At 46.4% G+C, this 144,179-nt stretch overlaps 1 protein-coding gene across 1 annotated transcript; it reads left to right on the top strand.

Moving 5' to 3' along the window:
• Nucleotides 1-55,264: 55,264 nt before the first annotated feature.
• LOC311132257 (ras/Rap GTPase-activating protein SynGAP-like) lies at nt 55,265-128,003 on the top strand (the record flags this gene model as incomplete). Its single annotated transcript, XM_084165491.1, has 20 exons — nt 55,265-55,393; nt 58,751-58,868; nt 99,561-99,655; nt 100,336-100,457; nt 100,738-100,891; nt 101,081-101,179; nt 101,319-101,558; nt 101,687-102,022; nt 102,190-102,334; nt 102,643-102,787; nt 102,949-103,185; nt 104,510-104,711; nt 106,802-106,992; nt 107,308-107,512; nt 109,328-109,945; nt 110,455-110,976; nt 111,675-111,842; nt 124,865-125,076; nt 125,306-125,333; nt 127,701-128,003. The coding sequence occupies exons 1-20, from the start codon at nt 55,352-55,354 to the stop codon at nt 128,001-128,003; spliced, it is 4,182 nt and encodes a 1,393-aa protein (XP_084021617.1). The 5' UTR covers nt 55,265-55,351.
• Between the last annotated feature and the right edge of the window lie 16,176 nt (nt 128,004-144,179).

Raw genomic sequence — 144,179 nt, 5'->3', positions numbered from 1 at the left:
CCACTACGACAGCAAACGCTGCCACTACAACTCCTGCGACAACTACAGCAGCCGCCACAACTACATCCCCTGTCACCACAACTGCAGCCCACACTACGACAGCTGCTACCACCACAACTGCAGCCCCCACTACAACATCCCCAGCCACCACAACTGCAGCTGCCACCACAACTGCATCTGTCACTACGACAGAAGCCAGTGCCTCCACAATTCCTGCCACCAAACCTGCTGCCACCACATCTGTAGCCGCTACAACAACAGCATCTGCCACCACCGCGACAGCATTTGCCACTTCGACAACTCCCGCTGCCACCACTTCTGCAGCCGCAACCAAAACAGTCCCAGCCACAACAACTGCAATTACCACTACGACAGCCGCTGCCAGCACAACTGCAGCCCCCACTACAACATCCCCAGCCACCACAACTGCATCTGCCACTACGACAGCAGCCACTGCCACCACAACTCCTGCCACCACTACAGCAGCTGCCACAACTACATCCCCTGTCACCACAACTACAGCCCACACTACGACAGCCGCTGCCACCACAACTGCATTTGAGACTTCGACAACTCCCACTGCCACCACAACTGCATCTACAGCTACCACAGTCGCCGATACCACAACAAGTGCTGCTACAACTACTGCATCAGCTACCACAACTGTAGCCGCCACTACTACAGCCCCTGTCACCACAACTGCAGCCCACACTACAACAGCCGCTGCAACCACAACTGAAGCTGCCACTCTGACAGTAGCCGCTACCACAACAAGTGCTGCCGCAACTACTGCATTAGCTACCACAACTGTAGCCGCCACTACGACAGCCCCTATCACCACAACTGCAGCCGCCACTACGACAGCCACTGTCACCACAACTGCAGCCTCTACTACGACAGCATCTGCCACCACCGCGACTGCATTTGCCACTTCGACAACTCCCGCTGCAACCACAACTGCAACCGCCACCACAACCGTCCCAGCCACAACAACTGCAATCACCACTATGACAGCCACTGCAAGCACAACTGCAGCCACCACCACGACAGTCCCAGCCACAACCACTGCAATCACCACTACGACAGCTGCTGCTACCACAACAGCCACTACTACAGCGCCTCTCACCACAACTGTAGCAGCCACTACGTCAATCCCTGCCACCACAACTGCATCTGCAACTACGACAACAGCAGCTGTCACCACAACTGCAGCCACCATTACGACAGCCGCTGCCACCACAACTGCAGCTGCCACTACGACAGCAGCCGCTGCCACTACAACTCCTGCCACAACTACAGCAGCTGCCACAACTACATCCCCTGTCACAACAACTGCAGCCCACACTACAACAGCTGCTACCACCACATCTGCAGCCCCCACTACAACATCCCCAGCCACCACAACTCCCGCTGCCACCACATCTGCAGCCGCAACCACAACAGTCCCAGCCACAACAACTGCAATTACCACTACGACAGCCGCTGCCAGCACAACTGCAGCCCCCACTACAACATCCCCAGCCACCACAACTGCATCTGCCACTACGACAGCAGCCACTGCCACCACAACTCCTGCCACCACTACAGCAGCCTCCACAACTACATCCCCTGTCACCACAACTACAGCCCACACTACGACAGCCGCTGCCACCACAACTGCATTTGAGACTTCGACAACTCCCACTGCCACCACAACTGCATCTACAGCTACCACAGTCGCCGCTACCACAACAAGTGCTGCTACAACTACTGCATCAGCTACCACAACTGTAGCCGCCACTACTACAGCCCCTGTCACCACAACTGCAGCCCACACTACAACAGCCGCTGCAACCACAACTGCAGCTGCCACTCTGACAGTAGCCGCTACCACAACAAGTGCTGCCACAACTACTGCATCAGCTACCACAACTGTAGCCGCCACTACGACAGCCCCTGTCACCACAACTGCAGCCGCCACTACGACAGCCACTGTCACCACAACTGCAGCCTCTACTACGACAGCATCTGCCACCCCTGCGACTGCATTTGCCACTTCGACAACTCCCGCTGCCACCACAACTGCAACCGCCACCACAACAGTCCCAGCCACAACAACTGCAATCACCACTACGACAGCCACTGCAAGCACAAGTGCAGCCACCACCACAACAGTCCCAGCCACAACCACTGCAATCACCACTACGACTGCTGCTGCTACCACAACAGCCACTACTACAGCGCCTCTCACCACAACTGTAGCAGCCACTACGTCAATCCCTGCCACCACAACTGCATCTGCAACTACGACAACAGCAGCTGTCACCACAACTGCAGCCACCATTACGACAGCCGCTGCCACCACAACTGCAGCTGCCACTACGACAGCAGCCGCTGCCACTACAACTCCTGCCACAACTACAGCAGCCGCCACAACTACATCCCCTGTCACAACAACTGCAGCCCACACTACGACAGCTGCTACCACCACAACTGCAGCCCCCACTAAAACATCCCCAGCCACCACAACTGCATCTGCCACCACAACTGCATCTGCCACTACGACAGAATCCGCTGCCACCACAATTCCTGCCACAACTACAGCAGCCGCCACAACTACATCCCCTGTCACGACAACAGCAGCTGTCACCACAACTGCAGCCGCCACTACAAAAGCCTCTGTCACCACAACTGCAGCCCCCACTACAACATCCCCAGCCACCACAACTGCATCTGCCACTATGACAGCAGCCACTGCCACCACAACTCCTGCCACCACTACAGCAGCCGCCACAACTACATCCCCTGTCACCACAACTACAGCCCACACTACGACAGCCGCTGCCACCACAACTGCATTTGAGACTTCGACAACTCCCACTGCCACCACAACTGCATCTACATCTACGACAGTCGCCACTACCACAACAAGTGCTGCTACAACTACTGCATCAGCTACCACAACTGTAGCCGCCACTACTACAGCCCCTGTCACCACAACTGCAGCCCACACTACAACAACAGCTGCAACCACAACTGCAGCTGCCACTCTGACAGTAGCCGCTACCACAACAAGTGCTGCCGCAACTACTGCATTAGCTACCACAACTGTAGCCGCCACTACGACAGCCCCTGTCACCACAACTGCAGCTGCCACTACGACAGCCACTGTCACCACAACTGCAGCCTCTACTACGACAGCATCTGCCACCACCGCGACTGCATTTGCCACTTCGACAACTCCCGCTGCCACCACAACTGCAACCGCCACCACAACCGTCCCAGCCACAACAACTGCAATCACCACTATGACAGCCACTGCAAGCACAACTGCAGCCACCACCACGACAGTCCCAGCCACAACCACTGCAATCACCACTACGACAGCTGCTGCTACCACAACAGCCACTACTACAGCGCCTCTCACCACAACTGTAGCAGCCACTACATCAATCCCTGCCACCACAACTGCATCTGCAACTACGACAACAGCAGCTGTCACCACAACTGCAGCCACCATTACGACAGCCAATGCCACCACAACTGCAGCTGCCACTACGACAGCAGCCGCTGCCACTACAACTCCTGCCACAACTACAGCAGCTGCCACAACTACATCACCTGTCACCACAACTGCAGCCCACACTACGACAGCTGCTACCACCACATCTGCAGCCCCCACTACAACATCCCCAGCCACCACAACTCCCGCTGCCACCACATCTGCAGCCGCAACCACAACAGTCCCAGCCACAACAACTGCAATTACCACTACGACAGCCGCTGCCAGCACAACTGCAGCCCCCACTACAACATCCCCAGCCACCACAACTGCATCTGCCACTACGACAGCAGCCACTGCCACCACAACTCCTGCCACCACTACAGCAGCCTCCACAACTACATCCCCTGTCACCACAACTACAGCCCACACTACGACAGCCGCTGCCACCACAACTGCATTTGAGACTTCGACAACTCCCACTGCCACCACAACTGCATCTACAGCTACCACAGTCGCCGCTACCACAACAAGTGCTGCTACAACTACTGCATCAGCTACCACAACTGTAGCCGCCACTACTACAGCCCCTGTCACCACAACTGCAGCCCACACTACAACAGCCGCTGCAACCACAACTGCAGCTGCCACTCTGACAGTAGCCGCTACCACAACAAGTGCTGCCACAACTACTGCATCAGCTACCACAACTGTAGCCGCCACTACGACAGCCCCTGTCACCACAACTGCAGCCGCCACTACGACAGCCACTGTCACCACAACTGCAGCCTCTACTACGACAGCATCTGCCACCCCTGCGACTGCATTTGCCACTTCGACAACTCCCGCTGCCACCACAACTGCAACCGCCACCACAACAGTCCCAGCCACAACAACTGCAATCACCACTACGACAGCCACTGCAAGCACAAGTGCAGCCACCACCACAACAGTCCCAGCCACAACCACTGCAATCACCACTACGACTGCTGCTGCTACCACAACAGCCACTACTACAGCGCCTCTCACCACAACTGTAGCAGCCACTACGTCAATCCCTGCCACCACAACTGCATCTGCAACTACGACAACAGCAGCTGTCACCACAACTGCAGCCACCATTACGACAGCCGCTGCCACCACAACTGCAGCTGCCACTACGACAGCAGCCGCTGCCACTACAACTCCTGCCACAACTACAGCAGCCGCCACAACTACATCCCCTGTCACAACAACTGCAGCCCACACTACGACAGCTGCTACCACCACAACTGCAGCCCCCACTAAAACATCCCCAGCCACCACAACTGCAGCTGCCACCACAACTGCATCTGCCACTACGACAGAATCCGCTGCCACCACAATTCCTGCCACAACTACAGCAGCCGCCACAACTACATCCCCTGTCACGACAACAGCAGCTGTCACCACAACTGCAGCCGCCACTACAAAAGCCTCTGTCACCACAACTGCAGCCCCCACTACAACATCCCCAGCCACCACAACTGCATCTGCCACTATGACAGCAGCCACTGCCACCACAACTCCTGCCACCACTACAGCAGCCGCCACAACTACATCCCCTGTCACCACAACTACAGCCCACACTACGACAGCCGCTGCCACCACAACTGCATTTGAGACTTCGACAACTCCCACTGCCACCACAACTGCATCTACATCTACGACAGTCGCCACTACCACAACAAGTGCTGCTACAACTACTGCATCAGCTACCACAACTGTAGCCGCCACTACTACAGCCCCTGTCACCACAACTGCAGCCCACACTACAACAACAGCTGCAACCACAACTGCAGCTGCCACTCTGACAGTAGCCGCTACCACAACAAGTGCTGCCGCAACTACTGCATTAGCTACCACAACTGTAGCCGCCACTACGACAGCCCCTGTCACCACAACTGCAGCTGCCACTACGACAGCCACTGTCACCACAACTGCAGCCTCTACTACGACAGCATCTGCCACCACCGCGACTGCATTTGCCACTTCGACAACTCCCGCTGCCACCACAACTGCAACCGCCACCACAACCGTCCCAGCCACAACAACTGCAATCACCACTATGACAGCCACTGCAAGCACAACTGCAGCCACCACCACGACAGTCCCAGCCACAACCACTGCAATCACCACTACGACAGCAGCTGCTACCACAACAGCCACTACTACAGCGCCTCTCACCACAACTGTAGCAGCCACTACATCAATCCCTGCCACCACAACTGCATCTGCAACTACGACAACAGCAGCTGTCACCACAACTGCAGCCACCATTACGACAGCCAATGCCACCACAACTGCAGCTGCCACTACGACAGCAGCCGCTGCCACTACAACTCCTGCCACAACTACAGCAGCTGCCACAACTACATCACCTGTCACCACAACTGCAGCCCACACTACGACAGCTGCTACCACCACATCTGCAGCCCCCACTACAACATCCCCAGCCACCACAACTCCCGCTGCCACCACATCTGCAGCCGCAACCACAACAGTCCCAGCCACAACAACTGCAATTACCACTACGACAGCCGCTGCCAGCACAACTGCAGCCCCCACTACAACATCCCCAGCCACCACAACTGCATCTGCCACTACAACAGCAGCCACTGCCACCACAACTCCTGCCACCACTACAGCAGCCTCCACAACTACATCCCCTGTCACCACAACTACAGCCCACACTACGACAGCCGCTGCCACCACAACTGCATTTGAGACTTCGAAAACTCCCACTGCCACCACAACTGCAACCGCCACCACAACAGTCCCAGCCACAACAACTGCAATCACCACTACGACAGCCACTGCAAGCACAACTGCAGCCACCACCACAACAGTCCCAGCCACAACCACTGCAATCACCACTACGACAGCTGCTGCTACCACAACAGCCACTACTACAGCGCCTCTCACCACAACTGTAGCAGCCACTACGTCAATCCCTGCCACCACAACTGCATCTGCAACTACGACAACAGCAGCTGTCACCACAACTGCAGCCTACATTACGACAGCCGCTGCCACCACAACTGCAGCTGCCACTACGACAGCAGCCGCTGCCACTACAACTCCTGCCACAACTACAGCAGCCGCCACAACTACATCCCCTGTCACGACAACTGCAGCCCACACTACGACAGCTGCTACCACCACAACTGCAGCCCCCACTACAACATCCCCAGCCACCACAACTGCAGCTGCCACCACAACTGCATCTGCCACTACGACAGAATCCGCTGCCACCACAATTCCTGCCACAACTACAGCAGCCGCCACAACTACATCCCCTGTCACGACAACAGCAGCTGTCACCACAACTGCAGCCGCCACTACAAAAGCCTCTGTCACCACAACTGCAGCCCCCACTACAACATCCCCAGCCACCACAACTGCATCTGCCACTACGACAGCAGCCACTGCCACCACAACTCCTGCCACCACTACAGCAGCCGCCACAACTACATCCCCTGTCACCACTACTACAGCCCACACTACGACAGCCGCTGCCACCACAACTGCATTTGAGACTTCGACAACTCCCACTGCCACCACAACTGCATCTACAGCTACGACAGTCGCAGCTACCACAACAAGTGCTGCTACAACTACTGCATCAGCTACCACAACTGTAGCCGCCACTACTACAGCCCCTGTCACCACAACTGCAGCCCACACTACAACAGCCGCTGCAACCACAACTGCAGCTGCCACTCTGACAGTAGCCGCTACCACAACAAGTGCTGCCGCAACTACTGCATTAGCTACCACAACTGTAGCCGCCACTACGACAGCCCCTGTCACCACAACTGCAGCCGCCACTACGACAGCCACTGTCACCACAACTGCAGCCTCTACTACGACAGCATCTGCCACCACCGCGACTGCATTTGCCACTTCGACAACTCCCACTGCCACCACAACTGCAACCGCCACCACAACCGTCCCAGCCACAACAACTGCAATCACCACTACGACAGCCACTGCAAGCACAACTGCAGCCACCACCACGACAGTCCCAGCCACAACCACTGCAATCACCACTACGACAGCTGCTGCTACCACAACAGCCACTACTACAGCGCCTCTCACCACAACTGTAGCAGCCACTACGTCAATCCCTGCCACCACAACTGCATCTGCAACTATGACAACAGCAGCTGTCACCACAACTGCAGCCACCATTACGACAGCCGCTGCCACCACAACTGCAGCTGCCACTACGACAGCAGCCGCTGCCACTACAACTCCTGCCACAACTACAGCAGCTGCCACAACTACATCCCCTGTCACCACAACTGCAGCCCACACTACGACAGCTGCTACCACCACATCTGCAGCCCTCACTACAACATCCCCAGCCACCACAACTCCCGCTGCCACCACATCTGCAGCCGCAACCACAACAGTCCCAGCCACAACAACTGCAATTACCACTACGACAGCCGCTGCCAGCACAACTGCAGCCCCCACTACAACATCCCCAGCCACCACAACTGCATCTGCCACTACGACAGCAGCCACTGCCACCACAACTCCTGCCACCACTACAGCAGCCTCCACAACTACATCCCCTGTCACCACAACTACAGCCCACACTACGACAGCCGCTGCCACCACAACTGCATTTGAGACTTCAACAACTCCCACTGCCACCACAACTGCATCTACAGCTACGACAGTCGCCGCTACCACAACAAGTGCTGCTACAACTACTGCATCAGCTACCACAACTGTAGCCGCCACTACTACAGCCCATGTCACCACAACTGCAGCCCACACTACAACAGCCGCTGCAACCACAACTGCAGCTGCCACTCTGACAGTAGCCGCTACCACAACAAGTGCTGCCACAACTACTGCATCAGCTACCACAACTGTAGCCGCCACTACGACAGCCCCTGTCACCACAACTGCAGCCGCCACTACGACAGCCACTGTCACCACAACTGCAGCCTCTACTACGACAGCATCTGCCACCCCTGCGACTGCATTTGCCACTTCGACAACTCCCGCTGCCACCACAACTGCAACCGCCACCACAACAGTCCCAGCCACAACAACTGCAATCACCACTACGACAGCCACTGCAAGCACAGCTGCAGCCACCACCACAACAGTCCCAGCCACAACCACTGCAATCACCACTACGACAGCTGCTGCTACCACAACAGCCACTACTACAGCGCCTCTCACCACAACTGTAGCAGCCACTACGTCAATCCCTGCAACCACAACTGCATCTGCAACTACGACAACAGCAGCTGTCACCACAACTGCAGCCACCATTACGACAGCCGCTGCCACCACAACTGCAGCTGCCACTACGACAGCAAACGCTGCCACTACAACTCCTGCGACAACTACAGCAGCCGCCACAACTACATCCCCTGTCACCACAACTGCAGCCCACACTACGACAGCTGCTACCACCACAACTGCAGCCCCCACTACAACATCCCCAGCCACCACAACTGCAGCTGCCACCACAACTGAATCTGTCACTACGACAGAAGCCAGTGCCTCCACAATTCCTGCCACCAAACCTGCTGCCACCACATCTGTAGCCGCTACAACAACAGCATCTGCCACCACCGCGACAGCATTTGCCACTTCGACAACTCCCGCTGCCACCACTTCTGCAGCCGCAACCAAAACAGTCCCAGCCACAACAACTGCAATTACCACTACGACAGCCGCTGCCAGCACAACTGCAGCCCCCACTACAACATCCCCAGCCACCACAACTGCATCTGCCACTACGACAGCAGCCACTGCCACCACAACTCCTGCCACCACTACAGCAGCTGCCACAACTACATCCCCTGTCACCACAACTACAGCCCACACTACGACAGCCGCTGCCACCACAACTGCATTTGAGACTTCGACAACTCCCACTGCCACCACAACTGCATCTACAGCTACCACAGTCGCCGATACCACAACAAGTGCTGCTACAACTACTGCATCAGCTACCACAACTGTAGCCGCCACTACTACAGCCCCTGTCACCACAACTGCAGCCCACACTACAACAGCCGCTGCAACCACAACTGAAGCTGCCACTCTGACAGTAGCCGCTACCACAACAAGTGCTGCCGCAACTACTGCATTAGCTACCACAACTGTAGCCGCCACTACGACAGCCCCTATCACCACAACTGCAGCCGCCACTACGACAGCCACTGTCACCACAACTGCAGCCTCTACTACGACAGCATCTGCCACCACCGCGACTGCATTTGCCACTTCGACAACTCCCGCTGCAACCACAACTGCAACCGCCACCACAACCGTCCCAGCCACAACAACTGCAATCACCACTATGACAGCCACTGCAAGCACAACTGCAGCCACCACCACGACAGTCCCAGCCACAACCACTGCAATCACCACTACGACAGCTGCTGCTACCACAACAGCCACTACTACAGCGCCTCTCACCACAACTGTAGCAGCCACTACGTCAATCCCTGCCACCACAACTGCATCTGCAACTACGACAACAGCAGCTGTCACCACAACTGCAGCCACCATTACGACAGCCGCTGCCACCACAACTGCAGCTGCCACTACGACAGCAGCCGCTGCCACTACAACTCCTGCCACAACTACAGCAGCTGCCACAACTACATCCCCTGTCACCACAACTGCAGCCCACACTACGACAGCTGCTACCACCACATCTGCAGCCCCCACTACAACATCCCCAGCCACCACAACTCCCGCTGCCACCACATCTGCAGCCGCAACCACAACAGTCCCAGCCACAACAACTGCAATTACCACTACGACAGCCGCTGCCAGCACAACTGCAGCCCCCACTACAACATCCCCAGCCACCACAACTGCATCTGCCACTACGACAGCAGCCACTGCCACCACAACTCCTGCCACCACTACAGCAGCCTCCACAACTACATCCCCTGTCACCACAACTACAGCCCACACTACGACAGCCGCTGCCACCACAACTGCATTTGAGACTTCGACAACTCCCACTGCCACCACAACTGCATCTACAGCTACGACAGTCGCCGCTACCACAACAAGTGCTGCTACAACTACTGCATCAGCTACCACAACTGTAGCCGCCACTACTACAGCCCCTGTCACCACAACTGCAGCCCACACTACAACAGCCGCTGCAACCACAACTGCAGCTGCCACTCTGACAGTAGCCGCTACCACAACAAGTGCTGCCACAACTACTGCATCAGCTACCACAACTGTAGCCGCCACTACGACAGCCCCTGTCACCACAACTGCAGCCGCCACTACGACAGCCACTGTCACCACAACTGCAGCCTCTACTACGACAGCATCTGCCACCCCTGCGACTGCATTTGCCACTTCGACAACTCCCGCTGCCACCACAACTGCAACCGCCACCACAACAGTCCCAGCCACAACAACTGCAATCACCACTACGACAGCCACTGCAAGCACAAGTGCAGCCACCACCACAACAGTCCCAGCCACAACCACTGCAATCACCACTACGACTGCTGCTGCTACCACAACAGCCACTACTACAGCGCCTCTCACCACAACTGTAGCAGCCACTACGTCAATCCCTGCCACCACAACTGCATCTGCAACTACGACAACAGCAGCTGTCACCACAACTGCAGCCACCATTACGACAGCCGCTGCCACCACAACTGCAGCTGCCACTACGACAGCAGCCGCTGCCACTACAACTCCTGCCACAACTACAGCAGCCGCCACAACTACATCCCCTGTCACAACAACTGCAGCCCACACTACGACAGCTGCTACCACCACAACTGCAGCCCCCACTAAAACATCCCCAGCCACCACAACTGCAGCTGCCACCACAACTGCATCTGCCACTACGACAGAATCCGCTGCCACCACAATTCCTGCCACAACTACAGCAGCCGCCACAACTACATCCCCTGTCACGACAACAGCAGCTGTCACCACAACTGCAGCCGCCACTACAAAAGCCTCTGTCACCACAACTGCAGCCCCCACTACAACATCCCCAGCCACCACAACTGCATCTGCCACTATGACAGCAGCCACTGCCACCACAACTCCTGCCACCACTACAGCAGCCGCCACAACTACATCCCCTGTCACCACAACTACAGCCCACACTACGACAGCCGCTGCCACCACAACTGCATTTGAGACTTCGACAACTCCCACTGCCACCACAACTGCATCTACATCTACGACAGTCGCCACTACCACAACAAGTGCTGCTACAACTACTGCATCAGCTACCACAACTGTAGCCGCCACTACTACAGCCCCTGTCACCACAACTGCAGCCCACACTACAACAACAGCTGCAACCACAACTGCAGCTGCCACTCTGACAGTAGCCGCTACCACAACAAGTGCTGCCGCAACTACTGCATTAGCTACCACAACTGTAGCCGCCACTACGACAGCCCCTGTCACCACAACTGCAGCTGCCACTACGACAGCCACTGTCACCACAACTGCAGCCTCTACTACGACAGCATCTGCCACCACCGCGACTGCATTTGCCACTTCGACAACTCCCGCTGCCACCACAACTGCAACCGCCACCACAACCGTCCCAGCCACAACAACTGCAATCACCACTATGACAGCCACTGCAAGCACAACTGCAGCCACCACGACGACAGTCCCAGCCACAACCACTGCAATCACCACTACGACAGCTGCTGCTACCACAACAGCCACTACTACAGCGCCTCTCACCACAACTGTAGCAGCCACTACGTCAATCCCTGCCACCACAACTGCATCTGCAACTACGACAACAGCAGCTGTCACCACAACTGCAGCCACCATTACGACAGCCAATGCCACCACAACTGCAGCTGCCACTACGACAGCAGCCGCTGCCACTACAACTCCTGCCACAACTACAGCAGCTGCCACAACTACATCACCTGTCACCACAACTGCAGCCCACACTACGACAGCTGCTACCACCACATCTGCAGCCCCCACTACAACATCCCCAGCCACCACAACTCCCGCTGCCACCACATCTGCAGCCGCAACCACAACAGTCCCAGCCACAACAACTGCAATTACCACTACGACAGCCGCTGCCAGCACAACTGCAGCCCCCACTACAACATCCCCAGCCACCACAACTGCATCTGCCACTACAACAGCAGCCACTGCCACCACAACTCCTGCCACCACTACAGCAGCCGCCACAACTACATCCCCTGTCACGACAACAGCAGCTGTCACCACAACTGCAGCCGCCACTACAAAAGCCTCTGTCACCACAACTGCAGCCCCCACTACAACATCCCCAGCCACCACAACTGCATCTGCCACTACGACAGCAGCCACTGCCACCACAACTCCTGCCACCACTACAGCAGCCGCCACAACTACATCCCCTGTCACCACTACTACAGCCCACACTACGACAGCCGCTGCCACCACAACTGCATTTGAGACTTCGACAACTCCCACTGCCACCACAACTGCATCTACAGCTACGACAGTCGCAGCTACCACAACAAGTGCTGCTACAACTACTGCATCAGCTACCACAACTGTAGCCGCCACTACTACAGCCCCTGTCACCACAACTGCAGCCCACACTACAACAGCCGCTGCAACCACAACTGCAGCTGCCACTCTGACAGTAGCCGCTACCACAACAAGTGCTGCCGCAACTACTGCATTAGCTGCCACAACTGTAGCCGCCACTACGACAGCCCCTGTCACCACAACTGCAGCCGCCACTACGACAGCCACTGTCACCACAACTGCAGCCTCTACTACGACAGCATCTGCCACCACCGCGACTGCATTTGCCACTTCGACAACTCCCGCTGCCACCACAACTGCAACCGCCACCACAACCGTCCCAGCCACAACAACTGCAATCACCACTACGACAGCCACTGCAAGCACAACTGCAGCCACCACCACGACAGTCCCAGCCACAACCACTGCAATCACCACTACGACAGCTGCTGCTACCACAACAGCCACTACTACAGCGCCTCTCACCACAACTGTAGCAGCCACTACGTCAATCCCTGCCACCACAACTGCATCTGCAACTATGACAACAGCAGCTGTCACCACAACTGCAGCCACCATTACGACAGCCGCTGCCACCACAACTGCAGCTGCCACTACGACAGCAGCCGCTGCCACTACAACTCCTGCCACAACTACAGCAGCTGCCACAACTACATCCCCTGTCACCACAACTGCAGCCCACACTACGACAGCTGCTACCACCACATCTGCAGCCCTCACTACAACATCCCCAGCCACCACAACTCCCGCTGCCACCACATCTGCAGCCGCAACCACAACAGTCCCAGCCACAACAACTGCAATTACCACTACGACAGCCGCTGCCAGCACAACTGCAGCCCCCACTACAACATCCCCAGCCACCACAACTGCATCTGCCACTACGACAGCAGCCACTGCCACCACAACTCCAGCCACCACTACAGCAGCCTCCACAACTACATCCCCTGTCACCACAACTACAGCCCACACTACGACAGCCGCTGCCACCACAACTGCATTTGAGACTTCAACAACTCCCACTGCCACCACAACTGCATCTACAGCTACGACAGTCGCCGCTACCACAACAAGTGCTGCTACAACTACTGCATCAGCTACCACAACTGTAGCCGCCACTACTACAGCCCATGTCACCACAACTGCAGCCCACACTACAACAGCCGCTGCAACCACAACTGCAGCTGCCACTCTGACAGTAGCCGCTACCACAACAAGTGCTGCCACAACTACTGCATCAGCTACCACAACTGTAGCCGCCACTACGACAGCCCCTGTCACCACAACTGCAGCCGCCACTACGACAGCCACTGTCACCACAACTGCAGCCTCTACTACGACAGCATCTGCCACCACCGCGACTGCATTTGCCACTTCGTCAACTCCCGCTGCCACCACAACTGCAACCGCCACCACAACAGTCCCAGCCACAACAACTGCAATCACCACTACGACAGCCACTGCAAGCACAACTGCAGCCACCACCACAACAGTCCCAGCCACAACCACTGCAATCACCACTATGACAGCTGCTGCTACCACAACAGCCACTACTACAGCGCCTCTCACCACAACTGTAGCAGCCACTACGTCAATCCCTGCCACCACAACTGCATCTGCAACTACGACAACAGCAGCTGTCACCACAACTGCAGCCACCACTACAAAAGCCTCTGTCACCACAACTGCAGCCACCATTACGACAGCCGCTGCCACCACAACTGCAGCTGCCACTACGACAGCAGCCGCTGCCACTACAACTCCTGCCACAACTACAGCAGCCGCCACAACTACATCTCCTGTCACCACAACTGCAGCCCACACTACGACAGCTGCTACCACCACAACTGCAGCCCCCACTACAACATCCCCAGCCACCACAACTGCAGCTGCCACCACAACTGCTTCTGCCACTACGACAGAAGCTGCTGCCACCACAATTACTGCCACCAAACCTGCTGCCACCACATCTGTAGCCGCTACAACAACAGCATCTGCCACCACCGCGACAACATTTGCCACTTCGACAACTCCCGCTGCCACCACATCTGCAGCCGCAACCACAACAGTCCCAGCCACAACAACTGCAATTACCACTACGACAGCCGCTGCCAGCACAACTGCAGCCCCCACTACAACATCCCCAGCCACCACAACTGCATCTGCCACTACGACAGCAGCCACTGCCACCTCAACTCCTGCCACCACTACAGCATTCGCCACAACTACATCCCCTGTCACCACAACTACAGCCCATACTACGACAGCCGCTGCCACCACAACTGCATTTGAGACTTCGACAACTCCCACTGCCACCACAACTGCATCTACAGCTACGACAGTCGCCGCTACCACAACAAGTGCTGCTACAACTACTGCATCAGCTACCACAACTGTAGCCGCCACTACTACAGCCCCTGTCACCACAACTGCAGTCATCACTACAACATCCCCTGCCACCACAACTGCAGCTGCTACTACTGCATCAGCTACCACAGCTGTAGCCGTAACTACGCCGGCCCCTGTCACCACAACTGCAGCCGCTACCACAACTGCAGCCACCACTACAAAAGCCGCTGCCACCACAACTGCTGCCACCACAACTGCTTCCACTACCACAACTGTAGACACCACTACGACAGGACCCCACCACCACAACTGCTGCTGCTACCATATCCGCATCTGCCACTACCACAAATGCAGCCGCCACCACAACTGCAGCCGCCACTACAAAAGCAGCTGCCATCACAACCGCAGCCGCTGCCACCAAAACTGCTGCCACCAGAACTGCAGCCAGTCCCACAACAGTTCCTGCCACCACAACAGCAACTGCCACTATGACAGCCCCCGCCACCACAATTGTATCCGCTACCACAACTCTATCCGCTACCACAACTGTAGACAACAATACGACAGACCCCACCACAACTGCAGCCGCCACCACAACTGCATCCGCTACCACAACTGTAGCCGCCACTACGACAGCCCCCGCCACCAGAACTGCAGCCGCTACCACAACTCTATACGCTACCACAACTGTCGACAAGACTTTGACAGTCCCCGCCACAACTGCAGCCGCCACCACAACTGCATCCGCTACCACAACTGTAGCCGCCACTACGACAGCCCCCGCCACCAGAACTGCAGCCGCTACCACAACTCTATACGCTACCACAACTGTCGACAAGACTTTGACAGTCCCCGCCACAACTGCAGCTGCTTCCACAACAGCAGGTTCCGCAACCACAACAGCAGATGCCACTACGATAACAGCTACTGCAGCTGCTACCAAAACAGAAGCTGCCGCAGCTGCCACCACGATAGCCACCACCACAACTGCATCCGCTGCCACAACTGTAGCCGCCACTACAACAGCCCCCGCCACCACAACTGCATCCGCTACCACAACTCTATACGCTACCACAACTGTTGACAAGACTTTGACAGTCCCCGCCACAACTGCAGCCGCCACCACAACTGCATCCGCTAGCACAACTGCTTCCACAACAGCAGCCATCACTACAACATCCCCTGCCATCACAACCGCAACTGCCACTACGACATCTGCTACCACAACTGTAGCCGCCACTAAGACAGCCCCCGCCACCACAATTGCATCCGCTACCACAACTCTATCCGCTACCACAACTGTAGACAACACTACGACAGCCCCTACCACAACTGCAGCCGCCACCACAACTGCATCCGCTACCACAACTGTAGCCGCCACTACGACAGCCCCCGCCACCAGAACTGCAGCCGCTCCTGTGAAAGTTGCAACCAGCACAACTACAGCAGGTTCCGCAACCACAACAGCAGATGCCACTACGATAACAGCTACTGCAGCTGCTACCAAAACAGAAGCTGCCGCAGCTGCCACTACGATAGCCACCACCACAACTGCATCCGCTGCCACAACTGTAGCCGCCACTACAACAGCCCCCGCCACCACAACTGCATCCGCTACCACAACTCTATACGCTACCACAACTGTCGACAAGATTTTGACAGTCCCCGCCACAACTGCAGCCGCCACCACAACTGCATCCGCTACCACAACTGTAGTCCCCACCACAACTGCAGCCGCCACCACAACTGCAGCCGCCACCACAACTGCATCTGCTACCACAACTGTAGCCGCCACTACGACAGCCCCCGCCACCACAACTGCAGTCGCCACCACAACTGCATCCACTACCACAACTGTAGCCGCCACCACGACAGCCCCGGCCACCACAACTACAGCTGCCACCACAACTGCATCCGCAACCACACCTGCATTTGCCACTTCGACAGTAGCCGCTACCACCACAACTGCTGCCACTACAACAGCATCCGCTACCACAACTTTAGTCTTCGCCACCACAACTTTAGCCACCACTACGACAGCCCCTGCCACCACAACTTCATTTGCCATTGCGACAACAGTCGCAGCCACCACAACTGCAGCCACCACTACGACAGCCTAGGCCACCACAACTGAAGCTGCCACTAAGACAGCAGCCACTGCCACCACAACTGCTGCCACCACAACATCATCTGCCACCAGCACTACTGCAGCTGCCATTTCGACAACTGCCGCTGCCACCAGAACTGCAGCCGCCCCCACAACAGTCCCTGCCACCAGTACAACTGCAGCTGCCATTTTGACAATAGCCACTGCCACCACAACTGCAACCTCCACTAAGATGATGTTTCCCTACCCTGGTCCTTGACTGTACACAGTTTCTTTCACAAAAACACCTAATTCAACTCAATGAGGGCTTGATGATTAGTTGACTAGTTGAAACAGGTGTGCTTGTCCAGGGTTACAATAAAAATGTGCTGCAGACCCCACTAGAACAGCCCCTGCCACCACAACTGCAGCTTCTACCACAAAAGCAGCTGCCGCAACAACAACTGCAACTACCACCACAACTGCATTCTCCACTATGACAGCCCCTGCCAACACAACTGCAGCTGCCACTTCGACAACAGTCGCTGCCACCACAACTGAATCTGCCACTACAACAGCCAATGCCACCACAACTGCTGCGTGATCAAGTACACTATGAGTATACAGTGCATTGCAAAGTATTAATTCCCCTTGGATTTCTTCAAAAAAAATGTGTTAAAAAGTGGAATTAAAATTGATTTAATTGTCATTTGTTGTCAACAATGATCTCAAAATACTCTGTAATGTCAAAGTGAATTTTTTTTATAAAATAAGATTAATAAAAATGTGATAACTAAATTATAGTAATTGCATAAATATTCAGCCTCTTTGTTTAGGCAAGACTAAATTAGTTCAGGAGTACAATTTGGCTTAACAAATCACAGAATATGTTACATGGACTCTGTATGAAATAATAGGGGTTGACATTATTTAGCTTATTCAAATGTTTTGATGTTCATTTTCAAACTGAATAATGTTGTACTTTTAATTACACATGACATATTACAGATTTTATTGAAATATTAATGTATTACCGCAATGTGAACAACTAAAGTGTGAAATCTAATGGTGCACAGTTCTCATAACCATTTCATGTAAAGTGCTGCACCAAATCAAATCAAAAATCAAATCAAATTGTATTGGTCACATGCGCCGAATACAACAGGTGCAGACATTACAGTGAAATGCTTACTTACAGCCCTTAACCAACAGTGCATTTATTTTAAACAAAAAAGTAAGAATAAAACAACAACAAAAAAGTGTTGAGAGAAAAAGAGCAGAAGTAAAAAATAAAGTGACAGTAGGGAGGCTATATATACAATAGAATAAAGTGACAGTAGGGAGGCTATATATACAGGGGGGTACCGTTGCATAGTCAATGTGCGGGGGCACCGGCTAGTTGAGGTAGTTGAGGTAATATGTACATGTGGGTAGAGTTAAAGTGACTATGCATAAATACTTAACAGAGTAGCAGCAGCGTAAAAAGGATGGGGTGGGGGGGCAGTGCAAATAGTCCGGGTAGCCATGATTAGCTGTTCAGGAGTCTTATGGCTTGGGGGTAGAAGCTGTTGAGAAGTCTTTTGGACCTAGACTTGGCACTCTGCTACCGCTTGGTAAATAGCATGTTAACATTGGCTGAGAAGATGCCTTGGTCAATGAAGAAAACCTTCACATGGCAAATTACAATAGCTAATGTGGTTACTAAGTAGAAATGTGTTTGTATAACTATGCTTGAAACACATTTTAAAAACACTTTTTGTAAAGAAAATACAGGAATTCTAATTCAAATAATATTTTAGTATATTTCTAATTTATGAAAAATATACATAAAATGTACTCTGTAATGTCAAAGTGAATTTTTTTTATAAAATAAGATTAATAAAAATGTGATAACTAAATTATAGTAATTGCATAAATATTCAGCCTCTTTGTTTAGGCAAGACTAAATTAGTTCAGGAGTACAATTTGGCTTAACAAATCACAGAATATGTTACATGGACTCTGTATGAAATAATAGGGGTTGACATTATTTTTTTATGACTAACCCTTCCTCTGTCCCCCATAAATACAACATCTGTAAGGTCCCTCAGTCAAGTATTGAATTTCAAGCACATATTCAACTACAAAGACCAGGGAGCCTTTTGAAAGCCTCATAAAAGGGCAGTGATTGGTAGATCGGTAGCAGTATCAAATCAGACATTGAATATCTTTTTAAGCATGGTCAAGTGAATAGTTATGATGTGGATTATGTATTAAACCACCCAGATACATCAAAGATACAGTTTTCCTTCTGAACTGAGCTGCAGGACAGGAATTTAACTTCTCAGGGATGTTACCCTGAGGCCATTAGTGATTCTAAAGCAGTTAAAGAGTTCAATGGCTGTGAATGGGGAAAACTGAGGATGGATCAACAACATTGTAGTGACTCCACAATAATGATTTAAATGGCAGTGAAAATAATAATACAAATATACAGAATAAATATATTCCAGAACATACATTATGTATGTAACAAGGCAATAAAGTAATACTGCAAAAAAATATGATTTTGCCTAAATGCAAAGCCTTATGTTTGGGGCAAATCCAACACAACACATCACTGAGTAACTGCCGCCTTATATTCAAGCATGGTGGTTGCTGCATGATGGTATGGGTATGCTTGACATCGGCAAACACTGGGATTTTTTTCAGGATAAAAAGAAACGGGATGGAGCTAAGCACAGGCAAAATCCTAGAGGAAAACCTGCTTCAGTCTGTTTTACAACAGACACTAGGATAGGAATTTACCTTTCAGCAGGACAATAACCTACAACACAAGGCCAAATCTACATTGTAGTTGCTTACCACGAAGACAGTGAATGTTCCTGAGTGGCCAAGTTACAGTTTTCACTTAAATCTGCTTGAAAATCTATGGCAAGATTTGAAAATTGCTGTGTAGCCATGAGCACCAACATCTTTACAAAGCTTGAAGAATTAAGAAAATAATAAAGGGCTAATATTGCACAATCCAAGTGTGTAATGCTCGTAGAGACTTACCCAAGAAGACTCACCGCTGTAATCGCTGCCAAAGGTGTTTCTAGCATGTATTGACTCAGGGAGCTTAATACTTATGCAATAACTATATTTTAGTTATTTAATTTCTATCAATCTTTAAAAAATCTTACACTTTGACATTAGAGTATTTGGTTTAGATTGTTGACAATTTACAATTAAATACATTTTAATCCCACTTTGTAACAACAAAATGTGAATGAATCCAAGGCACTGGAGTTTCAGTGCCAATCATGAGTTGAAGTTCTTTCTGAATTCCTGTTCAGAAGAGCGATGAGAAAGTTGACAATGATAATGATTGTTTATTGCATAGCTGTGGAACATGCTTCCTGAGAGTATACTTTTTCATATCTCACTAAAATATACTTAAGTATACTTTCAAAAGTAGTATAACTTAAAATATATTTCAAGTATACTTTCAAAAACACTTGTGCACAAACTTTTGCATATTCCCCGGCATCCTTTTCTTCAGCTAAAGTTTTGATTTATAATATGATACTGTTCCTCATATTTAGCTTATTCAAATGTTTTGATGTTCATTTTCAAACTGAATAATGTTGTACTTTTAATTACACATGACATATTACAGATTTTATTGAAATATTAATGTATTACCGCAATGTGAACAACTAAAGTGTGAAATCTAATGGTGCACAGTTCTCATAACCATTTCATGTAAAGTGCTGCACCAGCCACAACTGCTTGGTAAATAGCATGTTAACATTGGCTGAGAAGATGCCTTGGTCAATGAAGAAAACCTTCACATGGCAAATTACAATAGCTAATGTGGTTACTAAGTAGAAATGTGTTTGTATAACTATGCTTGAAACACATTTTAAAAACACTTTTTGTAAAGAAAATACAGGAATTCTAATTCAAATAATATTTTAGTATATTTCTAATTTATGAAAAATATACATAAAATGTACTTATGGTGTATTCAAAGTATATTTGTTTTGCGCTTTATATAATATACTAAGAATATACTTAATGTGGAGTACCACGGACAAGCCACCAGCGGGATACTCGTCAAGGCCTGGTGACAGACAGTCTACATCACGCGGCGGTGGCTCCCCTTGCTGAAAGTGCCAGGTCTCGACGGATCCTCCGGCCAGGACTAATTGGGGCTGATTGAGGCTGGTGAGTAATCAAGGGGCTGATTGCTCACCAGCCGTACAGGGCCAATCAAGCTGCCAGGAGGGCAGCACACGGGAGGGTTGGAGGTAGTGAGAGGTTGCTACCGGACAGACGTCTTCACGGTCTGCTAGAATCGAGGGGCTCGGTGTTCTACCCCAGAGGAGATGGCATTCCCCGGAGCCCAGAAGGCAGTAACCCGGAAGAGGTCTCCTGGAGGAGACCGGTTTCTTTATTTTTCTTTATTGTTTTAAATACCCTTGAAACTGAGGTATCACACGTGTCTGTGTCTGATCTGTGTAAACGTCTTGATCAAACCCCCTGGTCTGCCACATTAAGTACAAAAAAAGTAGCCCAATATAGATAATTTAAAATGTATTTAATATACTTAAATGCTAGTAAAATACAAATAAAATGTACATTAAATGTATGCACTCACTAACTGTAAGTCGCTCTGGATAAGAGCGTCTGCTAAATATGTAAAATGTATTTAACATTTAAAATTTAAATTTAAATGCATTAAATGTATAGTATAAAATTATATTTACATAATTTTAAATATACTTAAAATATGTTAATTAAGCATGATTTAAGAATATAAAAAAATAACAATTCATAATCTGATTGGCAGCAGCTGCTGCAACCACAACTGCAGCTGCAACTATGATGACAGCCACTGCAACCACAATTGCAGCCTCCACTACGACAGCCCCTGCCACCACAACTGCAGCCGCCACTACGACAGCCCCTGCCACCACAACTGCAACCACTACTAAGACAGCCGCTGCCACCAAAACTGCAGCTGCAACAACAGCAGCTGCCTCCACCTCAACTGCAGCTGCCATCACAACTGCATTTTCCACTACTACAGCCCCTGCCACCACAACTTCAGCTGCTACCACAACTACAGCTGCCACTACGAGAATAGCCGCTGCCACCAAAACTGAAGCCGCCACTACGACAGCCCCTGCCACCAAAACTGAAGTCGCTCCTACGGCAACCACAACCACAACTGCAACTGCCTCCACAAATGCAGCTGCCGCAACCACAGCTGCAGCTGCCACTACGTTAACAGCCACTGCCACCACAACTGCAACCGTCACTGCTATTACAGCACCTGCCACCACAACTGTCTCTGTGTGACCCAGAGGCCGCAATATGTCAAAATCATGTTGAAATCACTACTAGTCAGGCTTAATTCAGGGCCTACTTATTTGCACAGTCGCTGCGGTCAGACCGAGCGAGCTACGGTCAAGTGGGGCACAATGTTGAACTCGGAACGGCCTAGAGACTATAGTGATGCCATTCATTTGCATTTCAGTGTTGATTTCAGCCTGTCCGTTTGTTGACTTCAGCCTGTTCATTTGTTGTTTGTTGATTTCAGCCTGTTCATTTTGTTGATGGTAAAGTTCATACCTCCCGTTTTGACCAGGATGCGTGTATCCGGTCCAGTACGGTTCGTACCTGCTCCCCGCTCCAAACCAGTGGTGCGTGTATCCAGTCCGGCACGACCCATGCCTGCTCCTCGCACCAAACCAGTGGTGGGTGTTCCCAGTCCGGCCCGGCCCGTTACTGCTCCTCGCACCAAACCAGTGGTGTGTGTTCCCAGTCCGGCCCGGCCCGTTCCTGCTCCTCGCACCAGACCTGTGGTGCGTGTATCCAGTCCAGTACGGCCCGTGCCTGCTCCCCGCACCAAACCAGTGGTGCGTGTATCCAGTCCGACCCGGCCCGTTCCTGCTCCTCGCACTAGACCAGTGGTGCGTGTCGCCAGTCCGGCCTGTTCCACCGGTGCCTGGTCCAGCAACGGTCAGCTGCTCCACTCCGGAGCCAGAGCAGTCCGCTCCACCGGTGCCGAGTCCAGCTCCGGTCAGCGGCTCCATTCCGGAGTCAGAGTATTCCGCTCCACCAGGGTCCAGTCCAGCTCCGGTCTGCGGCTCCACTCCGGAGCCAGAGCAATCCGCTCCACCGGTGCCTGATCCAGCTCCGGTCAGCGGCTCCACTCCGGAGTCAGAGCATTCCGCTCCACCGGGGTCCAGTCCAGCTCCGGTCAGCGGTTCCACTCTGGAGCCAGAGCATTCCGCTCCACCGGGGTCCAGTCCAGCTCCGGTCATCAGCTCCACTCCGGAGCCAGAGCAGTCCGCTCCACCGGTGCCCAGTCCAGCTCCGGTTAGCGGCTCCACTCCGGAGTCAGAGCAGTCCGCTCCACCGGTGCCTAGTCCAGCTCCGGTCAGCGGCTCCACTCCGGAGCCAGAGCAGTCAGCTTCACCGGGTTCCAGTTCAGCTCCGGTCAGCGGCTCCACTCCGGAGCCAGAGCAGTCCGCTCCACCGGGGTCCAGTTCAGCTCCAGTCAGCGGCTCCACTCCAGACCCAGAAGTCAGCCCCTCTCCAGGGTCGGGGCCTCCCACACCAGGGTCCAGACAGGGCTTGGTGCATCGTGGGGGGATTGCCGATCCAGGCCCAGACGTCAACCCTTCTCCAGGTTCGGGGTCTCCCACACCAGGGTCCAGACAGGGCTTGGTGCATCGTGGGGGGATTGCCGATCCAGGCCCATACGTCAGCCCCTCTCCAGGTTCGGGGTCTCCCACACCAGGGTCCAGACAGGGCTTGGTGCATCGCGGGAGGATTGCCGATCCAGGCCCAGACGTCATCCCCTCTCCAGGTTCGGGGTCTCCCACACCAGGGTCCAGACAGGGCTTGGTGCATCGTGGGAGGAAGGAGAGCGGAAGCATCGCGCCGAGGTCCAGACCAGACCAGGGGCGCAACGGGGAGGCAGAGAGGAAGAGGTCGTCACGCCCGGAGCCGGATCCGCCTCCGAGGCTGAAAGCCCACCCGGACCCTCCCCTAATGAGTCAGGTTGGTGCGGCCAGAGTACGCACCTTTGGGGGGGGGGGGGGTGGTACTGTCACGCCCTGGCCTTGAGAGGCCTGTTGTCTTTAGTTGGTTTGGTCAGGGCGTGAGTTTCTATGTTATATATTCTATGTTTATGATCTAGTTAGTCTATTTCTATGTTGCAGTGCTAGGTTGTATTTCTATGTTTGGCCGGGTGTGATTCCCAATCAGAGACAGCTGTCGCTCGTGGTCTCTGATTGGGGATCATACTTAAGTAGCCCATTGCCTACTGTGTATTGTGGGATCTTGTTCCTGTTAGGCTGGTATGTGTATAGCCCTTTGGACTTCACGTTATGTTGTTTCTTGTTTTGTTGAATGTTTATTTAGTTAATAAACATGTACGCTTTTCACGCTGCACCTTGGTCCGACCCGTCTCTCAACGTTCGTGACAGTGCATTAACTCAAAGAGCGTTGTGGCCTCGACGCCATCTTGTTTCCAGGCTAAAAGTACATCTGGCCACCCCTCTGCTCACCGAGTTTCGTCTTTGAAGTCTGTTCCGTTTACGAGAAACGGCCATGTCCATTTGGTGATGAAATGTAAATTTGCCATATACAGTGGGTCGACACCCTGTGGAATTGTCCGGTACATTAGAAATAAAAAAAAAAAAGAAACAAATTATATCTCGGAAACCGAGTGTCCTAGAAACTTTATTTTGTGACTTCCCGGAAGAACGGGCCTTGGCGCTCGACCTGAGGCCATCGGCCTGTTTTTAGCGCGCCCGCGGATGTCTAGTTAGGGGCCGTCCATTTGCCATATGACATTTCTCATCGATCATACAGCAAATGCCGTCTGCGTCCCTTAGGTAGGTAAGGCCGATTCGATTTGAGGATGGTAAGGCAGGGTTCACATAGCCACGGTTGTTGTAGTGTAGGATATGCTACAAATGTGTAGCCTACCACAAAATTAGGAGATGGGAAAACATAAAAACAGGGGAGTTTGAGTAGCCTCTAACCCCTCCCCCTAAATAATGCGTTCTACTTTCCCTGAAATCATGCCATCTACTTTCACTGGTGGTTGGTAGGTTATAAAATATGTAAATCCTGTAAAAGTTGAGATGAATGAAGTAGGTAGTATTTAATTACAGAAATTACCTCCATGCTTAAAGGGGCAATCTGCATTTGCTACATACAGTGGGGAAAAATGTATTTAGTCAGCCACCAATTGTGCAAGTACTCCCACTTAAAAAGATGAGAGAGGCCTGTAATTTTCATTAAAGGTACATGTCAACTATGACAGAAAATTGAGGAAAAAAAATCCAGAAAATCACATTGTAGGATTTTTTATGAATTTATTTGCAAATTATGGTGGAAAATAAGTATTTGGTCACCTACAAACAAGCAAGATTCTGGCTCTCACAGACCTGTAACTTATTCTTTAAGAGGCTCCTCTGTCCTCCACTCGTTACCTGTATTAATGGCACCTGTTTGCACTTGTTATCAGTATAAAAGACACCTGTCCACAACCTCAAACAGTCACACTCCAAACTCCACTATGGCCAAGACCAAAGAGCTGTCAAAGGACACCAGAAACAAAATTGTAGACCTGCACCAGGCTGGGAAGACTGAATCTGCAATAGGTAAGCAGCTTGGTTTGAAGAAATCAACTGTGGGAGCAATTATTAGGAAATGGAAGACATACAAGACCACTGATAATCTCCCTCGATCTGGGGCTCCACGCAAGATCTCACCCCGTGGGGTCAAAATGACCACAAGAACGGTGAGCAAAAATCCCAGAACCACACGGGGGGACCTAGTGAATGACCTGCAGAGAGCTGGGACCAAAGTAACAAAGCCTACCATCAGTAACACACTACGCCGCCAGGGACTCAAATCCTGCAGTGCCAGACGTGTCCCCCTGCTTAAGCCAGTACATGTCCAGGCCCGTCTGAAGTTTGCTAGAGTGCATTTGGATGATCCAGAAGAGGATTGGGAGAATGTCATATGGTCAGATGAAACCAAAATAGAACTTTTTGGTAAAAACTCAACTCGTCGTGTTTGGAGGACAAAGAATGCTGAGTTGCATCCAAAGAACACCATACCTACTGTGAAGCATGGGGGTGGAAACATCATGCTTTGGGGCTGTTTTTCTGCAAAGGGACCAGGACGACTGATCCGTGTAAAGGAAAGAATGAATGGGGCCATGTATCATGAGATTTTGAGTGAAAACCTCCTTCCATCAGCAAGGGCATTGAAGATGAAACGTGGCTGGGTCTTTCAGCAAGACAATGATCCCAAACACACCGCCCGGGCAACGAAGGAGTGGCTTCGTAAGAAGCATTTCAAGGTCCTGGAGTGGCCTAGCCAGTCTCCAGATCTTAACCCCATAGAAAATCTTTGGAGGGAGTTGAAAGTCCGTGTTGCCCAGTGACAGCCCCAAAACATCACTGCTCTAGAGGAGATCTGCATGGAGGAATGGGCCAAAATACCAGCAACAGTGTGTGAAAACCTTGTGAAGACTTACAGAAAACGTTTGACCTGTGTCATTGCCAACAAAGGGTATATAACAAAGTATTGAGAAACTTTTGTTATTGACCAAATACTTATTTTCCACCATAATTTGCAAATAAATTCATTAAAAATCCTACAATGTGATTTTCTTGAATTTTTTTTCTCATTTTGTCTGTCATAGTTGACATATACCTATGATGAAAATTACAGGCCTCTCTCATCTTTTTAAGTGGGAGAACTTGCACAATTGGTGGCTGACTAAATACTTTTTTCCCCCACTGTACATGTACTTATAAATGAATGATATGTACCCATTGATTAGTGAAGAATATAACTTATGTAAATGCATCATTAGCTTAGTTCAACTGTCGTACCCCATCAAAACCCCAAATATAAGCTTGTTTTACTCCAATGTTTGTAAACAAAGTAAATGTAAACAGACACTATATAGCCTCAAAACATGTTTAAAACTATATTTGTGATAGCATATATGTTACATCCATTTCTCCAGCCCCGTCCCTCAGCTTTTTACCGAAACGGGCGGGGAGTACGCTTTGTTATTGTTTCAACTGCTGATTGCCGCTTTAATAACAACAGAGAAAATAAACCCGAAAATATAATAGTCTGTGATATTACACATTGACACTACCCGCCAAGCTCCCGTGCACTATTTTGAAAGTGCGTGTGGGTGCCAAGCGTATGAGCGTGCGCCTACAAGAACGCGGAAAAGAGTTTCATTCAATGGGACTAAATTCAATGGCCATAGACTTTGATCTTATGATAATTAGGTAGAGAACGATTAAGATAGCCTATACCGTGCACTTGGTAGCCTAATGCATTGCACACGCAAGCGCTCAAACGCTCCACCTCTTCTTGCCTCTCTCTCCCACTCACTTCGGCTCGTGTGATATACCCTTTTTCTATGTAGACTACAATTTACATGCATTTCTGTTTATGTCCTTTACTTTATCGTCGGAAATGGCTTCCAACGGAGATGGACTGAGTAATTTTTATACATCGCTGTTGTATTTTGTCAGTTAACGGTTCCTAGGCTTTGCGCGATCATTGTGTAACTGTCTAATTAATGGAATTTCTATACTGACGAGATTGAAAGTGCTGAGAGCTTGCTCTCGGTGACTCCGATGTGTTTGGACCATGTCCTATGTCTCCTCACAAGGTAAGATACCCAGATATTTAACAGCTCTTACAATCTCCCTCCCTCTCGTTGCCTCATCACCCACAGAGAATGAGGAAGTGGTACAGTGCAGGTTGTGAGATTGTGTCGGGCTGTATCATTTCGTAAGGTATGAAATAATCGTGTTGCTTTGTCAACTGGACTATTTGATTTGCTGTTGACAGTGGTGGACAAATGTTGTGCGTTTATGCACTGTAGCTGTATATATGTTTTTCAAGGACATGTCTTCTTTACTATTTCAGTTGATGGAAACACTGAATGCTTGACTAGTTGGTCCTGAAATACTCTGAGATTATTATACAGCATTAAAAGTACTTGATGTTCTAATAGTGTGTAAAAGTCGGTCATTTTTAAATTATTGATACGAAATGTGTTTTATTATCAATGCACAACCTGACCCTTTCTACAGTGCACTTCTCATTTGTAGGGGGGAGCTGTTAGCCTCAGAGTATTTTACTAACGCCTACGCCAGCCACTGCACTGCACACAGTGTATTTTTAGATTTCTAAATAGCCCAACCGTGAAGAGTCGTGGAATTGAGGTGAGAATAATTGGAGCAGGGGGTCATGGGAGCTGGGGGTCAATTAAGTCCGTGTTTTGCATAGCCCAAAAAAATGAAATAATTTAATATTTCTTAAATATGGATATACATATGATCAAGATGATACAGGTTTGTGTTATAGCTTAGGACTTTAGAAGTCTCAATGTTGGACTGTTAACGGAACTGTGTATCTGCTTTGTATGAATTTCCTGATGTAAATATACTGAGATCTTATTGTGACTGGACTAATTGGTTAATCAGCCTATATAGGCATAATTAACAGACCGTGTATAAATAATTTTAAGGCTCTTCTTAATACTGTGATGTAGTCAGGGGTTAACCATACTCACAAGCACCATGAATATATGTTTGAGGAAACTTAAATTCTGATTTTTTTCCCACTAATTGGTCTCTTGACCAATCAGATCGGATCTTTCGCCAAAATTGGGCAAAATATCAGAATTTGGCTGCCTGTGTAAATGCAGTCTTAAGACTTATGTTTAAAAAAACGTTCATTCATAGCACAATAAGGAAATCAAAAGGCCTTGCTCAGTAAGAACTACTTTTTTTAGTTCATAACAAATATAACATTAATCATCTCAAAGTCCATCTCAATCTTAGTCTGAGTACTCCCCTCCACAAAATAAAACAGAATAAACATTTACCAATTTAACTTGATTGAGAATGGAGAACATTTCTTATTTGTAAAATGAAAAATAATAGCTTGGTTCCTTAACACTTGAAAGAGCAAACATGCAACTTCACTCATCTTTTCTTTCATGTTTTGTCATTCTGTAGACATACATTTGAATATATAATGATCTCAGCTTATCAACAGAATTGTCAAATGTTTTGCCACAAAATATTTTGACATTATCGGAGACATCAACATTACTGTACATGCTGTAACCCAATCATTGAGTTTGTTGCTGTAATGCACAGGTACTTCCTTGCGAGTTTGCTTAGCTTTGATAAGTTCACTTGGACCCTTAAAGTGTCTCATAAAGTGTATCAGAAAAGATCTTCAGAATCATGGTACAATTGTTTTTATGACTAAAACCACTGCTAACTCAGAGAAGGGTGTTGAATTATGTTATGAAACTGTTAGGACAGTTAGGTGTGACATTTTGATTTTGGGTAACACTTTATTTGAAGGGTACATAATATAAGGACGTCTTAAAGCAGTGCTAATCAAACTTTTTCAGCTGGGACACCATTTTTTTTTGCCAGAATTTCTCAGGACCCCATTTTTCCCCCAAGAATATCTCATGACCCCACCCCAAATCTAATGACACAGCCTTAAAATCGTTCAATTTCGATTTTTACATCAACAAATAGCCTTCAATTCATAGCATTTTCATCTCTTATTAAAATAAATACATTACTCAATAAAATTGTATTTTTCTTAGTATTTTTCTTTGGGGGGGGGGGGTGGCGGCCCTACTGCAGTTCCCTCGCAACCCCGACTTTGAATGCCACTGTCCTAAAGGGATACTTCACTCAAATGACAAAACTACTTACCGTTTTTGTTTCCTTATACTTAAAAAAATGTTTCAGAGATTTTTAATTTATAAAACACATTTGCAATAAAAACACATTTGCAATAAAACATGAATTCCTAAATTCATTGTACAACATAATGATTAAGGTTATAGCATTGTTTTTTAACTTGATTGGGCCTTTACGAATGTATTTGTAATCTTCTATTTACCAAAATCCATTAGGCCTACTTGTAAAACCCTATCGTAAAACCCTATCAGAAAACCCTATCAGAGCACAACATGTGTATTAAGCACAGCAGTGTTCTAGAATATTGGACTGTTAGCTTTCATACTTTTCGCATTCTCAGCGCTGCTCAAGCAATTTCTCCAACTGTCAACACATTCAAATGGATAGAGGCATACATGGAGCCGAGTTGGTTGGGAATTTTGGGGAGGTGCGCAGTCGGGCTGTGTGGTCTCAGAGCCTCGTAGCTATGTCACAATGGGACCCCGGACTATCACGTCTCTGTGTCTCTGAATTACTCTTAGTGAGTTACTCACCCTGTGAAACAAACCCAGTGTGCTCCGTTTCAGCTAGAGAGAAATGGGAATGTAGTTTTGGTCCTGTGAGATGCAGAAAATAGTCATCTGTCCTCGATTCATAGATAGACTGAAAAGGATGTAATAGCCCTTAGGAAATGCATCATCACTTACATTTTAGTCATTTAGCAGCCGCTCTTATCAAGAGCGACTTGCAGTTAGTGAGTGCATACATTTTCATACTGGCCCCCCGTGGGAAACGAACCCACAACCCTGGCGTTGCAAACGCCATGCTCTACCAACTGAGCTACACGTGACCTTGCACACACCCCAACACATCCACCCCTTTACGGATACAGCAGCAAGCACACACAAATAAACCGTTTCATGCATACACTAGAGCAGGGGTGTCAAACTCATTTTAGCTCAGGGGCCACATGGAGGAAAATCTATTCCCAAGTGGGCCGGACCGGAAAAATCATGGTATATATAACTTAAAAACAACAACTTCAGATTGTTTTCTTTGTTTTAATATGATCAACATACAACATAAAGCTGGAGCCTGAGGACAGTGTGTCCAAAATAGTACAAGCACAACATCACTATTAATCATAAAACACCTCAAGTTTATTTGAAAATTCTAAAGAAAAAGAACACACAAACACACAATGCCTCAGTGATTAACAGAACTGTTTCACAGATCACAGAACTATATCAGGGTGTCATTTCTCAGGCAGAAATGTAGATAAAAATAATGAAATCCTGTTCCCCAAACAAGTGCAAGAACCACAGAGTCAAGAATAGGTTAAATATACAAATAAAATAAAATCAATTAAAAACAATAGCACATCAACATAAAAACATATAAACATAAATCTGAAAGCGTTGCTCAAACTCCCGTAACAGTCCAGTTATTTTATCTTTGAACCGCTTCATGTCTGCCACATGTTGGGTCGCGCACACATTTTTCAGACAGGGGAAGTGAGCTGCATCACCACCGGCAAGTTGCGTCTCCCACAATGACAGCTTCAACTTGAAAGAACGTATGCTGTCATAATCCTGCGTGACAACTTTGTTGCGCCCTTGCAGCTGTTTGTTCAAGTTATTCAGGTGCTCTGTAACATCCACCATAAATGCAAGGTCCGGCATCCATTCTGCGGAATGAAATTCTAACACTGGTTTGCCCTTTTCTTCCATGAACTGTTCAATTTCTTCTCGTAAATCAAAGAAACGCCTCAGCACAGCACCTCGGCTTAACCATCTTACCTCAGTGTGGTATGGCAGGCCATAGATGTGGTCTTTCTCTCTGAGAAGGCTGTCAAACTGACGGTGATTCAGGCTTCTGGATCGGATGAAATTAACAGTTTGGATGACCACCTTCATGACGTTATCCATCTTTAATGACTTGCAACACAAAGCCTCCTGGTGCAAAATACAGTGAAAAGTCAAAAAATCACGTCCTCCATTTGCAGATTGCACTTTCTCTCTGAACTTTGTCACAACGCCTGCTTTTTTCCCGATCATTGAGGGCGCACCATCTGTAGCCAGGCTGACAGCGCAGGACCAGTTCACTCCGACCCTGTCCAGCGCGCCGACGAGTGCGGTAAAAATATCAGCTGCTGTCGTTGTATCTGTCATCGGCACCAACTCCACGAACTCCTCGGTGACGGTCAATGTGTCATCAACTCCGCGGATGAAAAAATGGCCAGTTGTGCAACATCTGTAATGTCCGTGCTTTCATCAATTGCAACCGAAAACGCAATAAATGACTTTACTTTTTGCTTCAACTGGCTGTCCAAATCCACTGAAAGATCGGAAATCCTGTCTGCAACTGTGTTTCTTGTCAGGCTGATATTTGCAAAAGCCTGCCACTTTTCAGGGCACACAATCTCCGCTGCCTTCATCATGCATGTTTTTACAAATTCACCCTCACTAAATGGTTTTGAAGCCACTGCGATTTCATTAGCAATGAGGTAGCTAGCTTTCACTGCAGCGTCACTGATGTCTCGGGTGTGAGTAAACACAGACTGCTGTTTCTTCAGACCCGCCAACAGTTCATTCACCTTCTCTCATCTCCGCTGTCCTTGAAAGTTGTCATATTTGTCGGCATGAAGACTCACATAGAGGCGACGAAGGTTATATTCTTTCAGCACTGCAACATGCTCTGAACACACCAAACATACAGCTTTCCCATTCAATTCCGTGATTAAATAGGATGACCATTTTTTTTGGAACACTCTGCACTCTGCGTCCACTTTTCTCTTTTTTGACAGAGACATATTGGGGCAATGAGGGTGCCAAAGCACATAATGTTAAAAGTAGAAGCCGTAATAAATATCGCGGGCAAAACAAAGTAGCTCATTGGCTGCACGTGCTTGACCTACTTGCTCTGCCCCGGTATAAACAGTTTGCTTGCTTAACACAATTGCTATTGCGCCATCCAGTGGACGCAATTGGAACAGCAGTTTATTTTATTGAAAAATAGCAGCGCATTTTTATACCCCAAAAAAAAAAAAAAAAAATTTTTTTTTTTTTTTTAAATCATCTCGCGGGCCGGATTAAACCCGTTTGCGGGCCGGATCCGGCCCGCGGGCCGTATGTTTGACACCCCTGCACTAGAGTAAATAGAAGGTTGCCAGTTGAAACCCAGGGCTCACTGAGGGAATCTGTCAGGTGTGAGGCGGACGGTTACTGGTGTTACTGAGTAAATTCAGACACGGGTCCCCATGTAGGGTGACCACATTTAAAATACCCAAATGCGGACAACAGAATAATTTTGCGGGACATTTGTAGGCCAGTGTCGCCTACATGTAAAAGAAAATTGGGAGAGGTGGGCAGCGTCGACAAAATGTAGCCTATTGCATCTCATTATAGAAGATGTATAAAATGCATCTTCCAATTGCAACCTCTGCCTATGCCCACACATATTGTTTCAAGAACATTTTATATTTTTAATACCCTCAAACGTCAAGCTAGGCATACCTCATTTCAAAATAGGCCATCATCACTGTCAATCGTGAACGATCATTCTTATCACGTTTTACCAGTGAAACGTCCAAACCACCTTCATCTGCATGCCAGTCATTTGATCTCAATCCGTTTCATGGGAATATGCATTTAGATCTTCTTGAATTAATGTTTCATGAACAAACTAGAGCAGATGGTGTTACCAAACTATAGCCTAACCTACAGCCTTTCTGTATTCTGTTTCAATCCAAGCACATTCTGCCTAGTGGCGCGCGCGGTTGAGTTTTGGCCGCATGAGAAAAAAAGTGTGACTATTCAGTTAACCATCCTAAAATCTCGTGAGAAATTAGGTGGTGTTTTTGATGTAACAGTAACGTTATACTATGCTATTATATTTGTTTCTGTTATGTAGAATACTAATTAGACCTAATCATTAGGCTATGTGATCTTCCAAGACATTGATTCAGCTTTGATCTGACTTTACTAAACGAGCACCATTGTGAGAAGTGGCGGAGCGACACTCCGGTGCTCTCTAGCAGCACTACAGTGGAAGTCGGTGCCTTTTAAGATGAGGGAGCACGATGTTTTTTCTCATCAGCATGACCTTATTTCTATTACAGCATATTGGATGAATGTCATTCATATTCCTTTCACCCAGTTCAATGTCAAATCGACAGGTTTAGGCTACCACATGATACTCGAATTTTCCCTATACCCATCATGAGGTTGCTACAATCTAGCCTATGAATGAAAGTTTACAACGTAGGTTCACACAGGTCGAGAGAAAACTTTGAGGTGACAGATAGGGCATACTCCTTAGTCCAATAGGTGCAAACGAGAGTTTCTATTGGACAAATCCAGGTATGTTTATCCCCATTTCGTTTCGTTTGCTTCTGTTTAATAAACGTTTTACAGCAGAAATGGCTGAATAAATACACCCCTGATCACACGGTTCACTTTCAAAGCCATCACGTTGTATTCCTTCTCGCATCGATGTACTCTCATCCTCTCACATGTTCCCTTCAATTGTGGACTTCAATGCACAACACATCAGCTGTATGTGACCAGGCGAAAAAACCTTTCCAAGCCAAACCATATCAAAACCGCTACACACAGCCTAGATCAGTGTCACCATATTAGCTAAAGTAACGTCATAGTCAACATAGCTAATAGAACTAAGGCGTTAGTAAACCTGCTACAATCATGCAGTAATGTTACAGTCAGTAAGTAGTTCAATAAGCAGTTTAGCAGTTACACCAGCGGCCCAGTGGCAATACATTTGTAAAACCAAAAGTTTACCTTGAATTGGAAGAGTTCCAGTTTTGTGTTGGATAGTCATAGTCAGCTATCCCTCTGTTTAAGCCAGGTGTTTGAGTAGGTTAAACTAGCTAGGTAGCTGCATTTGCTAGCTAGCTAAGTAAGTGAAAGTGAAAGTGAAAAAAAGTATGAAATATAGCTATCTCTCTCTGGCTTCTCCTTCATTTTTGAAGAAATTAATTTGTTCAAAACTGTTCAACTATTGTCGTTCTCTCTCTTTGAGTCAACTACTCACCACATTTTATGCACTGCAGTGCTAGCTAGCTGTAGTGTATGCTTTCAGTACTAGATTAATTCTCTGATCCTTTGATTGGGTGGACAACATGTCAGTTGATGCTGCAAGAGCTCTGATATGTTGGAAGATGTCCTCCGGAAGTTGTCATAATTACTGTGTAAGTCTATGGAAGGGGGTGGGAACCATGAGCCTCCTAGGTTTTGTATTGAAGTCAATGTACCCAGAGGAGGAAGGAAGCTAGCTGTCCTCGGGCTACACCATGGTGCTACCCTACAGAGTGCTGTTGAGGATACTATAGACCTTCATTGCAAAACAGTCTGTTTTAATCAATTATTTGGTGATGTGAATATATTTCGTATAGTTTTATCTAAAAGGATAACTTTAAATGTTTTATTATTTTTATTTTTAAGAAATTCACTGAAAAAGATGGTCCTCCCCTTCCTCCTCTGAGGAGCCTCCACTGCACTACACCCCTGCTCCCACTGCACCAAACAAGCTAATTGAAGCACACCTAGCCTACTCTTTTGCCTCGCACAAAATTAGGCGATGCAGCAATGAGAAACCACATGTGTGGGAATACACTACATTACCAAAAGTATGTGGACACTTGCTTGTCGAGCATCTCATTCCAAAATCATGGCCATTAATATGGAGTTGGTCCCGCCTTTGTTGGTATAACAGCCTCCACTCTTCTGGGAAGGCTTTCCACTAGATGTTGGAACATTGCTGCGGGGCCGACTGGCTCGCAGTCTGCGTTCCAATTCATCCCAAAGGTGTTCGATGGAGTTGAGGTCAGGGCTATGTGCAGGCCAGTCAAGGTCTTCCACACCGATCTCGACAAACCATTTATGTATGGAACTCGCTTTGTGCACAGGGGCATTGTCATGCTGAAACAAGAAAGGGCCTTCCCCAAACTGTTGCCACAAAGTTGGAAGCACAGCATCATCTAGAATGTCATTGTATGCTGTAGTGTTAAGATTTCCCTTCACTGGAACACAAAAAACAGCCCCAGACCATTATTCCTTCTCCACCAAACTTTACAGTTGGCACTATGCATTGGGGCAGGTAGCGTTTTCCTGGCATCCGCCAAACCTAGATTTGTCCGTCGGACTGCCATATGGTGAAGCGTGATTCATCACTCCAGAGAACGCATTTCCACTGCTCCAGAGTCCGATGTTTCCACTTCACAATAACAGCCCTTACAGTTGACCGGGGCAGCTCTAGCAGGACAGAAATTTGACAAACTGACTTGTTGGAAAGGTGGCATCCTATGACGGTGCCACGTTGAAAGTCACTGAGCTCTTCATTAAGGCCATTCTACCGCCAATGTTTGTCTATGGAGATTGAATGGCTGTGTGCTCGATTTTATACACCTGTCAGCAACAGGTGTGGCTGAAATAGCCGAATCCACTAATTTGAAGGGGTGTCCACATACTTTTGTATATGTAGTGTTTTTGGCCAAGGAAACATGTCTGGTTGGTCTCAGGGAATGTAAAACAGTTAAGACGGGAGACTTTTAAAATGGGATTGAGTGAAGTAGCAGCAAATATGTTGAATTTCCAACTAATGAGCATGGAGAGCCTCACAAGTTTGACGAAATTACCTTATTTATGTCAGTCTAATTCAGCTATTTACTTAGGCCTACTTCTGTAGCTCTTCATCAGAAGAACGATTTTTGTAAAGTAGTTAGTCCTAACTGACCTCTCCAAGTTTATCTGGATTTTAATCCTGAAAGGATTTGACGATAGGCCTATGACATTTGTCATAACTCTCCTCTTGCGCTGCACAGAATATCAGATCTCAACAACTATCTGAGAAGTGTTTAACATCACCAGTACCACATCCTTATGATATATATCCTGTCATAAGCGCAACGTGACTGTCCCGCACAATCCACAACATATGGTCACCCAATCCCCATGTGGTGTGTTTTGTTGTTGGTTGAGAGTGATATGTGGTATGTGTTGTAAATAAATAATTGTTTAATAAAACAAATACATTAATTATCATTACTGATACTAAACAAACAAACAAAAAACAATGAAAAAGACACGGGTCCCCTGTGTACCACAAGACTGTGTTAGTCAGCCGAATCAATGCTTAGGCATACGCTTGTTGGGCTAATGCATGTCTTTAGGTGCTAATGCAAGTCTTCTAAGAGCACAGACACACTGGAGGCATTGTCAAACGTTTGTCTGCCGACAATACTTATTATGTCTGAACAGAGGGTTGGCAGTCAATCTCCTTTGTGTTCACATAGCAAAAATCTTGAAGTCGTCAGCCACTTAGACTTGTTAAAATACTCCAAACCAGAAGGTGGCAGTAGTGTTGGCAATGCATGAGTTGCTTTATGGTCTAGTGAATGTTATCTAGCTAACTAGCTGCGCTAATGTTGCTATTGTTGTAGAAATCCCTTGTTGATACTAGCCAGATGGCCACAGCTATATAACTAGCTAGCAAGATGACAAATAAACAATTTAATTAACTCTCCACAATTGCATACAGCCCATAGATACATTTTTAGCTAGCTGGCTAACATTAGTGTACCCTCAGGCCCTTTACTGCTACCAGTTAATGCCAAGGCAGATGGCACAAATGGGGCAGTTCGATTGGGCAGAGCAAGAGTTCAGTCCGTTTCAACCAATAGCAAGGGGACTGGTCTGGTTTTAAGGTTAGATTGGATAACTGAGGTGATTTTGATCCCCTGTGAATGTCGGACAGTTTTGACCATTTGCTGGACTAAGTAGTGTGTGTAGCGTATAAACTGTGTGAGTGGCTAAGAAGAATTGATCATCGAGAGACAAGAGCAGACAGCGACTCTAGATACCGGCAATTCTAGAGTTACTGTTTGTTCAGAGTAGCTAGTGAGACAGTTGTATCGTGAGTACTGTGTGTCAGAGTAGTTTAGGTCTTGTGACAAAATGTAATTTGTCTAACTAGCAAAGCTAGCCCTCCGTTTCCCACCACTGCACTGAATACGGACCGCTCTCGCATGCATTTGTTACTCACACTCCCAGAACTCACAAACACCCACACACAGACACAGAGAAGCGCAAGGACCACACTTGCTTTTGTTCATCTAGTCCCATTGAGGGACAAAGCCCTGCAACGTAGTAAGATACATTTTACATTTCAGAGCTCTGAATAGTAATAAAGGGTACCCCATGGTTTTAAAGGTTGCAACCGGTTTTTTCTTCATTGAATGTTTGTTTTTTGAATTACTGAGTTTGCTATGAGTTTATGAATTCTAGTTCTCGTGCATGATACCATACTGATTTGTTCTGTTTCTGATTGAAGCCTTTTCTCTTGCATGATACCATACTGATTGCTTTTGTTTCTGAATTGTAGTGTTGAGTTTTACACCATACAATTTGGGTTTATTACGAGTTATATGCATTGCATTTGATTCCATTCTGAAGAGTCTTATTTCTGTATATACTGAATTAAGCCCAAAGGTAATTTGTACTGTCCAAATATAATAAATTTTCCTAATACAAGATCATTTATGCCAATTGCCTTCATTTGGTTCTTTTTGAGTATATGTGGTCACCTCTGTTAGCACCGGAGGCCAGGTGGGACACACCGTGAACTATGTCACCTCCTTTTGGGCGCACTGTGAATCAACTGCACCCATGGTCCCGGTGAAGGTTGACGGACACGACATGGAAGCGCTATTAGACTCCAGAAGCATGGTTACGCTCGTAACCACGAGCCTGCTGAACCAGGAGACCGAACGGGGTAGGGAGATGTCCATTTCCTTTGTTCACAGTGACACAAATCGGTATCCTGCCGTATGTACCAACATCGTGACACCACAAGGGAGCTGCCAGATGATGGTGGGTGCAGTACCAGAGCTGCCGGTACCTATCCTAGTGGGACGGGATTGTCCGCTGTTCAATGGGGGCATGAGTTGAAAAAAAAGATACGAGCCGGCCAAAGAAGAGAGCGGGGACGACCCCTCGCCTGTGCGGCCAGGACGCCACCGGTTAACCAACCTGACTCTACGGGTCCGGAGTCGGAGGGGGAGCCGGAACCCGAACCTCCTGGGGAACCACTGGAGGAGGAGCCCAGCCTCCCCCTTCTCGATTTTGAGGGGCCAGTCAAGAACCTCGTTGGGGGCCAACTGAGGGGCCAATTCGGGACGGCCCAGTGGGAGGATCCGAATTTAAAAGCTGCCGCAGCCCAAGTGATAGCGGTGGATGGACAGCTACTTCCGGGGGTGAATGACTGGCGATACCCCAATTTCCAAATTAAGAATAACCTTTTGTATCAGGTGTCGTGCCAACAGGGGGAACTTCGAGAGGTTTTGTTGCTGCCCCGACGGTACGTAGGAACCGTTCTTCAGCTGGCCCACACCCACCTGTTAGGGGCGCACCTGGGAATATGGAAGACCCGGGAACGGGTCACCGCCGGTTCCACTGGCCCGGGATGAGGAGGGCCATGGAAGAAATTGAGCTCTTCTATTCTCATTGTTTCTACAGATTGTAAATTGAATTTTATTTTCAGTATTATTATATTATTGATCGATTGACTATGACTTTTCAGATCACCCAGTAGCGCTATCTGCTGGGTTAGCGGCAGGTAAATATCACAATCCTTCAGCCATTCCTGGACCTGTGACCAAAAACAAACTACAAATGGACAGTACCAAAACAAACGATCTAATGATTCTGTCTCTTCGCAGCAAAATCTGCAGCGCTGGGAAGATTGTATCCCCAAATAAATAACATTCTATTGGTAGCCAGAATTTTGTATAATAATTTAAATTGAAAAATTCAAAGTTTTGAATCCGGTGTCGTTTTGCGTATCAGTTCATAAACACTATGCCATGGAATCGGTACGTCAAAAATCTCTTCCCAACTATTTTGCAATCTATATGGGACGGTTGTCAATCCTTTGTTCCTTAAATGTCAAACCTTTGGTCCTCTAGGAAGAGTCTTGGTGGTTCCAAACTTCTTCCATTTAAGAATGATGGAGGCCACTGTGTTCTTGGGGACTTTCAATGCTTCATACATTTATTGGTACCCTTCCCCAGATCTGCACCTCGATTGAATCCTTTCTCGGAGCTATATGGAGAATTCCTTCGACCTCATGGCTTGGTTTTTTCTCTGACATGCACTGTCAACTGTGGGACCTTATATAGACAGGTGTGTGCCTTTCCAAATCATGTCCAATCAATTGAATTTACCACAGGTGGGACTCCAATCAAGTTGTAGAAACATCTCAAGGATGATCAATGGAAACAGGATGCACCTGAGCTCAATTTCGAGTCTCATAGCAAAGGGTCTGAATACTTATGTAAATAAGGTATTTCTGTTTTGTATTTTTATCACATTTTCTAAATTTTCTAAAAACCTGTTTTCGCTTTGTCAGTATGGGGTATTGTGTGTAGATTGCTGAGGATTTTATTTTATTTAATCAATTTTAGAATAAGGCTATAACGTAACAAGTCAAGGGGTCTGAATACTTTACGAAGGCACTGTATATCCTATTTTTTTAAGGCAACGTTTTGGACTTACAGTAGGCCTAGCCAACAACAACAGAAAAGACTTGTGTCTGCCACATTGATTTTGGTGATATAATCTCTATGCATGCATCAGTTGACACAGCACCTTTTGGACATCTTGTATCATGGAGTGTTGAGATTTGTCACTGGATGCTCCTCACACATAATTGTATTTATTTTACAAGGCTATGACTGGTAAACGTACCACTGTACCTATTTTCCTTGACCCAGGCCAGCCATGGTTCTTATAACCTCAGAACATCCCAACTACACAGTAAATCAAGGATAGTTGAAATCACTGTGTTAAAGAAATGTGGGTTAAATTGAAACTACAGGGAGTTATCTTAACCCTCAAGAGTGTCACGATCGTCTGAAGGAGGAGACCAATGCGCAGCGTTGTGAGTGAACATGATGACTTTATTTATCAAAGCAACCACGAAAAACAACAAAAGACGATACGTGAAGTTCTCTATGACACCGACTGAACATAGCACAAGGAAACAAAAACCCACAAACACAAGGAGAAAACACACAGAATATATATGGCTCCCAATCAGAGATAACGAGCAGACAGCTGACACTCGTTACCTCCGATTGGGAGTCATTAACCAATCACCAAAAACACAAACAAATGAAACTCACCCAACCCAACACCACCAAATGAAATACACCCTGGCTCTAACACACAGTCCCGGAGCCAGAGTGTGACAGTACCCCCCCCCAAAGGCGCGGACTCCGACCGCGCCTAACCCAAAAATGGGGAGGGCTGGGTGGGTGTTACTCCACGGAGGCGGCTCTGGCGCTGGTCGTGATCCCCACCCCACCATAGTCACTACCCACCTAAGTAGCCTCCTCCACAATACCACCCCCCAACTACACCCCACTGGGTTAAGGGGCGGCACCGGACTAAGGGGCAGCACCGGACTACGGGGCAGTACCGGACTAAGGGGCAGTACCGGACTAAGGGGCAGTACCGGACTAAGGGGCAGTACCAGGCTAAGGGACAGCACCAGGATAAGGGACAGCACCAGGATAAGGAGCAACACCGAGCTAAGGGGCAGCACCTGACTAAATGGCGGATCCTGGCTGGCTGGCTCTGGCGGATCCTGGCTGGCTGGCGGATCCTGGCTGGACGGCTCTGGCGGATCCCGGCTGGACGGCTCTGGCGGATCCCGGCTGGACGGCTCTGGCGGATCCTGGCTGGACGGCTCTGGCGGATCCTGGCTGGACGGCTCATGGCTGGCTGACGGATCTGGCTGCTCATGGCTGGCTGACGGATCTGGCTGCTCATGGCTGGCTGACGGATCTGGCTGCTCATGGCTGGCTGACGGATCTGGCTGCTCATGGCTGGCTGACGGATCTGGCTGCTCATGGCTGGCTGACGGATCTGGCTGCTCATGGCTGGCTGACGGATCTGGCTGCTCATGGCTGGCTGACGGATCTGGCTGCTCATGGCCGACTGACGGATCTGGCTGATCCTGTCTGGCGGAAGGCTCTGGCTGATCCTGTCTGGCAGAAGGCTCTGGCTGATCCTGTCTGGCAGAAGGCTCTGGCTGATCCTGTCTGGCAGAAGGCTCTGGCTGATCCTGTCTGGCGGAAGGCTCTGGCTGATCCTGTCTGGCGGAAGGCTCTAGCGGCTCCGGTCTGGCGGACGGCTCTGATGGCTCATGGCAGACGGGCGGCTTTGCAGGCTTTGGGCAGACGGGCAGTTCAGGCCCCGTTGGGCAGACGGCAGACTCTGGCCGTCTGAGGCGCATCGTAGGCCTGGTGCGTGGTGCCGGAACAGGAGGTACCGGGCTGAGGACACGCATCTCAGGGCTAGTGCGGGGAGAAGCAACAGGGCATGCTGGACCCTGGGGACGCACCGTAGGCCTGATGCGTGGTGCCGGAACTGGAGGTACCGGGCTGAGGACACGCATCTCAGGGCTAGTGCGGGAAGCAGCAACAGGGCATGCTTGGCCCTGGGGACGCACATAAGGCCTAGTGCGGAGAGCAGGAACAGGCCGGGCTGGGCTGGCGACGCGCACCGTATCTCTGGTGCGAGAGGCCGGAACAGGCCGGGCCGGGCTGGCGAAGCGCACCGTATCCCTGGTGCGTGGAGTAGGAACAGGCCGGGTTGGGCTGGCGACGCGCACCGTATCCCTGGTGCGTGGAGTAGGAACAGGCCGGGCTGGGCTGGCGACGCGCACCGTAGGCTTCGTATGAGGCTCAGGAACAGGCCGGGCTGGGCTGGCGACGCGCACCGTACACTTGGTGCGGGTGGCAGGAACAGGCCGAACCGGGCTGGCGACGCGCACCGTACACTTAGTGCGAGGGGCCGGAACAGGCCGTACCGTACGGGGAACACACACTACTGGCTGTACCTCGGGATTAGGAACGGGCCGGACCGGACTGGTTACACACCCCAGTACCTCTCGCCGAGCCTCTACACACTCCTTCCCTGCTTTACCCAGTAGCCCCCTTAACCTGGTAGCCTCCTGAATCCGTCCCTTCTCTGCCTCCGTCAGCCCCCTTAACCTGGTAGCCTTCTGAATCCGTCCCTTCTCTGCCTCCGTCAGCCCCCTTAACCTGGCAGCCTTCTGACTCTGCCTTGTGGCAGCCTCCTGCTGCTCAGTCGCCCAAGCCATGTGCCCCCCCCAAAAAATTTCTTGGGGTTGCCTCTCTTCCACGGGCTTCCAGCCTCGCCTTCGTGCTGCCTCCTCGTACCACCTCCTCTCGGCTTTGGCTGCCTCCAGCTCTTCACGAGGGAGGCGATATTCTCCCGGTTGTGCCCAAGGACCCTTTCCGTCCAATAACTCTTCCCATGTCCAGACCCTCGGCTCCTGGACACGCTGCTTGGTTCTTTGATGGTGGGTTTTTCTGTCACGATCGTCTGAAGGAGGAGACCAATGCGCAGCGTTGTGAGTGAACATGATGACTTTATTTATCAAAGCAACCACGAAAAACAACAAAAGACGATACGTGAAGTTCTCTATGACACCGACTGAACATAGCACAAGGAAACAAAAACCCACAAACACAAGGAGAAAACACACAGAATATATATGGCTCCCAATCAGAGATAACGAGCAGACAGCTGACACTCGTTACCTCCGATTGGGAGTCATTAACCAATCACCAAAAACACAAACAAATGAAACTCACCCAACCCAACACCACCAAATGAAATACACCCTGGCTCTAACACACAGTCCCGGAGCCAGAGTGTGACAAAGAGACCTTGGAGTTAGTGTTGATAACTGGAGTTGATTGGGACAGAGTATTTTTAACTCCATTAAGAGTAACCAGAGACAGGGAGTTAAATCTATGGCTTATCCACAGATATTGGAGGGGCCTCATTGACATAGTTCCTACAATGCTCTGTTGAAGGTTGATTTGATGCTACACAAAAATAAGAAACATCATTTTTCTAAACTAATCCCATCTGTAAGTGGTTGGATTTATATAAACCGTTAGTGACATAGTTGTTCCAGTTTACATTGTGTAGGTAGTCTCCCCTACTATGACAGGTATTCTAAATGCTAATTGTGGGTAATGTAAAAGTGCTGGATATCTTCCTGCAATTTGGATGCCAATAGAGTGTCACGCCCTGACTCAGGGGACTCTTATATGTTGAGTCAGGGTGTGTATATTCTATGTTGTGTTTTCTATGTTGTCATTCTAGTATGTGTAGATCTATGTTGGCCGGTGTGGTTCCCAATCAGAGGCAGCTGATTGGGGATCATACTTAGGCAGCCATTTGGCACTCGTTAGTTGTGGGATCTTGTTCCGTGTTGGAGGCTTGTATTGTGTTAGCCTTAGGACTTCACGTTTCGTTTTGTTGTTTTGTCGTTGTTTATCAGTGTAAAAACATGTACGCATTTCACGTTGCTCCTTGGTCTGACCCGTCCTTAAACGAACGTGACAGAAGATCCCACCAAACACGGACCAAGCAGCGTGCCCAGGAGCAAACACCCTGGACACAGGTTGGGAAGATTTGGTCTTGGGAGGAGATATTTGCGGGAAAAGGACCCTGGGCGAAGAAGGAGGCCCAGGCAGGAGAGGAACAACGTCAACACAGAAGCCGGCCGGGGAGGAAGGCCGAGAAGCAGCCCCAATCATTTTTTTGGTGGGGGCTAAAGGGGTGGTCGGGGAACGTGAGAGAAGAGCCCCGACCACTGCACCCGGTGGGTTTCCAGATTGATTCCCTACAACCATGGGAAGAAGAGTGGGAACAGTTCTATATTGAGGAGTCGGAGGATGACGACGACGATGAGTGTCTGTTCCCTAACTTGTGGGGACTCCCGGAGGAGTCCTCACTGGAGGAGAAGTGCCGAGAGAGAGAGAAGGATCGGTTCTGTAGGGTAAGAGAGGAGGCCACCACATTACGAGGGCTGATAGCTAGAATAGAGCGGGAGAGAGCCATTCAAGAGGAGGCACTGCAGGAGGCTCGTAGGGAGAAGGAGGAAGTAGAGGCACGGAGAGAGGAGCTGGTTAGGCAGCATAAGGAGTGGGGGTTAATAGAGGAACCCAGGTATGCAGAGAAACGCACTGTATCGCCAGTGCGCATGCACAGCCGAGTGCGTTCTGTGCCAGCGCCCCGCACGTGTCGTGCGAAAGTGGGCAGCCAGCCAGGACGGGTTGTGCCAGCTCTCCACTCCAGACCTCCAGTCCGCCTCCACAGTCCGGTCCGGCCCGTTCCTGTTCCTCGCACCAAGCCCGTGGTGCGTGTTCCCAGTCCGGCCCGGCCTGTTCCTGCTCCTCGCACCAAGCCCGTGGTGCGTGTTCCCAGTCCGGCCTGTTCCTGCTCCTCGCACCAAGCAAGTGGTGCGTGTCGCCAGTCCGGCCCGGCCTGTTCCTGCTCCCCGCACCAAGCCAGTGGTGCGTGTCGCCAGCCCGGTACGGCCCGTTCCTGCTCCCCGCACCAAGCCAGTGGTGCGTGTCGCCAGCCCGGTACGGCCCATTCCTGCTCCTCGCACCAAGCCAGTGGTGCGTGTTCCCAGTCCGGCCCTGCCCGTTCCTGCTCCTCGCACCAGGCCAGTGGTGCGTGTTCCCAGTCCGGCCGGCCCGGCCCGTTCCTGCTCCTCGCACCAAGCCAGTGGTGCGTGTTCCCAGTCCGGCCCGGCCCGTTCCTGCTCCTCGCACCAGGCCAGTGGTGCGTGTTCCCAGTCCGGATCCCCGCACCAAGCCAGTGGTGCGTGTTCCCAGTCCGGCTCCCCGCACCAAGCCAGTGGTGCGTGTCCCCAGTCCGGCCCGGCCCGTTCCTTCTCCTCGCACCAAGCCAGTGGTGCATGTCGCCAGTCCGGCCCGGCCCGTTCCTGCTCCTCGCACCAAGCCAGTGTTGCATGTCCCCAGTCCGGCCCGGCCCGGCCCGGCCCGTTCCTGCTCCTCGCACCAAGCCAGTGGTGCGTGTTCCCAGTCCGGCCCGGCCCGTTCCTGCTCCTCGCACCAAGGCAGTGGTGCGTGTTCCCAGTCCGGTACGGCCCGTGCCTGCTCACCGCACCAGACCAGTGGTGCGTTTTCCCAGTCCGGCCCAGCCCGTTCCTGCACCAAGCCAGTGGTGCTTGTTCCCAGTCCGGCCCGGCCCGTTCCTGCTCCTCGCACCAAGCCAGTGGTGCGTGTTCCCAGTCCGGCCCGGCCCGTTCCTGCTCCCCGCACCAAGCCAGTGGTGCGTGTTCCCAGTCCGGCCCGGCCCGTTCCTGCTCCCCGCACCAAGCCAGTGGTGCGTGTCCCCAGTCCGGCCCGGCCCATTCCTGCTCCTCCCACCAAGCCAGTGGTGCGTGTCGCCAGCCCGGCCCGGCCCGTTCCTGCTCCTCGCACCAAGCCAGTGGTGCGTGTCCCCAGTCCGGCCCGGCCCGGCCCGTTCCTGCTCCTCGCACCAAGCCAGTGGTGCGTGTTCCCAGTCCGGCCCGGCCCATTCCTACTCCCTGCACCAGACCAGTGGTGCGTGTTCCCAGTCCGGCCCGGCCCGTTCCTGCTCCTCGCACCAAGCCAGTGGTACGTGTTCCTAGTCCGGCCCGGAGCCAGAGCAGTCCGATCCACCGGTGCCTAGTCCAGCTACGGTCAGCGGCTCCAGTCCGGAGCCTGAGCGGTCCGCTCCACCGGCGCCCGGTCCCGCTCCGGTCAGCGGCTCCAGTCCAGACCCAGACGTCAGTTCCTCTCCAGGTTCGGGGTCTCCCACACCAGGGTCCAGACAGGGCTTGTAGTATCGTGGGAGGAAGGAGAGGGGAAGCAGCGCGCTGAGGTCCAGACCAGACCAGGGGCACAACAGGGAGGCGGAGAGTATGTGGTCGTCACGCCTGGAGCCGGAACCGCCTCCGAGGTGGAATGCCCACCCGGCCCCTACCATTTTTACATTTACATTTTAGTCATTTAGCAGACGCTCTTATCCAGAGTGACTTACAGTGCATACATGATTTAATTTTTCATACTGGCCCCCCGTGGGAATTGAACCCACAACCCTGGCGTTGCAAACGCCATGCTCTACCAACTGAGCTACATCCCTGCCAGCCATTGCCTCCCCTACCCTGGACGACGCAGGGCCAATTATGCGCCGCCCCATGGGTCTCCCGGTCGCGGCCGGCTACGACAGAGCCTGGATTCGAACCAGGATCTCTAGTGGCACAGCTAGCACTGCGATGCAGTGCCTTAGACCACTGCGCCACTCGGTCGGAGTCCGCACCTTTGGGGGCGGGGGGGGGGGGGGGGATACTGTCACGCCCTGACTCAGGGGACTCTTATATGTTGAGTCAGGGTGTGTATATTCTATGTTGTTATTCTAGTATGTGTAGATCTATGTTGGCCGGTGTGGTTCCCAATCAGAGGCAGCTGTCGCTCGTTGTCTCTGATTAGGGATCATACTTAGGCAGCCATTTGGCACTCGTTAGTTGTGGGATCTTGTTCCGTGTTGGAGGCTTGTATTGTGTTAGCCTTAGGCTTCACGTTTCGTTTTGTTGTTTTGTCGTTGTTTATCAGTGTAATAAACATGTACGCATTTCACACTGCGCCTTGGTCTGACCCGTCCTTAAACGAACGTGACATAGAGATTGGATATCACATTGCAAACCACTATAATGTGACATATTAAGAAATATTAAAATAAGGTGTTACAGCTGTATAACTCAAAGGAAGTAAACTGAAAGAGAAATGTACTCTGCTGGAGTTGATTGTAATTCAAAACAACACAGAAAAGTGTAAAATGGCAAGGGAGTTTATCAAAAACAACACTGAAAATCGTAAATTGGCAATTGGAGTTAAATTTAAGTAACTCTCTGAGAGTTGGATATTTACTCCATTTAGTGTAGTTTTAACTCCAAAAATATCAACACCATGACCAGAGTAGTTTTAACACAAAATGGAGGTGGGAACATATAAACCCCCAAATTGTGTTACATTTTACTGTGTAAGTTAAGTTGTTATTCCAGGTGCCAAGGGTCAGACCACATAACTTGGTAAAACAGCATTTAGTTATCTGGTTTCCTTGGTCTTGGAATAATCTCCAGAATTCGTTGAATTTAGAGTACATTATCCTGATAGAGGAGTTCAAGGCTAAAGATACAGTTGTTCAGGCCTACATGTATTTATGATGGTGGTGGGTATTTATTGATATTTATGTTTTTATGCACTGTAGTTGTTTTGAATGGGACAAATATGCCTCCTTTCGGAAAAGAGGTATTCTAATGTCAATGGAACATTCTGGTTTAATAAAGGTGAAATAAAATTAAACAAATTCCATAGTAGTCCATAGTGTGCAGTGGCTTTCGTCATGGCCATGTGTTGTTTTACACAAGCTCTTTCCTGTTCCAAATCTGGCCACTTTCTTACAACCTTTTGTGAGTATGTCAGATCACTCCTTTTAAACAGTACCCTGTCTCAGTCTGTTCCACCCTGCTTAATAATAATAGCCAATCACCGTTGCGCTAAACTGAGTGAGCTCAACTGTTAATGGTCCTGGCACACCAAAAGGGAGAAATACGTAATCGATAGAAACAATTTGAATTGTTGCATCTCCTTGTGTTGTTGTCCTCCGATGGCTAGCTAGCTAGCTAAAATCGGTCCTTTCCTAAATTAGCCATGGATGAAGATAGGGATTTGGAATTATCCGTACTGGCCAATTATTATAACAGCGATTCTGATCCAAACATAAAATACATTGTGCCCCTGGACTGAGAGGATGAAAGTTCAATATGTAGCTAGATGTGGAAGGCTAATGTTAACTAGCTAACGTTGCCATGAAAGGAAGTTAGACTAGCGGGCAAGCATTTTAGACAGGTAGCCTAGGACAACAAAAAATAAAAGCTTGTACTGTATGACAGAGTCGTAGACCGTTTCGTCAACGTGAAAGAGAGGAGGATGGCATTGGCGTTTCTCTATAAGTAGGGTGAGTCAACATGTTTTTTCTACTTGCACGAGCGAACACACACACACACACACACACACACACACACACACACACACACACACACACACACACACACACACACACACACACACAAATCAGAACCATGGACAGCCACATCATATTTAGCTTACGTTGATTGGACTAAATTGTTTTTGCTATCTTTTAGTTGTCACTGTATTAGACTAAGCATAGGTGATTTGATGATGTTGAAGTTGAAATGGTGCTGGAATAGTGGAGGCAGCTCCTGTTTTCTTTGTGACTTGCAGTAACTCTCCGTGGTACTAAATTAATAGTTGTTTAGTAGTCCGAAAATGTCGGAAATATGAAACCATTCTGTAGGTCATGTAACTGTTTTTTACATGCAATATGCTTGTGGACTTCACCGGACAGACGTTGCTCTCCGGTTTTGTGATGTAACAAAGGTGTGGTTTAATGTATTATTCTTATTGTCTTGGCCTTAGGCCTATATGTCAAGGTCGCAAGGCATATGAACTAACAGGTTATAGAGCAAACAACACAATTATCACAACACATATGTTGTAATATGGCTTTTTTCTGGCTTGGCATCCCAAGTGATTTTACCCACACACCGCTACTGGTCTGTCTTGGGTACTATATATAGACCTAAAACTATTACCAGGTAGACTCCCCTCAGAGGTATGCTATCATTGTTCAGAATAAGAAGTGTGTGCATGGGGTGAAGTGGTGAAGTTTGTAAACAAAGACATGAATACATATTGCTATGGCGGGTTTGATTGAATTCCAGCCTTGGTCGGTTGATCTGTTTAAGATCGAACATGAGGAAAGGTTTGACACAACTTTCCATTGATGACTTTAATGGAGCACTTCTACTTCATACCCCATTTGCGTTAGCATGGATTTGACCATGGTCGTAATGTGAATTAGATCAATTGTTCTCAGGTGTGAGTGTGAGTCTGTGAGAGCAGTGCGGACAGCGCTGTGGTGCTGAAATGTTTTGAACTCCCTAGACACTGGGCAGCACTTAAGGACAGTGGCATGTTGCTGAAATGAGTCAATGCACTAGGCGGCATAGGGATACCTGTGTGGACAGACAACATACAGATAGATACATGCATTCAAAAGTGTGAAGTGGAATCTGAATTCCTGATAACACTTTATATTAAGTTACTCTAAATACAATGCTGAAGCTACTACAGTAACAACACTGTACAACATCATTGTTCCTTAACTGGATAATAATGGAGTTGAGCAGTTTTGGTTGTGACAAAAGTGGAATGAGGAACGGTCCCTATTCCTCTTGTGTAATTACTCAAATATGCAATTTACATAAGTATTAAGTAACAACATGTTAATACAACGTTGTTACTAGTGTAATTACAGTGTTACTACACATATATATAAGAGCAACTTAATGTGGTGTTACCGAATTCCAGTGTAATTCCAGTGTTACTACACATATATAAGAGCAACTTAATGTGGTGTTACCGAATTCCAGTGTAATTCCCTGAGAATTGTGTGTGCCCAAAGGTAGTATCCCCTACTGGCCTATCAATACAGTGCAACCCATTCTGCTACTTTACAAATGCATCTTTCTTCATTCCTCCTTGAAGTAATCGATCTGTTATGACTGAATAGATGAGAGCTTAGTAATGGAACCCTTGCTTACACGTATACAACTGTATTAGATCAGTGATTACTTTAAAAAATGATGTCTATGGCCTTTTTAATACTTTTGACAGAGCCTCCTTTCCTCTACCTTTGCTTTCTCAATCCATGCCTGTGGGAACCTCACGGTGTGCAAATGTTTGTTTGACCTTTAGTTGAATCAGGTATGTTAAGTGCTGGGGTAGAATTAAATTATTCACGCCCCTGTATTGAATGTATTGAATGTATTGAGAAACACAGACTTCAAAAACACAGACTTAAAGGAAAGGTAGAGAGAAGGATGCACTGTAAACATGTTCAATTCAGGCCATACTTGCTCAGGGTGCATTCTTATTGAATGACAGAGAAAAATAGAGAGTGTGGCAGACAGTGAAATACAGGGAGCGAAGGGGAGGAAATAGGGGCAGATGGGTAAAGAGAGGGGGAGGGGTGAGCAAAAAGGAGAAAATATGATTGTGACTATGAAGCAGACCAATGTTTCCTGTGTGCAGTGGTCAAGGTTATCAAAAGCCCACACAAAACTACAGTGGTGGAATATCTACTTCCTACTTTTGGGATCTGCAGGGCCTCCTACATAGTGCATGTGATATTTTACATTTAAAGACTGTAGAGAACAAGAGAGGGAGGAGACTAGTCACTCTTTCACGTGTGTCAGGGTTGCCATGGAGAAAAAGTGTGGGCTTCTCTTAAAAAATAATGCCCTCCTTTCCTTCAGTTCCTACCCCTTCTACTATCTCTCTCTTCCACCTTTTCCACTGCGGTGTCAATGATTCACAAACCTCCATTTCCCCTTTACGTAGCTAGTTCTATCAGATGTTCTCTTCTCTTCTTCTCCTGTGGAACGCAAGTCCTATCCTCCCGCTAACCCGTTTTCCTCTTTCCATTTCTCTTTTCATCCTGCTTGGAATCTCTCGCTCTATCCTTTGCAGATAATCTGTCCCTCCAGCAGTCCCTCCAGCAGTCCCTTATGGTCTATTCTTTTCTCAGTTGCCATGGCAATGGGCTGGGGGCGTGTGTGTGTGAGAGAGAGAGAGAGTGAGGGAGTGGGTGTTGCGGAAGTGACATCGCTAGAGTTTAATTTTTGCTTCCTGTGCACTCTTTCTCTATTTCTGGAGGTGCAACTTTAACAGTGCACAAAATATGACACAGTGAAATTGTATATACAGTATTGCATTCTCGTTGGACTGGGAATGTAAATCACCTTACCTCCAAGTAGGGTAAGGTGATTTATTGTTGTAGTTTCGTTGTGTATCCCTGTCCCCTAGATTTGGGCATATGCCCATGTGATATGTCGCTAGCGTCACACTGCTCAGTTACATATAGGCCTATTGGTTAACATGAAAGGTGCACTTTTCAGCCTTTTTACAAATTATTTATCTGTGGTATTTGAAGAATACTGCTTAGTGCACTACCTCCTTACCTCATCATAATCCCCCGAAAGAAATGGTGCAGGGATGCGAGGTGTTGTTAAATTGTTTGTTTTCATCCACCGAGAAAGACAACTAATCGTGAAAGAAGTTTAGCTGTTTGTATCAGCAACTTGCCAGTAAACAAGCAACTTATTATATACACTGAACAAAAATATAAACGCAACATGTAACATTTCAAAGATTTACAGTTCATATAAGGAAATCAGTCAATTGAAATAAATTCATTAGGCCCTAATCTATGGATTTCACATGACTTGGAATACAGATATGCATCTGTTGGTCACGGACACCTTTTTTTTTTAAGGTAGGGGCGTGGATCAGAAAACCAGTCAGGTCTGGTGTGACCACCATTTGCTTCATACAGCACGACACATCTCCTTCGCATAGAGCTGATAAGGCTGTTGATTGTGGCCCGTGGAATGTTGTCCCACTCCTCTTCAATGGCTGTGCAAAATTGCTGGATATTGGCGGGAACTGGAACATGCTGTCGTACACGTCGATCCAGAGCATCCCAAACATGCTCAATGGGTGACATGTCTGGTGAGTATGCAGGCCATGGAAGAACTGGGACATTTTCAGCTTCCAGGAATTGTGACATGGGGCCGTGCATTATAATGCTGAAACATGAGGTGATGGTGGCGGATGAATGGCATGACAATGGGCCTCAGGATCTCGTTACGGTATCTCTGTTCATTCAAATTGCCATTGATAAAATGCAATTATGTTCATTGTCCATAGCTTATGCCTGCCCATACCATACCCCACTGCACCATGGGGCACTCTGTTCACAACGTTGACATCAGCAAACTGCTTGCCTACACAACGGCATACACTCTGTCCGCCATCTGCCCGGTACAGTTGAAACCAGGATTCATCCATGAAGAGCACACTTCTCCAGCATGCCAGTGGCCATCGAAGGTGAGTATTTGCCCACTGAAGTCAGTTATGACGCCGAACTGCAGTCAGGTCAAGACCCTGGTGAGGACGACGAGCACGCAGATGAGCTATGAGCTCGAACTACCCAGTTTATAATAAATGATATATCATTGGTAAGCCTTGTCTGATCCAGAACAGCCCAAAGGGTCAGGAGCCAGTTTCTGTATCATGAGGCAGCACATACAGTACCAGTCAAAAGTTTGGACACACCTACTCAATCCAGGGTTTTTCTTTATTTTTACTATTTTCTACATTGTAGAATAACAGTGAAGACATCAAAACTATTAAATAACACATATGGAATCATGTAGTAACCAAAAATAGTGTTAAACAAATCAAAATATATGTCGTATTTGAGATTCTTCAAAGTAGGAACCCTTTGCCTTGATGATAGCTTTGCACACTCTTGGCATTCTCTCAACCACCTTCATGAGGTAGTCACCTGAAATGCATTTCAATTAACAGATGTGCCTTGTTAAAAGTTAATTTGTGGAATTTCATTCCTTCTTAATGCATTTGATCCAATCAGTTGTGTTGTGACAAGGTAGGGGTGGTATACAGAAGATAGCCCTATTTGGTAAAAGACCATGTCCATATTATGGCAAGAACAGTTCAAATAAGCAAAGAGAAACGACAGTCCATCATTACTTTAAGGCATGAAGGTCAGTCAATCCGGAATATTTCAAGAACTTTTAAAGTTTCTTCAAGTGCAGTCGCAGAAACCATCAAGCGCTATGATGAAACTGGCTCTCATGAGGACCGCCACAGGAAAGGGAGACCCAGAGTTACCTGCAGAGGATAAGTTCATTAGAGTTAACTGCATCTCAGATTGCAGCCCAAATAAATGCTTCACAGAGTTCAAGTAACAGACATATTTCAACATCAACTGTTCAGAAGAGACTGTGTGAATCAGGCCTTCATGGTCGAATTGCTGAAAATAAACCACTACTAAAGGACACCAAAAAGAAGAAGAGACTTGCTTGGGCCAAGAAACATGTGCAATGGACATTAGACCGGTGGAAATCTGTCCTTTGGTCTGATGAATTTGAGATTTTTGGTTCCAACCGCTGTGTCTTTGTGAGACGCGGAGTAGGTGAACGGATGATCTCCGCATGTGTGGTTGCCACTGTGAATCACGGAGGAGGAGGTGTGATGGTGTGAGGGTGCTTTGCTGGTGACACTGTCAGTGATTTATTTAGAATTCAAGGCACACTTAACCAGCATGGCTACCATAGCATTCTGCAGCGATACACCATCCCATCTAGTTTCCGCTTAGTGGGACTATCATTTGTTTTTCAACAGGACAATGACCCAAAACACACCTCCAGGCTGTGTAAGGGCTATTTGACCAGGGAGAGTGATGAAGTGCTGCATCAGATGATCTGGCCTCCACAATCACCCGACCTCAACCCAATTGAGATGGTTTGGGATGAGTTGGACTGCAGAGTGAAGGAAAAGCAGCCAACAAGTGACCAGCATACGTGGGAACTCCTTCAAGACTGTTGGAAAAGCATTCCAGGTGAAGCTGGTTGAGAGAATGCCAAGAGTGTGCAAAGCTGTCATCAAGGCAAAGGGTGGCTACTTTGAAGAATCTCAAATATAAAATATATTTTGATTCGTTAAACACCTTTTGGGTTACTACATGATTCCATATGTGTTATATCATAGTTTTGATGTCTTCACTATTATTCTACAATGTAGGAAATAGTAAAAATAAAGAAAAACCCTTGAATGAGTAGGTGTGTCCAAACTTTGACTGGTAGTGTATATCATAGAGGTCTCTCTCTTTCTTTGTCAAAAGACACCGCTGTCTTTCTATCTCATGGAAGTTTCTGAATTAAGGACAGGTCTGTTTTATTTTTAGGACAATCCGTAACCCTGATTGCAGGCTCTATTTATAACAAGTAAAAAATGGAAGCTCTGCTGCTGCCTCCTGGAGAAGAAAATAAAATAAAGATTCTGCCACTGCCACTCTACCACTGTCAAATGAGCTATTGATCCCAGCTGTTATGCAGTTGTTGTTTTTTTGTAGATTTTTTTCAAATGAACTAATTCCTTTTATCTCATTCTTAGATGGAAGGTGTGCCTCCCCCTTGTCCTCGCGGCCCCAGACCCCTTCCAATGGCCTGGCTTATGATCCGCTGGGTTGGAACCCATGTCGCTTGATGAGAACTGGGAGTCAGTGCTACATGTTTGACCAGGAGGAGGTAGGATGAATACCTCCATCTTGTTCACAAGAGACAAGCACATGCTGGACATGGAACACAACCACAGTCCTGCTGATTTTCATTTCTCCCTAGCTCTTAATTGGTCAGTGAATCTATTTGATTGACTAGAGAGTCCACCTGATTGGTTGAGAGTCCACATTGATCTCTGAAGTATTTACCTTAATGGGTATGGTGCACCTAACCCCTGTTTGGATCGGAGTATTGTTTGTTTTATATAGATCATTTGAGTATCCAGGCTAGGTCCTACTTTATTCTGTTACCTATTAAAGGTGATGTGTTTAAACGTTATAACGCTACTAGAGAGTCCATACACCAGGCTACCTAGGTCTTTATCAGTCTCCGATTGAGAGACGGGCGAAAAACAAGGTACCGCAGTGGCAGCTAGGACAAGTTGTATTGAGTGTGGTGTCATATGGGCAGCCCAATTCTGATATTTTCCAACACTAATTGTCTTTTGTCCAAATTGTCTTTGGACCTGTCACATCAGATCTTTTCACATCAGAGCTCATTCAGAGCTGATCTGATTGATCAAAAGACCAATTAGTGAAACACATATCAGAATTGGGCTGCCTGTGACCTAAACGCAGCCATAGAGATGTACATCCACATCAGATCCCTAGCGCTGTTTAATTATAAAATTATGTTTCTATTAAGTTCTATATGTTTCCATTAGGTCAATGTGGGGGTTATTGAATGATTTTGTTAATAAGAGGTGTCTCATCAAGTGGTTATGAGCAGATTTAAGGAATAGCTAGTGTAAAGAACTCCCCCCATATACAGACTGATGAAATTAGTACAAGCTAAAGCATTGATGATGCAATGCAATGTATCAGTGTTTTATTCGTTCGGAGTAGGAAAGTGGAAGTGGACAGATTTGTGGAATAAAGTAATTCATTGAAAAAGTCGCTCATTGAAAAGATAAATACATTTCCACTCGGGGTAGGCGCAGCTTGATACAACACAGGCCCTTCAATAACGGAGCAGTCCACATGTGAGAGCGGATGTCCCAAAACTAGCCACTGGAGGGAGACGTTATTCAACAATTCAATGAGATATCCCGAAATAATAACTCCTCTTCTTAATTGATACTCTTGCAAAGACACCAATCCCCACCCACCCCCCAGTCCTCCAAAAAGTGTCAGGGAGTCACTTTCTTATTGTAAATTTAACCTGATATGATCGTAATCATACACAGATGCTTCATATGAATTGTTTTATGAGCTATAGACCCGTGTAGCTCAGTTGGTAGATCATGGTGTTTGCAAAGTCAGGGTTGTGGGTTCGATTCCCACGGGGGGCCAGTATGAAAATGTATGCACTCACTAACTGTAAGTCGCTCTGGATAAGAGCGTCTGCTAAATGACTAAAATGAAAATGAGAGGAATCCCTCTCACCTTTTTCTTTAGTGTGTGTCTGGATAGGATGGGGATGAAATTAATCTATTGATCTGAGTACATAGTATACAAACATTGATTATAGTTAATTATTAATTATAGTCATACAAAACATCCCCAATATGTTTCACTCACTGCACGTACTGGGGTAGTGCATTAAAAAAAATATGTGCTATACTGTACCTGTGAATAAAGGAAAAAAGCTATTTCACTTAGATTCAACTTAGTAAATCTTAAGTCAATTGGGATGACAATTTATCATTGCTAACGTTACCTGAGCTACACTTTTTTGTGTGTTTTCTGCCATTTACTATGACACAATATAACAATGCCAATGTCATTACGCTCTCTCTAAACTTGAGCACTTTCTGGTGGTGCAATTACCAGTGCTGTTTCACGTCACCTGTCTGGGGAAATACCTGGGGGAGAAGGTATTTCGAACCACACACGCTTGTCCTTTCACTGTCCTTTAGCCAAGGGCTCTTTGCCCTAGCTAACAGCAGAAACCACTAAACATAATGTACAGTAGCTCTTCAAGTTTGTTGAGGTTGTGCTGAGCCATCTACTTTTCTCTCTGTGGTATTTCATGATGTCAAACAACTATAGTAAAATTATCTCAATGCAATATGTCAGATGTAATATTTGAACTCAATGCAATATTTGGGAAAATGTCACAATTTCAGAGTCACAGGATCAACAAAGCTACTAGTGTTTACAGAGAGGATAGGGGACATAAGAACGGCTCACAAATGAAATATAACATTTAATACAGTATGTGCTGCATGGTTTTGGAGGTCGCAGTAACCTACAGTATATGATAAATTAATATTTTTAGATACAAGGTCAGAAGGACTGATATTAAAGGGATATTTGCATTTCTGAAGTGTACATAGTTGCTAAAGAGACTTGAGTTGCCTCCGCTGTCATGATTTCATAATTGTAAATGACACAAGACTGATGGTTAGTAATACAATGAATTACATTAAAGCTATGGTCTTGGATTTGGAAATCTGTTCAATGGTAATTTAAATGGTAATTTAAATTAATGGATATTTATTTACCCATTGATTCCTAAAGAATATAACTTATAAATGCATCATGAGCTTAGCACAACCTCCTTTCTATATAATAACCCACATAAGTTATTGAATGACATAAGATTCCATTGTTTAAAAGCAACAAAAACATAAACAATGTACATTTTCTAAATGTGTAAAACGATCATGTGGATGTCACAGACTGTCAAGAGTTTGTGCTGTCTATGAATTTGAGAGAAGTTACATTTCCCTATCCCCATCCCTCAGCTGTATACCAATACACGTGGCAGTTTGTTTTATTAAATACCAGAATGTAGCTTTAATGCCAACCTACTATTCACTTTGTTAACTATTTGTTTCACACAGAGACAAAGTGCTTCTGGGTAAGGCTTTGAGTGTTGAAAAGGAACTTGACCTCTCACCTCTGTAAACCACATTGGGAATGTGTTGTGCTAGCCTTTACTTTCAGTGTGGGTGGAAAATGCCCTTGGTCCTTAAGACAGATTTCAGTAGGGACGTTTTGAGCTTTATTATGTTAAATACTGTACACATATTAAGTCATATGAAGGTAACTGAACATTTTATACCATGAAATGGACACAAATAAAAATATGTAGCTGTGTTACACAACTAACTTTTTCTTATACAGTATATGCTCTGGTTTGATATGATCATTTAGCATAAATGATATTATCCATAGTTTAAGATCCTGTGCAATCACTTTTTTATTGCAGGACAACAGCTCAAGAAAGTGAGGCTTTAGTGCCCAACACAAGTGATTTATACAGTATGTAGGGGAAGTGCTAGGAGGAAGGATGGACGGGTGTGGAGTGACCAAGGTACAATCTGAAGAGATGGGTTTTCAGCCTGACTTTGACCTCTCTGACCCTCTATTCTTACCGTAGGTTCACCCTTTACTGATGCGTGAGCGTCGCTCAGGCTCTCAGCGCAGTGAGCGCACCAAGCTGCTCCGAAGGACAGTCAGTGTGCCGGTGGAGGGGAGACATCAACACCCCGAGATAGGTATGTAGAACATATACCGGAAAGATTTGTACTGGATAACAAAGTGCAAACTATGTAAATGCATTGCAGTTCAATAGCACCAATTCAAATACATTGTTTTTCATTTTTCTGGATATCTGCAAGCTCTCGTTTAGTACATGCATCCTTGCAGTTCCCAAGCCATTGTATTTGTTAGGAGTCAATTTAAATACACCACTATGAAAGCATACGGTTGGATACCCTTAGTCTTTGCATTCCTTCTCTGTGCCTTTTTATGTGTCAATTAAATCAAAATATAAATAATAAACCCTCATTAGCTCACATTCATGTTCACACCTTAAATAAATATGAAGTGCCCTCTTGCAGTTTGGAGTCTTTTGTTGTTGAAGTGATGCATTGACATGATGCGCTATGTCAAACAACACTTTGACGATATTGGTATTTGTCAGGTTCAAAATATTCAAACTATTTTTCATTATACTACTGTGCTGGAAGCATAAAATTGTTTAATTATTTAAATAGATTTGTATTCAAACTGCACCATTAAACAAGCTAAGGGGGCGGCATTCCCTGACGGCTGGTGGAGAGAAAATCTCCTTTCCACTGCTCAATGTTGGCATGTACCTGTATGCCGTACTCATATACACTGATGAAGACATGCGTATGGATAACAATCATTTAAACTGAATGAAATGCCTATGATTGTATCTTTAAGAATATATCTATTGGCTTTGTTGATATATTTGTTAATACTCTGTACATTAGTTGGTGGGTCGTTCCACCAATTTGGTGCCTTTTGAGAAACCGAATTAGCATAATAAAACAATCCCCATAAACATTTGTCAGTTTAAGCTAGAGATATCTGGGGGGGTTTTGCACTGGATGCAACTAAATCCACCGCATCCACCGATGTTGCACTTCTGCATCTGCGGTGAAAGGTGACAGAGCTAGAGTGGTGTTTGTCAGACCATGAGATATCCCAATAATCGGTCTTCTCACAAAATCATCTGTAGCATCCGAACGGTTTGGCCTACAAACTATTATTCCTCTGATGAGACTCTCACGTACACGGTGTTCCCCGTTTTGCTCAACGACCCACACAAGCGTCTTTGGACTCGCCTGAAGTCGGTACAGCCGATCTTCCTACTTCTGTCTGTAGCATCCAAACAGTTTGGGCTACAAACTAATATCCCTCTGTGGAAAGGTGAGACTCTCATGAACACATACAGTTGAAGTTGGAAGTTTACATACACTTAGGTTGGAGTCATTAAAACTCGTTTTTCAACCACTCCACAAATTTCTTGTTAACAAACTATAGTTTTGGCAAGTCAGTTAGGACATCTACTTTGTGCATGACACAAGTAATTTTTCCAACAATTGTTTACAGACAGATTATTTCACTTATAATTCAATGTATCATAATTCCAGTGGGTCAGAAGTTTACATACACTAAATTGACTGTGCCTTTAAACAGCTTGGAAAAATCCAGAAAATGATGTCATGGCTTTAGAAGCTTCTGATAGGCTAATTGACATTATTTGAGTCAAGTGGAGGTGTGCCTGTGGATGTATTTCAAGGCCTACCTTCAAACTCAGTGCCTCTTTGCTTGACATCATGGGAAAATTAAAAGAAATCAGCCAAGACCTCAGAAACAAAATTGTAGACCTCCACCAGTCTGGTTCATCCTTAGGAGCAATTTCCAAATGCTTGAAGGTACCACGTTCATCTGTACAAACAATAGTACACAAGTATAAACACCATGGGACCACGCAGCTGTCATACCGCTCAGGAAGGAGACGCGTTCTGTCTCCTAGAGATTAACGTACATTGGTGCGAAAAGTGCAAATCAATCCCAGAACAACAGCAAAGGACCTTGTGAAGATGCTGGAGGAAACAGGTACAAAGTATCTACAGTGAACAGAGAACAAGTATTTGATACATTGCCGATTTTGCAGGTTTTCCTACTTACAAAGCATGTAGAGGTCTGTAATTTTTATCATAGGTACACTTCAACTGTGAGAGACGGAATCTAAAACAAAAATCCAGAAAATCGCATTGTATGATTTTTAAGTAATTAATTTGCATTTTATTGCATGACATAAGTATTTGATCACCTACCAACCAGTAAGAATTCCGGCTCTCACAGACCTGTTAGTTTTTCTTTAAGAAGCCCTCCTGTTCTCCACTCATTACCTGTACTAACTGCACCTGTTTGAATTCGTTACCTGTATAAAAGACACCTGTCCACACACTCAATCAAACAGACTCCAACCTCTCCACAATGGCCAAGACCAGAGAGCTGTGTAAGGACATCAGGGATAAAATTGTAGACCTGCACAAGGCTGGGATGGGCTACAGGACAATAGGCAAGCAGCTTGGTGAGAAGGCAACAACTGTTGGCGCAATTATTAGAAAATGGAAGAAGTTCAAGATGACGGTCAATCACCCTCGGTCTGGGGCTCCATGCAATATCTCACCTCGTGGGGCATCAATGATCATGAGGAAGGTGAGGGATCAGCCCAGAACTACACGGCAGGACCTGGTCAATGACTTGAAGAGAGCTGGGACCACAGTCTCAAAGAAAACCATTAGTAACACACTACGCCATCATGGATTAAAATCCTGCAGCGCACGCAAGGTCCCCCTGCTCAAGCCAGCGCATGTCCAGGCCTGTCTGAAGTTTTCCAATGAACATCTGGATGATCCAGAGGAGGAATGGGAGAAGGTCATGTGGTCTGATGAGACAAAAATATAGCTTTTTGGTCTAAACTCCACTCGCCGTGTTTGGAGGAAGAAGAAGGATGAGGACAACCCCAAGAACACCATCCCAACCGTGAAGCATGGAGGTGGAAACATCATTCTTTGGGGATGCTTTTCTGCAAAGGGGACAGGACGACTGCACCGTATTGAGGGGAGGATGGATGGGGCCATGTATCGCGAGATCTTGGCCAACAACCTCCTTCCCTCAGTAAGAGCATTGAAGATGGGTCGTGGCTGGGTCTTCCAGCATGACAACGACCCGAAACACACAGCCAGGGCAACTAAGGAGTGGCTCCGTAAGAAGCATCTCAAGGTCCTGGAGTGGCCTAGCCAGTCTCCAGACCTGAACCCAATAGAACACCTTTGGAGGGAGCTGAAAGTCCGTATTGCCCAGCGACAGCCTCGAAACCTGAAGGATCTGGAGAAGGTCTGTATGGAGGAGTGGGCCAAAATCCCTGCTGCAGTGTGTGCAAACCTGGTCAAGACCTACAGGAAACGTATGATCTCTGTAATTGCAAACAAAGGTTTCTGTACCAAATATTAAGTTCTGCTTTTCTGATGTATCAAATACTTATGTCATGCAATAAAATGCAAATTAATTACTTAAAAATCATACAATGTGAAAATTACAGACCTCTACATGCTTTGTAAGTAGGAAAACCTGCAAAATCGGCAGTGTATCAAATACTTGTTCTCCCACTGTATATCTGTAACACCCTGGCTCTGGGACTCTATATGTTGAGCCAGGGTGTGTTCTTTCATTGTGGTGTATTTCTATGTTGGGAGTTCTAGGTTGTTTTATTTCTATGTTGGCCTGAGTGACTCCCAATCAGAGGCAACGAGTGTCAGCTGTGGCTGGTTGTCTCTGATTGGGAGCCATATTTAAATTGTCTGTTTTTCCCTTTGTGTTTGTGGGTTCTTGTTCCGTGTTGGTCTATGTTACCTAGGACGTTACGAGTCGTTTGTTGTTTTTGTTCATTGTCAGTATTTATCACTAAAGGTAAATAAACATGTTCGTTCATCACGCTGCGCCTTGGTCTATTCCCTACGACGATCGTGACAGAAGAACCCACCATACAAGGACCAAGCAGCGTGTCCAGGAGCAGGCAGACTGGACATGGGAGGAAGCGCCGGGGAAGGAGATGGAGAGGTTGGCGATGGCCCAGGTGGGCAAAGTGTGGTCCTGGGAGGACATGCTCGGGGGAAAAGGACCATGGGCTAGGATTAAGGCCCTGGCGAGAGAGGAGCAACGGCGTGATCAGTGTCGTCGTCGGGCTGACGAGAGGCAACCCCCAAAACATTTTAGGGGGGGGCACAGGGCATGGACGACGGGGCTGACGGAGGCAGAAAAGGGGCGTATTCAGAAGGCCACCAGGTTACGGGGGCCACTGGTTAAAGTAGGGAAAGAAGGTTTAGAGGCACGGCGAGAGGTACTGGGGTGTGTTACCAGTCCGGTCCGGCCCGTTCCAGATCCCGGGGTAGAGCCAGTGGTGTGTGTCCCCAGTACGGTCCGGCCTGTTACGGCCCCTCGCACCAAATGTACGGTGTGCGTCGCCAGCCCGGTCCGGCCTGTCCCTGCTCCACGCACCAAGCCTACGGTGTGCGTCGCCAGCCCGGTCCGGCCTGTCCCTGCTCCACGCACCAAGCCTACGGTGTGCGTCGCCAGCCCGGTCCGGCCTGTCCCTGCTCCACGCACCAAGCCTACGGTGTGCGTCGCCAGCCCGGTCCGGCCTGTCCCTGCTCCTCGCAACAAGCCTATGGTGTGCGTCGCCAGCCCGGTCCGGCCTGTTCCTACTCCACGCACCAAGCCAGGGGTGCGCATCGTCAGCCCGGTCCGGCCCGTTCCTACTCCACGCACCAAGCCAGGGGTGCGCGTCGTCAGTCCAGCACAACCCGTGCCTGGGTCACCGGTGCCTGGTAAGGTACCGGTCAACTGCTCCACTACGGAGCTGAAGCATACCGCTCCTGCTACGTCCAGTTCAGCTCCAGCCAGCGGGGCCAGACCGGACCAGGGGCGCTATGGGGGGTTTATTGGAGGGTGGTGGGCAAGGCCGGAGCCAGAACCGCCGCCGAGGAGGAATGCCCACCCAGCCCTCCCCTGTTTTGCTCTAGTTGAGGCGCGGTCGCAGTCCGCGCCTTTAGGGGGGGGTACTGTAACACCCTGGCTCTGGGACTCTATATGTTGAGCCAGGGTGTGTTCTTTCATTGTGGTGTATTTCTATGTTGGGAGTTCTAGGTTGTTTATTTCTATGTTGGCCTGAGTGACTCCCAATCAGAGGCAACGAGTGTCAGCTGTGGCTGGTTGTCTCTGATTGGGAGCCATATTTAAATTGTCTGTTTTTCCCTTTGTGTTTGTGGGTTCTTGTTCCGTGTTGGTCTATGTTACCTAGGACGTTACGAGTCGTTTGTTGTTTTTGTTCATTGTCAGTATTTATCACTAAAGGTAAATAAACATGTTCGTTCATCACGCTGCGCCTTGGTCTATTCCCTACGACGATCGTGACAGAAGAACCCACCATACAAGGACCAAGCAGCGTGTCCAGGAGCAGGCAGACTGGACATGGGAGGAAGCGCCGGGGAAGGAGATGGAGAGGTTGGCGATGGCCCAGGTGGGCAAAGTGTGGTCCTGGGAGGACATGCTTGGGGGAAAAGGACCATGGGCTAGGATTAAGGCCCTGGCGAGAGAGGAGCAACGGCGTGATCAGTGTCGTCGTCGGGCTGATGAGAGGCAACCCCCAAAACATTTTAGGGGGGGGCACAGGGCATGGACGACGGGGCTGACGGAGGCAGAAAAGGGGCATATTCAGAAGGCCACCAGGTTACGGGGGCCACTGGTTAAAGTAGGGAAAGAAGGTTTAGAGGCACGGCGAGAGGTACTGGGGTGTGTTACCAGTCCGGTCCGGCCCGTTCCAGATCCCGGGGTAGAGCCAGTGGTGTGTGTCCCCAGTACAGTCCGACCTGTTACGGCCCCTCGCACCAAATGTACGGTGTGCGTCGCCAGCCCGGTCCGGCCTGTCCCTGCTCCACGTACCAAGCCTACGGTGTGCGTCGCCAGCCCGGTCCGGCCTGTCCCTGCTCCACGCACCAAGCCTACGGTGTGCGTCGCCAGCCCGGTCCGGCCTGTCCCTGCTCCACGCACCAAGCCTACGGTGTGCGTCGCCAGCCCGGTCCGGCCTGTCCCTGCTCCTCGCAACAAGCCTACGGTGTGCGTCGCCAGCCCGGTCCGGCCTGTTCCTACTCCACGCACCAAGCCAGGGGTGCGCATCGTCAGCCCGGTCCGGCCCGTTCCTACTCCACGCACCAAGCCAGGGGTGCGAGTCGTCAGCCCGGTCCGGCCCGTTCCGGCTCCACGCACCAAGCCAGGGGTGCGCGTCGTCAGTCCAGCACAACCCGTGCCTGGGTCACCGGTGCCTGGTAAGGTACCGGTCAACTGCTCCACTACGGAGCTGAAGCATACCGCTCCTGCTACGTCCAGTTCAGCTCCAGCCAGCGGGGCCAGACCGGACCAGGGGCGCTATGGGGGGTTTATTGGAGGGTGGTGGGCAAGGCCGGAGCCAGAACCGCCGCCGAGGAGGAATGCCCACCCAGCCCTCCCCTGTTTTGCTCTAGTTGAGGCGCGGTCGCAGTCCGCGCCTTTAGGGGGGGGTACTGTAACACCCTGGCTCTGGGACTCTATATGTTGAGCCAGGGTGTGTTCTTTCATTGTGGTGTATTTCTATGTTGGGAGTTCTAGGTTGTTTATTTCTATGTTGGCCTGAGTGACTCCCAATCAGAGGCAACGAGTGTCAGCTGTGGCTGGTTGTCTCTGATTGGGAGCCATATTTAAATTGTCTGTTTTTCCCTTTGTGTTTGTGGGTTCTTGTTCCGTGTTGGTCTATGTTACCTAGGACGTTACGAGTCGTTTGTTGTTTTTGTTCATTGTCAGTATTTATCACTAAGGTAAATAAACATGTTCGTTCATCACGCTGCGCCTTGGTCTATTCCCTACGACGATCGTGACAATATCCACAGTAAAACAAGTCCTATATCGACATAACCTGAAAGGCCGCTCAGCAAGGAAGAAGCCACTGCTCCAATACCGCCACAAAAAAGTCAGACTACTGTTTGCAACTGCACATGGGGACAAAGATCGTACTTTTTGGAGAAATGTCCTCTGGTCTGATGAAACAAAAATAGAACTGTTTGGCGATAATTACCATCATTATGTTTGGTTGAAAGGGGGACGCTTGCAAGCCGAAGAACACCATCCCAACTGTGAAGCACGGGGGTGGCAGCATCATGCTGTGGGGGTGCTTTGCTGCAGGAGGGACTGGTGCACTTCACAAAATAGATGGCCTCATGAAGAAGGAAAATATTGTGGATATATTGAAGCAACATCTCAAGACATCAGTCAGGAAGTTAAAGCTTGGTCGCAAATGGGTCTTCCAAATGAACAGTGACCCCAAGCATGCTTCCAAAGTTGTGGCAAAATGGCTTAAGGACAACAAAGTCAAGGTATTGGAGTGGCCATCACAAAGCCCTGACCTCAATCCTATAGAACATTTGTGGACAGAACTGAAAAAGCGTGTGCGAGCAAGGAGGCCTACAAACCTGACTCAGTTACACCAGCTCTGTCAGGAGGAATGGGCCAAAATTCACCCAACTTATTGTGGGAAGCTTGTGGAAGGCTACCCGAAACGTTTGACCCAAGTTAAACAATTTAAAGGCAATGCTACCAAATACTAATTGAGTGTATGTAAACTTCTGACCCACTGGGAATGTGATTAAATAAATAAATGCTGAAATATATAATTCTCTCCACTATTATTCTGACATTTCACATTCTTAAAATAAAGTGGTGATTCTAACTGACCTAAGACAGGGAATTTTTACTAGGATTAAATGTCAGGAATTGTAAAATGTATTTGGCTAAGGTGTATGTAAACCTCCGACTTCAACTGTACATGTCAGTTGTTTTGCTCTAGGATGCCCACAGGCCTCAAAAGACTTGTCTAAATGTCCCCCGGTACCAGTTGAAGACATTTATGGATGTACAGTATATACAGTGCCTTCGGAAAGTTTTCAGACCCCTTTTTCCACATTTTGTTATGTTACAGCCTTATTCTAAAATGTAGTAAATAAATAAAAATCCTTATCAATCTACACACAATACCCCATAATGACAAAGCAACAAAAAAAAAAGTGCTAATTTATAAAAAATAAAAACCAGAAATATCACATTTACATAAGTATTCAGACCCTTTACTCAGTACTTTGTTGAACACCTTTGGCAGTGATTACAGCGTTGAGTCTGGCACACCTGTATTTGTGGAGTTTCTCCCATTCTTCTCTGCAGATCTTCTCAAGCTCTGTCAGAAATGTTTTGTTACCCTTCCTCAGATCCCCTTCCCCAGATCTCTGCCTCGACACAATCCTGTCTCGGAGCTCTACGGACAATTGCTTCCACCTCATGGCTTGGTTTTTGCTCTGACATGCATTGTCAACTGTGGGACCTTATATAGACAAGTGTGTACCTTTCCAAATCATGTCCCATCAATTGAATTTACCACAGGTGGACTCCAATCAAGTTGTAGAAACATCTCAAGGATGATCAATAGAAGCAGGATGGACCTGAGCTCAATTTCGAGTCTCATAGCAAAGGGTCTGAATACTTATGTAAATAAGGCATTTTTGTTTTTTGTTGTTAATTCGTTTGCAAAAATGTCAAAAAATCTGTTTTCGCTTCGTCATTATGGGGTATTGTGTGTAGATTGCTGAAGAAATTTGTTTAATCCATTTTAGAATAAGGCTGTAACGTAACAAATTGTGGAAAAAGTCAAGGGGTCTGAATACTGTCTGAAGGCACTGTATATATTCTACCTTACAATGAATAATCACATGAAATTAATAATAATCTTCAGAATTGACTTTCTCAAAGCAACAACATAACTAGGGCTTTACAACGATGGTGAAAACTTGGAGAAATGTGAGGGTTAAGGGGGTTAAAATCTTCCTGGAAGTCACAGAGGGTGGAAGGAGGGATATGTCAAAATCCAGAAAATCACATTGTAGGATTTTTAATGAATTTATTTGCAAATTATGGTGGAAAATAAGTATTTGGTCACCTACAAACAAGCAAGATTTCTGGCTCTCACAGACCTGTAACTTCTTCTTTAAGAGGCTCCTCTGTCCTCCACTTTTATTAATGGCACCTGTTTGAACTTGTTATCAGTATAAAAGACACCTGTCCACAACCTCAAACAGTCACACTCCAAACTCCACTATGGCCAAGACATAAGAGCTGTCAAAGGACACCAGAAACAAAATTGTAGACCTGCACCAGGCTGGGAAGACTGAATCTGCAATAGGTAAGCAGCTTGGTTTGAAGAAATCAACTGTGGGAGCAATTATTAGGAAATGGAAGACATACAAGACCACTGATAATCTCCCTCGATCTGGGGCTCCACGCAAGATCTCACCCCGTGGGGTCAAAATGATCACAAGAACGGTGAGCAAAAATCCCAGAACCACACGGGGGGACCTAGTGAATGACCTGCAGAGAGCTGGGACCAAAGTAACAAAGCCTACCATCAGTAACACACTACGCCGCCAGGGACTCAAATCCTGCAGTGCCAGACATGTCCCCCTGCTTAAGCCAGTACATGTCCAGGCCTGTCTGAAGTTTGCTAGAGTGCATTTGGATGATCCAGAAGAGGATTGGGAGAATGTCATATGGTCAGATGAAACCAAAATAGAACTTTTTGGTAAAAACTCAACTTGTCGTGTTTGGAGGACAAAGAATGCTGAGTTGCATCCAAAGAACACCATACCTACTGTGAAGCATGGGGGTGGAAACATCATGCTTTGGGGCTGTTTTTCTGCAAAGGGACCAGGACGACTGATCCGTGTAAAGGAAAGAATGAATGGGGCCATGTGTCGTGAGATTTTGAGTGAAAACCTCCTTCCATCAGCAAGGGCATTGAAGATGAAACGTGGCTGGGTCTTTCAGCATGACAATGATCCCAAACACACCGCCCGGGCAACGAAGGAGTGGCTTCGTAAGAAGCATTTCAAGGTCCTGGAGTGGCCTAGCCAGTCTCCAGATCTCAACCCCATAGAAAATCTTTGGAGGGAGTTGAAAGTCCGTGTAGCCCAGCGACAGCCCCAAAACATCACTGCTTAGAGGAGATCTGCATGGAGGAATGGGCCAAAATACCAGCAACAGTGTGTGAAAACCTTGTGAAGACTTACAGAAAACGTTTGACCTGTGTCATTGCCAACAAAGGGTATATAACAAAGTATTGAGAAACTTTTGTTATTGACCAAATACTTATTTCCACCATAATTTGCAAATAAATTCATTAAAAATCCTACAATGTGATTTTCTGGATTTTTTTTTCTCAATTTGTCTGTCATAGTTGACGTGTACCTATGATGAAAATTACAGGCCTCTCTCGTCTTTTTAAGTGGGAGAACTTGCACAATTGGTGGCTGACTCAATACTTTTTCCCCCCAATGTATTCATTGACTATAACAGGGTTTTAAAATTCAATATTGTTGCACAATTTCTACTTAAAATATCAAATGGACCCAAAAGGCACTCATTTTATTGAACAGCCCTGGTACATTTGTATATTCTGAATTAGACATACACTGTATTTGTAAAAAAGTTTTCAGATTTCTCTAGTGCCCCATGGAATTGGCTGTTGGTGGTAATGTGCAATTATGAACATTAACACTTTTTCTAATTCAACAGTATTTGTGAGTGGGTTTCACAGTGGGACTGCAATATGTAATCATGTAATTACTGATAGAGGGAATAAATAATTTTTCCACATCAACAATTAATGCTGGCTATTTTATTAGTGGTTCACAAATTGGTTCACAAATTCTTCACCTTTAATTGTCCTATTATTCTATGTAGATGAAATGCATTTGACTGTCAGCTAAATGGGTTTTGTTAAAAACACAGTTTCTGAAATTACATAACACGATCTGTATCCAGAGTCCCAATACTCAGGGAAAAAGTAAAACAAACTAAGATGTGACATGGGAACCACGTCCATGCATGTTATTGCAACTTGACTACAGTGTGTCTCATTTTTACTTAACTTTAAACCAAAACGCAATTACATGGTTCAATGTTTTGCTGATTTCACATTGAATTGATGTTCGCCAACAACAAACTAAACATTGGACTGAGGTCTGTACCTAGTGGGAGGACATTCAGTTCTGCCTTAAAAAACAATAAGAACAGCTGCTCTTTCTATGACATAGACTGACCAGGTGAATCCAGGTGAAAGCTATGATGTCTTATTGATGTCTCTTGTTAAATCCACTTCAATCAGTGTAGATGAAGGGGAGGGGACAGGTTAAAGAATGATTTTCAAGCCTTGAGACAATTGAGACATGGACTGTGTATGTGTGCCATTCAGAGGGTGAATGGGCAAGACAAAAGATTGAAATGCCTTTGAACAGGGTATGGTAGTAGGTGCCAGGCGCACCGGTTTGTGTCAAGAACTGCAACACTGCTGGGTTTTTCACGCTCAACCATTTCCTGTGTGTATCAACACTTGTTAAGCAATTGTTAAGCATTTACAATGGATTACATTGAGATTGTTTGTCACTGGCCTACACACAATACCCCATAATGAATTACAAATCAAAAGCTGAAATGTCTTGAGTTAATAAGTTTTCAACCCCTATGTTATGGCAAGCCAAAATAAGTTCAGGAGTAGAAATGTGCTTAAAAAGTCACATAATAAGTTGCATGGAATCACTCTGTGTGCAGTAATAGTGTTTAACATGATTTTTGAATGACTACCTTATCTCTGTACCCCACACATGCAATTAACTGTAAGGTCCCTCAGTCGAGCAGTGAATTTCAAACACAGATTCAACCACAAAGACCAGGGAGGTTTTCCAATGTCTCGCATTGGCTGTGAAAGGAGAAAATTGAGGATGCATCAACAACATTGTAGTTACTCCACAATACTAACCTAATTGACAGTGTGAAAAGAAGGAAGCCTGTACAGAATAAATATATTCCAAAACATGCATCCTGTTTGCAACAAGGCACTAAAGTAATACTGCAAAAAATGTGGCAAATCAATTACACTATCGTTCAAAAGTTTGGGGTCACTTAGAAATGTCCTTGTTTTCGAAAGAAAAGCATTTTTTATGTCCATTAAAATAACATCAAATTGATCAGAAATACAGTGTAGACATTGTTAATGTTGTAAATGGCTATTGTAGCTGGAAATGGCAGATTTTTTATGGAATATCTACATAGGCGTACAGAGGCCCATTATCAGCAACCATCAGTCCTGTGTTCCAATGGCACGTTGTGTTTGATAATCCAAGTTTATCATTTTAAAAGGCTAATTGATCATTAGAAAACCCTTTGCAATTATGTTAGCACAGCTGAAAACTGTTGTGCTGATTAAAGAAGCAATAAAACTGGCCTTCTTGAGACTAGTTGAGTATCTGGAGCATCAGCAATTGTGGGTTTGATTACAGGATCAAAATGGCCAGAAACAAAGGACTTTCTTCTGAAACTTGTCAGTCTATTCTTCTATTCTCAGGGGTGCGTGCTCAGTCCCCTCCTGTACTCTCTGTTCACCCATGACTGCATGGCCAGGCACGACTCCAACACCATCATTAAGTTTGCCGACGACACAACAGTGGTAGGCCTGATCACCGACAACGATGAGACAGCCTATAGGGAGGAGGTCAGAGATCTGGCCGTGTGGTGCCAGGACAACAACCTCTCCCTCAACGTGACCAAGACAAAGGAGATGATTGTGGACTACAGGAAAAAAAAAGAGGACTGAGCACGCCCCCATTCTCATCGACGGGGCTGTAGTGGAACAGGTTGAGAGCTTCAAGTTCCTTGGTGTCCACATCACCAACGAACTATCATGGTCCAAACACACCAAGACAGTCGTGAAGAGGGCACGACAAAGCCTATTCCCCCTCAGGAGACTAAAAAGATTTGGCATGGGTCCTCAGATCCTCAAAAAATTCTACAGCTGCACCATCGAGAGCATCCTGACTGGTTGCATCACCGCCTGGTATGGCAACTGCTTGGCCTCTGACCGCAAGGCACTACAGAGGGTAGTGCGTACGGCCCAGTACATCACTGGGGCAAAGCTCCCTGCCATTCAGGACCTCTATACCAGGCGGTGTCAGAGGAAGGCCCTCAAAATTGTCAAAGACTCCAGCCACCCTAGTCATAGACTGTTCTCTCTGCTACCGCACGGCAAGCGGTACCGGAGTGCCAAGTCTAGGTCCAAAAGACTTCTCAACAGCTTCTACCCCCAAGCCATAAGACTCCTGAACAGCTAATCATGGCTACCCGGACTATTTGCACTGCCCCACCACCCCATCCTTTTTACGCTGCTGCTACTCTGTTAAGTATTTATGCATAGTCACTTTAACTCTACCCACATGTACATATTACCTCAACTACCTCAACTAGCCGGTGCCCCCGCACATTGACTCTGCAACGGTACCCCCCTGTATATATAGCCTCCCTACTGTCACTTTATTTTACTGTATATATAGCCTCCCTACTGTCACTTTATTTTACTTCTGCTCTTTTTTTCTCAACACTTTTTTTGTTGTTGTTTTATTCTTACTTTTTTTGTTTAAAATAAATGCACTGTTGGTTAAGGGCTGTAAGTAAGCATTTCACTGTAATGTCTGCACCTGTTATATTCGGCGCATGTGACCAATAAAATTTGATTTGATTTGATTTGATTTGGTCTGAGAAATGAAGGCTATTCCATGCGAGAAATTGCCAAGAAACTGAAGATCTCATACAACGCTGTGTACTACTCCCTTCACAGAACAGCGCAAACTGGCTCTAACCAGAATAGAAAGAGGAATGGGAGGCCCCAGTGCACAACTGAGCAAGAGGACAAATACATTAGAGTGTCTAGTTTGAGAAACAGACACCTCTCAGGTCCTCAACTGGCAGCTTCATTAAATAGTACCCACAAAACACCAGTCTCAATGTCAACAGTGAAGAGGCGACTCCGGGATGCCCACCTGGCTTGACGAGAGTTCATCCGTTTCGCTGCCCGTATGTGCTCCAAATTCCGGTGGCCAGTAAGAATCCGGAATGGATGGACTGCGCCCTCCAGCCAGTGTCTCCATTCCTCCAGAGCGAGGACCACCGCCAACAGCTCCCTGTCTCCAACTCCATAGTTCCTCTCTGCGGGGGTAAGCTTTTCAGAGAAAAAGGCACAGGGATACATTTTCTCTGGCTTACCGTGCCGCTGGGAGAGGACCGCACCCACGCCCTCATCCGATGCGTTCACCTCCAGGATAAAAGGAAGAGATGGATCTGGGTGTTTTAGGATGGGCGCTGTGGTGAACCTCTCCTTCAGCCTCTTGAAGGCAGTCAGCCTCAGGGTTCCAGGCCAGCTTCTGAGGCCCACCCTTAAGGAGAGAGGTGAGCGGGCGGCTATGGAGCTGAAGGACCTGATGAAACGGCAGTAGAAATTAGCGAAGCCCAGGAAGCACTCTAGGCCCTTGATGGTGGTGGGAACTGGCCATGACCTGACAGCGTCTGTGTTCACTCCTTCCATGAACACCCCCTGAGGACTGATCTGGTATCCCAGGAAGGAGATGGCCTGTTGGTGGAATTCGCATTTCTCCCCCTTCACCAACAGGCTGTGTTCCCGGAGGCGGAGTAGGACAGCTCGGACGTCCCTGACGTGCTCCTCGAACGTAGCCGAGTAGATCAGGATATTGTCGATGTACACCACCACCTGTCTACTCAGCATGTCCCGGAACACGTCGTTGACGAAGGACTGGAACACAGAAGGTGCATTGGCATGACGCAGTATTCATAGTGGCCTGAGGTAATGCTGAATGCCGTCTTCCACTCGTCTCCTTCCCAGATTCGGATCAGGTTGTAGGCACTCCTCATGTCCAACTTGGTAAAGTACCGGGCCCCTCGTAGCTGCTCGATGGCCGTCGGAACCAGAGGGAGGGGGTACCGGTACTTGGTGGTGACTGCGTTCAGCCCCCTGTAGTCAATGCATGGTCTCAGTCCTCCGTCTTTTTTGGCCTCGTAGAAGAAGCTGGCGGAGGCAGGAGAGGTAGAGCGTCTAATGAACCCCTGTTTCAGGGTCTCCGCCACATACTTCTCCATGGCCTCAGTCTCCGCCATGGAAAGTGGGTAAATGCGACTCTTTGGGGGTGTTGTCCCTCCAGCAGGTCAATGGCGCAGTCCCAGGGCCTGTGAGGAGGGAGACACGTAGCCTTTAATGAAGAGAAGACATCGGAGAGATCTGCTTACTCACGTGGAATGTTGGGCTGGAGGGCGGACTCCGGACTCTCCACTGACGTGGAACAACAACACCGGCAGGCAGGTCTTCCAGCATGAGGTGGACCAGGCTGTGATCCTCTTGGTGCTCCAATTGATGGTGGGGTTGTGTAGTCTGAGCCAGGGCAATCACAAGACGATCCGGTGAAGGGGTGATGTAACGATGTGGAATGACAGCTCCTCGTGGTGCTCCGGTAGTGTGGGAATGGTGATGGTGATGGGGAGAGTGACATGTGTAATGGTGCCTGATCCAAGGGGTTTATTGTCCAGTGAGGTGACGTGTAGCGGAGATGGCAGTGGCACGGTGGTTTTGTGATAGGAGCTGACGTAACACTCACGGAGCGGCGACGGGAGTCATACCGCCTAGATAGGGAGCCGCCAGGAGATCTGTGGTCTGTGGTGGTGTAGGGGGTGCTGCCCACCTCCATGGGTGAGGACTCGGAAGCAGGACGGCTTCCATTGCTCAGATGGGGTGAGCGTCGTGGCTCTGCGAGGTGTTGGGAACGCCATCTCTCTCAACATGTCGTCAAGATGGATGGATGTGGTGATGAGGGTATCAAGGGCCATCTCGTCATCCTGACATGCGAGTTCCGTCTTGATGTCCTCCCATAAGCCTCTCCTGAAGGCTGTGCGCAGAGCAGGCTCATTCCAGCCAGAAGACCGTGCGGAAGCTCAGAGCGTACTCGGACGTGGGCCCCTCTCTCTGTTGTAGATGGAGGAGACGCTCACCCCCATCCCTTCCCTCCGTGGGATGATCAAACACCGCCCTGAACCTAGCGAGGAAGGTGGGGTAGGGAAGTGCCACTGCCTCCTCTCCTTCCCAGACTGCCGTGGCCCAATCCAGTGCCTTTCCTTTAAGAAGTGAAATCACCAGTGCTATCCTGGCTTGGTCAGATGGATATGCCCCAGGCTGACGACCCAGATAAAGGGAAACCTGTAGCAGGAAGCCGCTACATTTAGTAGTTTTACCGTCATAGCACTCCGGTAGGGCGAGGGTTCCCGCAGGTGTGGGTGATAGCACGGGAACAGGTGGATTGGCGGCACTCGCCGCTCCCTGAGGTGGGCAGATTATGCAGAGTTTGGAGCACTTCCTGCAAGGCAGCGTTCAACTGGGCAAGCTGCTGCTGGTGCTGGTCGAGGCACTGGGAAACTCCTGCTGCATCCATTTTCATTTGGTGTGTGATTCTGTGACGCGTACTGAGTATACGAAGAGGCAGGACGCAGACGCAGGAATTAACAAGGTCAAGGTTTACTTAACAATGAGCAAGAGAAATAACAAAGATAGAGTAAACGACACGAAGCTAAACAATCACACACAACATCATCCAGAACAGTCCAGGGCTAAATAGGGGTGGTGATGAGATGATGAGGTGCAGGTGCGCTGGAGGTGATTAGGGTGCGTTGGGTTTCCATTCTGGTGTAGCCGAGGTGGTGCGTTCAGACTGGTGGGGGAGCAACGGGAGGAGACGTGACACTCTCCCTGTCTGAGTCTGTAATACCAACATGTGTCAAGCAGACCACCATAGTCCCTGTGCCCAAGAACACTTAGATAACCTGCCTAAATGACTGCTGACCCGTAGCACTCACGTCTGTAGCCATGAAGTGCTTTGAAAGGCTGGTCATGGCTCACATCAACACCATTATCCCAAAAACCCTAGACCCACTCCAATTTGCATACCGCCCCAACAGAACCACAGATGATGCAATCTCTATTGCGCTCCACACTGCCCTTTCACACCTGGACAAAAGGAACACCTGTGTGAGAAAGCTATTCATTGACTACAGCTCAGCGTTCAACACCATAGTGCCCTCAAAGCTCATCACTAAGCTAAGGACCCTGGGACTAAACACCTCCCTCTGCAACTGGATCCTGGACTTCCCGACGGGCCGCCCACAGGTGGTAAGGGTATGTAACAACACATCCGCCACGCTGATCCTAAACACAGGGGCCCCTCAGGGGTGCGTGCTCAGTCCCCTCCTGTACTCCCTGTTCACTCATAACTGCATGGTGCCAGGATAACAACCTCTCCCTCAACGCGATCAAGACAAAGCAGATGATTGCGGACTACAGGAAAAAGAAGAGGACCGAGCACGCCCCCATTCTCATTGATGTGGCTGTAGTGGAGCAGGTTGAGAGCTTCAAGTTCCTTGGTGTCCACATCATCAACAAACTAACATGGTACAAGCACACCAAGACAGTCGTGAAGAGGGCACGACAAAACCTATTCCCCCTAAGGAGACTGAAAAGATTTGGCATGGGTCCTCAGATCCTCAAAAGGTTCTACAGCTGCACCATCAAGAGCATCCTGACTGGTTGCATCACTGCCTGGTATGGCAACTGCTCGGCCTCCGACCGCAAGGCACTACAGAGGGTAATGCGTACGGCCAAGCTTCCTGCCATCCAGGACCTCTTTACCAGGCGGTGTCAGAGGAAGGCCCTAAAAATTGTCAAAGACTCCAGCCACCCTAGTCATAGACTGTTCTCTCTGCTACCGCACGTCAAGCGGTACCGGAGCACCAAGTCTAGGACCAAGAGGGTTCTAAACAGCTTCTACCCCCAAGCCATAAGACTCCTGAACATCTAATCAAATAGCTACCCAGACTATTTGCATTGCCCCCCCCCCCACCCCAATTTTTTTTCTCCAGAAAATCACATTGTAGGATTTTTTATGAATTTCTTTGCAAATTATGGTGGAAAATAAGTATTTGGTCAATAACAAAAGTTTCTCAATACTTTGTTATATACCCTTTGTTGGCAATGACACAGGTCAAACGTTTTCTGTAAGTCTTCACAAGGTTTTCACACACTGTTGCTAGTATTTTGGCCCATTCCTCCATGCAGATCTCCTCTAGAGCAGTGATGTTTTGGGGCTGTCGCTGGGCTACACGGACTTTCAACTCCCTCCAAAGATTTTCTATGGGGTTGAGATCTGGAGACTGGCTAGGCCACTCGAGGACCTTGAAATGCTTCTTACGAAGCCACTCCTTCGTTGCCCGGGTGGTGTGTTTGGGATCATTGTCATGCTGAAAGACCCAGCCACGTTTCATCTTCAATTCCCTTGCTGATGGAAGGAGGTTTTCACTCAAAATCTCACGATACATGGCCCCATTCATTGTTTCCTTTACACGGATCAGTCGTCCTGGTCCCTTTGCAGAAAAACAGCCCCAAAGCATGATGTTTCCACCCCCATGCTTCACAGTAGGTATGGTGTTCTTTGTATGCAACTCAGCATTCTTTGTCCTCCAAACACGACGAGTTGAGTTTTTACCAAAAAGTTCTATTTTGGTTTCATCTGACCATATTACATTCTCCCAATCCTCTTCTGGATCATCCAAATGCACTCTAGCAAACTTCAGATGGGCCTGGGCATGTACTGGCTTAAGCAGGGGGACACGTCTGGCACTGCAGGATTTGAGTCCCTGGCGGCGTAGTGTGTTACTGATGGTAGGCTTTGTTACTTTGGTCCCAGCTCTCTGCAGGTCATTCACTAGGTCCCCCCGTGTGGTTCTGGGATTTTTGCTCACCGTTCTTGTGATCATTTTGACCCCACGGGGTGAGATCTTGCGTGGAGCCCCAGATCGAGGGAGATTATCAGTGGTCTTGTATGTCTTCCATTTCCTAATAATTGCTCCCACAGTTGATTTCTTCAAACCAAGCTGCTTACCTATTGCAGATTCAGTCTTCCCAGCCTGGTGCAGGTCTACAATTTTGTTTCTGGTGTCCTTTGACAGCTCTTTGGTCTTGGCCATAGTGGAGTTTGGAGTGTGACTGTTTGAGGTTGTGGACAGGTGTCTTTTATACTGATAACAAGTTCAAACAGGTGCCATTAATACAGGTAACGAGTGGAGGACAGAGGAGCCTCTTAAAGAAGAAGTTACAGGTCTGTGAGAGCCAGAAATCTTGCTTGTTTGTAGGTGACCAAATACTTATTTTCCAACATAATTTGCAAATAAATTCATAAAAAATCCTACAATGTGATTTTCTGGAGAAAAACAATCTCAATTTGTCTGTCATAGTTGACGTGTACCTATGATGAAAATTACAGGCCTCTCTCATCTTTTTAAGTGGGAGAACTTGCACAATTGGTGGCTGACTAAATACTTTTTCCCCCCACTGTATTACCTCAATTACCTCGACTAACCGGTGCCCCTGCACATTGACTCGGTACCAGTACCCCCTGTATATAGCCTCGCTATTGTTCTTTTTAATGCTGCTCTTTAATTATTTGTAACTTTTATTTTGTATTATTTTATAATGTATTTATTTGTGTGATTTTTTTTGGTATTCTTTCTTAAAACTGCATTGTTGGTTAAGGGCTTGTAAGTAAGCATTTTACTGTTGTATTTGGGGCATGTAACAAATACAATTTGATTTTATTTGATTACTGAGTACCACTCTCCATATTTTCAAGCATTGTGGTGGCTGCATCATGTTATGGGTATGCTTGCAATCGTTTTTATGACTGGGGAGTTTTTCAGGATAAAAAATGTACGGAATGGAGCTAAGCACATGCAAAATCCCTAGAGGAAAACCTGGTTCAGTCTGGTCTCCACCAGATACAGTGAGATGAATTCACCTTTCAGCAGGACTATAATCTAAAACAGAAGGCCAAATCTACACTGGAGTTGCTTACCAAGAAGACAGTCAACGTTCCTGAGTGGCCAAGTTACTCTTTTGACTTAATCTACTTGAAAATCTATGGCAAGACCTGAAAATGGTTGTCTAGCGATGATCAACAACCAATTTCGTAGAGCTTAAAGAGTTTTGAAAATCTTTTTTTTACATTTTTTGTAATTTAGCAGACGCTCTTATCCAGAGCTACTTACATTTAGTGAGTGCATAAAATTTTTCATACTGGCCCCCCGTGGGAAACGAACCCACAAGCCTGGTGTTGCAAGCGCCATGCTCTACCAACTGAGCTACACGGGGCCACATAATAATAATGGGCAAATGTTGCACAACCCAGTTGTGGAAAGCTCTTAGAGACTTACCCAGAAAGACTCACAGCTGTAATCACTGCCAAAGTTGCTTCTACAAAGTATTGACTCAGGGGTGTGAACATTTTGTAAAAACATGTTTTCACTTTGTCATTATGGGATATTGTGTGTAGATGGATGACAGAAAAAATACATTTTACCCATTTTGAATTCAGGCTGTAACACAACAAAATGTGTAATAAGTCAAGGGGTATGAATACTTTCTGAAAGCACACACACAAGCAGCAATCATTATTGGATTTGATGTCCAGGACTACGCTACAAATTAAAGCGGCAAAACGTGGGTGGTACAATTGGTGCTCTTGCAGTCGCAGCGTAACAAGGGAAGAACACCATCACAAGTTTTACACATCAACAGTGTACCATGATCGGTTTTAATCTGTACTTTAACGATATCATACAATGAATTGGGCCCCATTTGGTCTATGTAAAAAAGCAGCACTTGTGCCAAACGAGGTCCTACACTGCCCATATCAAACTAGATTGTATGAAATGCATACAAATTAAAACTGAACTGTACATCAGTTCAAACATGCTCTCTCTCTCGTAATGCATGAATGCTTTTATACTGAATACCAGTTTTTATGAAATAGGGTAATGCCCAAATCGAATGTGAGTTTTTTGTCTTCAACTGACAAGTGTCCTTGTGTCCCATTGAGTTTACAAACTACCCAGTGCAGTCCTTGTTTTAGTAACAATTACGCATCAGGCACTTTGAATAGTCCAGGAGATGAGCACTGATAAACCTTGATATGATAATAGGCAATGTGTGTGTGTGTGTGTGTGTGTGTGTGTGTGTGTGTGTGTGTGTGTGTGTGTGTGTGTGTGTGTGTGTGTGTGTGTGTGTGTGTGTGTGTGTGTGTGTGTGTGTGTGTGTGTGTGTGTGTTTGCGTGAGTGAGCGAGACACATTTAAAATAATGAATTATAATATAGTGGGGAAAAGTAAAATAAAATGATACTGCAACATCACCGAGGTCAGATCTCATCTCTCTCCTGATGGTAACCATGGTAATAACCAGGCTGAAGTCTGTTAAATAGTAACTGTTCCGAGTTATATATATATATTTTATACCAAGATCGCTTTGACCTCTCTCTCTTCTCACTCTCTCCATTTCCCTCTATATTTTCCTCCTCTTCAAGTAAAGATCTCCTTTTGTGCTGCCTGCAGATAAAAGGGAAATAATCAATGGCATACAATATGGTTGTCATGGAAACTGGGAATACTGATTTATCCCCTCATGTCTGGCTTGGTTGGATCCAGGAACCATGATTAGCTAGCACAGTCCCATCTGGAATAAACTGCTGTAGAACATGGAACAGGTTGTCAGAATAAAAATGGTGTAGTAATGTGTTCATTCAAAGATGCGTGGAATAAGAATCCTTCGGTTTAGTGTGTATTTTGTTTAACAAAATGCCTTCTGCATCAGTGGTTGAATGAAGAGTTGTACGTTTAGACTTACTCTACCCATTGTTGATAGAAATGTAAGGCATGGAGTTTGCTTTCAATTCATTCACCATTCCAACTCCAAACTTCATCGTATCAGCCTGTAGGAAAATTATATCTCTCAAAATGCTTAGCATTTTTTATTTTCATGGTGTGGCAGCATGTGGGGTGAAGTGCTGCTGCTACAGAGCTACTAGGTTCAGAGAGACAACATGTGTGTGGCAGCGGTCTTCATCCTGGTCCTTGAGACCCAGGATGTATAGGTGTTCTAGCAACTGATCAAGCCCTTGATTAGTTAAATCAGGTTTGTTGTTATTGGTCTTCAACAAACGGCTGCACATCCCGTTGATCTAGGGTTGAAGAACACACATCTGTGGGCACTAAATAAAGTGCACATTCTGCTGCTGGAGGAGCATCTTTTGAACAGATAGAGATTTCCTATGTAGTCAGATATTACTACATAGGAAATTGAAGAACACACATCTGTGGGCACTAAATAAAGTGCACATTCTGCTGCTGGAGGAGCATCTTTTGAACAGATGGAGATGTCCTATGTAGTCAGATATGATTTATCAACCCTGTTGGTTGGTGTCCTAAGGCAATGCCTCAATGACAATGTATAACTGTCAGTCTTCTTCAGAGGACGGAATACAAATAAATGACTGAGGAGTAAAACAAATATAAAGGTCAACTGACAGTATGCCATAGCTGCCAAAATATCACCCTATAGGCATATGTGTTGTATAACTAATATTTAGCATTTAGCATTTTGTCCCCTGTAGCTCAGTTGGTAGAGCATGGCGTTTGCAACGCCAGGGTTGTGGGTTCGATTCCCACGGGGGCCAGTATGAAAAAATGTATGCACTCACTAACTGTAAGTCGCTCTGGATAAGAGCATCTGCTAAATGACTAAAACTTCAATTTAAATGTAAAGACTGTGTGCAGGTATATTTGAATAATCCAGTCTCTGTAATAACCTACTTGTATTCTTAGTTGCACTGATGATATAGCATTGTAATAATGGGATGTTTAGAAAGACATTACCACAGACACAAGCTAAGGTCCCAGAAAGTTCCCAATGTTTCCCAAATGGTGGGCACATGCCCATAATTTCAAACACCATTGAATGTTTTAGTCATGGTAGAGCTGTTTTGTTTTGCTCAAAATTAATGTGTAGTTGGTAGGCTGTTGTCTGGTTCGTTTGTGATCATTTAGGCTACCGTTTACCGTGCATCCTGTAAGCCTATACCGCAATTGCGCCCATGCTTCCCACACACTTCCCCCTCTCTCGTAACCTCATCTTGTTACGCTGCGTGTGTGTGCGCCCCCCCCCCCCCCCCCCCGACCCTCCCCCCTCCACACACACTCACACCCCCTGTCGTCCGTGTGAGCGAGAGAGAGAGTGTGAGAGAGAGCGCGCCAGAGAGAGAGAGAGAATAATTGAGAAAGAGCGATTTCACCAATCGCCTTACAACACCCTCCGCCTCTTTCTGACCATTTTCTTCTCAATCATCTCGTTGCAAGTGACAGAGCTAGAGGAAGCGCAACAAAATAGATTGGCGACAATGTATACAACATAACCTGTGCGGACACCATCGATCAATCCATCGCTCCAAGCTACGGATAAAGTCTGATGCAGCACCATAGAGAAATAGATTTGACGGTAGAACGGAGGGAGCATCGAAGCTGCAACTCCTTTGAATTAACCAGTTACTTTGGAATGTGATGCATTTACATTTCGGTTTATTTGACTTCAATGAGGTGATGACAGACTACGACGTGTCCTCAGATCTTCCCCGCTGCTATCAGCAAACAGAGTGTAGCCTACGAATTGGAAAATATTACATGTTTAACGCATCTTCTGGATTTTGGGCATATGCGCGCATTGGAAAGGTATAATAAGTCTATAGGCTATCTTTTCTTTATTGCTGGACAGACGTGGTGTCTAAACGCGCATAGCCTGAGCATGAGGATGCATTCGTAGCCTAGTTGTTGGCATACACCCTAAAGCTCTACACACGTTTGTGCATGTATGATAACTCCGGCCTTGTCATATCGATTAAAGTAGGGGTGATTTATGATACGCATTTAACCTAAAAATGAAGGCTATTTCAATATTGACACATCGTTCTGGGAATTGCAATCACATTTCTGATGGCATGCAATAATAAGCTGTTTCTTTCACAGAAATACTGAATGATATTTGACAAACAATTGACAGATTAACCTACCTGATCATTTAATCATTGGATTGATCATTAGGCTATCAGAGAGTACAACTAGGCCAATTTTTAATAATATAATGCTAGTTATGGTATTGAAAGAGTAATAGGCTGCAAAAATAATCACAACAAAAAGATGAAAAAAATCAGCCTCAGAAGAGATTCTGTAGGTTACCGAGGAAACGGCAAAGGAATCGCATTTCAGCTTTGGGGTTGTAAAACAGTCGGAAGAGAAGGAGCCGGGGGAAAAGACCAAGGAGAGGCCGCGGCCAAGGAGCATTCTGTGGGACTGCACGACAAGGAGCTACTGCTGCCAGCACTGGAAAGCGTGGCTTGGGGTTGGTGGAAGAAAGAATCAAATAATCGTGAGACGTCATAACAATCATTATAACAATACACATCACGATATCTTTTGAGTAATACCATATTTTTGATTGTGTTAAGAGGCGTGGAAAGCAGCCATTTCAAAAATATATATATATTGATCATTATTAACATGTTTAAAAAAAAAGGCTATTTATAATGTGTATTTTGTATAACTAATATTGATCATTTAAAGACTATGTGCAGGTATATTTGAATAATCCAGTCTCTGTAATAACCTACTTGAATTCTTAGTTGTACTGACGATATTGCATTGTAATAATGGGATGTTTAGAAAGACATTACCACAGACACAAGCTAAGTCCATGTCACAAGCAACACAAACTCACTTAAAACAGTATCCTGTTAATGTTATTCTCAAAAATCTGCACACTGTTAAGAACTGCCAGCAAGATGATCAGCCTTATGACTCCTTGTCATGTTGGTAAAAGACATGTGCTTACTTCACAGAGATCTGTCTTAATTTATTCAAAGTATATTATCATAAATGCAATTGCACACACATCTACAGTAAAGGTGAACATTTTCAAATGCATACTAATTTAGCTTAAAACAATGAGATGCACACACCTATTCCTGTCCAATGTGATGTGAAGAGTACCAATTTGGTCGTGATAAAGGAGTATGGATATCAGGAAACTTTAAGTGTCTCAAATGTGGTTACAGAGATTGCTGTTAAGCACAAGCTAACTTAAAAAGGAGGGTACCCTATATCCTATTACTGGACACATCTCAGCCCACACCCTCAACCTGGGTTGTGGACCAACAAAACCTGGAACCTCTTTAAAATAGTCAACCATAGGCGGAAGCAACCTGGAAAACTAACTCCCCTGCCTAAACAACTTGGAAACCAACCTTGACTCTTCCTACTCCAACTCACCCAGTTATCGAGCTGCAGTACTTGGAAATCAACGACTCGCAACCTGACGTTTGGGTAAGACCTGTAGATCTTTCAGCGTCTTTGATTATTTGTCTATGTAATTCTCTCCAATGTTGAATGTCAGAAGTGTCATGTCCAATCTAACTGAGACTGACTTGTAACTTTAAACTGCAATAACACTGAAGTTCCAGTCTATAGCATGCTCGACAAGGGCCCTGTCCATAAACAACACCTAGCTCCTACCCCTATGGCCATGTTGATCTGAATTAATTTAATAGATATAAGTGATATGGTAGTAGCTCCTTCGCCCTCTGGTATGCTAGATGGAGCTACTACCATATGGTTTTACCTGTCCAATTCCTTCAGATCTACATGAAGTGCCCAGGGATTGTTTCTGGACCGGGCTGTGGGCTGTTGTGAAATGGGGAGGATACAGAACAGAAATCTGGATAAACACAGGCCAATAAGGGGCAAGGGATGGGGCTGGTCAGCTTCGCAAGTATGGACGTGGAATGTATGTTACTGATTGCTCAAAAGTGTTATTGTAACAATAGTTTTGGCCTTGGCCATGCATGCCATGTTGTACTGTTCAGAGGCTACCTGTTGTTTGTTGTTGGAGGACCTGAGGCCCACAATGTTGTTATTACCAGTATTTCTTCCCGGTTAATGTATTGTAATCAAGGATGTAGTGGAGTCTTTTTATATTTGGTGAATAGCCTTATGCACCTATTATGCTAAATTAGCATTGTTAGTGTTAGCGTTTGTTACTCTGCAAACTTTAATACCCACCTTTTAACCCCTACATCCCTGCGTGTAACACTACACACATACAGTATACTTAGGTCCTTAATTTGTTCCTGTTAAAACGCTAGCCTTACCGTTTCCATTTTGGCCAGAATTAAATAATTACAGATGGATTTTCCACAACTCGTTTTCAGAAGTGTTTGACTTGCACAGCAGTGTGTCCTGGATTGGAGGGAGTTGACACTTGATTTAGCAATAAGCAGTCCCATTCAGTGAGCCGGATGACTTTCCAGCCAAGTTTTCCATCTGCACCGAATTGGTCACACCATGGGACAGACAATTTCTAAACTCACTAGATCCGGGATGTGCTGCTGTGCAAATCAAAGGCACTCCTGATAGCATAGTTGTGGAAAGTCCTCCATACTCAATAATAGCGTTCCAGCCCTTGTTCTGTGCTCAGTCTACCTGGCAAATACATCTTATTGGCTGCTAGTCAAAGAACGGCTTTGAACTTTTGCCATCAAGATGTCTATTGATGTCGTGTTTCCAAATGTAAAGCTCCTGTTATCTGACTCAGTTTACTCCCGTATATAGCATTAGCTTTGTACTGTACCTAACAGATTGGAAACCGAAGTTAGTGTGTGCAGTGAAAACTTCAAATGGACAGTTGTCATGGTAACAATAGAAAAAGTGGAGAATTGGGAACAGCATTGAAGCAGATAGAAACCTACAGTAGATGCTGTGGCAAACTCCTGCAGTATCATTGTTGTTTTTCACACACATCAAATTGTTAATCAAACACTAATCAAGAGTGTTTGAGTGGAGTAAGCTACAGATGTTAATTAACCCCAGAGTCTAAGCCTCTAACATTTGCAATATCTACTAAGCTACCAACATTTTCAATTTTTTAAGATGCTCATAAGATGGACCATTTAGCCATTTGATTTGGAATTTTAGGACCCCTGTAGGTATCCAAAATAAATATAAAACAATTATTTGACGGAACATTGAATTTGGTATTACTGCTATTAGCCCATATTAGCATTGAATAACAGATTCGTACAGGGCAAAAAATATAGTCCAAAAAGTAAATCAAAAGGAAGTATGCTTTGAAGTGTCTGAAATGCATCTGAGATATATAGGAAAGCATCAAGGACAGGGAAAAAAGGTTACATATGCAACCCTGGTTCCAAAGAAAGCCTAACCATTCATTTTTACAGCACAGTCACAGATTGCCTTCTAATGAGTCCTGTTAAGCTTGTGGGCATCATAGAGCAAAACGGACGACACGTTCGTTCCAAATACTGGGCTCAAACAGTTCAGACTTCACAGACGTTTTCGTGAGAAGACCTGTGCGGAGTTGGCACGTCGACAGGACCGACTTTAGACAAGTCCTTTGAAGCTTGTGGGCGTCGTAGAGCAGAATGGACTACATGTTTCTATTTGTGAGAGTCTCAGCTTTTCAGAACTGGTTATAGTTATATAATCGTTTCTAGCTCAAATCGTTCTGACTTTACAGACATTTTCGTGAGAAGAGCTGTTTTAGGGATGTCTCCTGGTCTTACAAACACCGATGTAGCTTCCACCGCAGATGGTCGACACTGGTCGACACTGGCGGAATGCGTGGATTGAGACGCAGCCCATGCAAGAACATGGTTCAACACTGTTGAACCACAGAAATGTGACAGTTGTTGCCTGACAATCAAATGCCATGTGCAGAGCTAATTTTCCTTCGTCCATTGTTTCTGCCATAATCATAATATTTCCTGGTGTCACACAACATCCGTGGATAAATGATCTATCAAGCAAAATAAATGGACAGCTGTCACACAACAATAGCATGTTTTAGCCAGCGACCTTTCAGTTACTGGCCCAAAGCTGGTCACCAAAAGCCGGAAATATTTTTTGAAAAGGACATGTATTCCAATTACTTCTAGTATCTAGTTAACACTAATTGACACCCAGTGTCATAACACGTTATGACACATATCATATCCATGTCATAATATATCATAAATGCTGACATATCGTGCCATAACCTGTCATAATATGGTCATAACACTGTCATGACCCATAAATATTTACACCTGTTGTGACATATATTGCGTTAATTTATGGCTGGTTATGACACCTACATAGGAGAGTCAAAACCCACATTTATTCAAATTAGTTTTTTTTCCCTGCCAAGAAGTTTCCTTTAGTTTGAAAGCATTTTTCTTAAATCTTTTGTTGTTGTTGGGCCTATCACGTACATGCCCTTGTGTCAGTCATCAGTCAAAAAGAGGATGTCTTGTCCTGCTCCTGAAATCTGCTCCTGCATTCAGCCTAGTCATCAGCAACAGAGCATTGGGGTAGGTGCATGTATGACATCAATGTATGCGCAATTACAATGATAATTTAATTACTGTTGACACGTAGGCTATGGTGTAATGGAATGTTTTGCCTTGTTTTGAGGGTTTATGACAGATTATGACATGGTTATGACTGTGTCATAATGTGTTATGACGCTGGGTGTCAGGTAAAGTGTTACCAATATCTCAAACTCATGCACAGAGAAACACATGCGGAAGGGCTATTGTGTACTTCCCAAACACCCACTCTCAATCTTCCTTGCTCTCTCTCTCTCTCTCTCTATGTTGGCTGGAAGCTGTTACCACCAACACACACTCCGGCCTGACATAACATTTACATTCAGAATATAAGCACGCACACACGCGTGCGCACGCACACACACACAGATGTTCACAACGATGCAATAACACACAGACAATAAAGTTATTTCAGTGTTTAAATATTTTGTTGTGTGATATGCAATAATGCTGCAGCAAGAGCCATAAGGGTTTTCATTAGGATACCAGTTGTGTGCCTTATTACTGTTCCATGCCTCTGGTACAAGGCCCTGTGCAAAGCTATTTGATTTGTAGAAATGTGGAAATGCACTCTCATTTGCACATTGTGTGTGTGTGTGTGTATGTGTTATGTTGCTGCGAATTTACTGTTGTTTTGTCTTGGATGAGTAACATGTTTGTAACTCTCAAGTCTCTTGCTCCAAATGTATTAGTTGTGCAATTGTCTTGTGGTTCAAGTGGAAGCTCTTGGAGTTGTTACCATGGATACCAAACAATGAGCTGGAATCTAGAATAGAACATAGAAAGAGAGAGAGTTGGATATTGCAAAAGGTTGAACCAAATGGACAAGTGCCACATATACAGGATACAACCTATATTGTATTTATTTGATGTACACCTCAGGCCTCATACATATTTGGGCTTATAACGTTACAATAAATAACAGTTTTGTGTTCCCTTCAACTGGCACATTTAACTTTTATTTTTCTTTAGTTTATTAAAAATGTTGTATGACAGCTGAATTTTGTATACAATTTCAAACAAACAAACAATAACACATATATAAATCAATACATTCTGACAGTTAATGTTACAAATTAGGCTACACAAGTACTATGATAAAATATGTACTGTTTTCAGTTGCGTTAATATAAACGTTAGATTGTGATGCTTTGATGTTCAAAATGCCCACACATAACTGTCTTACTATTGGCTCTCATTAAGTTGCTATGCTAGTTGCTAGGTGGTTATAGGGTCCATGGTGAACAGCTGGAGTTCAATGATGTCACAGTTCTATACAATTCATGGGTTGCACCTCCGTCACTCGGTCGCGTTGTTGCCATTGTTATCAACATTCTACAGATGCCGCAGCATATTGATGTCTGATTGATGGTTAATGCTCAGTCTTTCTGAACAGGGGCTAATGACTGTTTCGTCAAAATTATACTATAATGGCCTGGAAATATGATGACATTGCTAAAGTAGACAAATAATTAGTAGAAAACAACATTGGCATCATTATGATGTTGACAAGTTTACTTTAGAGAGATGGCAATGTTGCCATGAGCTAGAAAAGTTTGTCTGAAATACCTAGCAAAAATGTTGGCGCTCTCCCCTCAGTCTTAGCTAACTAGCTAAAGTTATAATGCATCTAAAGTCAATCTGGCGACATCACAATGATGACAAAGCTTGTCCTACTAATTATTGACCTCCTTCTGAATTGCCATCATGTTTCCGAGCCACAGTAATGCCTTTTTGATCAAATCTTCATCAGCTATTGAGACTGCATTGAGTAGTATGCTCAGCTGGGCATCAGTACTAAAACGAACGTTTAAAACAATATTGTGACGAAACGTGTCACCCATTAATAGATGCGGTAAAGAGGTCAATGGAACGCGACCAAAACAATGGAAATGCCTTGGAAGCGCTTGGGGGAAAGATGCCGTGGGGGATAGATCCTGAATCACCTCATTGCCCCCCAGCAAAATTAACCTACATTTAGGCTAGTGTTTATATGTGTATTTCACACTATGTTGGAGTAAAATACTTGTATTGATGTCAACCTCAATACATGTTCATGTCATCATCACCAATTAGCTGCATTACAGTTAAAAACTACTTTGACTACCAACACCGATTTGTCTAGGCTAGTTATGCTACCAGCTTAGACGAACAGGAGTTAGCATTTAGCAGTCACTTCTTCTAAACCTGAAAACAACTTCTAAATGTTATGCAGTGAAAACAGCCCAAAATATCAAAATCAGACTTTAGTAACCACATTGTGGGCCTGTTACAATACATAAATCATGACGGATTTGATGAATATCCACTTTGCTAGATCAGATATGTTGAATGTGCGGCAATCCGGCGTCCTTCTTCTATCCCGCATGGTCTACATTCCATTGACCTCTTTATAGTCTTGTAATGTTATGAGCTGCACATTTGAACACAAACAGTTAAATTCATAACTTTACCATAACGTTGTAGTAAATGTGTATCAGGCCTCAGAAACACAGGCCTGTATTTAATCAAAGTAATCTCGGATAACAAACAAAATGTCATTATTGAACTGTAAGAGATCTATTTCAATAATGCAGTTTCATTTTTGGCTTTGTTTAACTCCGTAAACATTATTTAGGTGGGCATAGAAATATCTAAAAGAATATCCTCAGTTAGATTAGTCTAGCAGGCAGTACAATCCATTTTAGAAAGGTGTTTAGATCATTACTAATAGTGTTGCTCATTAAACAATGCATGAAAAGGGAGAGCTTACTCTAACATAAAGTTGTCCCAACAGCAGAGCTTTCTTTTCAGCACCATGGAGTGAATCCTTACCACCGCTACACCTGGCTATCAGCGGAGCCTTGTCTGGCAGCGAAATAGTTCATCCAGCCTCATTTACTGCCTTTTAAAAACGCATAGCTGATATGGCTGACTTGCTTAAACAAATGTGGTTTCTACTGACAATTGAGATGTACAAACTATGGCATAAGGGGACGACGAGCAGATAAGAGGCAATCCGTAATTTCGATTAAGACATTAATGAGCGAGCTAGGACGGACGTAGTCAATATAACTATTTGTTCAGCACTTTTGAAATGTACAGCGACCGAATTCAGAACATGGGCCGTTCTTACAGTATTCTCCCTGTACACCAAGTCAGAACCGTGGGATAAATAAAGGGGGCATATAAGCAGACAATGAAATCTCTTACAATATTCAATTATTAAATTTCACTAAAACAGGCTATAGGCTACATGTGCACCACCAAGTCAGAACAGTAAGCTAAGTTATGAGGGTGAAAGGGACCAAATTATTAGGGTGAGGCACATGGACTACTAACAGCTTACTACACAACACACACTTAGTATTACTTTCTTTGCTACAGTATGCATATCTCCCTGGCATATTACATCATTTATGCAGCAGCATACAATACATTTTTGGACTCACCTTGTTGTGCTGTGCTCACTTGAACAGGAAGGTGGCACGGCGGTCCTTGTGGGCATATTTTGTCATCAAACTTTATCATCAAAGTCTGGCATTCTCTGGATTTATGGTGCTTTCAAGACAACTGGGAACTCTGAAAAAAACAAGGTCGAATCATGACGTCAGTGATCTTTAGGTCGGAGCTCTAGAAAGAGGCCCGAGTTCCCGACTTTGAATTCCGAGTTGGATGACCGTTCAAAATGTATTTTCCCAGTCAAAGCTCGTTTATGTCCCGAGTTCCCAGTTGTCTTGAACTCACTGAAGTCTGAGATTTCCCAGTTCCGAGTTTCCAGTTGTTTTGAACGCGGCAGAAGTCATGCTGGATTGACAGCATGGCCAATGTATTCAACGTTTTCTGGCCCATGGTGTCGAATGTTAATCCTTTTAAGCTAGGAAAAGAGACCCTTAAACCCAGACTTGGACCACACACCCACCCCACTGAATAGCAGGCTAGTGATTGCTTTGCAACGCTTGCAGTTAGCCACTGATTCCTTCAAAACCACTCATTGTTGAATTTGCGATTTCCAACTTGTTGTGTAATGTTTATGTCCAATGGACTATGAGCACCGATACGTTTTATCTATAATTTCTCTTCATATGACAGGGATTGAAAAGGATTTGCCAGTAGATTGTCGACGTGATTCATGATGATGACTGCTTGTCTAGTTTGCTAGCTAAGATTTTTTAAGTATGATGTTGACATGATCAGTCCAATCAAAGCTACGGTTGATATAACGTGATTTGACGTAATTTTATCTGTGGCCAATGACCTTGAGCCTTCTTGAATGGGCACTTCTAATGTAACTCTATAGTAGCACCCAAGGGGCTTGAGTTTTCTAGCTCTCCCGTAGATTTTTGCAGTGACGAAGTGTCCTCATGAGTGACAGAACACTGAGCCAATCACAGCGCAACTAGAGAACATTATCAAACCCTACACTCCGTATTTTCCGCTGGCTGCCCCACCACCACAGAATGCACTGAGCTAGGCTGAAACACCTGCATTTTGGAACTACCTTACTCAAGAAAGCAAAAAATAGATAATGTTTGTATGCGGCTTTATTAACTCAATGTTGTTGTTTTTTACATTGTTTGCAAACTGATATGTGACACGTATTAATGCCAAAATAATATGCAAAACAGGCAACAACAACAAATATATATATACAGTGGGGAGAACAAGTATTTGATACACTGCCGATTTTGCAGGTTTTCCTACTTACAAAGCATGTAGAGGTCTGTAATTTTTATCATAGGTACACTTCAACTGTGAGAGACGGAATCTAAAACAAAAATCCAGAAAATCATATTGTATGATTTTTAAGTAATTAATTTGCCTTTTATTGCATGACATAAGTATTTGATACATCAGAAAAGCAGAACTTAATATTTGGTACAGAAACCTTTTTTTGCAATTACAGAGATCATACGTTTCCTGTAGGTCTTGACCAGATTTGCACACACTGCAGCAGGGATTTTGGCCCACTCCTCCATACAGACCTTCTCCAGATCCTTCAGGTTTCGGGGCTGTCGCTGGGCAATACGGACTTTCAGCTCCCTCCAAAGATTTTCTATTGGGTTCAGGTCTGGAGACTGGCTAGGCCACTCCAGGACCTTGAGATGCTTCTTACGGAGCCACTCCTTAGTTGCCCTGGCTGTGTGTTTCGGGTCGTTGTCATGCTGGAAGACCCAGCCACGACCCATCTTCAATGCTCTTACTGAGGGAAGGAGGTTGTTGGCCAAGATCTCGCGATACATGGCCCCATCCATCCTCCCCTCAATACGGTGCAGTCGTCCTGTCCCCTTTGAAGAAAAGCATCTCCAAAGAAAGATTTTTCCACCTCCATTCTTCACGGTTGGGATGGTGTTCTTGGGCTTGTACTCATCCTTCTTCTTCCTCCAAACACGGCGAGTGGAGTTTAGACCAAAAAGCTCTATTTTTGTCTCATCAGACCACATGACCTTCTCCCATTCCTCCTCTGGATCATCCAGATGGTCATTGGCAAACTTCAGACGGGCCTGGACCTGCGCTGGCTTGAGCAGGGGGACCTTGCGTGCGCTGCAGGATTTTAATCCATGATGGCATAGTGTGTTACTAATGGTTTTCTTTGAGACTGTGGTCCCAGCTCTCTTCAGGTCATTGACCAGGTCCTGCCGTGTAGTTCTGGGCTGATCCCTCACCTTCCTCATGATCATTGATGCCCCACAAGGTGAGATCTTGCATGGAGCCCCAGACCGAGGGTGATTGACCGTCATCTTGAACTTCTTCCATTTCTAATAATTGTGCCAACAGTTGTTGCCTTCTCACCAAGCTGCTTGCCTATTGTCCTGTAGCCCATCCCAGCCTTGTGCAGATCTATAATTTTATCCCTGATGTCCTTACACAGCTCTCTGGTCTTGGCCATTGTGGAGAGGTTGTAGTCTGTTTGATTGAGTGTGTGGACAGGTGTCTTTTATACAGGTAACGAGTTCAAACAGGTGCAGTTAATACAGGTAATGAGTGGAGAACAGGAGGGCTTCTTAAAGAAAAACTAACAGGTCTGTGAGAGCTGGAATTCTTACTGGTTGGTAGGTGATCAAATACTTATGTCATGCAATAAAATGCAAATTAATTACTTAAAAATCATACAGTGATTTTCTGGATTTTTTTTTAGATTCCGTCTCTCACAGTTGAAGTGTACCTATGATAAAAATTACAGACCTCTACATGCTTTGTAAGTAGGAAAACCTGCAAAATCGGCAGTGTATCAAATACTTGTTCTCCCCACTGTATATATATTTTTAATATATATTTTTTAGGTAAACAGGTGGGGCTCTGCCCTGAATGATGGGTCGCCACTGTTCCTAATGTACTAAAATCGCCAGGACGGTACATGGTCACTTTCTGAGCATGAGTGTATGACGTACAGTATTTGGTGCATTGAATCATATATTTTTTTCCAACAAATGGTATGCAGTTGTCCTGTTTTTTGGACCTGGGTTTAAACTGTACAGTAAAACAGAGCCTCCTACTCAATCAACTGTGTTTGTATTTGGCCAAATTATAAAATCTCTGGTTCTCCATCCCCTACAATATTAGCAGGTATGTTTTGGTTGTGTTAGGTTGTTCAGTGAGCTCACTTGGGCGTGCATAACTTGGTCCTGTGAACAGGTCTTCTATAATCAACTTTCAAGATCTTGGTACTAAAAGTAAGCATCTAAAGCCTGAAATAACTGTATGGCTGGTTGCACTGAATAGCACTTTTGTCCTTGTTTTGGAAATATGTTATTTTTGTCAAGATATGTTACTCAGGGCCATGAGCTGTTATGTAGCATTTAAGAGAGCCAGGTGACACTAAGTTTTAAAATAATTGCTCTGAAATGACTCATATTCTCCAATATATAAATCCATATGAGAATTGACTGTATGTGACTCTGTCTCTACATTCATGGAATATTTTGGCCTGTGTGAGTCATTAGCACACATATAGACTTAAATAATATGTTATGAAATCGAGGGTATTCTATCCAGGCAATTTCTGACACTAGGTAATGGAGCTTACAATCTTCACTGTAGAAATATGTTCACCTAAAGCCGGGTGTACACTACACGACTTTCAAAATCCTAACATCGCTGAGCCTCTCACATTAAATGACCTTCTTCAAGGTAGTTTTGTCTTGACAACGTAGTGTTGCTCACAATAAATGAAGTGGCACAGACGGAGGTCACACACTACAAGGTTCTTGACATGGTCTTGAGGATTCTCGATACCAAGCTGTCTCGCGAAAACGATGTGATGATGTGATTAGATTTAAGGTAGCTACAATGAGCTGTGGCTCAAAGCAGCCACATAAACGTTTTCAGTCAGACCTTCACACTTGCCATACAGAGTTGAAATATCTAGGCAACATTTTGAATTGAATTACATTGCTTGTAAACTTCAGAGCTGTAATGATTTGACACTTTGGCTTTGTTTAAAGGCAATTACAAACGCATACTATGTGACCTTCTTCTCTGGCGAGCTCTCATTAAATATCGCTGATCACCGTTCTCAAAACTTGTCGTTGCACATCTCACACTACAAGAGCATTGCAGATTTTGTGCCGATACAGTGAAACATGTTTGAAAATATCGGGACATCTGGGACTGCTCAAAGATGAGATCGGTAGTCCTTTGACCAGAGTCTCTGACCAGCTCACATTAAATGGGCGTCGGTGACGGCCACGCGCTCCGACTAGACAACAACATGGGGATTTTGTCTCCGATCTCAAAAACTTGTCTGTAACAGCTAATCGTTTAGTGTACACCCGGTTTAAAGGCTTCACCAGGGTGTAATCCTTAGCTGTTAGAAAATATCCTTTCCACCGTTCCAGCTGTGTGAGATTGAGATTGAGGAGAATGTTTAAAATTTTTAGATAATGAAAGAGCGTCTGGATAAGAGTGTCTGCTAAATGACTAAAATGTCAAATGTAATAAAAATGTATGGAAAACAAGGTGGATCTTTGGTGATGCTGATTTCATCTAATGTTGTCCAAATATAATATGGAAATAATGGTCTATGGTACTTAGGATTTTGTCTGCTTTGAGTCACACTGTGGCAGGGACGTTCAAGGTCATTCTAAACGGGGCCTGTGTAGTTTGATGCATTCTCATCAGTCTGCTCAGGCTCACAACCTTGGATTGCATTAAAGTATACCTCTCGTCTTTTTTCATACATAGTTTTGCAATGCAGCCACAAAAACCTACAAGCCAATGAGAATGTTTTAGTGCTGACAATGGCAGTGACACTTCCTCTTTCCATATTTAATCCTTTTCGACCATGGAAACCCATTTCATGAAGCTCCCGACGAACAGTTATTGTGCTGACGTTGCTTCCAGAGGCAGTTTGGAACTCGGTAGTCCCGTTCTGTGAGCTTGTGTGGCCTACCACTTCGCGGCTGAGCCGTTGTTGCTCTTAGACATTTCCACTTCACAAAAACAGCACTTACAGTTGACCGGGGCAGCTCTAGCAGGGCAGAAATTTGATGAACTGACTTGTTGGAAAGGTGACATCCTATGATGGTGCCTCGTTGAAAGTCACTGAGTAAGGCCATTCTACTGCCAATGCTTGTCTATGGAGATTGCATGGCTGTGTGCTCGAATAAATACACCTGTCAGCAACGGGTGTGGCTGATGTTGCCGAATCCACTAATTTGAAGGGGTGTCCACATAGTATATATATTGTATTATACTTATTTTTTTTGTGGGGGGGGGGGGGGGGGGGGGGGTCAGGGGTGGTAGATCAGCTTTAATATTGCAGATAGATTGTGGCCGTAATAATTTCCAATCTCCCATATATATTTTTTGTAAATATAAAATATATATACAGTGCATCCGGAAGGTATTCAGATCCCTTCCCTTTTTCCACATTTGGTTACGTTACAGCCTTATTCTAAAATGGATTAAATACATTTTTTCCCTCAACAATCTACACACAATACCCCATATTGACAAAGCGAAAACAGGTTTTTATAAATGTTTGCCAATTTATTTCAAATCAAAAACAGTAATACCTTATTTACATAAGTATTCAGACCAAAGGAATTGTCCGTAGAGCACCGAGACAGGATTGCGTCGAGGCACAGATCTGGGGAAAGGTCTGCAGTATTGAAGGTCTCCAAGAACACAGTGGCCTCCATCATTCTTAAATGGAAGAAGTTTAGAACTACCAAGACTCTTCCTAGCTGGCCACCCGGCCAAACTGAGCAATCGAAGGAGAAGGGTCTTGGTCAGGGAGGTGACCAAGAACCCGATGGTCACTCTGACAGAGCTCCAGAGTTCTTCTGTGGAGATGGGAGAAACTTCCAGAAACCCAACCATCTCTGCAGCACTCCACCAATCAGGCCTTTATGGTAGAGTGGCCAGACGGAAGCCACTCAGTAAAAGGCACATGATAGCCCGCTTGGCCTTTGCCAAAAAAGGCACCTAAAGGACTCTCAGATCATGAGAAACAAGATTCTCTGGTCCATTGAAACCAAGATTGAACTCATTGACCTGAATACCAAGCGTCACGTCTGGAGGAAACTTGGCATCATCCCTACGGTGAAGCATGGTGGTGGCAGCATGATGCTGTGGGAATGTTTTTCAGCGGCAGGGACTGGGAGAATAGTCAGGATCGAGGGAAAGATGAACGGAGCAAAGTACAGAGAGATCCTTGATGAAAACCTGCTCCAGAGCACTCAGGATCTCAGACTGGGGTGAAGGTTTACCTTCCAACAGGACAACGACCCTAAGCACACAGCCAAGACAATGCAGGAGTGGCTTCGGGACAAGTCTCTGAATGTCCTTAAGTGGCCCAGCCAGAGCTCGGACTTGAACCCGATCAAACATCTTGGGAGAGACCTAAAAATAGCTGTGCAGCAACGCTCCCCATCCAACCTGACAGAGCTTGAGAGGATCTGCAGAGAAGAATGGGAGAAACTCCCCAAATACAGGTGTGCCAAAGAAATACAGCGTCACACCTGTATTCACTAGAAGTTGACGGGTTAACCATCAAGTCAGCTAGAGGCTAGCAGAGGGAAGAGCAGTCTACTGACTGACCAGGGTCAACTACACCACCGTTTCTCTCAAATAAAAAGCCTGCCACGGTAAAATTATGATTAAAAGCATCACTTATCCCATTCTTCTCAGTTATGATGCCAAAGTCAGACAGAACTTGCTTAGGCAGGGAAGAAGAGGAATTTGTACGCTTCAGTGCATTTACTGTTTTCCAAAAATTAGAAGGATTGCCAGCAGAATCATAGACAGAGCTTAAAAAGTAGATTTGATTTAGCTTTCTTAATCAAGATAGTACATCTGTTTCTCAATTGTCTGAAAGATTGCCAGTCCACTACAGAGTCAGTTTTCCATGCTTTGGCCCAAGCCTGATTTCTCATCTGAATGAGCTCAGATAACTCTGAAGAAAACCAAGGGTCTGATCTATCTTTGACTCTGAATTGTTTAAAAGGGGCGTGTTTATCAGCCAGAGGAATAAGTATGGAGGATTAATTTTCTAGAGCCAACTCAGGGTCAGGAATACAGGAGACGGTGGCTAAATGTCATGTAAAACCCTTGAGCAGAAAACGTACAGTATTTATTTAGGGGGCAGTAATTAAACAAGGATTAGTATTTTGCTGTTTCCTATCTCTAATACATACTATGGGACAATAATCACTGAGCTCATATGAGAATACTCCACTAGACAAATATTTATGGGGGTTATTAATAAGAATTAAATCAATTAATGAAGATTTACCAGGGTTTTTCACATTTAGCCGTGTGGGTTTTGAGATCATTTGAGTCAGATTAAAATCAATGCATATACTCTTAAATTAATCTGAGGCCGGGGATAGCCAATCCAAATTCAAATTCCCTAAAATGACCAACTCTGAGGACAGAAAAGGTGTTAAACATCAGATATAGTACCAATAGCATCCGCCATGGCAGCAGGGACAGTTATATTTTTGTGATAATCTACCTCTACCTCATATTGCACAATGTTTCCAATACAGCATAAATCTAAGGTGTAAACTGTTCTAAACAATGATTTTTTTTAGATGAAAATTACAGTCGAGACTTTCATGAGTATTTGTGTGTGTGTGTGTGTGTGTGTGTGTGTGTTCATGCATGTATCTGGGGTCCTCTGTAGCTCAGCTGGTAGAGCATGGCGCTTGTAACGCCAAGGTAGTGGGTTGATCCCCGGGACCACCCATACACAAAAATGTATGCACGCATGACTGTAAGTCGCTTTGGATAAAAGCGTCTGCTAAATGGCATATTATTTTATATTATGTATCTATGTATGTATACAACCTAAATAAGGGGTTGCTTTTAGGGTCTGTTATTTTTACTTCATTGATTGATATGTATCAACTCACATTAAAATATGTAGCACTTCTTAGAGAAATGACTAGGAGCCGAAATGTGTTAGACAGCAGGATGAAAAGAAAAAGGAGAGAAAAGAGAGGGTACAGAGGAGAGGGGAGGATGACAGAGAGAAAGAGACGAGAGGAGGGGGAGTACACCACTGGAATTATGTAAAAGAGTGTGTGGGAGGAAGAACAGATGAGAAGGAGAGTGAGTATTTATAGTACCTTAAGTATTACAAAGGTTACCATTGCTCTACTGGGAAACTGAGGAAAATGTCAGATATTGAGTGTCAGATATTGAGGGGGGAATAAAGCATGTTGGTGTAACCATAGAAATATAATTGGTAGAAAATAGCTTGTTTGTTTACAGTCTGGCAACCATCTTGGTGGGGTGGTTTGAGATATTTAATTTACCATTGCTTTAACTAACAAAGTCGATGACCTTATGTTATAGGTTGTATAATAGTAGAGTAGAGGCAGTGCTATTCATATATAATTGATCATATGATTATATAGGCATCCCCCCCAGTTGGCTAGCCAACTGAAGCTCCCTCAGTCGCTTGGCTCGATGTAGATGGGGGCAGAAAAGCGTTGACTCAGATGATAATTCTCATCTGCCCATATGCCAAAGAGTACTTTCATTTAGTCTGCCCGTCAGTTGGTGGTTATTTTCCATGTTCACGTAATTTTGCTGGTGGCCTACTTTCGTAACTGCTTCTGAATGTAGACATATATGATGTGGACATATGGCTAGCATTTCTTTATTTTGTAGCTTTGTGATTTCTTCATCGTTTAGCTTGGCCGCACCCCTTCAAACCTTTGGCACGACTAGGGAATAGAGGAGAGAGCCAGGCCATAGGCGTGATATGTGCGAACTAAGCACAGCAAAATGTTCAGATAGTATGTAGAACAAGCATGCCTCTCTGACGTTTAGAATTAGTAGTCACATCAGCTCTATTCTTGACTATTATATCTACAACATTCCACAACATTTGCCTGTTGAACATGGCCCAGACTAAACCTGCACCCAACTGATGAACAAAACAATAAGGCACTACCATGCACTGGCTCACCTGGAGATATAGAATGGTAGTGAAAATCATGTTACAGTATTTTCAACTTCTCAGAACAAAAGTTTTGTTTGTGTTTGTATTTTTTGTTTAGACTGTTCTTGCACTTTTCCCCATGGTCAGAGTGGATATTGAGTTACAGTTTCAGACTGGACTTTTTAAGGTTCTTGGGTTCCTTCTCTCTCTCTCTCACAGAGCACACTCGCGCTCGCAGGAAGAGCATTGCCACTGCGAGACAGCCAAGCATGGAAACCCCTCCCACTGCCCCCCCACAACCCTTCAGACAACAAGTAAGTACGGGAACATGCTATATTACCTGTTTCCGTTATTATCGTGTCATTTCCACTTATTCCGAGCCGTACAGTAAAGTTCTACCCACCCATATTAGCTTCACTTCCTGCTCTCTATCATTATTCTCCCTCATCTCCATGTTCTCTTTTGTCCAGAGTAGAATCAATAATAGTAATAGATAGTAGTTTAACAGTAATGGTACTAATTTACCGATTCCAAATTAAAAGTACAGCATAGCAGTTACACCAGTTCAGCCTCAGAACAGTACTCCTACCAATTGAGTTTTCGAGTCTTCAAATAGGCTTTACTATCCATCTTAGTGACTGAATTGGCATAGCCCACTGAAACAACATTATTGAATGGACAGTGTTGCTTTTTCTGTAGCCCAATAGCCTCCTCCAGTGGTCATCTGAAGGAAACAAAAAACAAACATTTCAAAAGTGGGTTCCTTGCCTCTTCTCCTTACCTCCATCAGTACCATAACCATCACCACCACCAACAATAACATGGACACGTGCTAACACTGATTTTGCAGATAGCACCTATTTTGAAGAAGGATTTAATGCACTGATTGTAAGTCGCTCTGGAGCGTCTTACAAGAGCTTCTGCTAAATGACTCCATTTTTTATGGAATGGACATCCCCACCTGTGTAATGGTCTCCTCTCCTGTCCCCAACAGAGCTTCCTCAGTCGAAAGTTGAAGGGCTCCATCAAGAGGGCAAAGAGCCAGCCCAAACTGGATCGAACCAGCAGCTTCCGCCACATGATTCTACCCCGTTTCCGTAGTGCTGATCAGGAGAGGTAGCTAACACTTTCCCAAAAGTTTGCATGTGTGACGTACACTTGTGGTCCCTATTCTACAGTCTGTAAAGCTTTATTTTATACTCCTATTCTTGTCTTTTACCTGGTCTTTTCCAATATGTAAAATATATTGTAATTTTGTGCCAAATTATATTTAGTAGTGCTTGTTTCAAAGCACCGTTTCCCTTAACTCTCTCTCTCTCTCTCTCTCTCTCTCTCTCTCTCTCTCTCTCTCTCTCTCTCTGTCTCTCTCTGTCTCTCTCTCTATTTCTCTCTCTAGGACCCGTCTAATGCAGAGCTTCAAGGAGTCCCACTCTCATGAGTCCCTGCTCTCCCCTAGCAGTGCAGCAGAGGCTCTGGACCTCACGCTGGATGAAGATGCTGTCATCAAACCTGTCCACTCCAGCATATTGGGCCAGGAGTACTGCTTTGAGGTGTGTGCACTGCTGCCAGAAGAATAGAGGATAGTATCGTTCCTATCTTTCCTAATCTAAAACAGTTATTACAACTCTGTCTTCCCAGTTGATGTGTCATGGTGACAACAATTGATCAACTGTTACACACTAACAAGCAACAAACTATATAATTGATGAATTCACTTCTATGTGTCTGTTTGACTGCAGGTGACCACCATTTCAGGGACAAAATGCTTTGCCTGCCGCTCGGCCGCTGAGAGAGACAAATGGATTGAGAATCTACAGAGAGCTGTCAAGCCCAACAAGGTGAACAAATACTGAAGAATAAGGACTCAAAAAGGACTCCACACTCAAAATGCCTTTTATGGAATAAAAACTGTAAGATCATCTCCATTAATTTCAGCACTCTTCACCTCTCGCTCTCTCTCCAATGCTCCCATTTTAGGACAACAGTCGAAGGGTGGACAATGTGCTTAAGCTGTGGATCATTGAGGCCAGGGACCTTCCGCCTAAGAAGCGGTACTATTGCGAGCTGTGTCTGGATGACATGCTGTATGCGCGCACCACCAGCAAGCCGCGCACGGACACCGTCTTCTGGGGCGAGCACTTTGAGTTCAACAACTTGCCTGCCATTCGTAGCCTACGCCTGCACCTTTACAAGGAGACAGACAAAAAGAGACGCAAAGTGTGTGTGTGTGTGTGTGTGTGTGTGTCTGTCTATGGTGGTTCTATTTCTCTTTGTCTATCTTTGTGTTTGCAGAGTTACTCAAATATTCCTTTCTATTCTATTCTCCATTCTGTTCTCTAACCTAGGAGAAGAGCACGTACCTCGGCCTAGTCACTATCCCCATATCGAGCATCACAGGCAGGCAGTTTGTGGAGCAGTGGTACCCGGTGATCCAGCCCAGTGCTTTGGCTAAGGGTGGCGGTGTAGGCGGTGGCAAGGTCATCAATGCCTCAATCCGTCTCAAGTCCCGCTACCAGACCATGAGTATCCTGCCCATGGAGCTGTACAAGGAGTTTGCCGAGTACATCACCAATAACTACCGTACGCTGTGTGCCGTGCTGGAGCCTCTGCTCAGTGTCAAAAGCAAAGAGGAGGTGGCGTTCGCGCTGGTGCACATTCTCCAGAGCACAGGCAAGGCCAAGGTAGGAAGGAAGGCACTAAAGCAGGGGTGGCCAAGCACTCCTGTTGGAGAGTAACCCCTTTCTGATTTATTTTTATTTTTATGAGGCCTGTAGCATCTTTCCTGGCCGCTGGGTCTGCTGTACAATGTGTTTGTGTTGTTTGTTTGAGGAGCATGTTGTTTTTACAGGACTTCCTTTCAGACATGGCGATGTGCGAGGTGGATAGATTCATGGACAGACAGCATCTGATCTTTCGAGAGAACACCCTTGCTACTAAAGCCATAGAGGAGTACCTCAAATTGATAGGGCACCGGTACCTCAAGGATGCCATAGGTAAAACTCTAGATTATTTCATTGTATACCAATACCAGTGTAGAATTACCTGAAATGATCAAATCCAGACATGGTTTCAAATGCTATTGAAAATCGATCAAATACTTTGAGTGTTTACTTGCGCTTTGAGTGGGGTATGCACTTTTAGAGCTTTTTTATTGAACAGGCAAGCTCAATCAAGCACAGCTAAAGTATTTGAAATGATGAGTGACAATGATGTTGATCAGAAGACTATGATGACAATGGTGATGATGATGAAGAAGAAGAAGATACTGATGGGGATTAATGAACCGTTGTCTCGTTCACAGGGGAGTTCATTCGAGCATTATACGAGTCAGAGGAGAATTGTGAAGTGGATCCCATGCGCACTCCACCGTCTGTCCTCGCCGACCACCAAGCCAATCTTCGCATGTGCTGTGAGCTGGCACTCTGCAAGATTGTCAATTCTCATTGGTCAGAACTTTTTCCACATGACTATGCCATTGTACAAATGTGTCAGTAACACAGCATCCTTTCTAGTATGGTGGGGTGTTTGTCCCCCCCCAACAAAAAGAAACATTTGCAATGGAAAATAAAGTACTATTCTGTCCTTCTATCCTACCCTTTTATTATAGTGTATTTCCGCGGGAGCTGAAGGATGTCTTTGCCTCATGGAGGGTCAGGTGTGCCGAGCGGGGAAGGGAGGACATCGCAGACCGCCTCATCAGCTCCTCCCTCTTTCTACGCTTCCTGTGTCCCGCCATCATGTCGCCCTCTCTCTTCAACCTCACCCAGGAGTACCCCGGAGAGCGGACATCCCGCACTCTTACCCTCATCGCCAAGGTGGTGCAGAACCTGGCCAGCTTCTCCAAGTCAGTCACTACCTTCTCTCTCATGTAACCTTCCCTTTCATTTATCATTCCCTTTCATTTATCATTCCCTTTCATGTAACCTTCCCTTTAATGTATCATTCCCTTTCATGTATCATTCCCTTTCATATATCATTCCCTTTCATGTAACATTCCCTTTCATTTATCATTCCCTTTCATGTAACCTTCCCTTCCCTTTCATGTATCATTCCCTTTCATTTATCATTCCCTTTCATGTAACCTTCCCTTTCATTTATCATTCCCTTTCATGTATCATTCTCTTTCATGTAACCTTCCCTTTCATTTATCATTCCCTTTCATGTAACATTCCCTTTCATTTATCATTCCCTTTCATGTAACCTTCCCTTTCATTTATCATTCCCTTTCATTTATCATTCCCTTTCATTTATCATTCCCTTTCATTTATCATTCCCTTTCATTTATCATTCCCTCACATTCAGCCTTCCCTTTCATTTACAATGAACTTTATTTTTAGCCTTTCCTCCTATGTACAATTTACTCCCACGTAGCTTTCCCTTTCTTTTAGTATTACCTTTCTTTTAGCCTTCTCTTACATTTATCTTAGCCTTTCTTTTAACATAACCTTTATTTTAGCCTTCCCTCACATTTATTCAGTATGTCCACTACCAATCAAGCCTTGATAAGTCATTATCTATGTCCTCGATCAGTTACTCTTCCAGGAACCAATCCATTCACTATTTCCACGACATTACAATGGGGTCATACATGCTTATGACTTGTTTAAATCTTACTATGCATTATAACTGCATCATAATGCATTATATCACAGCGTGAAATAAAGTGTTACCAAATATTTTGTTCCTTTGGGGACAGTGAATGAAGAATTCATCCAACATGATTGTCCACAAACAAGATGATTGTTCACAAAAGTGACCGTAACAGGTTTCAATGGCACAAATGTTCAGACGGTGGAGAAGTCTGTCTGCACAGAAATGATTTGTTTTTGAGATATTCTTGTTACAAGGTTAAAGTACGAATAATTCAATTCTCCCCCTCACCATCACCTGTTTTTCATACTGTATCCTTCCATCTTCCTCTCCTGCTCTTTCATTCTTTGCATTCTCACACTGTCTGTCTCCCCTCTCTTGTTATCGCTCCATACCCCCTTATCTCTATTTATCTGTACTCCTCTATACTATATATCTTGTCCCTTTCTCCCTCAATCTTTCACTGTCTGTGAGAACTTATTTCTCTCTATACCCCACTGTCTCTCTCGTCTTTCCCCCACTCTCCCACTCTCTCTCTCTCAATGCTCCCTCCACACTGCTGTCTATTCTCCCCTCAGGTTTAGTGGCAAAGAGGACCACATGTGTTTCATGAATGAGTTTTTGGAGATGGAGTGGGGCTCCATGCAGCAGTTCCTGTATGAGATCTCCAACATGGACACGGGGAGCAACGCCGGGGGCTTCGAGGGCTACATCGACCTGGGCAAGGAGTTGTCGGTGCTCCACAGCCTGCTGTGGGAAGTCATGGCCCAACTGAGCAAGGTAATGTGGAATGTAACCTCGTCCCCAGGCTATTGTGCACAGCGCATATAAGCCTGGGACATCAACCATTCAAAGTTGGCCTTAGTGGGAGTGACCATAGAATTCTATGAGAGTGACCTTAATGAGTAAAGTATTTGTCATCATTTAATTTGAGCGAATCACACGACTGTGAGGCGTGGCTCCAAATGGAGGCAGGACCCAAGCAAGAACGTGTGGTGCACACATGACATGTAGGGGGTAGGGTTAGGGGGAAGGTGTTGTGGTAGATGATTGGTTAGTAGATTAAGCCGATGCCTACATTTCTCCTGATCTTTCTGTATAATTGGATAATGAAGGCCAAGTTTGACGCATTGGTCCACCAGACTGTTCGTTCATTTGGGTGGAAGTGTCTGGGAACGAGATTATGTGGAATGTGACCGTCTAGATTTGAACCCTGGTCTTCTGCACACTACACACATGCCCACTAGTCTAAAGCCTAAAGCCTTGTCATAGTCTTCAGGTCTCAGGCAAGGTTAGTCATCATCCATGCCATTACATTAAGAAAATACTGTCGCTCCCCGCACATGAACCAAATAGCAAAAGGAAAATGAGAGCAAATCTTGGAGGACAAAGGAAGTTGACTTAAAAAAACATATTTATTATTAAAACCAATATATTTTGGCATATAATGTACCCTTCCTCGGGATATTGCATCCTAAATGCATTGGTTTTAATAATAAGTACGTTTTTTTTAGGACAAAATCTATTGTCCTCCAAGAGTTGCTGAATATTTTCCCATCTCCAGCTGATCAAGGTAACAGCAATGCTACACCTGCCCCCAAAAAATGGCACGGCTTGAGCCACGACTGATTACACTCCTGCTGTTGTCAATGCTGCCTGCTACACTGGCCACATGAGGAGGAGCATGTTAGTGAAGCAGTAAGGCATGAGGCATGCCTTTTATTGTCAAAACAAATGTTTTTTCTATTTTCTGCATTTCCATTTGCGTCTTTGAAGTATACAAATAAATATCAAGTGGCTGTAATACAGATGTAATACGCTTTTCTTCTGCTGATAAACCTCCTGCTACTGGTTTCCTTCCCCCACCCCTTTACGCCTCTTCTCTTACCATCTCTTGGCTAAAATCCATTTGTATTTTCACTCCCTCCACTCCCGCTGTTCACTTGGCTGAATTCCACTTCTATTTTGGTTCCCTCGTCTCTGTTCACTTTAAAATGGCAGAATCCATTTTAGAGGGAGCATGTAAATGTTTTGGAGAACTGGTAAATATAATTTAAGTGAAACTGAAAGGGGAGTGAACGAGGGGAAGGGGAAATCACTTTTAATTGTCTGAGAACAGAATAGGCAAGCCTTTTCTTAAAGGACACAACATCTGCAAAATCCACACCTCAACTGAAATATTGGACACCTCCAACTCTTGGGATTCCCCATGTAATCAATGAGTGGCGTGAGCGACTGAACACGTTTGTTTTAATTGAGCCCATGGATGCATCTCAATAGTCTACAGTGGCTTCCTCTCTTCGTCTCCCTTCCTCCATGTGCACTGTTCTGAGAACACAAAACAGGTGATAGCAATATGGTTGACATCTGCTTTCGCCTGCTCAGTCCTTTCACCTCAGTGTAGATGAATGAGAGGAAAAGAAGCCGCTCTAGACTATTTGGGATGTAGCCAGAGTCTCTCCATGATCCCTGTATCCCAATTCTCTGTCCTTTCTCCAGAGATGTACATTTATGCACTCCTCCCCACTCATTTATAAGCATTGGATTGGTGGAGGCATGGGCTAGATCAGGGCTCAATTCCGGTTCTGGAGGGCTGATACACTTCTGGTTTCTGTTTTTAACTGGTAGTTAATTGCACTTACCTGGTGTCCCAGGTCTGAATCAGTCCCTGGTTAGAAGGACGGGATGAAAAGCAGGTGTTTTGGCACTCCAGGACCGGAAATGAACAGTCCTGTGCTAGATAGAGGTTCTACCACATTTCTTATAACAGTATTTTCCTTTTAAATCCATGAATGGAAGTGCACATTTCGCGAGAAAGGACAGAATTGGGGATAAACTGTCCAATCTTTTCATTATACTTTGTCTCCCAGGACGCTATTCTGAAGCTTGGCCCCTTGCCACGTCTGCTGAATGACATCAGTGTAGCCTTGAGGAACCCCCAGCTCCACCGGCAGGCCAGCCACCAGACAGACAGACAGCAGGACAGGCTCATCACACGGCCTTCCTCCAATCGCCTGGTATCATCTGATTTCCAGAGCCTCATGATGCGGGATCTCAACAGGTAACTGCTCCGAGTTTAAAGGCATAATCTGCGTAAGATTTCTTGAGGTTCAATGGTAATTTCAATTGATACGCATTGATTCTTGAAGAATGTAATTTATAAATGCCTTATTAATTTAGTACTGGTTCACCCTTATCGTAATCCAACAGCTATGATTGTACAATTTCATTGTTGTTGTTTGAGTATTTGTAAATAAACAATGTTGACGCAAAGAGGGGTGAGGTGTGAGCCTAAAATGTATACTTTACAATAGCTTTCAAATACAGCCCCTGACAATGGTAATAATGATAGATAATGGTGATGATCCTCCCCCAGCTCAATAGACATCTCCCGTCTCCCCTCCCCAACCTCGGCATTATCTGGGGGTGGGGTCCTCTCGTCTCACGTCAGCATGGGAAGCTTTGTGGAACGAGACCCCCGCGGTTCAAAGGACGTTTTCTACGTGACCCGTCCCCCCTTGGCTCGGTCCAGCCCTGCGTACTGCACCAGCAGTTCTGACATCACTGAGCCAGACCCAAAGGTAAACACTGATGCATTGATTTATTGCCACTAGCAGCCATCAATGAATTAACTACCAAAAACTTTGAGTTGGACACATACAGTATATTACAACTCATAATATACCTCACAATTTAGATACAGTGAGGGAAAAAAGTATTTGATCCCCTGCTGATTTTGTACGTTTGCCCACTGACAAAGAAATGATCAGTCTATAATTTGAATGGTAGGTTTATTTGAACAGTGAGAGACAGAATAACAACAACAAAAATCCAGAAAAACGCATGTAAAAAATGTTATAGATTGATTTGCATTTTAATGAAGGAAATAAGTATTTGACCCCCTCTCAATCAGAAAGATTTCTGGCTCCCAGGTGTCTTTTATACAGGTAACGAGCTGAGATTAGGAGCCCACTCTTAAAGGGAGTGCTCCTAATCTCAGTTTGTTACCTGTATAAAAGACACCTGTCCATAGAAGCAATCAATCAATTAGATTCCAAACTCTCCACCATGGCCAAGACCAAAGAGCTCTCCAAGGATGTCAGGGACAATATTATAGACCTACACAAGGCTGGAATGGGCTACAAGACCATCGTCAAGCAGCTTGGTGAGAAGGTGACAACAGTTGGTGCGATTATTCGCAAATGGAAGAAACACAAAAGACCTGTCAATCTCCCTCGGCCGGGGGCTCCATGCAAGATCTCACCTCGTGGAGTTGCAATGATCATGAGAACGATGAGGAATCAGCCCAGAACTACATGGGAGGATCTTGTCAATGATCTCAAGGCAGCTGGGACCATAGTCACCAAGAAAACAATTGCTAACACACTACGCCGTGAAGGACTGAAATCCTGCAGCGCCCGCAAGGTCCCCCTGCTCAAGAAAGCACATATACAGGGCCATCTGAAGTTTGCCAATGAACATCTGAATGATTCAGAGGAGAACTGGGTGAAAGTGTTGTGGTCAGATGAGACCAAAATCGAGCTCTTTGGCGTCAACTCAACTCGCCGTGTTTGGAGGAGGAGGAATGCTGCCAAGAACACCATCCCCACCGTCAAACATGGAGGTGGAAACATTATGCTTTGGGGGTGTTTTTCTGCTAAGGGGACAGGACAACTTCACCACATCAAAGGGACGATGGACGGGGCCATGTACCGTCCAATTTTGGGTGAGAACCTCCTTCCCTCAGTCAGGGCATTGAAAATGGGTCGTGGATGGGTATTCCAGCATGACAATGACCCAAAACACACGGCCAAGGCAACAAAGAAGTGGCTCAAGAAGAAGCACATTAAGGTCCTGGAGTGGCCTAGCCAGTCTCCAGACCTTAATCCCATAGAAAATCTGTGGAGGGAGCTGAAGGTTCGAGTTGCCAAACGTCAGCCTCGAAACCTTAATGTCTTGGAGAAGATCTGCAAAGAGGAGTGGGACAAAATCCCTCCTGAGATGTGTGCAAACCTGGTGGCCAACTACAAGAAATGTCTGACCTCTGTGATTGCCAACAAGGGTTTTGCCACCAAGTACTAAGTCATGTTTTGCAGAGGGGTCAAATACTTATTTCCCTCATTAAAATGCAAATCAATTTATAAAATTTTTGACATGCGTTTTTCTGGATTTTTTGTTGTTATTCTGTCTCTCGCTGTTCAAATAAACCTACCATTAAAATTATAGACTGATCATGTCTTTGTCAGTGGGCAAACGTACAAAATCAGCAGGGGATCAAATACTTTTTTCCCTCACTGTATGAATTATCCCAATCACTAAATAGTGAACATTTTTGGGTCATAAGTGACATAATAATAGGTTATTCCAGTTGACAGGTTATGTTCTCTCTCTCCTAGGTCCTCAGTGTGAACAAAAGTGTGTCCATGATGGACCTGCAGGACTCACGGATGAACAGCATTTCCAACCTCCATTCGGTGGGCGATATGCTCAACTCCTCCCAGGCCTCCATAGCAGGCCTGGGCCACAGTTTCGGGAACCTGGGTGGCCCGCTTCGCATGGGAGGCCACATGTCCGCTGGCGGCTCGGGGGGCTCTGGCTTGAGGCTGAGCCAGATGGGGGGACCCCTCCACCACATGGGGGGTCCCACCGACTCTCTCTCCCAGCAGCAGCAGCATGCGGCAGCCGCCATGCACTTCCCCCTCTCCTTCCAGAACCCCCTCTTCCATCTGGCTGCCGACGGCCCTCGGGGTCAGCCCCACAGTCGTCCTCAGGCCCAGCCACCTCCCCCTCCGCTCTTGCTGGCCCCGGAGCTTGACAATGCCCACCACCAACAGGGCTACGTGAGGGCATTCGGCCACGGTGGCTTCTCGCGCAGCGAGGACCTGTCGGCCCTGCGGCCACAGAGCAGTCTGGTGCAGCCCAGTATTGTCCATTCTCACAGCTACAGTGACGACTACACGCGGCAGAACCAGAACACTGAATACGCCCAGCGCCAGCTTTCGCTGCAAGTGCAGGTCTGTATTCCAGGAAAATATCAGTCATTTAATTTCAATTGAATTTCATTCATTCCGGTAGCAGCATTTCAGATGACACTGTCAGAGCCTAAGTGCACGATAACAAGAATACATCTCTTCATACTAAACATACATACACCACACAATGCATGTAACACCTCATGCAGACATTACATTTAGCAATCTGACTGTTGCAAACTGTTGTTGTGGTCTGTTGCATTGATAAACCCCATCATGGATTTAAATTGATATTTCATATAATTTCAAAATAAATGTACAGGAATGACCCAGCAGTCACTTTTTAGAGACATTGATAGTGAAATGTATCTGCCTATTGTTTGTATGAGCAGATGCTTGAAAAACAAGTTAGACAGGCATGAACAAAAGGATTGTCCGAATAAATTGACTTCACAACCATTCCTCACGTCCTCGTCTCTCCTCTTATATTTCCTGCCCCCCCTCCCTCTGTCTCCCTCTCTTCCTTTTCCCGCCCACCCTCTCTCTCTCAGGAGAATCTCCAGCAGCAGATTCTTATGGGCATGACCCCTCAGACGGCAACAGGCACAGGCACTCCCACCTCCTTGGCCACTCCCCCTTCCACCGTGCACCCTGTCCGTCATGGCTCCGTAGCACCGCCTCCCCCGCAGCGCCTCAAATCCCAGCTGTCCATCAGCCCCGGGGCCACCTCCACCCCTCCCAAGGCCCGCCCCCAGAGCAGGAACCTCCTTCTCCAGTCGCCCGAGTCCAGCTTTGGCGGCAGGCAGCCCTCTCCGCAGCAACAACAGCAGCAGCAGCTGTCTGTCAAACCGTCTGACTGCCCAGCCCCTGGGCTCCCGCATCAGTCGAGCTCTGCCAGGGACGGCCAGGGGGCACCACAAGGGGGCAACGGAGAGACCACAGACACCCCAACTAAGAGCACCAAGCAGCCTCAGACCACAGACACCCCGACTAAGAGCACCAAGCAGCCTCAGCAGCAGTCCCAGCAGCAGCCTCCACAGCAGCATCTGCTCAAGCCCACAGTCAATAAACAGGTCTATTGCTGGAATGCCATGGGCTCTATGTTGGGACGCCTGGGTATCCAACTGGAGCAATCCAGGAGACTTGAGACCGTGTTAGTCCACTGAGCTAAAGCCTTGGCATTAGCTCTGGGAGCTAAAACGAGTCTAGAGGTCTCAGGCAAGGTTACTCGTCACAAACCACCTTGGCTACATATATTAATCATACTTTGGTGATTCTCAGAATCTCAACTGATTTAGGAGGGAGGGGTCACAGAGGAAGCTTAGCCTGTGTCACAACTTCAGTGTTATGAACATGTAATTTGTGTTCGATTTTAACCAAATCTATATTTTGTCCCAGTTCCCTACACGTTTCACATTATGTAAAAGTATGTAATGTAATGTAAATGTAACATCAAAGACAATCTGATTATGTATTGAAGGCTATTGTTTGAACATTATTGTATATTGTCCAAATCTAAGTACTTGTCCAAAGGTAAGTGCATAGAGATACATGTAGAAGATGGATAGCCAACCAAAAAGCACAGAAAAGTGTTGCTGTTTGATCTAGTAATTTAAGCAATATGCCGTCAACGCTTAACAGATTAGAACACATCACAAGCTTTCCTAAATACTTTCCGAGATAGGAGTACCTTTTAGTCTTAATAATCTTGATAGCAGGATCATGCGATTTCTGATCCTCTTCCTGTATCATCTTGCCTCTTTGCTTTCAGGGTTCTCAGTCCCCCTCCACCCTGACCCCCAACGAGCGCACTGTGGCCTGGGTGTCCAACATGCCACACCTCTCTGCCGACATTGAAATATTGCGTAGCTCATCGAACCTTGAGGACCTCAAGATGAAGGAGTACTCCAAGAGCATGGACGAGTCACGCATGGATAGGGTGAGTCCATTTTTGGGGGGATGACAGCCTCTCTGGTAAATAAAAGAAGGTTCCTAGATTATAATGGAATGTCTTTATCTGATTTTCATTTGGTTGTATGGTAACATTTGACCCCCAGCATGATGTTCCAAGAATATTATGACAGGGTCAAAGGAAAACTTTCACTCTATGTCATAATTTGATGTTCCAGGATTGGGACCAGAAAATATTGATAGACTGTTCCTTGAATTAAATGTTCCTTGAAGAAAGGAATGCAGGAAGCCTAGCGGTTAAGAGTGTTGGACCAGTAACCAAAAGGTCGCTGGTTCGAATCTGCAAGGTGGAAAGAGCTGCTGTTTTGCCCTTGAGCAAGGCAGTTAACCCCCAACAAATGCGCCAATTGCGTTGATTAAGACAGCCCCCGCACCTCTCTGATTCAGAAGGGTTGGGTTAAATGCGGAAGACACATTTCAGTTGAATGCATTCCGTTGTGCAACTGACTAGGTATCCCCCTTGAATTAATGTAATTCCTCACCTACCAGATGGTTCATAGTTTTCACACTGTGTAAAAGTGGGGAATACGACGCTACAGGTGGGGAATAAAGTGTATTGTAGGAGCTCTGAAACATTGGGGTCAGCCTTAATACTGTACCCGGCTCCACGAGGGGGCTAAAGGGGGCTTAGCCCCCTCAGTTCAAACTTGTGCTCCCTCAGTTTTAATTTTATGTCCCTATATAAAAATAGCAAAAAAGTTCAAATGATTGAGTGACAGGTTGGCGGAAAAAAGTGTATCTCTGCTGCGCTGTGTCAGCACAATGGACAGAGCGCTGTGTAGGGGGGCTATGGAAAGCCACTGGGGCGGTTAGGTAAGACTCCTTTGGGTTTCCATAAAAAGCGGGAAAAAACGCTTCTCATCTCTGTGGTAGGCTAAGTGAATAACGTAACACGCCTCCGCCTGTAATATTTGATTTTGATTTATAAGGGCAGGGTCAAGTTTACCAGTCGGGCCCTGGTGAGCACGCAGTGTTGGAGGCCGACCTGCCTCCCTCCTGCTCCTCTGCTCTGCAGGAGTGTCTGCCCTATGATGGGGTGTGTGAGGTTTTCATCCCGACATTGACTGACACTGAATTGATTATGACCGAGCTCTCTCAGGAGCCTGGAGAGGGGAGTGTGTGATCTGACCCTTTCCCTGGGCTTGGAGAGAAAATGACTGCACCGCAAAATGTTCCTGGGTGTGGCACGGAAGTTGTGTCACTGCTGGGGGGTCTGGAGACAACCCCAGTCTCCACTGTGCATCGTTCGGGAGAGAATGCTCCCTTACCTGCTTCAACAAAGGCCCCCGCATCGCCAAAAGGTTAGTGGACAGTGTTTAGGGCCTGGGCAAAGTGTCCATCTGCCTCCGAGCAACTGCTATGATGTTCCTTTATTTGCCAATCTACATTCACCAAATGGACATACCATGTTGGTCAATATGTATCATGTACCCAGTGCTCGTTTGGAATGTGCCATTCTGCCATTAGTTTGGGTAGTGTGCGCATTTAAGGGGGGTGGTTAGAAATACTGAAACGTAATGATTTCTGTTGAAAGAAAAGTGACAACTGCTACGTCCTGACAATGTTTATGAGGTTACTGCTTATGTGTGAGGAACGTGTCTCGGGCATAATTTAAAATGTCGAGACCGGAATAAGGGAAGTGGTGTGTGGCGAAGACGTGCTACAGGCACATCTGTCTCCACTATTGCACACTGACTCCCGTCAATTCGTGCACACTATTTTCATTGTGTCAATTCTTTGTCAATGTTTATCAATGCCCCGTGAAATATATATTCATCAGTGATTCAAGTTCAAGTTACTGTCAATATTCAAGTTACTGTTAATCCCAACATATTCCCCCATTAATTTAGAATGTTTGGTTACGGAAATGTTAATAATTCATTAAATATAATGTACATTCATACCATTCTCCAAGTGGAAACGTTGTTTGGAGAGCTCACAAACTGCGCAACACTTGTGATAAATAACTTTTGGTTTATTGAATTGCATTTACCAGTGTACTGTCAATTTCTTTCTTTGTCTTTGTTTGGCGAGCATATGGCGAGTTTAATGTTGTGTGAATGCGCGCGCTTTAGCGTGCAGAGATATACAGTACCTAGCCTGTGTCACGGTTTCGGCCGAGGCTGCTCCTCTTCCTTGTTCGGGCAGGCTTCGGCGGTCGTCGTCTCCGGAGTACTAGCTGCCACCGTTCTATGTTTCATGTTCATTTGGTTTTGTCTGTTCATAACACCTGTCCCTTATTTGTGTCTTAATTGTTCCCTTATTTAGTTTCGTGTGTTTGGGTCAGGTGTTATGCGTGATTGTTTATGTCAGCCTGCTTCTACGAGTTTGTTCTCTCGTTATTGTGTATTTTCGAGAGCTCGCACTGTGTGCGCTTTTCTTGTTGTTTCCGCACTGTGTTTTCGTGCGTAATTGTTCGCGCCACCCGGTTGGGTTGGCGACTGATATTTGTGTTTGGACTTTAGTAAAGTTCTGTTGAAGTCCTCCTGGTTTCCTGCGCCTGATTCCTACTCATCCACCTACACCACTCTGACAGAATCACGCATCACTTCCATGGAATCAGCAGGAGCGACCGCGCCGACAGCCGAGATGGCTGAACGTCTTCGTGGTCAGGAGGACCGCATCAACCAGGTCTGTCATGCCCTGGAGGGGGTGATGAATACGCTGCACCGATGGGAGACCAGCGGGGTTCCCACACCTCCACGAACCGAACCAGCCCCATCGGTCAGCCCTCCTGTCTCATCTCCGGAACCTAGTGGGATTCGGCTCTCGCTCCCGAGGGCGTACGACGGCTCCACTGCCGGGTGTCAAGGGTTCCTGCTGCAGGTGGAGCTCTACCTCGCCACCGTACACCCGGCGCCCTCGGGACACGAGAGCGTCTCAGCCCTCATCTCCTGTCTCACCGGCAAGGCGTTGGAGTGGGCCAACGCCGAGTGGAGGAGAATGGACGCCGCTACCACGAACTATGCGGAGTTCTCCCGCCGCTTCCGTGCTGTGTTCGACCATCCACCAGAGGGGAAGGCGGCGGGGGAACGTCTATTCTACCTTCGACAGGGGATGAGGAGCGCCCATGACTTTGCCTTGGAGTTTCGGACCCTAGCGGCTGATGCAGGGTGGAATGAGCGGGCCCATATCGACCATTTCCGCTGCAGCCTCCGGGAGGACGTCCAGCGAGAGTTGGCGTGCAGGGACACGTCGTTGACGTTCGACCAGCTGGTCGACATGGCCATCCGGCTGGATACCCTGCTCGCCACCCGTGGGCGTCCCGGAGGGGGGGGTTCGCCCATTCCACTCTCCAGCACCTCCGAGCCGAGCCCTATGGAGCTCGGAGGTGCTGGCGCTAGGGAACGGAGGAGGAGGAGCCCGAGGGGACCCGGCCCTTGCACCAACTGTGGTCGTGGAGGGCACACCGCGGCTAGGTGTTGGGGCGGGTCCTCCAGTGAGGGAGATGGCAGGTCTCGCATTGGGGGGTCCCCCCAGGTGAGTAGGCACCCTGCTTACCCAGAGCTTTCTGTCGTGCACCTAACCTTGCCTGTTTGTTTCCCACAGGTTGCACCTCGTTCCCAGCATAAGGCGCTGGTAGATTCAGGCGCAGCTGGGAATTTTGTAGATCGCCAGTTCTGTATAGAGTTAGGGATTCCCCTCCTTCCAGTGGATAAGCCTTTCCCCGTCCATGCCCTAGATAGCCGTCCGTTAGGGTCTGGGTTGATTAGGGAAGTCACAGCACCCCTTCAGATGATGGCGCAGGAGGGTCATGAGGAGAGAATTCAGCTCTATCTGATTGACTCTCCTGCGTATCCGGTAGTGCTGGGTCTTCCCTGGTTGATGACTCATGACCCTATTATTAGGTGGCGAGAGAAAGCTCTTAAAGGGTGGTCTGCTCAATGTGAGGGGCGGTGTCTGGGTGTTTCCATAGGGGCGACCTCGGTGGAGAGTCCGAATCTAATGCCAGCACTGCAGATTCCCCCCGAGTATGAGGATTTGGCATTAGCGTTCAGTAAGACTAGGGCGGCGCAGCTGCCGCCTCATAGACGGGGGGATTGTGCGATAGATCTCCAGTCAGGAGCAGCTCTCCCGCGGAGCCATGTGTATCCTTTGTCTCAAGAGGAGAGAAAGGCTATGGAGACATACATCTCTGAGTCTCTTAGACAGGGATACATACGGGCCTCCGTTTCACCCGCTTCCTCAAGTTTATTTTTTCTGAAGAAAAAGGATGGAGGTCTGCGCCCGTGTATTGATTACCGCGGTCTCAATCAGATCACAGTGAAGTACAGCTATCCACTTCCTCTGATTGCGACTATGACGGAGTCACTGCACGGTGCGCAGTTCTTTACAAAATTGGATCTTAGGAGCGCATATAACTTGGTGCGCATTCGAGAGGGCGATGAATGGAAGACAGCGTTTAGCACGACTTCCGGACACTACGAGTATCTAGTCATGCCATATGGGTTGATGAATGCTCCCTCAGTCTTCCAATCCTTCGTCGATGAGATCTTCCGGGACATGCAGGGACAGGGAGTAGTTGTGTACATCGACGACATTCTGGTGTATAGTCCTACCCGTGCTGAGCATGTAGCCCTGGTGCGCCGAGTATTGAGGAGGCTGTTGGAGCATGACCTATATGTCAAGGCAGAGAAATGTCTGTTTTTTCAGAAGTCGGTCTCCTTTCTGGGTTACCAGTTATCTGCGTCAGGGGTGAAGATGGAGGTAGACCGGGTGTCAGCTGTGCGTAATTGGCAGACCCCAACCACTGTGAAGGAGGTGCAACGGTTCTTGGGTTTTGCGAATTATTACCGGAGGTTTATCCGGGGTTTTGGACAGGTGGCAGCTCCCATAACGTCTCTGTTAAAGGGGGGTCCGGTGCGCTTGCGGTGGTCAGCTGAGGCGGACAGGGCATTTGGGAGACTGAAGGACCTGTTTACCTCGGCGCCGGTGTTGGCGCATCCGGATCCCTCTTTACCGTTCCAAGTAGAGGTGGACGCGTCAGAGGCCGGGATAGGGGCCGTTCTTTCCCAGCGTTCTGGCACTCCACCTAAACTCCGTCCCTGTGCGTTTTACTCAAAGAAGCTCAGTCCGGCGGAGCGGAATTATGACGTAGGAGACAGGGAGCTGTTAGCCGTGGTACAGGCCCTAAAGGTGTGGCGGCATTGGCTCGAGGGGGCTCAACACCCTTTCCTCATTCTAACTGACCATCGTAACCTGGAGTACATCCGGGCAGCTAGGAGACTGAATCCTCGCCAGGCTCGCTGGACTATGTTCCTAGCCCGGTTTGTGTTTAAAATCACATACATCCCTGGGTCCCAGAACGGGAAGGCAGATGCTCTGTCTCGGCGGTATGACGCAGAGGAGAGGTCAGTTGAGTCCACGCCCATACTACCGGAGTCTTGTCTGGTTGCTCCGGTGGTGTGGGAGGTTGATGGTGAGATCGAGCGGGCGTTACGCACCGACCCGAGTCCTCCACAGTGTCCTGTGGGTCGGACGTACGTTCCGCTCGAGGTACGCGATCGCCTCATTTGTTGGGCTCATACGTCCCCCTCCTCTGGCCATCCGGGTATCGGCCGGACAGTGCACTGCCTTAGCACGAAGTACTGGTGGCCAACGTTAGCTAGGGATGTGAGGATTTATGTCTCCTCCTGTTCGGTGTGTGCCCAGTGTAAGGCGCCCAGACATTTGCCCAGGGGTAAGTTACAACCCCTGCCTATTCCACAACGACCCTGGTCCCACCTCTCGGTGGATTTTGTTACCGACCTTCCCCCCTCACAGGGGAATACTACCATCCTGGTCGTTGTGGATCGGTTCTCTAAGGCCTGTCGTCTCCTTCCCATGCCGGGTCTACCCACTGCCCTACAGACCGCAGAGGCTCTGTTCACCCATGTCTTCCGGCATTACGGGGTACCCGAGGATATAGTGTCTGACCGAGGCCCCCAGTTCACCTCTAGAGTGTGGAGAGCATTTATGGAACGGTTGGGGGTTTCGGTAAGCCTTACCTCGGGTTACCACCCGGAGAGTAATGGGCAGGTTGAACGTGTCAACCAGGATGTGGGTAGGTTTCTGAGGTCATACTGTCAGGGCCGGCCGGAGGAGTGGGCGAGATATGTGCCCTGGCCCGAGATGGCACAGAACTCTCTTCGCCACTCCTCCACCCAACTAACCCCTTTTCAGTGTGTGTTAGGGTACCAGCCGGTTCTGGCACCATGGCATGAGAGCCAGATCGAGGCCCCCGCTGTGGATGAGTGGGTGCGGCGCTCGGAGGAGACGTGGGACGCTGCACACGTCCATCTGCAGCGTGCCATACGTCGACAGAAGACGAGCGCCGACCTACACCGCAGTGAGGGGCCAGTGTACGCACCTGGAGATCGAGTCTGGCTCTCAACCAGAAACCTGCCCCTCCGCCTGCCCTGCCGGAAGCTGGGTCGGCGGTTTGTGGGGCCATTTAAAGTCCTGAGGAGATTGAACGAGGTGAGTTATAGGTTAGAACTACCTGTTGATTACAAAAATATTAACCCCTCGTTCCATGTGTCTCTCCTCAGGCCGGTGGTAGCTGGTCCACTCCAGGACTTTGAGATTGAGGAGACTCCTCCGCCCCCGTTGGACATCGAGGGGGCTCCGGCGTATACCGTGAGGTCCATCCTGGATTCTAGACGCCGGATGGGGGGTCTTCAATATCTCGTGGAGTGGGAGGGGTACGGCCCGGAGGAGCGGTGCTGGGTGCCAAGGAGGGACGTATTAGACCAGTCCCTACTGACCGATTTCCATCGGGGTCATCCTGCGCGCCCTGCTCCGCGTCGTCCGGGTCGTCCCCGAGCTCCGGGTCGGCGCACGGCTGGAGCCGCGCGTCAAGGGGGGGGTACTGTCACGGTTTCGGCCGAGGCTGCTCCTCTTCCTTGTTCGGGCAGGCTTCGGCGGTCGTCGTCTCCGGAGTACTAGCTGCCACCGTTCTATGTTTCATGTTCATTTGGTTTTGTCTGTTCATAACACCTGTCCCTTATTTGTGTCTTAATTGTTCCCTTATTTAGTTTCGTGTGTTTGGGTCAGGTGTTATGCGTGATTGTTTATGTCAGCCTGCTTCTACGAGTTTGTTCTCTCGTTATTGTGTATTTTCGAGAGCTCGCACTGTGTGCGCTTTTCTTGTTGTTTCCGCACTGTGTTTTCGTGCGTAATTGTTCGCGCCACCCGGTTGGGTTGGCGACTGATATTTGTGTTTGGACTTTAGTAAAGTTCTGTTGAAGTCCTCCTGGTTTCCTGCGCCTGATTCCTACTCATCCACCTACACCACTCTGACAGCCTGTGTGCAAAGAATGGGTGTGGCCAAATGTATTTATGTGCCCATTTGGGGATGTTCTAGTTAGTCAGTGTTGCCATGTTCGTGGTTTTCCCGTCAAATTGGTCTACTTTGAAAACGATGTCGCGGGGCAAAATGTATTTGTCGCGGGTTGCGGTTACGGGCTATTTCTAAGTTTGCTCATGGTCGCCATGGCATTTCTCTTAAAAATATATTTCACTGTGACCTGCTGCTGACTGTCAGGCAGTGAGGCAGGCTGTTGCTGAGTGAGTGATCACTACAGCCATTGGCTGAGTCAAGAGAGCAGCATGCGCGCACATTGTGACAACTTTTTACCAGTTGTAAGTAGGCTATTTAGATTGTCATTATGGAGACACCTATTTCCAACCCTTTTTCCATAAAACATTAACACGCTAGAACTGATGCACATCAAGAAATAATGGAGACAAAGCACTGGAAAAGGACTTTGGGCGCACTATAGCGCATTACATAAATTCGCTCAGAGGTGGTTTAAACTGCATTCTAATGTTGACTGCTTAAATAAAACTGTATCAAGCGAAGTGCTTTATGCATGCATGCTCAATTCTTGGGTCTCCGGGGCTGCCCGAGTGGACATTTGAAGTGGAAGTTATGGAATTCCCTCGTGTGGTTCTTTTTATGGGGAAAAGTCCTCAATGAAACGGACATTAGGCTAAATGTGAAGAATTATACGTTTGCCTCTGTTGGCCATCAAGTAGCCTATTAATGTACAGTGGGGGAAAAAAGTATTTAGTCAGCCACCAATTGTGCAAGTTCTCCCACTTAAAAAGATGAGAGAGGCCTGTAATTTTCATCATAGGTACACGTCAACTATGACAGACAAAATGAGATTTTTTTTCTCCAGAAAATCACATTGTAGGATTTTTAATGAATTTATTTGCAAATTATGGTGGAAAATAAGTATTTGGTCAATAACAAAAGTTTCTCAATACTTTGATATATACCCTTTGTTGGCAATGACACAGGTCAAACGTTTTCTGTAAGTCTTCACGAGGTTTTTTCACACACTTGCTGGTATTTTGGCCCATTCCTCCATGCAGATCTCCTCTAGAGCAGTGATGTTTTGGGGCTGTCGCTGGGCAACACGGACTTTCAACTCCCTCCAAAGATTTTCTAAGGGGTTGAGATCTGGAGACTGGCTAGGCCACTCCAGGACCTTGAAATGCTTCTTACGAAGCCACTCCTTCGTTGCCTGGGCGGTGTGTTTGGGATCATTGTCATGCTGAAAGACCCAGCCACGTTTCATCTTCAATGCCTTGCTGATGGAAGGAGGTTTTCACTCAAAATCTCACGATACATGGCCCCATTCATTGTTTCCTTTACACGGATCAGTCGTCCTGGTCCCTTTGCAGAAAAACAGCCTCAAAGCATGATGTTTCCACCCCCATGCTTCACAGTAGGTATGGTGTTCTTTGGATGCAACTCAGCATTCTTTGTCCTCCAAACACGACGAGTTGAGTTTTTACCAAAAAGTTATATTTTGGTTTCATCTGACCATATGACATTCTCCCAATCCTCTTCTGGATCATCCAAATGCACTCTAGCAAACTTCAGACGGGCCTGGACATGTACTGGCTTAAGCAGGGGGACACGTCTGGCACTGCAGGATTTGAGTCCCTGGCGGCGTAGTGTGTTACTGATGGTAGGCTTTGTTACTTTGGTCCCAGCTCTCTGCAGGTCATTCACTAGGTCCCCCCGTGTGGTTCTGGGATTTTTGCTCACCGTTCTTGTGATCATTTTGACCCCACGGGGTGAGATCTTGCGTGGAGCCCCAGATCGAGGGAGATTATCAGTGGTCTTGTATGTCTTCCATTTCCTAATAATTGCTCCCACAGTTGATTTCTTCAAACCAAGCTGCTTACCTATTGCAGATTCAGTCTTCCCAGCCTGGTGCAGGTCTACAATTTTGTTTCTGGTGTCCTTTGACAGCTCTTTGGTCTTGGCCATAGTGGAGTTTGGAGTGTGACTGTTTGAGGTTGTGGACAGGTGTCTTTTATACTGATAACAAGTTCAAACAGGTGCCATTAATACAGGTAACGAGTGGAGGACAGAGGAGCCTCTTAAAGAAGAAGTTACAGGTCTGTGAGAGCCAGAAATCTTGCTTGTTTGTAGGTGACCAAATACTTATTTTCCACCATAATTTGCAAATAAATTCATAAAAAATCCTACAATGTGATTTTCTGGATTTTACTTCCTCAATTTGTCTGTCATAGTTGACGTGTACCTATGATGAAGATTACAGGCCTCTCTCATCTTTTTAAGTGGGAGAACTTGCACAATTGGTGGCTGACTAAATACTTTTTCCCCCCACTGTATATGCCATTGTAGGCTATCATTTGATACAAACAAGCAACATATACAATGACCGACAAAGACAAATGACAGAGGGAGTATATATACAGTGATAGAGTGGGGATTGGAACCAGGTGTGTGTAATGATGACGAGACAAGTCCGGGGTTGATGAGTGAAGGGCGTTTACCAGCAGCAGGTTCGGCAGCAGCTAGAAGGCCGGCGATGCCGAACGCCTGAGCTGGACAGGAGGGGGAGCCAAAGCGAAGGCTGGTGTGACAGTAACCCCCCCTCCCCCTCCAGCAGCGGGACGCTGCCGACCTTGGGGACGATCCTGGAGACGCGGTGTGGGTCGGTCGGGACGACGCCTGTGGAAATCCCGTATGAGAGAATGGTCCAGGATGTCCTGCGCCGGAACCCAGCACCGCTCTTCGAGACAGTACCCCTCCCAGTCGACCAGGTACTGGAGAGACCCCCCACGACGCCTAGAGTCCAACAGGCTGTGGACAAAGTATGCTGGGGCTCCCTCGACGTCCAAGGGAGGGGGGAGGTGCGTCGTGGGGTCCAGCGCTAGCCAAGGGACCAGCTGCCACCAGCCTGAGGAGAGATACATGAAATGAGGGTGAGATACGGTAATTGACAGGGAGCTGTAATCTGTACGTTACCTCATTGATTCTCCTCAGGACTTTGAACGGCCCCACAAACCGCGGGCTCAGCTTCCGGCAGGGCAGGCGGAGGGGCAGGTCCTTCATAGAAAGCCCGACCATGTCACCAGGGTGAAAGCTGGAGACGGGTGTGCACTGTGTTCCATACCTCCTTGGCGCGGCAGAACCAATTGTCCACCGCAGGAGCCTCGATCTGGCTACGGTGCCAGGGTGCCAGGGCCGTCTAATAGCCTAGAACACACTGAAAGGGTGTGAGGTTAGTGGAGGAGTGACGGAGTGAGTTTTGTGCGTATTCTGCCCAAGGTCCGTCCAGACAAGGAATGGGTGTCGAGCACCTTCCAGCCAGTGCGCCATGCCTTTAGCGCCTTCTTGATGGCCAACAACTCATGATCCCCCACGTCGTAATTACGCTCCGCGGGAGACAGCTTCCATGAGTAGAAGGCGCATGGATGGAGTTAAGGTGGCGACCCAGTACATTGGGAGAGAACAGCCCCTACTCGAACCTCAGAGGCATCCACCTCCACGATGAACGGCAGAGACGGGTCAGGGTGAGCCAGAACCGGTGCGTTTGTAAACCGTTCCTTGAGCGCACAAAAGGCTTCGTTGGCCTCCCCAGTCCAGCACAGCTGTCGAGGACCTCCCTTCAGGAGGGAGGTGAGAGGGGCCACCACTGTGCTGAAACCCCTAATGAAGCAACTGAAATAGTTGGCAAAACCTAGGAAGCGCTGCACTGCCTTGATGTTGGAGGGAACAGGCCACGACCGTACTGCACTGACCCTCTGTTCTTCCATCTCCACTCCCGCGGTGGATATCCGATAGCCCAGGAAGGAGACTGCCAGCCTCTCCAAAATGGACCTGACATGAGAGACATGTTGCTCGCGTGTAGTGGAGTACACCAAGATGTCGTCTATGTACACCACTACAGAGCGACCCAACATGTCTCTAAACACCTCATTAATGAAGGATTGGAACACCGAGGGTGCATTTGTCAGGACGTAGGGTATTACCCTTTATTCATAGTGCCCGGTGCTGGTGCTGAAGGCGGTCTTCCATTCATCCCCCTCTCTGATGCGCACCAGGTTGTAGGCACTGCGTAAATCCAATTTGGTAAAGTACTTAGCACCGTGCATCTGTTTGATCACAGTGGGTATGAGAGGCAGGGGATAATGAGTTTAACCGTAGCCTTATTCAGTGTCCGGTAATTGATACAGGGGCCGAGACTTCCGTCCTTTTTCTTCACAAAAAAGAAGCTGGAAGAGGCCGGAGAGTTGGACGGATGGAGGAATCCTTGGGCCAGCGCCTCCTGGATGTAGACCCCATAGCTTCGGTCTCTGCATGCGAGAGAGGGTAGATGTGCCCCCGCGGGAGGGTAGAACCAGGCAGTAGGTCGATAGTGCAATCCCATGGGCGATGAGGGGGCAGGCACGTGGCACGAGTCTTCGAAAAAGCCACCTGTAGGTCCCGGTATTCCTCCGGGATATGGCTTTCCACAGAGGTGGCACAGATAGACACCGAGAGACACTTCCCTTGACACTCCTGCGACCAACCCAACAACCTCCTCTCTGTCCACGATATACTGGGGTTATGCAACTGGTCTCTAACCAGGGGAGACCTAAAACTCGCTGGAGGTTCCTGGGAGAGACCCGAACCCCTGGGATGGGTGAGAACGGGAACGCAGGAGATTATCCAGGCGGATGGCCATGGCGTTGAGCTGGTCCAGCGTGAGGTCCTCATCGCGACAGGCCAGCTCGGTCTGGATGTCCGCCTGTAGCCCGCTGTGGAACACCGTCAACATAGCCTGGTCGTTCCAGCCAGTGGACGCAGCCACCGTCCAGAAGTCCAGAGCGTACTCAGACGTTGTCCTGGACCCCTGGTGCAGACGGAGGAGATGCTCACCTCCCTCTCAGCCCTCTGTTGGGTGGTCGAAAACGGCACGGAAGAGTTGGGTGAAGCGCTCATAGGACTGTACTTCTGGACCGTCCCTCTCCCAGACGGCGTGCGCCCACTCCAGAGCCCGGCCTGTCAGCACTGAAATCACCAAGGCCACCTTGTCAATCTCGGAGGCCATCCTGGCATGACGTGCAAGGTGGAGGTCACACTGCAGGAGAAACCCCCTACAGTGAGCTGGGGTGCCATCAAACCACTCTGGGAGGGGTAGAGTGGGGATTGGAACCAGGTGTGTGTAATGATGACGAGACAAGTCCGGGGTTGATGAGTGAAGGGCGTTTGCCAGCAGCAGGTTCGGCAGCAGCTAGAAAGCCGGCAATGCCGAACGCCTGAGCTGGACAGGAGGGGGAGCCAAAGTGAAGGCTGGTGTGACACTGACCAGGTGAACGCTATGATCCTTTATTGATGTCACTTGTTAAATCCACTTTAATTAGTTAAAATGAAGGGTAGGAGACAGGTTAAAGAAGGATTTTTAACTCAATGTTTTGTACACTCAGTGTATTTGTAAATATCCCCGACCTGTCACTTAAAAAGCACTCAATGATCTCGGAATCTCTGCATTTGAACTTAATGTTTATTGTGGTATAGCGTGATATAAGCAGAATTCAATATAATTCCAATGCAAGAACCCACATTTGTTTTGCCCCCTCGTCGATTTCAACTTCCCCCTTAATCACTTTTATACTGGCACCGGGTCTGCTTAATACATGCTAATGCATCCAGAATTCCAGAGCATTGATCTCCCTCCCCTGCCATCTGTCTGCCAGGTAAAGGAATACGAGGAGGAGATCCATTCTCTGAAGGAGCGCCTGATAATGTCCCATCGGAAGCTGGAGGAGTATGAGCGCAGGATGCTTTCACAGGAGCAGCAGACCAGCAAGATCCTATCGCAGTACCAGAGCCGGCTGGACGACAGCGAGCGCATGCTGAGGCAGCAGCAGCTGGAGAAGGACAGCCAAATCAAAGGCATCATCAACAGGTGAGCTCGACCAAAACAAGACAAGAAAGAAGGTTCATGTCTGCTTGCTCACTTGCCTAGATATCATTTACTTTGAATGCATTTACTTTTGTGGGAATTTCAATTCCCCGAACATCATATCTGTTTCAATAAACAGAAAGGCTAATGTTGGGAGGCCAAATGGCAGAAAGAAACTGAATCGTGGCTCTGTATCTTTCTCTAAAATAAACATTTTCTCCTTCTTTTCCAGGCTGATGGCTGTGGAGGATGAGTTGAGAGTGAGTGCCATTCCTGAAATCAAGCCCAGAATGTTCAGAGAGCAGATCTGTCAGGTCTGTCCATTTGTCTGTATGGCTGAGAGTGTCTTCTAGTCTCTATGAGTCTATGGTGTGTACGTTGACATGGTTTAATATGGATTCACTAGTCTGTCATATGTGCCATTTTTACATTAGTAGTGGTAGTGGAATGCATTTGGAAACCTGCTACTCTGCAACGTGCTTACCCAGATATGACGGGCTTACCCATATATGATGTACCTGTGGCAAAAAAATGGTAAGTCACGGACCCAACCAAGTTCCTCAACACCAGCTTCCCCTTTGAGAAAACCATGCCGAAACATCTAAAACAGTGTTCACTTTACATTGATGAATTTGTTTACTTGACAACATACTATATTTATGTGTGCACCATGTCTATTCCGTCGTATGTAAGCTGTTGAATGTCTGTCTGGGCACAATGTCTCTCTACATTATATCATTTTTACCACCACTGACAAAAGACAGTTTCAACCACTGCATATGGAGTCATTTCTAACTCAATGTTGGTGTAAATGGCATCTATGATGGAGTGGACCGGCGGTATAAGGTTGAATGGTGTGGTAAAGTATAGGGGTGTTGCTATGCATTGCAGCATATTCGACTGAGTCTTAGAGCATGGAGTTTTATCAACTGGACAACTTTTGATTGGTTGAAGGTGATCCAATCCCTGACCAATTTGTTTTGCAAAATGCCCCTCATTTGTAGACACAACCAGTTTCAATGAAAGCATGGCCAGACTGAACCAGTGAAGTGAAATATTATTGAAACAGAGAGATATTCAGTTTGGATTCCAGGCTAGCTGATCCAGCTACATGGTATTTTTTGCACAATGTATAGTGTGTATGTAACACACTACTGAAATATACCCCTTACATTTCTGAAAAACGAAATGCCTTAAGTAGCTTACCATGGTACAACTGTATTAACTTGTATTTAATCATTTGAAATGTTTTCATCTTTCAAAAGCGAGAGGCTCAACATGTGAATCAGAAAGAAGCTGCGGTTTGCACTGATAGTGTCAGACCAACACTGACAGTAAACAGGGTTGGGGGAAAAAGTAGGGTTGGGTTCTTCGCTGTCTGCATGGTTGCAAAGAGGGTTTTCTTCTTGCTAGAGGGTTGTGGGTTATGATCATTTTTGTTTTCATGTAGCATTATTTCACATACCGGTGTACCTGTGATTTTGGTTGTTGTTTTATTCTAACCGTATTGCCTCTGTGTTTATGTTTATGAGTTATTTTGGGGTGGTAGGGTGAACACATGAAGAACCCTATTTGGTACTAACTAGCATCTTTTTGTATGTGTATTGATACATCTTTACAGGAAATAATTAATTAAACATAGATTAGTGGCTATTTATTTTTGTAAGTCTTACAGAGTGTATGACTAATGGTAGTTTTCCATGCATCCCTGTGTTGAGGATGAGTTTGGGGCATCTGCCAGATGCCTGAAACAGTGGTTTTGATAGATCAGGAGCATGAGTTTTTGCTGATCCCAAACATTACACTTTTATTTAATTATTTGAGAAAGTATAGGGGCAGAAGCAGGGAGACCGAGTGAAGCGAGTACAAATGTGTAGGGCTCATGATCAAACCGGGATCCCCGCCGTGGGGGGAAGGTATATGGATCCAAAGGCGAGAGCGTTACCATCTCAACCAGAGTCCGGGACCACGTGACACTTTTCGTAACTTGGCCTGTCTAGCTTTACTTGTTCAGTGTGTGTATGAGGCCACAGTCTGCAGTGAATTAAGGCAGCCAACACTATTAGGGTGTCACTGAAATGAAGCCCATTGACAACTACATTTTCTCAAATTGAAATGACAAACACTGACTCTTATCAATCCCATTACATTAAGGGAAAGGTCGCTACTGCCAGCATAGGCTATAGTGCCTCTGTATTGCCTCAGACAAATGGTTGGACTACACTTGGGTTGTTTTCATTAGGGCATACATCAGAAAATGTTTTGCAACGGAAAATGAAAAACAGCTTTTCCTATTGGATAAGTCCAGGTATATCAGTCCGTCTTCTTCCATTGGGTACCTAATGAACAGGACCCTGTTTCTCAACCCTAAACCCCTCCCACCCCACCCGTGTCTCTGTCCTCTGATATCTTGTGGAGTCTTTCTTTTCTTTCATCTCTGTTGGAACTTCTCATTCCTCTACTTTATAACCCATTTTTCTTCTCTCCCTCTCTGCAAAACTCCCCCTAACCCCCTCATATATCCCCTCCTGTGTGACGTTCTCTCCCCACGCGTTCTCTTCTGACTCCCTCCCACCCACCATTCCGCCTTTTCTCCTCCCTCCCTCTCTCTATCTTGCTATCGATAGGAAGAGGACACTTCCTCTCTGGGTTCAGCAGACCCCCATGGTCTCCCTGGAGGGTGGGGAGGGGGGGCCACTGCCAGGCCCGGGGTCTCCTTTTCGGGCGTCTCCTGTGCCAGCACCCCTTCGAACGGAGCCCTCCCTCCCGTCCCACCTCCCCGCCTACACGTCAGCCACAATGGGGAGCTCCGTGGCAACCGAGCCTACCCCTCGACTACTACCATGGTTACACCAGCCAAGAGCACGGCATCTTGGACCTCGGCAACAGCAACATCAGATCTGAGCTTAACCGGGAGGAGAGCAGTCTAATAACGAAATGTGATTACTGAAACGAGTAAAGTGGAGAGAAGAGTTTTCACTCCCAGAACATCCTCTTGGCTATGTTTCTCCTTTTGTCCTTTTTTCTAAATAATCATTGATTTACTTGATAGGGACAGATTCAATGACAACATTGACACATCGATTTACCAGATGGCAGATGCATTGCACCATCTCGCTTTAGCTTGCGTTAATTTCCAGCATCAGTCACTAGATGGGCTTTGAAATAATGAGAATTGGGCTTCCATCAGTTTTTAAGGTTTACAATTAGTAAATCATAGTTAATGAGCTTTTTTGTACCTCTTTATTTGACAATTTTCTTGTTTTCCAACTAGGGGTTCCATGCTCTCTGTGTGTGTGTGTGTGTGTGTGTGTGTGTGTGTGTGTGTGTGTGTGTGTGTGTGTGTGTGTGTGTGTGTGTGTGTGTGTGTGTGTGTGTGTGTGTGTGGTTGCTAAATGTTAAACTCTATATTTTGATCTGTATTTTAACCAACAAATTGCATTCTAGAATAACTCAAAGATTCGTATTATTATTTCATCCATTCCCCTTTCACCATTTTCTTCTTTCCCTCCCTTCCTGCAGCCAATCCAACCGTTTTACGGAGGACACCCTGGAACCTGACTGGCACATCAAATACCGGCGGAGCTGATATGGGTCCAGACTTAATCCTATTGGCTGTCTAAGGCGAAACATAGAAGAAGTCTGCAGGACACGGCTACTCTAGATCTTGATTCCCCCACAACAAGCTGAGCTTTTGGAAAATTCAAAGGGGGGAGGGTTCTTTACATGCTAACACACACACACACACACTCTCCCTCATGCATTTGCTCTTTCTCTTTCTCTCTGCAATACCACTCTAAGTCTTGACCCTGGTGACAATCAGCTCAATATGAGAGGTGCGGTTTACATTGTCTGCGTGTTGCAGTGACCCATTCAGGAGTGATGAAACATTGCAATATTGAACCTGTTGTTTCAGTTTTAATAGGTATGACAAAGCACAATACTGAGAAAGAGAAAGAAAGAGACTTTGGGGGATCCCAAGTCGCCCCCCATCTCAAACATTCACTTCACTTAATGAATTCCCCTGTGACACACCTGGTACACTGGGGCTTCGCGAAAGCAGTAGGTTTTTTAGCTGCTACACTGAACGCGAAACTCAGCGGGTAGGATTTTTGACAACAGAACCAGCGCCTGCATGCCTGTCGTGGAAACACGCTGCTTATGCCCAGGTTTTATTGAAAACAATGGGAGCATCTCATAACCGGTAAAAGTAACGCACGCGTCCAGTGTAGCAGGCCTGTTATCCTGTCAACCACCATTACATTTACATTTGAGATTTTAGTCATTTAGCAGACGCTCTTATCCAGAGCGACTTACAGTTAGTGAGTGCATACATAATTTTTTATACTGGCCCCCCATGGGAAACAAACCCACAACCCTGGCGTTGCAAACGCCATGCTCTACCAACTGAGCTACATCCCTACCGGCCATTCCCTCCCCTACCCTGGACGACGCTGGGCCAATTGTGCGCCGCCCCATGGGTCTCCCGGTCGCGGCCGGCTACGACAGAACCATGGCTCCAATGTTTTTTATGTTCTTAATATTAAACTGATACCCTCTCATTCCAGACGGTGAATGAAATAATACTGCCCCTGTTCTCAGACTATATATATATCTCTGTAATGCCATGAACATATTTCTCTACGGCCTGATTGTTTCCTCCTTTTTCCTTGTTCTACTCTTCTCTATCTCTACACGAGAGGAAATACTAAATATGCACAGCCCTATGTTTCACAACAGAAGGACAACAGATCTCAATTTCTATGTCATCTGGATACAATTACAACCTAGGGAGCTGGGACATATGGACATTGTTATACTTGTCCTATGTATGTGTTTTAATTATATGAATTACTCACCTGGACATGTGTGGTATTTGTTTCTTTAAAATTATATCCCAGTTAGATTTCTTTACATTGTGGACAATTCCTCTGGACCACTTTGCTTTTGTACGTATGAGTTCTCTTCTTCAAGATGGAAAGAGGTGGTTTTTACCTGCTCTCCCTCCATCAAAGTCTGCGACAAACTGCTCACTTGTGGCCTAGTATCAGTCTGCACTAGGTAGGGGAGGAAGGATGTGGTGCTCAGCTACGGAGCTCACTTTTGGCTGGGGATCAGGAATGATACAATTGTCATGAGCGACCTGTCCCAGTTGAATTGACTCCACTCTCTCACCTTGGACTCGTGCAGATGCCTGGACTCTAACCTTCAGGTCGTACTCACCTCCCCTTATCATCACAGAGGGGTGTGGCAGAAGAATTTTCAGATGGAATTACTTAATGTCTCAATTATTGAATGTGTGTACCTGTTCTTTGCATATATATATATATATATATATATATATATATATATATATATATATATATATATATATATATATATATATACAGCTGCAGAAAAAACTAAGAGACCACTGCAAAATTATCATTTACTATTTATAGGTATGTGTTTGGGTAAAAATAACATTTTTGTTTTATTCTTTAAACTACTGACAACATTTCTCCCAAATTCCAAATAAAAATATTGTCATTTAGAGCATTTATTTGCAGAAAATGACAACTGGTCAAAATAAAAATAAAAATGCAGTGTTGTCAGACCTCGAATAATGCAAAGAAAATAAGTTCATGTTCATTTCTAAACAACACAATAGTAATGTTTTACCTTAGGAAGAGTTCAGAAATTAATATTTGGTGGAATAACCCTGATTTTCAATCACAGCTTTTATGCGTCTTGGCATGCTCTCCACCAGTCCTTCACATTGATGTTGGGTGACTTTATGCCACTCCTGGCGCAAAAAATCAAGCAGCTCGGCTTTGTTTGATGGCTTGTGACCATCCATCTTCCTCTTGATCACATTCCAGAAGTTTTCAATGGGGTTCAGGTCTGGAGATTGGGCTGGCCATGACAGGGTCTTGATCTGGTGGTCCTCCATCCACACCTTGATTGACCTGGCTGTGTGGCATGGCACATTGTCCTGCTGGAAAAACCAATCCTCAGAGTTGGGGAACAATGTCAGAGCAAAAGGAAGCAAGTTTTCTTCCAGGACAACCTTGTACGTGGCTTGATTCATGTGTCCTTCACAAAGACAAATCTGCCCGATTCCAGCCATGCTGAAGCACCCCCAGATCATCACCGATCCTCCACCAAATTTCACAGTGGGTGCGAGACACTGTGGCTTGTAGGCCTCTCCAGGTCTCTGTCTAACCATTAGATGACCAGGTGTTGGGCAAAGCTGAAAATTGGACTCTTCAGAGAAGATTACCTTACTCCAGTTTCGAACCGTCCTCGCCGTGCACTTCACCCCAGCTGCCGTTTGCCATTCTTTTTGGTAGGTCACTTGATGTCATCCTACGGTTGTTGAGTGACATTTTAATGAGTTGTCGGTCATCCTGGTCAGTAGAGAGTCGTTTTCGCCCTCTGCCGGTCTGTAGCTTTGTTGTCCCCAATGTCTGCTGCTTGACCTTGTTCTTATGAACCGCCGTCTTTGAAATTTTAAGGATGGAAGCAACCTGACGCTCACTGTATCCCTCTGCCTGAATTGAACCCGTCTTTTCCTCACTCAAAACTTTCCTTTTCAACTCATTTGGCATGGTCAATAGTTATTTTTTGATTAATATTACTTTTGAGGTACTATTAGCACTGTTTTTGCCATCCAGCTGGTCCTATTGCAAGAGGATAGTGATGACCACAGCAGTGGTTTTTATACTTTTCCTCGTTAAATAAGATTTGGTTCATTTGATCACCTAATCAGTACCTAATTCAGTAGAATGAGTTGTGCCTGTGATGGAAAACAAAAATCCAGAAAATCACATTGTATGATTTTTAAGTAATTAATTTGCATTTAATTGCATGACATAAGTATTTGATACATCAGAAAAGCAGAACTTAATATTTGGAACAGAAACCTTTGTTTGCAATTACAGAGATCATACGTTTCCTGTATGTCTTGACCAGGTTTGCACACACTGCAGCAGGGATTTTGGCCCACTCCTCCATACAGACCTTCTCCAGATCCTTCAGGTTTCGGGGCTGTCGCTGGGCAATACGGACTTACAGCTCCCTCCAAAGATTTTCTATTGGGTTCAGGTCTGGAGACTGGCTAGGCCACTCCAGGACCTTGAGATGCTTCTTACGGAGCCACTCCTTAGTTGCCCTGGCTGTGTGTTTCGGGTTGTTGTCATGCTGGAAGACCCAGCCACGACCCATCTTCAATGCTCTTACTGAGGGAAGGAGGTTGTTGGCCAAGATCTCGCGATACATGGCCCCATCCATCCTCCCCTCAATACGGTGCAGTCGTCCTGTCCCCTTTGCAGAAAAGCATCCCCAAAGAATGATGTTTCCACCTCCATGCTTCACGGTTGGGATGGTGTTCTTGGGGTTGTACTCATCCTTCTTCTTCCTCCAAACACGGCGAGTGGAGTTTAGACCAAAAAGCTCTATTTTTGTCTCATCAGACCACATGACCTCCTCCCATTCCTCCTCTGGATCATCCAGATGGTCATTGGCAAACTTCAGACGGGCCTGGACATGCGCTGGCTTGAGCAGGGGGACCTTGCGTGTGCTGCAGGATTTAAATCCATGACGGCGTAGTGTGTTACTAATGGTTTTCTTTGAGACTGTGGTCCCAGCTCTCTTCAGGTCATTGACCAGGTCCTGCCGTGTAGTTCTGGGCTGATCCCTCACCTTCCTCATGATCATTGATGCCCCACGAGGTGAGATCTTGCATGGAGCCCCAGACCGAGGGTGATTGACCGTCATCTTGAACTTCTTCCATTTTCTAATAATTGCGCCATCAGTTGTTGCCTTCTCACCAAGCTGCTTGCCTATTGTCCTGTAGCCCATCCCAGCCTTGTGCAGGTCTACAATTTTAACCCTGATGTCCTTACACAGCCCTCTGGTCTTGGCCATTGTGGAGAGGTTGGAGTCTGTTTGATTGAGTGTGTGGACAGGTGTCTTTTATACAGGTAATGAGTTCAAACAGGTGCAGTTAATACAGGTAATGAGTGGAGAACAGGAGGACTTCTTAAAGAAAAACTAACAGGTCTGTGAGAGCCGGAATTCTTACTGGTTGGTAGGTGATCAAATACTTATGTCATGCAATAAAATGCAAATTAATTACTTAAAAATCATACAATGTGATTTTCTGGATTTTTGTTTTAGATTCCGTCTCTCACAGTTGAAGTGTACCTATGATAAAAATTACAGACCTCTACATGCTTTGTAAGTAGGAAAACCTGCAAAATCGGCAGTGTATCAAATACTTGTTCTCCCCACTGTATGTATATATATGTGTATATATATATATATATATATATATATATATATATATGAGTTGAATGTGTATATACAAGAAAAGGGTTCCATTGGTTTGTACAGTATGTGTGAATATGCAGTAGGTGTGTGTGTGTGTCTTTGTGTGTGTGTGTGTGTCTTTGTGTGTGTGTGTGTGTGTGTGTGTGTGTGTGTGTGTGTGTGTGTGTGTGTGTGTGTGTGTGTGTGTGAAGAATTGTTCCTGAAGACAAAAAATAGATAAAAATACACCTCAGAACGGCAAATGACGAGAGGGGGTACACAAGCATGGGTACACACAGGAGCAGATCCCATGTCCATGTCTTCTCAATTGAGCTGTGTATTGTCCTCTCTTGGTTCCCCCCACTCAAGGAAAAACAAATATACATTTTTTGTTTTCCACACATGCATATATACACCACCCTGTTCTGCACACAAAAATAACCATTTCAATCCTCACACACACATGAAAGAACACCCTTTCACACACAGACACTAACTAAATGAATCCCACAGAGATTTCTGTAAATGTTTTATCTTTCCCTTCTAGTCAAACTGTATGGCACTTTGAAATTATTTATGTGTTGGTAATTTCTGTATATAAATTGGGCAGTGGAAATTACTTAATCTTGCTTGAAACTGTTTCATTCATTTTTTTTTCTCATAGTTATATTAAGGTACATATATTTACATTCAGACATTTGTTGGTTTTATGAGTAGACCTTATGGTAAATTGATTTTGTAGTAAATGTTTGAGATAGTTAAGGATTTAGGTAGACTGCACTTAAGATTATGCTTTTCATAGATACAGGTGCAATATATTGAAATGTGATACTGTGCCTCTGTTCTGATATCAGATTTTTCATTTCTCTTTTCACCTACAAAAGCCTCAGATCAACATCTTCTCACTTCTATAACCGAGTGGCCAACATACAAGTGAATAGCATGGAAATGTTTGCTGTAGCCACGAGGAATGAATTGCCATATATTGATTTAGCCAATATAGAAATGTTTTCAAGTTTAAAATGTAAATTATTTCAGCTGCTGTGCTACAACATCTCATGTGTACGACTCCTAGACCCGCGTTTCTCAAACTCTGTCCTCGGGACCTCAAGGGTTGCACTTTTTTTTCTTTTTTCTAGCACTACACAGCTGATTCAAATGATCATAGCTTGATGATTAGTTGATTATTTGAATCAGCTGTATAGTGCTAGAAAAAAAGAAAAAAAAGTGCAACCCTTGTGGTCCCGAGGACAGAGTTTGGAAACGCTGATCTAGACACATCAGTAGATTGTCATACCAATCAACTGAACCCTTAACCTATCATATTGAAACTACCTATTTATTCATTACAATGAGTGACATATGATATAATACCTTCTCTCTTAGCCATTCCTGTAATTGATGCTACTATTATGATGGGGACTTTCCCTTTTTACTTCCCTTAAAGTTAGCCATGCCCCTTGACAAGCCATAACCCCTCGACACCCCCTCCTATTGTCAAACTTTTAATGGACATTAGGGAACGTCACAGGCATTTGTATGCAGACATTAATATGTGTGCATACTGTAGATCAGGGGTGTCAAACTCATTCCACGGAGGGCCTGGTGTCTTCTGGTTTTTGGTTTTTCCTTTCAATTAAGACCTAGGTAACCAGGTGAGGGGAGTTCCTTACTAATCATTTATCTTAATTCATCAATCAAGTACAAGGGAGGAGCGAAAACCCGCAGACACTCGGCCCTCCGTGGAATGAGTTTGACACGTGCTGTAGATCAATGAAAAACATATTTATCAACATTATATGAAGATTTCGTATGAATGTTAATAGTCCCATGATAGTAATGATTCTTGTAATTATTATGATGATTCTTGTAATTATTATTACTATTACAATGATTTTATTGATATTTACTTAATTATTCAACAACAGTTTATTTTATGTGAATAAGGGTGAAGTTTATATTTCTGGAGATTTAAATAAGCAAACAAATTAATAAATAGATATATCCCTATCCTCCCACATGCTTTGTGTGTTCTGTCAATTACAGTGTGGTATCTAACCTGACTACAGTGTTGTGCTTTTGTTTAATGGAACTCCGCCCTCCCCAAGGGGACTACTATAGACGAATTGAATTGATAAAAGTTAACAAGGGGTATGCTATGTTCGGTGAAGGGGCGCTAGGGGGGTCCGCAGGCATGCTCATAAACTCAGCAAAAAAAAGAAACGTCCCTTTTTCAGGACCCTGTCTTTCAAAGATAATTTGTAAAATTCCAAATAACTTCACAGATCTTCATTGTAAAGGGTTAAACACTGTTTCCCATGCTTGTTCAATGAACCATAAACAATTAATGAACATGCACCTGTGGAACGGTTGTTAAGACACTTACAGCTTACAGATGGTAGGCAATTAAGGTCACAGTTATGAAAACTTAGAACACTAAAGAGGCCTTTCTACTGACTCTGAAAAACACCAAATGAAAGATGCCCAGGGTCCCTGCTCATCTGCGTGAACGTGCCTTAGGCATGCTGCAAGGAGGCATGAGGACTGCAGATGTGGCCAGGGCAATAAATTGCAATGTCCGTACTGTGAGACGCCTAAGATAGCACTACAGGGAGACAGGACGGACTGCTGATCGTCCTCGCAGTGGCAGACCACGTGTAACAACAGCTGCAAGGGATTGGTACATCCGAACATCACACCTGCAGGACAGGTACAGGATGGCAACAACAACTGCCCGAGTTACACCAGGAACGCACAATCCCTCCATCCATCAGTGCTCAGACTGTCCGCAATAGGCTGAGAGAGGCTGGACTGAGGGCTTGTAGGCCTGTTGTAAGGCAGGTCCTCACCAGACATCACCGGCAACAACGTCGCCTATGGGCACAAACCCACTGTCGCTGGACCAGACAGGACTGGCAAAAAATGCTCTTCACTGACGAGTCGCAGTTTTGTCTCACCAGGGGTGATTGTCGGATTCGCGTTTATCGTTGAAGGAATGAGCGTTACACCGAGGCCTGTACTCTGGAGCGGGATCGATTTGGAGATGGAGGATCCGTCATGGTCTGGGGTGGTGTGTCACAGCATCATCGGACTGAGCTTGTTGTCATTGCAGGCAATCTCAACGCTGTGCGTTACAGGGAAGACATCCTCCTCCCTCATGTCGTACCCTTCCTGCAGGCTCATCCTGACATGACCCTCCAGCATGACAATGCCACCAGCCATACTGCTCATTCTGTGCGTGATTTCCTGCAAGACAGGAATGTCTGTGTTCTGCCATGGCCAGCAAAGAGCCCGGATCTCAATCCCATTGAGCATGTCTGGGACCTGTTGGATCGGAGGGTGAGGGCTAGGGCCATTCCCCCCAGAAATGTCCAGGAACTTGCAGGTGCCTTGGTGGAAGAGTGGGGTAACATCTCACAGCAGAAATTGGCAAATCTGGTGCAGTCCATGAGGAGGAGATGCACTGCAGTACTTAATGCAGCTGGTGGCCACACCAGAGACTGACTGTTACTTTTGATTTTGACCAGGGACACATTATTCCATTTCTGTTAGTCACATGTCTGTGGAACTTGTTCAGTTTATGTCTCAGTTGTTGAATCTTGTTATGTTCATACAAATTTTACACGTTAGGTTTGCTGAAAATAAACAAAGTTGACAGTGAGAGGGCGTTTCTTTTTTTGCTGAGTTTATTAACATTTGGAACAGTGGCTATAACCAAAGCATGGATTGCAGTTTCCCCATGTCCATAGACTGCTTTCAAGGTAAGGAAACACCATAGAGATAAATAGAGGACTCTAGATGGATATAACCTGTTTTAGCATGGACATTGCCACTGAGGGCTTCCACCATTTTAAATTACTCAACTGGGTGGGGATTTCTATTGATCAGCCAATGATCACGTGCATTGTCTTCAAATTGGGTTGCCTATGGTTTCTAAATGGCTTTAAGCTATATTACCTCCATCTAGTGGCCACAATATATGAATGATAACGTTTGCTTCGGGACTTCAGCACTGAAGGTGGCCATGAATTCACCAATATTAGCTGTATGTTTTTTTCAAACAAAATAAGAAAATCGACTACTTTAAAATGAAGATACAAAGATGAGTCCTCTATCTATCTCTATGGGACACACAAGTACATTTATAATTAGCGTGAACTATCTCTTTAAAATAGGTCTGGAAGATAATCCTGGGTAGCTCTCAAGGAGGGTTCATCGCCTGATCGATGTTTTCCAAGTGCTGGGTGTTTGAAAATGTGCATTTTGTGCCTACAAAAATGTAAATTGGAAAGAAGTTAAATAATACATGTATGGGGAATAATTCTTGCTAACACAAGCACACTAACTACCCTTTATTTTAGCGCATTGTAAACAATGATAATTGTTCCACTGACTTACATCAGCTATTGTGAAATACCAAATACATTAAACATATAAAATCTCCTGAAGACAAAATGGCATAGCCTAAATCTGCCCCTACATCCTACCCAAATGAAGTGTCTATGTATTGTCTCCAGGGCCAGTTCTAGCTTGGTAGGCTATGTCAGAGTGAACTATTGGAAATGTGAGTTGGTCCATATTGGAGGCAAAAAATGCTGACCGGAGCCTACATTTGGGACTACTTTAATTATTGTTTATTGAGATATGTTAAATACATCAGAAAAACGTTTTGTTGTTTTGAAGTCTAATTTCCTGTAATTCTGCATAGTGTAACATGACTCATGTCATCTTTTGGGTAGGCTATTTCATAATAATATGGATAGGGTAAATACAATACAGTATAAGAACCATCAAGTATCAATTTACAGAAATTGAATAATGTAGCTCAGTTGACGGCGACAGTCACACATTGTGTTAGATTTGAGTCCTTGACTTTAGAGGGTCGAAACTCAGCCACTGAATGTCTATTATTTGATTTGTACCCTTTTCGTGATATCAAATTGGTAGTTACAGTCTTGTCCCATAGCTGCAACTTCCGTACGGACTCGGGAGAGGCGAAGGTCGAGAGCCATGCGTCCTCCGAAACAGACCCCGCCAAGCCGCACTGCTCGCTTAACCCGGAAGCCACACCCGGAAACCCGGAAACACCATACAGCTGGCGACCGAAGTCAGCGTGCATGCGTCCGGCCGCCACAAGGAGTCGCTAGAGCGCGATGGGACAAGGACATCCCTGCCGGCCAGATCCTCCCCTAACTCGGACGTCGCTGGGCCAATTGTGCGCTGCCTCATGGGTCTCCCGATCCCGGCCGGCTGCGACACAGTCCGGGATCGAACCCGGATCTGTGGTGACGATGCAGTACATTAGACCGCTGCACCACTCGGGAGGCCCGAGACACTGAATGTCATAGAAATTAACAAAAGATATCCCCGTGTACATCAGAGCCGCATCTTTCGCATGCTTTTGACAGCTTTTTTCTCTTAAAGAAATTGCGTATAGTCAAAATTGCGTGTAGTCCAAATTCTGTTTTTCCTGTGTTCTTTTATCATTTTGTACAACAGCTGATGAAACTAACACTGTACAAGTGTGAAACAATGTGATCAGTGTTCTTTTCTGAAAGTTGCTGGTTGAAAATTTTATTTACACAGTACCTAATCAGCAGGTTTTGTATGGGTGGAGTTTTGGCTTGCCTGGTGGCATCACAAGGTGGTATATGTTGATAGACCAACAACAGAGTTCCAAACCTCTCTGCCAATAACAGCTAGTTTTCAGGTTACATATCCCTGTCATTAGGCCCCTCCGCTCTGGTAGACTGATCCAAGCTGGTTAATGCACTGCTTTGGTGCCCTTCCCTTCCCCACTTCCAGACAGTCCTAGCAAAATTATTGCCATAGAAATATTTTTTTGCTTTTGTTTCTTTCCGTTTTAATAGAAAACTATTACAGTAAGGTACTTAATCATTACTCAGAAATTAGTTGATATTGAGATAAGCTAAAGCAACCGACTGTAGATTAAACTTGACCAGTGAAGTCAGGGGAGGTGCATCTGCTACAGCCGAAAGTTGGACACCGAAAGTCCAACAGCAAGGCTCAGATCAAAATGGCAGTGTTAAATTAGTTGGCATTGTTTATGCAAGTTTTTCTTTATAATATCGAAATGAACATGTCTCCAACCCCATATCACACACTCACAAACTGAAAACATATGTATGTACATTGTACAATCAATTGGTGAGAGACTTGAGTATCACATTCACTTGTGAACACTGTATACATGAACTGCGGCAAAGTTGGTTCCTGTTTCAGTCACGTCTTTGGTCACATTCGCGTGAGTCAAACACAAACCACCCTAGTGATTGATTGACAATAGAGCCTCCCACAATGCAGGTGATGTCTGCAGGATGTAGTTGGTAAAGAGCACCTGCAGAAACGTACAGTCGACTGCAGTCAAAGCTTCATTTATACTGAACAAATATATAAACGCAACATGCAACAATTTTACAGTGTTATAGTTCATATAAGGAAATCAGTCAATTAAAATAAACAAATTAGGCCCTAATCTATGGATTTCACATGACTGGGCAGGGGCACAGCCATGGGTGGACCTGGGAGGGCATAGGCCCACCCACTTGGGAGTCAGGCCCACCCACTGGTGAGGCTGGTTGGACGTACTGCCAAATTCTCTAAAATGACGTTGGAGGTGGCTTACGGTAGAGAAATTAACATTCAATTACCTGTCAATAGTTCTGGTGGACATTCCTGCAGTCAGCATGCCAATTGCACGCTCCCCCAAAAAGTATTGTCCCCAGCACAAGGTGCACCTGTGTAAAATCATGCTGTTTAATCAGCTTCTTGATATGCCACACCTGTCAGGTGGATGGATCATCTTGGCAAAGAAGAAATGCTCACTGTTAGGGATGTAAAAAAAAATGGTGCACAACATTTGAGAGAAATACGCTTTTTGTGCATATGGAACATTTCTGGGATCTTTTATTTGAGCTCATGAAACCAAATTTACACGTTGCGTTTATATTTTTGTTCACACTTGGGAGTCAGGCAAATTTTATGTCAATAATACAACACACTTTGAAAGGTTGTGACGAACGATGGTTGCAACTTCGCAAAACTGGTCCGCTCGAACACTCCCTGATATTATGGCCCAACCCACTGGGCAAAACTGGGTGAATCAACATTGCTTCCACGTTATATCAACCCAAAAATATATATGTGATGACGTTGAATCAACATGGAAAACTGATTGGATTTGCAAAAAGTAATCAACGTAAGAGAATGAAATATTTTTTTCACCCAACATTTAATCTAATTCCAAAGACATAGTGACCTTTTTGTTGATTTCACGTTGAATTCACGTTAGTTGAAAACTCAGCCAAATGTAAATCAAAACTAGACGTTGAGCTGACGTCTGTGCCCAGTGGGAAATCAACTGCATTGCAATAACCAAAAGACAAACTATTGGCCAGACATACAGTGCATTCGGAAAGTATTCAGACCCCTTGACTCTTTCCACATGTTGTTACGTTACAGCCTTATTCTATAAATTGATTAAATCGTTTTTTCCTTCATCAATCTACACACAATACCCCATAATGACAAAGCAAAAAAAAACGGAAATATGACATTTGCATAGGTATTCAGACCCTTTACTCAGTACTTTGTTGAAGCACCTTTGGCAGCGATTACAGCCTCAAGTCTTCTTGGGTATGATGCTACAAGCTTGGCACACCTGTATTTGGGGAGTTTCTCCCATTTTTCTCTGCAGATCCTCTCAAGCTTTGTCAGGTTGGATGGGGAGCGTTGCTGCACAGCTATTTTCAGGTCTCTCCAAAGATGTTTGATCGGGTTCAAGTCCGGGCTCTGGCTGGGCCACTCCAGGACATTCAGAGATTGTCCCGAAGCCACTCCTGCGTTGTCTTGGCTGTGTGCTTAGGGTCATTGTCCTGTTGGAAGGTGAACCTTCGCCCCAGTCTGAGGTCCTGAGCGCTCTGGGGCAGGTTTTCATCAAGAATCTCTCTGTACTTTGCTCCGATCATCTTTCCCTCAATCTGGACTAGTCTCCCAGTCCCTGCCGTTGACAAACATCCCCACAGCATGATGCTGCCACTACCATGCTTCCCCATATGGATGGTGCCAGGTTTCCTCCAGACGTGACGCTTGGCATTCAGGCCAATGAGTTCAATCTTGGTTTCATCAGACCAAAGAATCTTATTTCTCATGGTCTGAGAGTCCTTTAGGTGCCTTTTGGCAAACTCCAAGGGGCTGTCATGTGCTTTTTACTGAGGAGTGGCTTCTGTCTGGCCACTCTACCACAAAGGCCTGATTGGTGGAGTGCTGCAGAGAAGGTTGTCCTTCTGGAAGGCCCTCCCATCTCCACAGAGGAACTCTGGAGCTCTGTCAGAGTGACCATTGGGTTCTAGGTCACCTCCCTGACCAAAGCCCTTCTCCCCGATTGCTCAATTTGGCCGGGCGGCCAGCTTTAGGAAGCATTTTGGTGGTTCCAAACTTCTTCCATTTAAGAATGATGGAGGCCACTGTGTTCTTGGGGACCTTCAGTGCTGCAGAAACCAGAACCATGGCTTAGTTTTTGCTCTGACATGCACTGTCAACTGTGGAACCTTATATAGGCAGGTGTGTGCCTTTCCAAATCATGTCCAATCAATTGAATTTACCACAGGTGGACTCCAATTAAGTTGTAGAAACATCTCAATGATGATCAATAGAAACAGGATGCACCTGAGCTACTTATGTAAATAAGGTATTTATTTCTAAAAACCTGTTTTTGCTTTTTCATTCTGGGGTATTGTGTGTAGATTGATGAGGATAAAAAATATATATATCCATTGTAGAAAATGGCTGTAACTTAACAAAATGTAGAAAAAGTCAAAGGGTCTGAATACTTTCCGAATGCACTGTATCAATGAATGGCGCCGGAGGGGCTGGCTGCCGTTTTACGGGCTCCTGACCAATTGTGCTATTTTATGTGTTTTTTTGCGTTGTTTTTAACTTTTTTTGTACATAATGTTTCCGCCATCGTTTCCTATGACTGAAAAGAGCTTCTGGACATCAGAACAGCGATTACTCACCTCGAACTGGATGAGATTTTTTTATTTAATGAGTCGGACGCCAAGGATATACTATTCTTCCCGGACCACACACAAATCCCTGTAATTCGTATGAAGAGGAGAGGCCACTACAGAGGTCGATGAGCCGGATGCCTGGCGAGACTGCGTTGGCGAGTGGATAATCCGCCTTTGCCCTCTGTTCTACTGGCGAACGTGCAATCACTGGAGAATAAATTAGATGAGCTCCATTCGAGACAACGGGAATTTAAAAACAATAATATCCTATGTTTCTCCGAGTCGTGGCTGAACAAGGACATGGATAATATACAGTTAGCTGGGTTTTCCATGCATCGGCAAGACAGAACCGCAGCCTCCGTTAAGATCGGGGGGTGGGGTGTGTCTCTTTGTCAACAACAGCTGGTTCGTGATCTCTAATATTAAGGAAGTCTCAAGTTTTTACTCGCCTGAGTTAGAGTACCTCATGATAAGCTGTAGACCACACTATTTACCAAGAGAGATTCTTCATAGCTGTCTATTTACCACCACAAAACAAGCTGTATAAGGCCGTAAGCAAACCAGAAAATGCTCATCCAGAGGCGGCGCTCCTAGTGGCCAGGGACTTTAATGCAGGAAAACTGAAATCCGTTTTACCTCATTTCTACCAGCATGTCACATGTGCAACTAGAGGGGAAAAAAGTCTAGATCACCTTTACTCCACACACAGAGTTTGGCTAATCTGACCATAACTCTATCCTCCTGAAGCAAAAACTCAAACAGGACGTACCAGTGACGCGCTCAATACGGAAGCGCTAAGCTAATGGACTGTTTCGCTACCACAGACTGGAATATGTTCCGGGATTCATCCGATGGCGTAAAGGAGTATACCACATCAGTCACCGGCTTCGTTAACAAGTGCATCGACGACATCATCCCCACAGTGACCATACGTACGTACATATCCTAACCAGAAGCAATGGATTACAGGCAACATCTGCACTGAGTCAAGGGCTAGAACTGCTGCTTTCAAGGAGCGGGACACTAATCCAGACTTTTACAAGAAATCCCGCTATGTCGTCAGATGTACCATCAAACAAGCAAAGTGTCAATACAGGACTAAGATCGAATCCTACTGCACCGGTTCTGATGCTCGTCGGATGTGTCAGGGCTAGCAAACTATCACAGATTAGTGACAGTGACACATTTGGACAGTGACACATTTGTGATTGTTTTGGCTGTGTACTCCAACACTTTGGATTTGAGATTATACAATAACTACGGGGTTAAAGTGCAGACTGTCCGCTTTAATTCAAGGATATTTTCATCGATGTTGGGTGAACCGTTTAGAAATTACAGCACTTTTTGTACATAGTCCCCCCATTTTAGGGAACCAAAAGTATTTTGACAAATTCACTTATGTGTTCTAAAGTTTTGTATTTGGTCCCATATTCCTAGCACGCAATGACTCGATCAAGCTTGTGACTCTACAAACTTGGGCAGAAAATTATCTGAAGCTTGATGTAGTCATTGTGTGCTAGGAATATGGGACCAAATACACTTTTGACTACTTTAATACACATAAGTGAATTTGTCAATACTTTTGATTCCCCAAAATGGGGAGACTATGTACAGAAATGGTTGCAATTTCTAAACGGTTCACCCGATATGGATGAAAGTACCCTAAAATTAAAGCTGACAGTCTGCACCTTTACCTCATAGTCATTTCAAATCCAAAGTGCTGGAGTACAGAGCCAAAACAACAACAAATGTGTCACTGTCCAAATACCTTTGGACATTACT

The sequence above is a fragment of the Coregonus lavaretus genome (genome assembly GCF_964263955.1).
Source record: "Coregonus lavaretus genome assembly, chromosome: 7".
Taxonomy (NCBI): Eukaryota; Metazoa; Chordata; class Actinopteri; order Salmoniformes; family Salmonidae; genus Coregonus; species Coregonus lavaretus.
This window is presented reverse-complemented; position numbering and strand designations above follow the sequence as displayed.